This window comes from Musca domestica, unplaced genomic scaffold (assembly GCF_030504385.1).
Source record: "Musca domestica strain aabys unplaced genomic scaffold, Musca_domestica.polishedcontigs.V.1.1 177, whole genome shotgun sequence".
Lineage (NCBI taxonomy): Eukaryota > Metazoa > Arthropoda > Insecta > Diptera > Muscidae > Musca > Musca domestica.
Window position 1 is genome coordinate 12169 of NW_026712235.1, and position 144179 is coordinate 156347.

At 34.9% G+C, this 144179-nt stretch overlaps 1 protein-coding gene across 1 annotated transcript; it reads right to left on the reverse strand.

Annotated features, from left to right (window-relative positions):
* Window positions 1-6351: 6351 nt before the first annotated feature.
* On the reverse strand, window positions 6352-102911 carry LOC101897366 (lipase 3). Its single transcript, XM_059120776.1, has 6 exons — window positions 101821-102911; window positions 17667-17844; window positions 17392-17603; window positions 17176-17325; window positions 16863-17021; window positions 6352-7744 (listed from the first exon to the last, which is right to left on the reverse strand). The coding sequence occupies exons 1-6, from the start codon at window positions 102193-102195 to the stop codon at window positions 7025-7027; spliced, it is 1794 nt and encodes a 597-aa protein (XP_058976759.1). The 5' UTR covers window positions 102196-102911; the 3' UTR covers window positions 6352-7024.
* Between the last annotated feature and the right edge of the window lie 41268 nt (window positions 102912-144179).

The following is a 144179-nucleotide window of genomic DNA, read 5'->3' on the forward strand; positions in this document are numbered from 1 at the left end:
AACTTTCTTCAGACGCATTCTCGGTGCACACTTTACTGCCATTGTGGTGCAAGCTGTATGTTGTCCACTTCTCCTCGTTTTGTGTCAAATACCCCACAATACCTTATTTTACTTGTGGTTGTGTATTTTCATGTATGTGCTTGTGTTAGCACGTCATGTGTTCTCTCTCTCCATCTCTCTCTCTCTCTTTGAACATGTTTATGTTTTCAGTTTAGTTAAGTTTTACACTTGAAATAAATTAATTAACGTAATTACTTACCTCATGGTTGTTTGTTGTGCGAGTTCATTGTGTTTATTTTTGACGTTTTTCCAAAAAACGCTTAAATGGCATTTCATTTGGTATTGAAGTTTAATTTGGAGTCAGACAAATTTAAAGCATACTTTTAGGCACCTTATTCAACTATTTGCCTAACTTGACAGAAAATTAGTATATTTTGAGAAAAGTAGATTCTAAGAACGCATACGAGAGTAAATTGGGTAAGGAGAGGACAAAAGTCGGGCCATGACGATACCCTACACTCTAAAGTATATGAATTCTACTTCAAAACAGTGATCTACATTGAAATATTCTTCGAAGAAGAGCTCTACGCACTTCAAAGCTAGTTAAAGCCACATCGATTTAAGAACTTAAAACTCCAAAAGATGCCGAATTAAAATGGATAATTGAAAAAAAATCGTATCAGTTTACCCATATATATTTGCCTGCATCAAATAAGTGCCGAAATGATTATTTTTTTTAACCAACGATTCTCAAAGTAATCCAAAGCTTTCTATAGAATTTCAAAGCTTCATATTAAATGTTGCGAAAAATAGCTCATAATATATCTATATATCTATCCATAGACAAAATTTGATCTCAGATATCAAAACCTTTTTTGGGGCTATATCTGTATACCATATATTACATACACTAAATTGTCTATTGAACATGTTAAAAAGTATCAGTCGGTTTTGCCGACAGATGTATACCCCCAGCCTTGACTTATGATTATTAAAAATATTGCCCTTTATGGGGAGGAGCAAGTTGTTACAGATATAAATATTGGAAATTGTGACCCTTTGGAGGTTAGGTACCAGAAGGGGTTGGCAGATATATATCATCTGCACAACAGATCTTGCGTTGGCAAAAATATTTGGATGTGCGACGTTTGAAGAGAGTTGGAAGCTTATATGGCGGCTTATAAGCGTTTTATTTTAAAAAATTTTGACTCTTTGTGGGGGAGGGACCAGAAAGAATGTTCCGATCTCTCCATGTTTAGGACAGATATTGTGTTAATGGAGATGTGCCAAGTTTGAATGGGATCGAATGTTAATTTCGCTTATTCATGGTTACTCAAAGTCTTGATCCTTGTGGGGGAGATACCAGAAGGAGTGGTCCGATATATTCCATCTTCACAGCAGATCTTGTTAGTAAAATTTTTAAAAATGTTGACTCTTTGTGGGGAGTACCAGATAGGATGGTTCGATCTACCATGGAAATATTTGGAAATATTGAGATGTGCCAAATCTCAATGGAATCGCGAGTTAATTTTGAGTTTTGAGATTCATGAATATTCAAAAGTTTGATCCTTTGTGTGGGAGGTACCAGAGGGAGTGGACCGATGAATCTCACCAGTCTTGAGTTAACAAATATTGTTATGTGTGTAATTTGAAGACAATCGGGCACAAATTATGTTCATTAAATTATATTCATGGTTATTCAAATGTCGACTCTTTGTGTGGAAGGTACCAGAAAGAGAGGACCGATATTGTCCATCCGCACCTGACCTAGCAATGAAAATATTAGGATTTGCAAAGTTGAAGCAATATCGGATCACCCCTCTTTTTGCCCGTAGGTACCAGAAGGAATGATCCGCTATACTCCATCTTTACACCAGATTTTATAATGGTAAAAATATTGTATATGTGAAATTTTAAGAGAATCTGATGCATTCTTCGCATTTTAGATATTCCAAGTTTGGACCCTTTGTGTGGGAGGTACTAGAAGGAGTAGTCCGATCTTTTTCATTATCGCACCCGATCTTGCGGTTATGCAAATATCACGATTTGCAAAGTTTGAAGGAAAATACGATTATCCACTCTTTTCCTATGCCTTAAATTATTTTCTATGAAAATGTTGACTTTTTGTGGGGAAGGTACCAGAAGGAGAGGACCGAACTCAATCTAAGTTTGACAATAATATTACGATGTACCAAGTTTGGAAAAATCGGATAGTCCCTTCGAGAGTTATCGTACCCACCAGCCAGACAGACAGACGGACGGACGGACATCGCTATATTGACTCACAATGTCCTGATACAGATTTGGTATATGATATATACTCTCTCCAGCCATATGTCTCATGGTATAATAGTTTACTGCATAGGAAGAAAAATAATAATCCGATTTTGCTCCAACATTGCGAATCCTAATATTTGCATTAGTTCTACGTTAGTTACTAAAATTGACAATATCGGTCTATTCCATCAAGGACCTAGGAATTATAACTCTTATAAAATATGAATTAAGAGGCCGATTGTTTTTAAATTACACACATCGTGATATATTTATTAACCTGAAGATGGAATATTTCAGTCCACTCCTTCTGGTACCACCTCCACAAATGGTCAACATGTTGAGTAACCATGAAGCTCTTAAAACGCGAAATTTACATCAGATTCCATTCAGACTTGGCACATCTCAATATTTTCCTCAACACAGATCTGTTATAAAGATGGTGGAAATCGGACCATTCTTTCTGGTACCTCCCCCACAAATGGTCGAACTTTTGAATGACCAACACGATCACAAAATTAGAAATAAGCATCTGGTTCTCTATTTCTTACTAACCCAAGGTCTGGTGTGAAGATGGAATATTTCGGTCTAGTCCTTCTGGTACACCCCCACAAAGGGTCATCATTTTAAGTAAACACGAAGCTCTTAAAACGCATTAACACAAGATCTGTTATAAAGATGATAGAAATCGGACCATTTCTTGTGGTACCTCCCACCCTTTGGGTTCAAGATTGTGAAAAACAAAATGCGAAATAAGCATCCAAAGAAAGCGAAATAAGCATCCAAATTCTCTTCAAATTTCACACATCCAAATATATTTTTAATGCAAGATCTGTTATGAAGATACATATCAACATATATTAAAACATATTTAATACTTATTTCTGGGCTGAATTCCGTCGAAAGTGCCAAAATTCAGTCCATTTGGGCTGATATTACACATTTTGGTGCACAATAAACCTGAAATCGGATAAAGATGTATCTGGGAGCTATATCCAAATCTAAACCGATTTTGACGATGTAATTGCTTCTAGACTGAATTCGGCCGGGTGTTCCAAATTAAGGTAATTTGAACTGATATTGGCCATTTGGTCACAAGTAACCCGAAGTCGGTCGATTCTCACCAATTTCAATATTGTTCGTCCTCGGGCCAAACAAATATTGTTTGGAAAATTTAATCTTGTAGATTTATGAATTGTCTGAAAATCCAAACAAGAAGTTATTTCTGAGTACTTTACCCTTTTTCTCGTATAGCCCCCATACAACGGTGCCCCCAATATTCGGTATTTTGATGATTTTAGTCACACTTTTCAATGAAATTTTCTGATAATTAACACAAGAACTTCCTTTTAAGTGATTTATACTCTGGAAAAGAATTGTCTATATAAATTTAAGATATCGTATAGCCCCCTTAAAATGGTACCCCCAGATATTCAATATTTTGATGAATGTAGCCAAACTTTTCAATAAAACTGTCTGAAAATCCACAAAAGGATTTCCTTCTGAGAACTTCATCCCCTTCTATATAGGTCCAGGATATCTTATATCCCCAATATAACGGTACCTCCCTATATTCCGTATTTTGATGATTTAAGCAACATTTTTCAATGGAATGGTCTAAAAATCCACACTATAAGTTCTTTTCAAGCACTTTACTCCTAGGAATAGAAATATCTAGATATGTCCAAGATATCGTATAGCCCACATACAACGGTATTCGGTATTTTGATGACTTTAGTTACATTATTCGCCAATTTTTTTCGCTTTTCGTATTTAAATATTGTAATGACTTATGACAAAGGTTGCCTATGCAGGTCCACGTCTTCGCATAGACCCTAATATAATGGCTATATTCGGTATTTTTATACCCTCCACCTTGGAAAGGAGGGTATATTAACTTTGTCATACCGTTTGTTACATCCCTAAATATTCGTCGTAGACCCCATAAAGTATATATATTCATAATCAGCATAAAATTCTAAGACGATTTAACTATGTCCGTCTGTCTGTCTGCCCGTCTGTCTGTTGAAATCACGATACAGCCCACATTATTTGAAGTAGAGCGTCAAAATTTAGCAGAATAATTTGTATTATGTCTTGGATGGTTGGTATAGAAAATGAGATATATCGGTCCACGTTTTGGTATAGTCCCCATATACCGGTATCTCCCGATATTCGGTATTTTCATTATTTTTGCCATATTTGTTTTATACCATACACCACAAGGTGGTCAGGGTTTTATGTCTTTGTGCATTTGTTCGTAACAGGCAAAAGGAAACGAGATAGACCCATAGTTCCTTTTGATGATCTGCATAGAATCACATTTATGCATGTCCGTCCGTCCGTCTGTCCATGTATTTTTGTAAACAAAGTACAGTTCACATTTATTGCCCTATCCAGATGAAACTTTGCACAAATCATTTGTTTGACCCAAGGACGAACTCTATCGAAATTGGAGATAATCGGTCGAAATTTAGATATAGCTCCCATATATATCTTCGTCCGATTTGCCTTTTATTGTGCACCAAACGTGTAATATCAGTTAGAATTGTATGAAATTTTGCACGTACGATCACATTGAAAATAAAATAAGTATGCCAAAGTTGACCGAAATCGGTTCAAATATAGCTATAGCTCCCATATATATTGTTCATCCGATTTGTTATTTTTGTCCTCCGTAGCCATAATATGTGCTCTGTAACAACAATATTTGGGGAAATATATCAAATATAGCTCAGAAATACATTTTCTAAATTTTATCGAGATTTGGATATAGCTCCCATATATAACATCGTCCGATTTACCTTTGATTGTGCACCAAACGTCTAATATTTGCCCAAATGGGATGATATTTGGCACTTACGACCGTATTGAGTCTAGAAGCTAGTATGTCAAATTTGGTGAAGGTCGGTTCTGATATAGCTATAGCTCCCATATATATTGTTCATCCGATTTGTTACATTTGTTACCCACAGCCGTAATATGCACTCCGTAACAACGATATTCAGGGAAATATACGAAATACAGCTCAGAAATATCTTTGCCAAATTTTATCGAGATCGGTTCCGATTTGGTTATAGCTCCCATATATATTTTTATCCGATTTCAAATAAATTGTGCACCAAATGGCCAATACAAGTCCGAATTTAAAAGATACAAATGCTTCGGCATATTTAGTCTTCTGACTTCGGCATAGCGTGTATGATTGGATTCTCCCATAAAAACTTTTAATTGTTATGCGCAGCTCTACTAAATTAGCAAAATGGTGTAGGGTATCATAAAGTCGGCCCCACCCGACTTTAATGCTTTCTTTATTGGATTTTACATGGATTTGTCTATAAATTGGTATATGTAGGTCATAATGGGTTCTAGCTCCGGTGGCGAAACTTTGCATGTATTTTGAGGATTTTACCACATTTTTTCACGGATTTGTCTGAAAATTAGCATTTGTAGGTCATAATGGGCCCTAGTTCATGCGCCGAAACACTGTATGTATAGGTCCACGCTTTGGTATAGCCTCCATATAAGGGTATCTTCCGATATTCGATATTTTGATGGTTTTTGTCACATTTTATCACGGATTTGTCTAAAAAATGGAATTTGTTGGTCATAATGAGTTCTAGCTCCGTTGGCGAAATATGGTATGTATAGGTCCACATTTTTGTATAGACCTATATAGCGGTACCTTCCGATATTCGGTATTTTGCTGATATTCGGATTTGATGATTTTCCCACGAATATGTCTAAAAGTTGGTATTTGTGGGTCATAATTGGTTCTAGTGTTTCCTAAGGTGGGGGGTATTAAAAATTCCGCCCGGCCGAACTTAATGTTTTTTACTTGTTAAGATTGTAACAGAATTTTTAGCGAAATTTTTTTTTTTTTTTGAAAATTTCCAAATTCATTCCAAATGTAGGAGGGTATTCAAAGTTCGGCCCGGCTGAACTTTCTGCTTTTTTACTTGTTTTTAATAAAAAGTTCGATCTGAACAATTTTGTCTAAATCGAATACGTGGTGATGAGGGGCTTCTTTTGCCTTAAGACCAAGAGCTCCGATTAAAAGATAGACACTTCTTTGCTCATTTTTTTATTGAATAAAAATATTCTACACATATTAACAAAAATACATTAAATTGTGTTTTCTGTCCTCTAAAACTAAAATTACAAACTAAGACAAAGCTTTGTTGGTTCTGTCGAATAAACAAAACCTTCTTAACAAACTAACGCTACAAATACATACACAACTTAAACAAATAGTTTCTTTTGTACATTAAACTACGACATACATTTACATATATAAATAAAGGACAATATAAAAAAAGGAAAAAGAAAGAAAAACAAGGACAAGTACAAAAACAAAGAATATAAATATATCAGAAATAGAAATATTGCAGAATCAGAACAGCATCCACAATAGCTCAGCATCCACATCATCACTGCAGAAGCGATGAAAATCAAAATCGAAAGAGACAAAGAGGCGAAAATAGACAGCAGCATCATAGATCATAGAAGTTGGTCATCACAGTCAATACGGTTTCGGTTTTTTTCATATAAAACACACAAAAAAAAAACAACAATAAATCAAAATCCCAAAAAACAAAAACAATGTCTGCGCCAAAAAATATTGCGGGCAATATTTTTCTTCCCGAGTCATCGGCAAAAAAAACGTTTTCAATTTGGTTTTACGGGTTTTTTTTGTTTTTTTTTTTTGTTTCTTCTTCTTTTCTTCCTCTTAACTTCCTTATCCGGCATTTCACACATTGCTCTGGACAGTTGGCGATGTCACGGCAGCTGCTGCCGCTGCTGGTAAATTATTTACACCTTGGTGGTGAAATGTCGTCGCCGCTTCAGTTGGCGGTACATGCATGATGGGTGGCCGGGTGACACCAACACCAACACCCAAACCTCCATTGCCATTACCATTCCCATTGAGTACCACTGCCGCAACATTACCACCACTACCAGGCAATGGCAACGGCAACGGCAACGGCATTGTATGCTGATTGTGGGCCAACTCTTGTCGCTGCTGCTGCTGTTGTTGCAATTGTTGCAACTGAATATTGACCAAATTTTGGGCATGTTTCAATTTGTAATTCTCAACACGTCTCAGGTTCCTCACCAGCCGATTGTAGACCAGCGTCTTGACATCGATGGCCCACAGGAAATCCAAATGATTGAATTTTTCCATTGGCACCAAATATTTGTCAATAACATGCGGCAGCTCACGTGCCAAACGATCCACACCCGTCGTCGACACCAACATATCGTTCATCGAATAGTAGAGGGCCACTGGCACTTTGACCTTGGACAAATCATAATCGGGTGGTGTCATTCGATTGTATTCCAGCTGATTACGCAAATAGCCACGATCGAATTTACTAAAGTGACCCGATTTCATTAGTTGACCGAAATGTTCCAACTGTTTTATCGATGCACCCGATGGTGTGTGACTCAACATAACGGGCAGCATGGTCTGAAATGGGGGAAGAAAAAAAGAAAAATTAAATAAATTTGTGACATAATTAGTGAGGGAGGTAATTTATGGAAAATACAGGGAATAAAACATTTAAATAAATATAAAATAAACAATGATGTGCGAATAAAATATAAATATATCGGTCTAAGGAATTTGAGGTCCAAGTACAAAACTGCAGAACTTTAATTTTTTACAGCCTTAGTCATATGGCTGATATATACCCTCTATATCATTTAATACGGCCATCGATTCGGCCATTATCATCGAAATAACGGTCTTAGACTCTAGTTCCATTTGAACCAAATCCGTTTCAGAACATTTGAGGTCGATCTTGGGGTGTCCGTCTGTCGGTCTGTCTGTCTGGCTGGATGGTGGGCACGATAACTCTCAAAGAGAGTATCCGATTTGGTCCAAACGTGGTACATCATCATATTTTTGTCCAACTTAGATCGAGTTCGAAGATGGGAACCATCGGTCTACTCCTTTTGGTACCTCCCCCACAAAAGTTCGAAATTTTCAAAGAAAATAATTTACCTCACAGAAAAAGAAAGGAAAATTCGAGTTTGTGCAAACTTTGCAAATCTCAATATTTTAATTCGTTCTAGATTGGGTACAAAAATGGACAATATCGGTACACTCCATCAAGTGCATCTCCCGCAAAGGGTCAACATTTTGAATATTTATAACTATTATAAAATGTAAAATAAAATTCCGATTGTCCTCAAATTTAACTCATTCTAATATTTTTTATTAACACAAGGTCTGGTGTGAAGGTAGAATATATCGGTCCACTCCTTCTGGTACCTCTTTCACAACGGGTCAACATTTTGAATCTCTTACAAAATGCACATATCCAAAAAACCAGATGCGAGGATGGAATATGTCAGAACACTACTTCTGGTATTTCCCCCACAACGGGTCAAAATTTTGAATAATGAAAAGTATTACAACATTCCATTTGTGTATCTCAGTATTTCTATCAATCAAAGATACAATTTAAATATGGGATATGTCGGTTTACTCTTTCTGGTACCTCCCCACACAATTTCAAAATTATTCACTATTCACTGTTAGTAACAACTCTGGAACCTGCGTACGTTCGTTGCTCTCACCGATTTTGCTATATGTTACACGATTTTTCCGATCTTATTTAAATTCATAATGGATTCCAAGCCAGATTCGAGCATATTTGAAAACACTTTCAAATTAAGAATGCATTTTAAATCGATTTGATCGAACTTTAGGTACCAGAAGTGACCTTTATGAAAAATTTCAGCTCTTTAATTTCCCCCATTACAAAATGTAATACCATTTACTACAATCATAGTACACATTCCCAAATCCACCTCATTCTCTCCCAACTATGCACCAACAGTGGGCTTCATATTAAATTTAAAAATTCCAGTTCTATCCTAACCGCCAATCCCAAATTGTTTGATATAATTTTCTTACACTCTCTACCCGAGACACTTGATACCATATTTCAGAATTCCAAATCTATCCCGATTTTGCATATTTCTCAACTACAGACAACAACAGTAATATCCATATATAATATCAGTATCTCAGCTCAATCTCTTCAGCCAATATCCAATTTAGTACCACGTAGCTAATACCCAATTTAGTACCACATTTCGAACAATTATAGTACAAATTTTCAAAACCATCTCCGTATCTCAATTCAAGATACCAACAGAGACCTCAAAATTTAGTACCATTTAGTACAATTATAGTACCCATATCAGAAATCACCTACATATCTTAAACACAGACACCAGTAATGACATGTATGTCAAATTTCGGGGTTTCAGATCTAATCCTTCACCCAATACCAAATTTAGTACAAATTAGAATTATTCGTACAATCATTGTACACATTTCCACCACATCTCAATTCCAGATACCTACAGAGGCTTCAAAATCAAATTTGAGAATTCCAGCCCTATCCTACCTACCCAATGACAAATTCAAAACCACCTAGTACTTTTCGAACAATAATAGTACATATCTCCGAAATCACCTCCATATCTTAATCACAATCACCAACAGTGGCATCTATATAAAATTCAGCTCTATCCTTTCACGTAAAAACAAGTTTAGTACTATTTAGTACTTTTCGTACAATTATAGTACATATTTTCATTACCACCTTCATAACTCAATTCCAGATACCAACAGAGACCACAATATCAAATTTGAGGATTCCAGCCCTATCCTTTTACCCAATATCATATTTAGTACCATGTAGTACTTTTCGAATAAATATAGGACACATTTCCTGAGCCATCAACTTTTCTCAACTACAGATACGAACAGTAATATCCATGTTAAATTTTAGGATTTCACCTCTATCCCTTTACCAAGTAAAAAAATTATTGGAATTTAAAATTTTCAATAAAATCTCCACTTCTTAGCCGCAGATACCAACCGTGATCTTAAAATCAAATTTCAGGATTTCAGCTCTGTAATTTCCCCCATTACCAACTTTAGTACCAAATTTAGTACTATTCGTTTATTTATAGTACATATTTTCTTCATACTTCAATTCCAAATACCAACAGAGACCTCAATACCAATTTTCAGGATTCCAGCCATAACCTTATCCCTTCACCCAATACCAAATTCAGTACCATTTAGTACTTTTCTTACAAATATAGAACGCATTTCCTAAACCACCTCCATATCTCAATTCGAGATACCAACAGAGACCTCAATATCAAATTTGACGATTTCAGCCCTATACCAGATATTGTACCATTCAGGACTTTTCATACCATTATAGTATAAATTTCCGAAACCACCCCCATATGTCTAGGCTACACATGAACAGCGACCCTAACACCAAATTTCAGATTTCAAGTACTATCTGACCCAAAATTAAAAAAAATTGCCTTCATCCATTCACCCCAAAATAACCTGTTCGGAATTTAGTACCATTTAGTACAGTTCGCACACTTAGTACACATTTCTAAACCATCACCTTCTACATAAATCTTTCTTCCTAGTCTTGATTTTCATACCAAATTTCATACTATGGAGGGTATATAAACTTTGTCATTCCGTTTGTAACTCCTCGAAATACTCATGTCAGACCCAACAAAGTGTATATATTCTTGATCAGCGTAAAATTCTTAGTCGATTTTCGACGATGTCCGTCTGTCTGTCTGTTGTAATCACGCTATCTTTCGAACGAATTGAGATAGAAGGCTAACATTTTGCACACATGTTTATTTTTCCAGTAGGCAGGTTAAGTTCGTAAATGAGCCATGTACGTCCAGGTCTTCGTATAGCGCCCATATAACGGCACCTCGCGATATTCGGTATTTTGATGATTTTAGCGACATTATTCACCGGAATTATTTCAAATTTGGTATCTGAAGTTTGAAATAGATACTACAGCCTAACACAGAAAATTGTCTGTGTAAGCCCACGTCTTCGTATAGCCCCCATACAACGGTACCTTCCAATATTCGGTATTTTGATGATTTTAGAGACGTTAATAACCGGAAATGTTTCAAATTTGATATTTGAAGTTCGTACTGGATACTACAGCCTGTGACAGAAAACTGTCTATGCTGGTCCAGGTCTTTGCACAGCTCCGATATAACGGTACCTCCGATACTTTGATGATTTTAGTTACATTATTTACCGTTTGTTTCAAGTTTCGAATTAACTTTAACTCTATCCGTGGTTTTTAGAACTTTACGTAACGGTAAGGTTTGAATTTCCAAAAGTACGAATTTCCTTTCCTGCACTCCATCAGTGACTCCCATTGCAAATTTCCGAATTCTAGCTCATTCCATTCATCCGATACAAAGTATTAAATTTCTAGTGCATTTTAGTAGTTTGCGTATCCTTTAAGTATGAACATCCAGAAAACCAGCCTTATCACACGCCTACGCACTAAAACTGGCCCTCGTGCAAAACTTCAAAATTATAATTCAGCCGTTTCATCTGAACATTGATTCTAGATCAGTCAGTCAGTTATTTCGCAACTCTTTTATATATATGGATTGGTCTGTCCTTGGAGAATAATTTTTGAAAATCAAAAACTGATATTCTTTCAAAAAATACTTCAAAAAATACTTCAAAAAAAAAAATGTTCCTCTAAGAACCTAAAACAAAGATGCATAAAAATATCCATTAGCAGCCCTATGGACGCTGTAAAAATAATCTTTGAAAATCCTCTACCTTTAATTTTTTAATATATTTTTAAGGATCAAATAACCAATTAATGCAGATAAAATATTGCATATTTTTTCCAAGGTTCAATATTAGTCTAGTTTATTGATCCATGGAAAAAATTAAAACCGGATATGTATATAAACCCGGTTTTTGACCAAAAATGTATTAAATGTATTGAAAAAATGTATTAAAAAATTAGAGATTTTTTTTTGGAAATATTTGAAATATTTTTTTTTGATATTTTAATATCCACTGAAAATTTTCAAAATTTCTGAGAGGATAGATTCTTCCACATCCCCTTAGAAAAAATAACCTTTAGTTAATTTCCTCACCATTTTAATGATTTATTTTTCGCTTTCTTTTATATATTGTTTTACAAATTTGAAAACAGCTCATTATTTAAAAACATAAATGTTGACCGAATTCGAGCAAACTGATAGCCACCACCACCCTGCCTTCTTTTGTAAATATTATGTTTATCCAGAAAGAAAAAGAGAAAAAAAACACCCATTAAGAATTATTAATGGGTTAACATTAGTCCAGCCAATGCCACAGGCTGTCGGTGATATATTAAAGGTCACCGGAGATGGTAATGACACTATCAGTTATGCGACGACACTTTGTGTGGTTTCCATAAGTCATTCGTCTCGTTTTGAAACTAAATCTGGGTCTAACAACGATCCGGTGGCAAATTTGGCAACAGCGGAAGGGTCGGAAAATATTTTGTCAGTAAACACTGTAAGGGGTCATGTTATGGTGACAATGTTGCGTAAACACACGTACTCTCGCACACACACACACACACTTGTCCAACAAAAACAACAACAGTTGAGTGTTTCTGTGACAAATATTTTCGCAAAGCGAGGAGGAGTGGTACAGCGGGATAAGGGCAAACACTTTATATGTATATGGATGTATGAACACATACCATTAGTTTATTCCCATCCACACACGCAAAAGCGGAAATTTCTGCTGACATTTAGTGGACAACAGCTCTTCCTTTTCGGGAACTTAATTTGTGTTGTGGTGGCTTTCGTAGTTGTGTCGATGTCTGTACAAGGACAACAGCGACTTGTAGGCAGTTAATTATTTGCCAACAAACAAAGGACAACAATCACTTCACTACACTCCCGCCATTGGCATTTCAGTGATAGAATTGCTTCAATTTGCCTAAATTGTGCGGTCCGCTGGGAATTTTTCATTACAGATTTTTGGGGATACAAGTTGGAAGAGTGGCAGTGGTAGAGAGATGGTGGGGTGGGGATGATCATCATACACATGTCTCAATTTTCAATTAGGAAATTGTGACATGAGAGTCAACATTGTCGTCGACACATGAAGAGGAAGTCGTGTCATGGATGGTCAAATGACACTTGGAAGTTTGAAAAGAAGACAAATTTAATTGAAGTAACTTTGGGGAGAAGAAAAGGGTAAGGGGAATCATAATTTTCCCAAACATCCAAATCGGTGACATGTAGTAAAATATTGATGGTCCTTTAAAAAACCTTGTTTTTCGTGTATATTTCGAAATGTTCCTAAAGAAAATTCTTAAAAAATCCCAAATTTATTGTTGAGATGGTTCTGAAAAAATATTCTTTAAAAAAATCCACGTTTATTGGCCGTATGGTCCTTGAAATATATTCTTTAAAAAAATCCACGTTTATTGGCCGTATGGTTCTTGAAATATATTCTTTAAAAAAGCCACGTTTATTAGCCGGATGGTCCTTGAAAAATATTCTTTAAAAAATCGACGTTTATTGGCCGGATGGTCCTTGAAAAATATTCTTTAAAAAATCGACGTTTATTGGTATTTTGATCCTTGAAAAATATTCTTTAAAAAATCCACGTTTATTGGTCTGAAGGTCCTTGAAAAATATTCTTTAAAAAATCCACGTTTATTGGTCTGAAGGTCCTTGAAAAATATTTTTTAAAAAATCCTCGTTTATTGGTCTAAAGGTCCTTGAAAAATATTCTTTAAAAAATCCACGTTTATTGGTCTGAAGGTCCTTGAAAATATTCTTTAAAAAATCCACGTTTATTGGTCGAATGGTCCTTGAAAAATATTCTTTAAAAATCCACGTCTATTGGCCTAAAGGTCCTTGAAAAATATTCCTTAAAAAATCCACGTTTATTGGTCTGAAGGTCCTTGAAAAATATTTTTTTAAAAAAATCCACGTTTAATGGTCCTTGAAAAAATATTTTTTTTAAAAAATCCACGTTTAATGGTCCTTGAAAAATATTTTTTTAAAAATCCACGTTTAATGGCCCTTAAATATTTTTTTAAAATCCACGTTTAATGGCACTTAAAAATATTTTTTTAAAAAATCCAAGTTTAAAGGTCCTTGAAAAAATATATTTTTTTAAAATCCACGTTTAATGGTCCTTGAAAAAATATTTTTTTAAAAACTCCACCTTTAATGTCCATTGAAAAAATATATTATTTTAAAAAAAGTCCACGTTTAATGGCACTTGAAAAAATATTTTTTTTTAAAGTCCACGTTTAATGGTCCTTGAAAAAAAATATATTTTTTTTAAAATCCGCGTTTAATGGTTCTTGAAAAAATATTTTTTTAAAAAACCGCGTTTAATGGTCTTTGAAAAAATATATTTTTTTTAAAAATGCACGTTTAATGGTCTTTGAAAAAATATTTTTTTTAAAAAATGCACGTTTAATGGTCTTTGAAAAAATATTTTTTTTAAAAAATGCACGTTTAATGGTCTTTGAAAAAATATTTTTTTAAAAATCCGCGTTTAATTGTCTTTGAAAAAATATTTTTTTTAAAAAATGCACGTTTAATGGTCTTTGAAAAAATATTTTTTTAAAAATCCGCGTTTAATTGTCTTTGAAAAAATATTTTTTTTAAAAAATGCACGTTTAATGGTCTTTGAAAAAATATTTTTTTTTAAAAATCCACGTTTAAAAAAAATCCACGGGAAAAAATATTTTTTTTTAAATGCACGTTTAATGGTCCTTGACAAAATATTTTTTTTTAAATGCACGTTTAATGGTCCTTGACAAAATATTTTTTAAAAAATCCACGTTTAATGTTCCTTGACAAAATATTTTTTTAAATCCACGTTTAATGGTTCCTGAAAAAATATTCTTTAAAAATCCACGTTTAATGGTCCTTGAAAAAATATTTTTTTAAAAAATCCACGTTTAATGGTCCTCGAAAAAATATTTTTTTTAAAAAATCCACGTTTAATGGTCCTTGAAAAAATATTTTTTTAAAAAAAGTCCACGTTTAATGCCCCTTGAAAAAATAGTCCACGTTTAATGGTCCTCGAAAAAATATATATTTTTTTAAATCCACCTTTAATGGTCCTTGAAAAATATTCTTTAAAAATCCACGTTTAATGGTCCTTAAAAAAATATTTTTGTAAAAAATCCACCTTTAATGGTCCTTGAAAAATATTCTTTAAAAATCCACGTTTAATGGTCCTTGAAAAAATATTTTTGTAAAAAATCCACCTTTAATGGTCCTTGAAAAATATTCTTTAAAAATCCACGTTTAATGGTCCTTGAAAAAATATTTTTGTAAAAAATCCACCTTTAATGGTCCTTGAAAAATATTCTTTAAAAATCCACGTTTAATGGTCCTTGAAAAAATATTTTTGTAAAAAATCCACCTTTAATGGTCCTTGAAAAATATTCTTTAAAAATCCACGTTTAATGGTCCTTGAAAAAATATTTTTGTAAAAAATCCACCTTTAATGGTCCTTGAAAAATATTCTTTAAAAATCCACGTTTAATGGTCCTTGAAAAAATATTTTTTTAAAATATTTACGTTTAATGGTCCTTGAAAAATATTCTTTAAAAATCCACGTTTAATGGTCCTTGAAAAATATTCTTTAAAAATCCACGTTTAATGGTCCTTGAAAAAATATATTTTTTTTAAATCCATGTTAAATGGTCCTTGACAAAATATTTTTCAAAAAATCCACGTTTAATGGTCCTTGACAAAATATTTTTTTTTAAAAAAAAATCCACGTTTAATGGTCCTGGAAAAATATTTTTTTAAAAAATCCACGTTTAATGGTCCTTGAAAAAATATTTTTTTAAAAAATCCACGTTTAATGGTCCTTGAAAAAATATTTTTTTTTTAAAAATCCACGTTTAATGGTCCTTGAAAAAATATTTTTTTTAAAAAATCCACGTTTAATGGTCCTTAAAAAAATATTTTTTTAAAAAATCCACGTTTAATGGTCCTTGACAAAATATTTTTTTTTAATAAACGTTTAAAAACGTTTGAAAAAATATTTTTTTAAAAAATCCACGTTTAATTGTCCTTGAAAAAATATTTTTTTAAAAAATCCACGTTTAATGGTCCTTGAAAAAATATTTTTTTAAAAAATCCACGTTTAATGGTCCTTGACAAAATATTTTTTTTTAATAAACGTTTAATGGTCCTTGAAAAAATATTTTTTTAAAAAATCCACGTTTAATGGTCCTTGAAAAAATATTTTTTTAAAAAATCCACGTTTAATGGTCCTTGACAAAATATTTTTTTTTTAATAAACGTTTAAAAACGTTTGAAATTTTTTTTTTTTTAAAAAATCCACGTTTAATTGTCCTTGAAAAAATATTTTTTTATAATCCACGTTTAATGGTCCTTGAAAAAATATTTTTTTAAAAAATCCACGTTTAAAGGTCCTTGAAAAAAATATGTTTTTTTTAAATCCACGTTTAATGGTCCTTGAAAAAATATTCTTAAAAAAATCCACGTTTATTGGTCATTGAAAAAATATTCTTTAAACAGTCCACGTTTATTGGTCTAATGGTCTTTGAGAAAATGTTCTTCAATAAAATCAATTTGGTCCCACAAAAATATTCCTAAAAATTCCAATTTTATTCGTTCTTGAAAACATTTTTTCCCGTAGTCCCTAAAAATATCCTTAATGGTATAATTATTACACATTTTCTTCTTACCTTATTAAGCTGTTCCGAATTGTAACCAGCAACCAGGAACAAAATATTGGAGCAGACATCCTGTGTCATGGCATTGTCATGACAAACCACCTGTGTTTGTTCGACAAGGAATTTGGTATTTGGCATAAATTCGGTGATGCGTAACATGCGTGTGGCAGCCTAATTTCGTAATTAAAACAAAAAAGAAAACAACGTTACTACATTCATATGTCACATATGAAAATACAGTGGAACATGGTTATAGCATATTAATTTTTTGAAAAACATATATATTCGCCATAACCATATCCACCTTTTGACCAACCATCCTTACCGTCAAAAAGTCCAAAAACAGTACCAAAGTGCGGAATAGGGGACTCTTCATATCGGCAATATAGGCAATGGGAGCCAAGGCATGCATTGATAAGATTTTCTGGGCATACTGTGGCTGTTCGGAACACAACACCCAAAAGACAGCCGTTCCCTACAAAACCAAAAAAGGTATCCAAATAAAACAAGGAATTCAAATAAATATTATTTTTGTAATCACCTGAGAATGTCCAATATAATGCAGTTGATCATAACCCGTCTTCGTCAGAATATAATCAATCGAAGCTGGCAGATCATATTTTCCCATTTCGTGGAAAGTAAAATCCCAAAATTCCATATAATCACTATTAAGGCTGGTGTGATTTTTCGAATACCGGTTACCACGAGCATTACCCATCCACACGTCATAGCCCAAATCGGATAGCATGTAACCTAAAAATTTAATTGAAAGGTGTATATAAAAGTTATTGTCGCCATGTGTTGCATGCCACTTACCTAACCCCGATTTGGGACCCATTAGCACCCATGTGGCCGATGTATCCAATATGCCATGCATTAACAGCACCGGTTGGGCTCCCTTTTTCGGTATCCGATGCATTTCCAGTATGTAACCATCTTTTGTTACTACGGTATGCGTTTCCGAGGGATATCCATATTTCCGTATTAATTTGGGCTAAAGAGAGAAAAAAAAACGAAAAGAAATGAGTATTTGAGAGGGGAAAAAGTTTTTTACCTACAACTACGTGAGAATTTTTAAATTTATGGCGATTATGTGAATAAAAGTTTTCTGGGTGGGTCCTTAAATACTTTGGCATTGCCCAGTCAAATTATTGGCATTGGTTTTCTGATAATGATAGAGGCTTTTGCCATGAAACAATTAGTGTTTGAATATTATCAGCTATTGGTGTAAACAATGTTCAATGATGATTTGTAATGTAAAAATAATTATAATTTTTTAATGACACAAAGTCATGATTTGGTAATTAATAGTCTGCCATGATAAAACTGCAACTGATTACATGTCAAATTAAGTTTTCTAACAAAATGTATGTAATGAGTTTTGTTCGTCAGTGGCTTTGTAGGATTAAGAAGAAGGGTTAATTAATTTTCAGTAGTCCTTGTTATACCCTCAGTCATATGACTACAGAGGGTTATAGAATTTGATACAACCAAAACGTGTCTCATCGATATTATGGTTTTAGACCCTAGAAATCCATATCCATATCCACTTTAGTATTTTTTGTTGGAGTCAGGTGCGCATTATAACTCTGGAGGGGAGTATCCGATTTAGACCAAACTCGGTATATCGTAATATTATTATTTTCACATTTAGATCGAGTTCGGAGATGCGGGGAGGTCTCGGCAATAAAGGTCGATATTTCACAGAAATTTATTTACTCATAGAATAGAAAGGATTTTCTAGGTCAGGGGCGAAAATCGACAATATCTGCCCACCCCATCAAGTACCTCCCCCACAAAGGGTCTTACAAAATGTGAAATAATAGTCCCATTCTCTTCCAATTTCGCTCACCTCAATATTTTTCTGAGTGTGAAAATGGCATTTACCGGTCCACTATTTCTGATACCTTTCCCACAAAGGGTCAACAAAATTTGAATAATAGTAACGCTTACAAAGTCTGAAAGAAGAGGACGATTGTTTTAGATTTCGCATATCCCAATGTTCGTAACATAAAGTAGCATAAAGTTGAAATATATCGGACGACTCCTTTTGGTACCTCCTCCACGTGTGGTAAAAATTACGAATAATACCAACGCTTATAAAATTTTGCAAGAATAGTCCGATTATTTTTAAACTTCGCATACCCCCACTCGTCCGACAGCTGTTAAAATTATTCCAGCGACAGCTCGTTATATTGTTTACAAGCGTACAAAAGCATTTTGGTGAGAATTTTCCATAAAAAAAGATGGAATTCTCAGCGTAATAGTGTGATTTCTTTATACAGGGTTGCCCATATTCGACGGACCCATCTGCCAACGCCATAACTTTTGACAGAGATGTCACATCGCTTAATGACATACCGCATTTGAAGCGTCAGTCCAAACAGATTTTTACCATGAACCAATACACGCCACGCGAGCGCTCTGAAATTTACATTCAACAGAAGAAGTCAATTGTGAAAACTCAACGTGCTTTTAAAACATTAAAAAATGTGAGAAGTGCGCCTTCTAAGAACACCATTAAGCGTTTATACGAAAAATTTTCGACTGGTAAGGCTCCTTCTAATCCGAAGAGGCCATATAAAAGTCGACCAAGGCGATCGGCCGAGAATATCGCTGCCGTACGAGCCAAATTCCAAAAAGTACAAGAACTTACACCGCAACAGAAAGACAATAGACTGAAAAGAGCTAAAGAGTTGCTTCGCTTGGCCGATAGTGGTGAACTGCCGAATTTCGTTTTCTCCGATGTGAAAACATTCGTTGTACAGCAGTTTGTAAACAAACAAAATGATCGCGTTTACTTGCTAAAGAGGTCAGTTGAAAATGTGCACCTTCGGTTGGCCACCAGAACTCAAGCGCAGGCCATGGTGATGGTGTGGGCCAAAGTGTCGATCACCTCAAGCAAGCGCTTCGCCAAGAATGGTCCAAAATACCGCAGAGCAATATTCGGACACCGAGTGACTGTTTCATTGGCCGTTTGAATGCCAAAATTCATGCCAAAGGTGACCAATTCGAAGAAATCTAAACTTATTCTAAAATTTGATGCTGTTTCCGACATTTTTTGCTTTCATTCAATACAATAAAAAAAATGTAAAAATTATGGCCTTTGACTTTGTTTCAGTTTTTTCATCTCACCCTGTATATCTTCCATAACCCTTAATATGAACGTTTTGTTAAAGTTTTTTGTAGGATGTTCTTTCCAGATCGGTTCAGATTTAGATAAAGCTCACATCTATAAGATCAGATTTCATGTACATTGTGCAATATCAGCAAATTGGGATAAATTTTGACACATTCAATTATTTATTTAGCCCTAAAAAAATATATCAAATCTGATGAATATCTGTTCAAATAAAGCCATAGCTCCGCATATATAACCAAAAATTTAACTCTCAATTTGACAAAATTTGAAGAATATGTACGATGATTTTACTCATAGGTTGTGGGTAATATGTCTATCTTATTCTAAAGAAACAATATTTTGGAATAGTTGCTACTTCAATTTTATTTCCAATGGCTGTTGAACCACGAAAAAAAAGGTGAAAATAGAACTGGAAAATTAAGGAATAAAAAATATATATTAATTTGCCGAGCCGGAGTATACCTTTTTTCCGAATCCAACTCCGACGCCATCAGAATTGTTCGGTTCCGTGGCTGGAGCCCACATATCTGTACGCTCTTAATTCTGGTATTTTTGAATGTTTCATTCCCAACAACAAATCAATGAAAATGCAGATGCTTCGAAAATGAAGATGTTACTCCTTTCAATCAACAATTATTGAGCAATCAGTCAATCGCATATATTTTTCACCATTCCTCAGATCATCTGCGGGTCTCTGGAAATTCTTCGCTGGGTTACATGGCTAGAATCTTCCATTACCTTCCGTTTTCAAATGCATTTATTATTGACTTACGTTTTTATTTAATTCGTTTAACTCTATTTTTTGCATTTCTTTTCTATTCTCTTGCCGCTCACTTTCTATTTGACTTTCATTTACTCTGATTACTTTGCTTTAATTAGAATTGCATTTGAAGTTAGTGCGCGTGTTAAGTCGTTCTTTTTCTTTTTTTCGTTCTTTTGGTGGCCTGAATTGCACGATTTATTATTGTTAGATATTCTTCAGTTGTAGTTTTTTTATTTAACCCTTTAAAAGACAAGATGGATATTTTTACACTAACAATTATGTAATGGGGAAAATTCGGTAATGTGCAACGAACATTAGGCCCAAAAATTAATTTTGGCAGACTTGAAATGGACAGACAATGGCAAATCTTTACGCTCCTAGAAAAAATTTCCTTTAAAATTCACACCACATTTATTTTCTAACCCCAAACAAATCCACGTTTATGGTTTTAATAATACCCAAAAAATGACAAATATAAATAATAAATAATAGCAATAAATAATAGTTATAAAAAAGCGATTATGGCCTGTAATGGTCTTGGAAAAAAAAATCTTTAAAAATTCCACGCCTATGGCCTGTAATGGTCTTGGAAAACAAATCTTTAAAAATTTCACGCCTATGGCCTGTAATGGTCTTGGAAAAAAATCTTTAAAAAATCCACGCCTATGGCTTTAATGGTCTTGGAAAAAAATCTTTAAAAAATCGACGCCTATGGCTCTAATGGTCTTGGAAAAAATTTTTTTGAAAAATCCACGCCTAGGGCTCTAATGGTCTCGAAAAAAAATTCTTTAAAAAATCCAATCCTATGGCTCTAATGGTCTTGGAAAAAAATTCTTTAAAAAATCCACGCATATGGCTCTAATGGTCTTGGAAAAAAGTTCTTTAAAAAAATCCATGCCTATGGCTCTAATGGTCTTGGAAAAAATTCTTCAAAAAATCCACACCTAAATCCAAGGCCTATGGCCCAAATGGTATTGGAAAAAAAATCTTTAAAAATTTCACGCCTATGGCCTGTAATGGTCTTGGAAAACAATCTTTAAAAAATCCACGCCTATGGCTCTAATGGCCTTGGAAAAAAATCTTTAAAAAACCCACGCCTATGGGTCTAATGGTCTTGGAAAAAAAATTCTATAAAAAATCCACGCCTATGGCTCTAATGGTCTTGGAAAAAAATTTTTCAAAAAACCCACGCCTATGGCTCTAATGGTCTTGGAAAAAAAATTCTATAAAAAATCCACGCCAATTTCTCTAATGGTCTTGGAAAAAAAAAATCTATAAAAAATCCACGCCTATGGCTCTAATGGTCTTGGAAAAAAATCTTTAAAAATTCCACGCCAATGGCTCTAATGGTCTTGGAAAAAAATCTTTAAAAATTCCACGCCAATGGCTCTAATGGTCTTGGAAAAAAAATTCTATAAAAAATCCACGCCTATGGCTCTAATGGTCTTGGAAAAAAATCTTTCAAAAAACCCACGCCTATGGCTCTAATGGTCTTGGAAAAAAATTCTATAAAAAATCCACGCCAATTTCTCTAATGGTCTTGGAAAAAAAAATCTATAAAAAATCCACGCCTATGGCTCTAATGGTCTTGGAAAAAAATCTTTAAAAATTCCACGCCAATGGCTCTAATAGTTCTAGAAAAAAATCTTTAGAAATCCACGCTAATGGCTCTAATAGTCCTAGGAAAAGATTTTTAAAAAATCCACGCTTATGGCTCTAATAGTCCTAGAAAAAAAAATCTTTAACAAATTCTTTAAAAATCCACGCTTATGCCTCTAATAGTCCTAGAAAAAAATCTTTAAAAAATCTACGCTTATGGCTCTAATAGTTGTAGAAAAAAATCTTTAAAAAATCCACGTCTATGGCTCTAATGGTCCTAGGAAAAATCTTTAAAAAATCCAAGCCTATGACTCTAATAGTCCTAGAAATCTTTTAAAAAAATCCACGCCTATGGCTCTAATGGTCTTGGAAAAAATCTCTAAAAAAATTCTTTAAAAAATCCACGCTTATGGCTCTAAGTGTCCTCAAAAATATTTTGTTTGAAAATCCACGCTTAAGGCTCTAATAGTCCTCGAAAAAAATTCTTTAAAAAATCACCCTAAAAATCAGACTTCTTATTCCAAGTCTCTCTAGAAGTAGGGACCTCATGCCAAGCGTTTTGACTTTCCTCCTCTCATTTTGAGTTGTTTAAGGGTTAAGCTTCTATGTAATTTACATTTCCTTCTTGTTAGAAATTTCTAATTGTTGGCTGTTGCCCTAAAGAATCTAAACGAATCGGTTTTTACTTCGTTAAATGAACTTCAGGCAAACATACAACCAATGAATAACAAAAAATCGTTCGGCGTGGATAACGTGTCAAATTACATCATCAAAAAATTTCCGACGAAGGCCTTGGAGTATATGACAATATTATTTAATAACTGTATAAACAACGGTTATTTTCCAAGAGCTTGGAAGATAGCAAAACTTGTTCCTATAAGAAAAAAAACTGGAGACAGTGATATTAATAACTTAAGACCGATTTCACTTCTTTCAAATCTTGGAAAATTGTTCGAAAAAATTATTAAGGAAAAAATGGATGCTGAGTTGAGTGGTCCTTATATTTCTCAATATCAATTTGGTTTTAAGAAGGGAAATTCAACAGTTCATGCTCTTCTGAAATTCCACAAAAACGATGCACTGTGGTGGTGTCACTTGACGTCGAAAAAGCCTTTGACAAAGTCTATCACAATGGTATTTTATTCAAAATGATTGAGATTGGTTTTCAACCAACAACAGTGAAGCTTTTTAAAAGCTTTTTCGACGAAAGAAAATTCTATGCTCAAATTGATAACGTCCTGTCATCCTTTTGTGATGTAACCTGCGGCGTGCCGCAAGGATCCATATTAGCACCTCATTTATATAATATATCCATATACGACTTTCCCCATGTATTTGATGGATCCAAGGGTTTACTTTATGCCGATGACTCTCTTCTCTACGCTCACGATGAGTCCCCGTCAGTTGCTCTTCAACATGTCTCGTCGCATCTTAACCGAGTGAAATTTTTTTATTCGCAATGGGGCATTAAAATTAATGCCACAAAGAGTAAAGCAATTTGCATTAGAAATGCTTCCGGAAAATGCAAATATACTGTAGTGCCGGAAAGTAAACAGTTAGAGCTGCATTTGGATGGTGATGAAATTGAGTTCACTGATAACCTTAAATACTTAGGAGTTAATTTCAACCACCTTCTAAAATTCAACAGACATGCTGATTATAATTTAGAAAGAGCGAATCGCATTAAAGGTGCATTTTCAAATTTATTTAACAACAAATTTTTATCAGTTAGAACTAAATTATTCCTCTACAAAGTTAGCATACGTCCTGTCCTTCTGTATGCCTTTACTATTTGGTTCAACATTTCTCCAACCACGATGAAAAAATTAGAAGTTTTTGAGCGGAACATTATTCGGAAATGCTTAGGTCGAAATTTTCAGTCACTTACTAAGCGATATTCAAATGAATTCATTTATTATGAGAGCAAAATTACACGACTTTCAACATATGCACTTGATTTGATGAAGCGATTAGTAGAAAGACTTGTCGATTTCAATGGGTCTATTTTTCAGGAAATTTTAAACAGCGAACGTGAATTTAATTGGACGAATACGAATTATCTTTCCGCCTTAGGAATAATTCAAGGAGGGTCAAATTCATCTGGCCAAAACTTTTATTCTTACTCTACACCTGGAACACATAGGGGGTAGTTTTTTTTATATAGTTTAAGTATTCATAATTTTAGTTTAATTGCTTTGTTTTGGTTTTTTTTTTTTCTGTAGTTGTAAGTCCTAGTTATAAGTACACATCAAAATATAGATAAAACTCTATTCGCTACAGCAAGTGTCGGGAGCAAACACTATTTATCTTATTTATTGATTATTTGTTAAATACAATTGCATATCTAAAGAATGTTTAAGCATGTAGCATACCCATTTTATATAGTGATATTAGAATAATACATGATAGTTTTAAGTGTCCCTGATATTTATTGTTAATTATTGTTAATACCTTGTCTTTAATGAAATGAATGAAGTCTCAATAAATAAATAATAATAATTGTTGGCTGTTGGTTTTAACCCTCCAGTGAACACCCTTTACCTTTATTTCCCAAAGTAATTTGAAATTGTAATAGTTTAACTTTTTTCCGTAGCTGCTGATATTGTAATCATGCAAATTTTGGGATATGGCTTACCGCCCAAATTCTGCATTCTAAATGGGGTAGAACTGACTTAATTGCAAAGAAGGGAAATTATGAACCAACTTATTTTTAAATTTCTCACAAATGTGTATGTATGTCGCCGATTTTCGCTTATCATTAAGGCCCAAAGATATTTGTCACGTTTTGAGTTGTTGCAAAAAAAAAATGTACTGTCAAAGAGTCATAACAATATCCCGCATATGATTGACGATAATTATTTCGATACAAAACATGCCCCGGGCATTGTCATGGAGAAAACAATAAATTTTAATTGAACAGGTTGCCGCAGCGGGTGGAGAAGTTCAATGAAAGCTCCATGAGAAAATATGCCATGTGCCGCGACAATGATTTATAATTTTAATGCAAATAATCGATTTACGTAAAAATGTCTTTAATTTCCCAACGGATGGCGGAGATTGTGTAATACAATAGGGTGGGGGCTCACAGATTTTACACGAAGTGTAGGGAACCGATTTTTCAACAAGACCATTGGAGCCATTGGCTTGGATTTTTTTAAGAATATTTATCCAAGACCATTAGAGCCATAGGCTTGGATTTTTTTAAGAATATTTATCCAAGACCATTAGAGCCATAGGCGTGGATTTTTTAAAGATTTTTTTCCAAGACCATTAGAGCCATAAGCGTGGATTTTTTAAAGATTTTTTTCCAAGACCATTAGAGCCATAAGCGTGGATTTTTTAAAGATTTTTTTCCAAGACCATTAGAGCCATAGGCGTGGATTTTTTAAAGATTTTTTTCCAAGACCATTAGAGCCATAAGCGTGGATTTTTTAAAGATTTTTTTCCAAGACCATTAGAGCCATAGGCGTGGATTTTTTAAAGATTTTTTTCCAAGACCATTAGAGCCATAGGCGTGGATTTTTTAAAGAATTTTTTTAGAGATTTTTTCCAAGACCATTAGAGCCATAAGCGTGGATTTTAAAAGATTTTTTTCCAAAACCATTAGAGCCATAAGCGTGGATTTTAAAAGATTTTTTTCTAGGACTATTAGATCCATAGGCGTGGATTTTTTAAACAATTTTTTTCCAAAACCATTAGAGGCATAGGCGTGGATTTTTTAAACAATTTTTTTCCAAAACCATTAGAGGCATAGGCCTGGATTTTTTAAACAAATTTTTTCCAAGACCAGTAGAGCCATAGGCGTGTATTTTTTAAAGAATTTTTTTCCAAGACCAGTAAAGCCATAGGCTTGGATTTTTTAAAGAATTTTTTTCCAAGACCAGTAGAGCCATAGGCGTGGATTTTTTAAAGAATTTTTTTCCAAGACCATTAGAGCCATAGGCGTGGATTTTTTAAAGAATTTTTTTAGAGATTTTTTCCAAGACCATTAGAGCCATAAGCGTGGATTTTAAAAGATTTTTTTCCAAAACCATTAGAGCCATAAGCGTGGATTTTAAAAGATTTTTTTCTAGGACTATTAGATCCATAGGCGTGGATTTTTTAAACAATTTTTTTCCAAAACCATTAGAGGCATAGGCCTGGATTTTTTAAAGAAATTTTTTCCAAGACCAGTAAAGCCATAGGCTTGGATTTTTTAAAGAATTTTTTTCCAAGACCAGTAGAGCCATAGGCGTGGATTTGTTTAAGATTCCTTTTTCCAAGACCATTAGAGCCGTAAGCGTGGATTTGAAATAATTTTTTTCTAGAGCCATAGACGTGGATTTTTTAAAGATTTTTTTCCAAGACCATTACAGCCATAGACGTGGATTTTTTAAAGATTTTTTTCCAAGACCATTTTAGCCATAGACGTGGATTGTTTAAAGAATTTTTCCAAGCCCATTAGAGCCATAGGCGTTGATTTTTTAAAGGTTTTTTTTGTCCAAGACCATTAGAGCCATAGGCCTGGATTTTTTAAATAATTTTTTTCCGAGACCATTAGAGGCATAGGCGTGGATTTTTTAAAGATTTTTTTTCCAAGACCAATAGAGCCATAGGCGTGGATTTTTTAAAGAATTTTTTTTTCCAAGACCATTAGAGCCATAGCCGTGGATTTTTAAAGAATTTTTCAACAAGACCATTAGAGCCATAGACATGGATTTTTTAAAGAATTTTTTTCCAAGACCATTAGAGCCATAGCCGTGGATTTTTAAAGAATTTTTCAACAAGACCATTAGAGCCATAGACATGGATTTTTTAAAGAATTTTTTTCCAAGACCATTTGAGCCATGGGCGTAGATTTTTTTAATAATTTTTTTCTAGGACCATTAGAGCCATAGGCGTGGATTTTTTAAAGAATTTTTTTTTCTAAGACCATTAGAGCCATAGGCGTGGATTTTTAAAGATTTTTTTTCTAAGACCATTAGAGCCATAAGCGTGGATTTTTAAAGATTTTTTTCCAAGACCATTAGAGCCATGGGCGTGGATTTTTTAAAAGTTTTTTTTTTTCAAGACCGTTAGAGCCATAAGCATGGATTTTTTAAAGAATTTTTTCCAAGACCATTAGAGCCATAAGCATGGATTTTTTAAAGAATTTTTTCCAAGACCATTAGAGCCATAGGCCTGGAGTTTTTAAAGATTTTTTTTTTCAAGACCATTAAACCCATAGGCGTTGATTTTTTTAAGAATTTTTATCCAAGACCATTAGAGCCATAGGCCTGGATTTTTTAAAGAATTTTTCAACAAGACCATTAAAGACTTTGGAGCCATAGGCGTGGATTTTTTAAAGAGTTTTTTTTTCAAGACCTTTGGAGCCATAGGCGTGGATTTTTTAAAGAGTTTTTTTTCAAGACCTTTGGAGCCATAGGCGTGAATTTTTTAAAGAGTTTTTTTTCAAGACCTTTGGAGCCATAGGCGTGGATTTTTTAAAGAGTTTTTTTTCAAGACCTTTGGAGCCATAGGCGTGGATTTTTTAAAGAGTTTTTTTTCAAGACCTTTGGAGCCATAGGCGTGGATTTTTTAAAGAGTTTTTTTTCAAGACCTTTGGAGCCATAGGCGTGGATTTTTTAAAGACTTTTTTCCAAGACCATTTGAGATTATTAATTAATTATTAATTTTTTAATTATTATTATTATTGTTTTTTTTTACAGATTTTGGATAATGTCTCTTATATTAGGTGAGTATTGTAAAATTTTATAGCAGAATTTTTTAGAGTAATTACTACATTAATCAGAATTTTTATATTTTTTTACAAGCTTTAAAAAATTAGAAAACTGGTTTTCAATTATTTCACCATTTTTATTTGATGCTATACAATTTGTATGACACCTCCAGACAAACATCTGTAGTATTGTCATTCTGGCTATAAAAATAATTTTATTTTATTGTTGGCGAGTCGTTTTATTGTCGACTTGGTGTCGAATAATCAATTTAGTTGAAAGTCATTAAAAAGTGTTTAGAGGTGTTAATGATGTGACACCTCTCTGTTTATAGACTTTACTATTTTTTATGGAAAATGAAAAGTAAAAATCGAAATTAAATAGTTTTTATTTTACATTTTTTGAACTCAAAATGACAAAAAAGCTCGCCAGAAGACGTCTCATATCTATGCAGAACTTCCACCGGTTTTATGTCTACAGGAGGCTTATTAGTGATGTTCGGCTATATGCATCTACCTATTTCAGCAAATCTCACAAAAAAGCCCTACCTTAGTAGAATACTTTTCGTGGTCTACCGTCTATAACTTTATAGTTTTCTACTTTCTATTTCATATCTCTTATCGCTATTATATCTGATAAAGACCCACCAAAGTCATCAGAGGTCTTCTTTTCATAGAGGAGCTATCCTATCTTTTACTCTTTGTCTAGATCTATATAAGGATTGTCAGAAGTCTCCTCTATGTGTGAAACAAGCAAGCGCCTCCTACTTCGTCAACGAAAAATGCAGCCTCAAATTTTAGATTTTTTTCAAAATTTTCGTTTGGGCTAAAATGCACAGTTTTTTAGTTTTATAACATTTTTTAATAAATTCAGACGCCGTACTAAAGTTTCAGACCTTCCAGGATTCCAGGAATAGGAAAATGTTAAACTTTTAAAGTCGTCGAAATCGTTCATTTTGAAGTATACCGAGTAGGATATTAGTTATGGTTTTACCATCCAATTCTAATTTTTCTGTTCAAAACTATTTCAACGTCTCCATATGTAAACCCGAGAAACTTACTTCAGTATCAAATTTTAGAATTTCAGCTCTATTGCTTTACCCGATATAAAATTTAGTAACATTTAGTACGCATATCCAAAACAATCTACATCTCTTTATCCTAAACTCCAAGAGTTAACCTTAATAAGTACCATTTTGTAATTTCGTACAATTATAGTACGTAGTTGAAAAATCACCACCAGATACCATCAGAGACCTCAATATCAAATTTCGGGATATCAGCTCTATATTTTCACCCAATATCAAATTTAGTAACAATTAATACGTTTCAAACAATTACGGTGCACTTTTCCAGACCACCTCCATATCTTAACCATAGACACCCACAGTGACTTCTGCATCAATTTTCAGGATTTCAGTTCTATTCCTTCATCCAGTACCAAATTTAGTACTATTTATTACTTTTCGTACAATTATTATGCACATTTCCAAACCCACCTTCATATCTAAATTCCAAACACCAACAGAGACCTCAATATTAAAATTTGGGGATTCCAGCTCTATCCCTTCACCCAATACTAAATTTGATACCACTTAGTACGTTTCGAACAAATATAGTACACATTTTCATAACCACAGTAATAACTCAATTCCAGATACCAACAGAGAACTCAAAATCAAATTTCGGGATTTTAGCTGAATTACTTCGCCCAAACATATTACCACTGATCATATTTCGTACAATTACATGTATTACAAATTTCCGGAACCACCTCTATATATTATTTTTCTAGCACTATCTGTGCACCACCAGATCTCAACACCAGATACCAAAAGGGAACTCAATATCAAATTTGAGTATTCCAGCCCTATCCCTTCACACAATACCATACTTAGTACCATTTTCTACTTTTCGTACAAATATAAGACATATTTCCAAATGATAGCCATATCTCAATCTCAGACATCAACAGATATCTCAATACCAAATTTCAGGATTTCAGCTCAATTCCTTCTCCCAATACCAAATATAGTACATTTCAGTACTTTCGTACCATTTTAGTGCACATTTCCGAAAACACCCCCACATATCCAGGCTATCCATGAACAGAGATCCTAATACCAAATTTCCGATTATATGCCAAATTGCACCAAATAAAGTACTATTTAGTACCAGTATAAAGAACCTCTTTATCACAAACCTACAACCAACAGAGACCTGAATACGAAATTTCAAAGTTTTATTCCTTTTCCCCAAAACCAAACTGTTTAAAATTTAGTACCACTTGGTACAGTTCACACACTTAGTACACATATCCTAAACGACCTTAATATATCTAACTTACTTTCCAACTTTGATTCTCATACCAAATTCCAAGTTTTTAGCTCGATCCGTTCACAGAATACCAAATGGTACAATTTTAGAAGTTTAGTACAATTTCCAAATACCCTTAGGTATATCTATCCTGCACTCCATCGGTGATTCTTTTTCCATATTTAGGAACTTTTAGTACTTGTCGTACCCTTTTAGTACGAGTTTCCAGAAACCCAGTCTAATTACATTCCAACACACCGAGACGAGGCCCAAAATTTCCAGCTTATGCCGGTTTGTCTAGGCGTTGATTTTCGGCCATTCAGTGAGTTATTTCACTCCTCTCTTATAAATAAATAGATGACCTCTCAAAGTCTTTCATCCAAAGTAGATCGGCAAAAATATTCTCGATATTAGAAAGCCCAAACAGACCCTTCTATCGTTCAAATTTCATCTAAAGAAGGCCTCTGAAAAGTATTGTATCTATAGAAGAACTCCAAACAATCTCTCAGAGAATCTTCCTCTATAAGCTATCCCCTATATTCTTCTATCTACAGGGTGAGATGAAAAACTGCAAACAACTTCAGACTGCTCTCATTTCTAAGCCACTCGTCCCACACCTGTTAAAATTATTCCAGTGACAGCTCATTACATTGTTTACAAGCGTACAAAAACATTTTGGTGAGAATTTTCCAGAAAAAAAGTTATTCGTGATGGAGTTCAAGCATGATAGTGTGATTTCTTTATATTTGTCTAGAAAACCAAAAGTGGCTATCGTTAGAGTACTCCAGCATTTAAATGTGAATAAATCTTTTGTGGCTCGTACCATCGCTCGTTACCGTGATACTGGTAGCGTAGTTATTTGGCCATTTGAAGGCCATAATTCGTGCCAAAGGTGACCAATTCGAAAAAATCTAAACATATTCTAAAATTTGCTGCTATTTCCGACCGTTGTTTGTTTTCATTCAATAAAATTAAAAAAAAGTGTAAAAATTATGGCGTTTGGCTTTGTTGCAGTTTTTTTATATCACCCTGTTCAGAAGATCTGTCAAGGGTATTTTTGCTATATAGGACCTTTCTAATGGCTTCTCAATGGTTTCACTTTCGTAGAAGGAAGGACTTACCTATATAATCTATAAATATATTTCCACATATACATATGTAATAAAAATAAATAAAAAACTATTCAATTCCAGTCTGCAGTAACCCAGTACATTTTTATACCCTCAGCCATATGGCTAAAGAGGGTATATATCATTTGATACGGCCAAAACGTGCCAAGTCGAAATAACGGTTTTAGACCCTAGGTCTCTTTGGACCAAATCCGTTTCAGAACATTTGGAGTCGATCTAGCGATGTCCGTCCGTCCGTCCGTCCGTCTGTCTGTCTGTCTGGCTGGTGCGCACGATAACTCTCGAAGGGAGTATCCAATTTGGTCCAAACTTGGTACATCGTAACATTTTTGTCAAACTTAGATCGAGTTCGGAGATGGGCAATATCGGTCCACTCCTTCTGGTACCTCCCCCACAAAAGTTCAAAATTTTCAAAAAATTTAATTTTTGCACAGAAAGAGAAATTATAGTCCGATTTTGCTCCAACTTTGCAAATCTTAATATTTGCGTCAGTGTGAGGTCGGGTGTGAAAATGGAAAATATTGGCCCACTCCATCAAGTACCTCCCCCACAAATGGTAAAAATTTTGAATAATTACAACTCTCATAAAATGTGATGTAAGTGTCCGATTGTCTTAAAATTTTACACATCCCAATATTTATATTAACCCAAGATCTGATGTTAAGATAGAATATATCGGTCCACTCCTTCTGGTACCTCCCCCACAAAAGGTCGAAATTTGCAAAAAATATATTTTTTGCACAAAAAGAGAAAGGATAATCCGATTTTGCTCTCACTTTGCAAATCCTAATCTTTGCATCAGTTCTACGTTAGGTGTAAAAATGGACAATATCGGTTAACTCCTTCAAGTACCTCCCCCACAAATGGTCAAAATTTTGAATAATTACAAATCTCATAAAATGTGATGTATGAGTCCGATTGTCTTCGAATGGCGCACATCCCAATATTTATATTAACCCAAGCTCTGGTGTTAGGATGAAGTATATCGGTCCACATCTTATGGTACCTCCCCCACAAATGGTCGAAAATTTGAGATATATATTTTCTGCACAGAAAGGAAGCAATAATCTAATTTTGAAAAACATAACGCTCAAAGAAAGCGAAATAAGGATTCACACATACAAATTATTTTTGCTAACACCAGATCTGTTTTGAAGATGATCCTATATATCTGCGAACACCTTCTGGTACCTCACCCACAAAGAGACACATTTTTCAATATTTTTATCTGTCATAAATTGCGAAACAACTCAGTGATTCTTTACAATTGCTATATCCATCTGCTATTATAATATTTATATCATATTTATGTAGGTCCGATACGAAATTGACAATATTGACCCATTCTTTAAAAACCCACTCCATAGAGGGTGAAGAGGACTGAGGGTATACATCTGTCGGCAAAGCCGACCGATACTTTTTTACTTGTTTTCTCAGTAAAATGTGCAATCAAATTGAAAAAAAAAACATATCATTACAACAACAAAAAACCTCGCAAACCGCACTAGACACAACCAACAACTGTGACTGGATATCAATGACACCTCTTAGTAGGTAGTTTGCATTTAGTGGTCTATACATGGCTGCCAAATGCCGCACTAAGCTTCATAATTTTGCATCAGTAGTCACTCTCTCTCCCTCTCTCCCACTCTCTGTGTCTACTCCACCTATTGCAAATTCTATCAATTAAATTAAAAACTCAAATAAATAATGTGTGTCTGTTTGTGTCTATTTTTTTTGTCTGATGTTGCACATAGCTCCAGATGTGTGACCGTGTGGGCTCGAACAAATTATGCACAAACATGTTCATTTGGGACATACTTTATAAAGTGCTGCTTTTCGTTACATTCTTGACAACATTAATAGATTGTGTTTTTTCTATTTTTGTTAGTAATAGTTGTGAAAAAGTCTGAATTATTTTTTTCATTCTGCTGTGAAAGAGATTGGTTTATTAATTGAAGGCATTCACTATTACGACACATTTGTATACATATGGGCTACATGATTGTAAATATGTTTGAAAAATTAGGCCGACTACAAATCGTGGAATTGCTGCTAGTCGAGTCGAGGAAGCTTTTTGTTACACTGTGCGACAGCAAAAATACACATTTGCTCTAATGTTCCAATTCTGGTTTGTGGGAGCCCACAGATGACGGATATGCATTTGGTTTTTCATGTTAATTTGTAATCCCTCTACAGGTCACAACTATGGCCCGATCCTCACGAAATTAATCATAAAGGTGGGGCTAGGGTCAGAATAGAAGGCTATTATTCTTGGAGATGATCGGATAATAATCAGGGGTTGAAATTGACCAAAACAGAAAAAATCCCAGATTTTGCTGTTGTTATATAGGTGACAAATGTAGATACGGTTAGACTTTGGGCCTACCATTTTGTTTGATCATCGGAAAATATTTAGCGGACCATAATTTTTATGTAAAAAATACAAAAAATTTCGACTAAAACGCGAATATTTTTAATCCTGGCGAAATCACAAATGCACGAAAATCTTACTTCTGACCATTACATCGATGTCCATATCCACATTTTGCCCGCAGACCTTGGACAGGTCAGCACCATCGCACCCAGCACGCGCCACCCAAGAATGGTTACAAAATGAGGTTCCTCCACTTCCTTCATTTCCAGCGCACAATTGCCACCAACATCTCCGGATACCAATCCGTTGGACTATTGTGTCTGGAGGATTTTGTAAAACAAGGTTGGCACTAAAAAATACCAAAGTGTCGATCACCTCAAGCAAACGCTTCGCCGGGAATGGACCAAAATACCGCAGTGCAACATTCAGACAGCGTGTGATGGTTTCATTGGCGGTTTGAAGGCCATAATTCGTGCCAAAGGTGACCAATTCGAACAAACCTAAACATATCCTAACATTTGAAGCTATTTCCGACACTTGGGTTGAAAGTCCTTGAAAATATATTCTTGAAAAAATACAGGTTTGTTGTGCTGTACGTCCTTAAAAATACTCCCTAAAAAATCCACACTTATTTGACTGTGGGCCCTTGAAATAATATTTTTTTAAAAAAAGTCTTTGAGAAATATTCTTTAAAAATTTCTCATTTGTTGTGCTGAAGGTCTTTGAAAAATATTCTTAAAAAAATCCAAGTTTATTGTCCCGTTAGTCCTTAAAATATATTCTTCAAAAAATACCAGGTTTATTGGTCCAATAAAAATCCACGTTTGCTGTGTTGAAAGTCATTGAAAATGTTTTCTTTAAATTCTGCACGCTTGTTGGTCTGGGGAGCCTTGAAAAAATATTCTTTAAAACCCACGTTTGCTTGGTTGAAGGGCCTTCAAAAATATACTTTAAAAACTACACGTTTGCTAGATTGAAGGTCCTCGAAAAAACTATTCTTTAAAAACTACACGTTTTTTGGTCTGAAGGTCTTTCAAAAAATATTCTTTAAAATATGCACGTTTAATGGACTGAAGGTCCTTAAAAACATTTTTTAAAAAAATCATATTTGTTGGGCTGAAGGTCCTTAAGAATATTCTTTAAAAAATCCACGTTTGCTGGGCTAAAGGTTCTTTGAAAAATATTATTTAAAACAGACACGTTTATTGGGATAGATTTCCTTGACCAAATATCCTTAAAAAAAACAGGTTTGTTGGCCTGCAAGTCCCTTACAAATCCACGTTTGTTGGGTTGAAGATCCTTTAAAAAAAAATATTCTTTAAAAAATCCTGCAAGTCCTTTAAAAAAATATTTATAAAGTCCTGGTTTGTTTGTATGTAAGTCCTTTAAAAAAATCCACGTTTGTTAGAAAATATATTTTTTTAAAAAATCCAGGTTTGTTGGCCTGCAAGTCCTTTAAAACATACGAGTTCTGTGTGTTGAAGTTCTTTTAAAAAAATTCCTTAAAAAGTCCACGTTTGTTGGATTGAAGGTTTTTAAAAATATTTAAAAAACCCATGTTTATTGGGCTGAAGGGCCTTACAAAAAATTCTTTGAGTAATCCATATTTGTTGTGCTGCAGGTCCTTGAAAAAATATTCTTTAAAAATCCACGAGTGCTGTCCTGAAGGTCATTGAACAAATTTTCCATGTTTATTGGTCTAAAGGTCCTTGAAAAGATATTTTTTGAAAACTAAACATTTGTTGGGCTGAAGGTTCTTATTTTTTTTTTAAACTCCACGTTTGTTCGTCTTAAAGTCTTTGAAAAATAATTTAAAAAACTCACGTTTGTTGTGCTAAAGTTCTTCAAAAAATCCACGTTTATTGGTCTCAAGGTCCACGAAAAAAAATCTTCAAAAAATCCACGTTTATTGGTCTGAAGGTCCATGAAAAAAAAAATTCTCAAAAAAACCAAGTTTATTGGTCTCAAGTTCCATGAAAAAAAATTCTTTAAAAAATCCACGTTTATTGGTCTGAAGGTCCATGAAAAAAATTCTTTAAAAAATCCACGTTTATTGGTCTGAAGGTCCATGAAAAAAATTCTTTAAAAAATCCACGTTTATTGGCCTTAATGTCCATGCAAAAATATTCTTCAAAAAATCCACGTTTATTGGTCTGAAGGTCCATGAAAAAAATTCTTTAAAAAATCCACGTTTATTGGCCTTAATGTCCATGCAAAAATATTCTTCAAAAAATCCACGTTTATTGGTCTGAAGGTCCATGAAAAAAATTCTTTAAAAAATCCACGTTTATTGGCCTTAATGTCCATGCAAAAATATTCTTCAAAAAATCCACGTTTATTGGCCTTAATGTCCATGTCTTTAAAAAATCGACGTTTATTGGTCTTTTGGTTCTTGGAAAAAATATTCTTTAAAAAATCCACGTTTATTGGCCTTTTGGTCCTTGAAAAAATATTCTTTAAGAATCCGCGTTTATTGGCCTTTTGGTCCTTGAAAAAATATTTTGTAAAAAAAACACGTTTATTGGGCTTTTGGTCCTTGAAAAAATATTCTTTAAAAATTCCCGTTTATTGGTCTTTTTGTGCTTGAAAAAATATTCTTTAAAAAATCAACTTTTATTGTTGAAAAGGTCTTTGAAAAACATATTCTTTAAAAAATCAACTTTTATTGTTGAGATGGTCCTTGAAGAAATATTCTTTAAAAAATCCACGTTTATTGTTGAGATGGTCCTTGAAGAAATATTCTTTAAAAAATCCACGTTTATTGTTGAGATGGTCCTTGAAGAAATATTCTTTAAAAAATCCACGTTTATTGTTGGTCCTTGAAAAAATATTCTTTAAAAAATCCACGTTTATTGTTGGTCCTTGAAAAAATATTCTTTAAAAAATCCACGTTTATTGTTGGTCCTTGAAAAAATATTCTTTAAAAAATCCACGTTTATTGTTGGTCCTTGAAAAAATATTCTTTAAAAAATCCACGTTTATTGTTGGTCCTTGAAAAAATATTCTTTAAAAAATCCACGTTTATTGTTGAGATGGTCCTTGAAAAAATATTCTTTAAAAAATCCACGTTTATTGTTGGTCCTTGAAAAAATATTCTTTAAAAAATCCACGTTTATTGTTGGTCCTTGAAAAAATATTCTTTAAAAAATCCACGTTTATTGTTGGTCCTTGAAAAAATATTCTTTAAAAAATCCACGTTTATTGTTGAGATGGTCCTTGAAAAAATATTCTTTAAAAAATCCACGTTTATTGTTGAGATGGTCCTTGAAAAAATATTCTTTAAAAAATCCACGTTTATTGTTGAGATGGTCCTTGAAAAAATATTCTTTGAAAAATCCACGTTTATTGTTGAGATGGTCCTTGAAAAAATATTCTTTAAAAAATCCACGTTTATTGTTGAGATGGTCCTTGAAAAAATATTCTTTGAAAAATCCACGTTTAATGTTGAGATGGTCCTTGAAAAAATATTCTTTAAAAAATCCAAGTTTATTGGTTTTTTGCTCCTTGAAAAAATATTCTTTAAAAATCCACGTTTATTGGTCTTTTGGTCCTTGGAAAAAATTTTCTTTACAAATTCATGTTTATTGGTCTAAAGGTCCTTGAAAAAATATACTTTAAAAATCCACGTTTGTTGTGTGGAAGGTCCTTTGGAAAATTATTCTTAATAAATCCAAGTTTGTTGGGCTAAACGTTCTTTGAAAAAATATTCTTTAAAAATCGTCGTTGTTTTGCTGATGGTGCTTGAAAATATTTTTTAAATAATCCACATTTGTTGTAATAAAGGTCCTTGAAAAAATATTATTTGAAATTCCACATCTGTTGGGCTGATGGTGCTTTGAGAAAGTATTATTTAAAAAAATGCTATTTGTTGGGTGAAAGGTCCTTTAATAATTTCTTGAAAATCCCCGTTTTTTGGTCTGTTATTCATTGAGAAAATATTTTCCATGACTTACTGCACCACCCCTCGTTTAAAGAATGCAAAAACACAAACACTTCAAAGTAGCAAAAAATGTGCACATTCATTCTGAAATGCCACCATCATCATTGCAGACAGACTGACAGACTAACATACAAATAACATTAATTGTTGTTTTTTACCATGATGCCGCCACACATATTTTTTCTTCTTTTTTTTTTTGTTGTTTTTTTTTTTTTGCAAAATACTATTGTTGCGGCGGATATAGACACTGACATTGCCACCATTCCAGTGCCGACCAACTGCCGGTTACCGGCTGTCGACCACAACTATTGGTGGTTGACTGCTGGCTGGTCGGGCGGTCGGCCGACTGCTAGCCTTGTGTTTGTTGCAATTTTCGAGTCCATTAAAAAAAAAAAAAAAACAATAATAGACAAAGTAGGAAAACCACAAGATGGCAACACACAGAAATATTATGGATTAAAACATATTTTCCGATAACCTTGACAACGAAACAAAAACGTTTGGAACACTGCTGTTGCCGAATGTGAAAAACTTCGATCGGATACCAACAAACACACACCAAAGCGTATAAAACGACGACTTACTACCGCATAAAACATTATTAAATTGGCGCCAATAGCTTAGAGTTTGCTTTGCTGATTTTTTTTTTGTGTTTTCTTGGTCATCGTTTAGTCATTTTCATAGGTTTTTTGTTTTCTTCTTTTATTGACTAACTATTGGTTGTTTGAGGTTTGAGGCCTGCTTTGGCTGTTAAATAAGGAAGTTACCGACTTTAATGCATCAGTTGTGGGCTGGTTTTGTGGCAAAAAGGTTTATTACTTCTTGTAATTGTAGTATCAGTTTTTTTTTTCACGGTGGAGTTTCCTCTTCGATAAATTTAACTGGGGAAGTAGTCGCCGATAAGCATAGGAAGTAAGAGGAGATAATTGGGTTGGTCTTTTGTTTTATTTTAAAGCGGTCTATTGACTTATATTTTATTAAAGTATGCACATAAATAGTATTGGTATGCAAATATAAACAAATAAATAATTTGGGACCCATGTCGTGGAGTTGCCATATTTTTGGGTTTCTTTAAGAGAAACTTAGAGTACGTCATTAAAAATTACTATTTTCATAAATAATCAAACAACTTCTCCGAAAGATAAAGAAGGCTCCTTTCAAAAACGTTTTTAAGGGGGTTACGATGAATGGGGAAAGGTAGTTATTGATGAAATACTTAATATTTTTTGCAATAAAAACCCAGTAAAGAAACTCTTAAAGTCGGGCGGGGCCGACTTTATGGTATACTACAACACTTTGCTAATTTAGTAGAGCTCCTCACAAGAATTACAAGTTTTTATGGGAGAATTCAATCATACACGCTATGTTTAAGTTATAATTTAAAGTTCAAAGGACTAAATATGCCGAAGCATTTCTATCTTTTAAATTCGGACTTGTATTGTCATTTTTTTGCACAATTAATTTGAAATCGGAAATTTGAATCGATCTCAATAAAAATAGGCAAAGATATTTCTGTGCTGTATTTGATATATTTCCCTGAATATCGTTGTTACGGAGTGCATATTACGGATGTGGGTAACAAATATAACAAATCGGATGAACAATATATATGGGAGCTATAGCTATATCTGAACCGATCTTCACCAAATTTGGCATACTAGCTTTTGGACTCAATTCGGTCGCTTGTGCCAAATTCCATCCCATTTGGACAAATATTAAATATTATATATAATCTGAACCGATCGCGATAATATTTAGCAAAGGTATTTCTAAGCTGCATTTGATATATTTCCCCAAATACTGTTGTTACAGAGTGCATATTACGCCTGCGGAGAACAAAAATAACAAGTCGGATGAACAATATATATGGGAGCTATAGCTATATCTGAACCGATTTCGATCAAGTTTGGCATACTTATTTGCAGGCCTAATTTGGTTGTATGTGCAAAATTCCATACTATTCGGGCTGATATTACACGTTTGGTGCACAATAAAAGGCAAATCGGACGACGATATATGTGGGAGCTATATCTAAATTTTTACCGATTATCTCCAATTTCAATAGGGTTCGTCCTTGGGCCAAACAAATGATTTGTGCAAAATTTCATCTGGATGGGGCAATAAATGCGAACTGTACTTTGTTTAAAAAAATACATGGACAGACAGACAGACGGACGGACATGCATAAATCGACTCTGAATGTGATTCTATGCAGTTCATCAAAAGGAACGATTGGTCTATCTCGTTTCCTTTTGCCTGTTACAAACAAATGCACGAAGACATAATACCCTGACCACCTTGTGGTGTTGGGTATAATTAAACAGAGGTTATCTTTTGAAAACATCTCGTTTGACCATTCTTTGCATACTACTTTTAGCAATTCTTGTATAAAAGAAGTAAAAAAGCTGTAAATTCTTTGAATTTACAACCACCATTTGAACAAATTTTGTAATTTTCAAAAAAATAAAATCTGTTGAAAATTCTGTTAAAATCTTAAAAATACTGAATATAGCTGTATATTAGGGCCTATACGAGGACGTGGATTTGCATGGGCAACTTTTGTCATAACCTATTACAATATTCAAATGTGACACATGAAAAAAATTATGTTTATAATGTAGCTGAAATCATAAAAATACCGAATATAGGGAGGTTCCACGGGAGTTATAAAACGCGAACCTGCACATACAATTTTCTGTCATAGGCTGTAGTATCCATTACGAACTTTGAATACCAAATTTGAAACAATTCCGGTAAATAATGTCGCTAAAATCATCAAAATACCGAATGGGGGGGGGTATAAGGAATTCCACGGAGTTGGAAGACATTACCATTCGTGCACCTGACCTAATTCGGAAAATATATAGAGATTGTCGACGTGTCAACCACAAAGGATCAACATTTTGAATAACCATGAAGCTCATAAAACGTGAAATTTGCATCCGATTCTATTCAACCTGGCACATCTCAGTGTTTCTGTCAACACACGATTTGTTGTAAAGATAATAAAGATCGGCCCATTCTTTCTGCCACCTCCCCACAAAGGGTCAAAGTTTGGAATATCCATAAAGCTCATACAACTCAAAATTAACATCCGGTTCTCTTCAAATTTCACACATCTTAATATTTCTACTAACACTAGAACTGCGGTTAGGATGGGATATATCGGTCCATTCCATCTGATACCTACCCCAAAAAGGGTCAACATTTTGAATAACAATGAAGCTCATAAAACACCTTTCGAATTTAAAATTCATGATTTCGCGATATTTTTATCTGTATTAGATAAAGTGTGAAAATGGAAGACTTCGTCCCGCAATATCTGGCACCGCACGCCCATTTCAACATTTCCTAAAAACTATAACAGATCCCATTAGAACAAAACAGATGTAAATAATACCAACAGCAGACTTCTTAAGCCTAACCAGTTATTATTCCACCCATGTTTATACCCTCCACTATGGCATAGGGTATATTAAGTTCGTCATTCCATTTGTAACTCATCGAAATAATATTTTTAGACATAACAAAGTATATATATTCCTGACCAGTGTAAAATTTTAAGACGATTTAGCCCCGTCCATCGAAGATGGGATATATCGATCCAACATATCGTGTAGCCCCATATAATGGTACCCCCCGATATTCGGTATTTTGATGATTGTACCCAAACTTTTCAATGAAATTGTCTGAAAATCCACAAAAGAAGTTCCTTCTGATCACTTTACTCTCTTGAAGAGTATTGTCTGTATAGATCTACGATATCGTAAATCCCCCATACAACGGTACCTCCCTATATTCGGTATTTCGATGATTTTAGCTACATTTTTCAATGCAATTGTCTAAAAATTCATAGTAGAAGTTCTTTTTTAGCACTTTACCCCCCTGGAAGAGAAATGTCTACACAGGTCCACGATATCGTATAGTCCTTATAAAACGATGTCCCCGATATTCGATATTTTTAAGATTTTAGAGACATGATTCACCGGAGTTGTTTCAAATTTCGTATTTAGAGTTCGTAATGGGGACTACAGTCTATGCTGGTCCAGGTCTTCGTATAGGCAACATATATCTCTGCCTCTCTATATTCGCCATTTTGTCAATTTCAGGTATAATATTCACCGAAATTTTTTGCAATTTCGTATTTAAAGTTCCTAATAGGTACTACAGCCTGTGACGGAAAATTGTCTATGCAGGTCCAGGTCTTCATATAGCTTCGATATAACGATACCTCTCTATATTCGGCATTTTGATGATTTTAGCTACATTTTTCATCGGATTCAAGTTTCGTATTTGAATATTCTAAAGGCTCATGACAAAAGTTGCATATGCAGGTCTTTTCCTTTTCGGTATTTTTAAGATTAAAATTCACTTCATATAGTGAAGAGTATGCAACGTCGGCCCGGCCGCACCTATTCCTTTTTTACTTGTTTTTACTCAATTTCTGATGCTTGCTCAATTTCAACACCTTGTTGTTTATTTCATTCACCATTCCAGATTTACTAGATAACTATTATTTAAACACCTTATTAAGAAACACCGCACACATTGCCGTTAGGCTTACTCTCGTAACTAAAACTCTTTGCACTTTTCTAGAAAACTTTTCAGCGTTGCACAAACTTGCCACAGCAGCTCCAGCGTTATTTTCTTGTAACATGGCAGCAAATATTGCAAGACAATACGTGAGTTTTTCATTTAACAAAGATTACAACCTAACAAATATCCATACAAGCATGCTCATGCAATATGTTTACTTTTTCCAGAAGATTCAAAGCGTTTACTTAAGTTAATCGGCGTAGAAAATAAACGCAAAAATTGTGTTTAGATTTCATCTTTGTCTTTGTTTGACACGGTTTCTTGTTATTTTAGCGATGTATTAACGATTTTTTTTCTCTCTTTGTTTAATTTTGACATCATTCACTCAGCGGTCGAATCGTATTTTCAAATTTTTTGAAAACTTAAATTTTCCATGGTTTTATGAAGATATTTTGTTCCGAATGACCATCAGCATGCTTCATTCATTTCATCGATTCTAATACATTATTTATCACTGCAATACCAATTTTTGTTGTAATTGTTGTTGTTGTTTGGTTTTACAACAATGTAAGCATATGATTCCGAAACAAAAACCAATGACCAACTGCTGCTGCTGTTCGGCCAAGATTATTGGTGATGTGTATGTGTTCTGCAGTGGATGCACAAGTAATCTCCCCAAATAAACTTGACCACAATGTTTATATTGCAATTTTACAATTATTCGTATTTTCCAACACCAACAACATATTGTCCGCCCTGCTGATGTTGCAGTTGTTTTGGGTAATTACGGTCTTTGTTGGTGTGGTTGTTGTTAGTATTATTATTAATGCGAATGTTGTGTTGCTGCCGCTTTGCCGCTGCTGTTGTTGGTATTATTGTTAGTTGCGGTTTCATGGTTTTGTGGTAGAAATATTTTTCATAACTATGCCCTTTATGTTGCCGTATATGTGTGTGTCTGTCTGCCATTCTATATATTTTTGAACATATTTTTGAAGGCATTATAGTAATAATTTTTTTTTTTTATTTTTTTAATACAATTCTCCGTTAATTTGAAACTCAGAGAATACGGAATAAAATGCGGTAAAACATGGCAATAAGAGGTGGTATGTTTTAATAACTTTTTTAAAAGGTCTTCTTTTTTTTAGCAATTTAACCTAAAAATGTTTGATTTGAAAACTCAAAATATCTCTTAATCAAATAAAGATATTTTAAATTAAATTGTGGCCCCAGTAGCTACTTACCGCATTCTAACCCCCTTATTTTAATACGAACATGCCATAAAGTGTAAGTACTTGTCAAAGTGCTACCAAGAGAAACAAGTCAAAAAGCAGGAAGTTCGACCGGGCCGAACTTTGAATACCCTCCACCATTTGGAACGAATTTGGAAATAAAATCCTGAAAAAACTTTGGTAAAATTTTAAAAATACCGAATATTGACGTGGACCCACACAGGCATTATTTGTCATAAGTCATTACCAAATTCAAATTCAGAACTTGAAATAAACGGTGAATAATGTAGCTAAAATCATCAAAATATAAAATATAAGGAGGTACCGTTATATCGGAGCAGTGCGAAGTCCTGAACCTGCGTAGACAATTTTTTGTCATATTCTGTAGCATCCATTACGAACTTCAAATACGACATTTCAAACAATTTCGGTGAATATTGTACCTAAACTCGTCAAAATACCGAATATAGGAAGGTACCGTTATATGGGGGCTATACGAAGATCTGGACCTGCATTGACAATTTTCTGTCACAGACTGGAAACTCTAAATGCGTAATTTGAAAAAGAATTTGGTGAATAAAGACGCTAAAATCACCAAAATACCGAATATAGGGAGGTACCGTTATATGGGGCTATACGAAGACGTGGACCAGCACAGACAATTTTCTGTCTTATGTGTAGTATCCATTTTCGAACTTCAAATACTAAATTTGAAATCATTCCGGTGAATAATGTCGCTAAAATCATCAATATACCGAATATCGGGAGGTACCGTTATATGGGGGCTATACGAAGACGTAGAGCTACATGGCCCATTTACGAACTTAACCTGCCTACTGTAAAAATAAACACGTGTGCAAAATTTTAGCCTTGTATCTCAATTCGAAAGATAGCGTGATTACAACAGACGGACAGACAGACAGACGGAGATCGCTAAATCGACTTAGAATTTTACGCTGATTAAGAATATATTTACTTTGTTGGGTGAGACATGAGTATTTCGAGGAGTTACAAACGGAATGACAAATTTAATATACCCTCCATAGTATGGTGGAGGGTATAAAAATAAGTGCAAAAACAGTCGTTTTTATACCCTACAACACTATGTGTTCGGGGGTATTATAAGTTTGATTTGCCCAAAAATTATGTAACACATCGAAATATTGGTTTCCCATACATGAAAATATATATGGATCTCCCTATCTCGCCAAGCTAAGTCGATCTAGCTATGTATGTCCGTCTGTCCATCTGCTCATGTTAATTTGTAATCACTCTACATGTCGCAATTATGGTCCGATCTTCACGACATTTAGAATGTAGGTGGGGCTAGAGCCAGACTAGAAACCTATTGCTTTTGGAGATGATCGAATAATATTTAGGGTTTGAAATGGACCAAAAACTGAAAAATTTCCTGATTTTGCAATTGCTCTACAGGTCGCTATTATATACCAATCATCGGCTAATATTTAGTGGTGAAATAGACCATAATATTTGTGTTAAATAAAAGTCAAATTTTCCATTAAACCGCAAATATTTGTAACCTCGGCGAAATCACAAATAGGCGAACAGGTCAATTCAGGCTGTTACGAAGATGCCGATAGTAAACACATCGGATATATATAGCGAAATATATACGATGTGTATATACAAAGGAAGGGGATGTTAGCTAGAATGCTTATATCTCAAGAATGGCTGGACCGATTTTGACAAATTTTGTCAATTCAGAATGCGATCTTGGCATAAAAGTATAAAATCGCATACAAATATGCTCCTAATGATGTTAATATAGATTTTGTAGTATTTTGTGACACTTTTTATTTTTTTCATATTTTTTATCGCATGCGATTTTTTCAGAATTTGTTCCAATTTAACTTATAATAATGAAGTGTATATTTTGTAATATTTTTTCACCTTACAACACAGGTTGGGGTTATTATATACAGATTGCAATTATCGTCCGATTCTTGCGAAATTTTTCACAAGGCTAGGGTTAGGCTCAAAAGGGCTAGGCATATTGTTTTCAAGCATGTCCGCAATATATTTAGGTGTTGAAACGGACCAACAACTAAAAGTGTTCCTGATTTTGCAGCCGTTTGAAGGTCACAAATAGAAACCCATGGACACGAAATCTCGCATGAAGTTAGAGTTTATGACAGGGGTAGAATGGACCTCTACTTTTGTGTGAAGAAAATACCCACATTACCTAAAGGCGATATCCGAAATACACAAAAGGCGAAATGTTGGCTTTTATATGCTATGATTTCGTTGACGAATAAAGCTAAATATCGCAGACAAGAAAATCATATAGATGAGTCTAAATTTAGAGATACAGAGGGGCCTCTTGCTTCTGGAGATGATCGCAAAATATTTAGCGGTTCAAATTAACTAAAATCAGAAAAAAATTCCTCATCACACAATCGAAGCCAATCGACACGCCTGAGAAGAGAGTTAAGGACAGCGAAGTAGTCTAGCATTTTGGGTGACCATTGTATTATATTTAGCTGTAAAATGGAACACACAACAAAAAGCACGACGGAGTGCCTAAATATTGGTCAAATGTCCCTGGTGACATAATTTCAAAAGCGAAATCTTCCAAAATGGATTTGGACATAAGGGGCTTCTTAAATATTGTAGTGTTGTAGGGTATCACATGGTCGGCCCCTGACGACTATAGCCTTTGCTTACTTGTTATAATATAAGCGGCATTATTCACTGGAATTCAGTTTCAAATTTCGTACTTGAAGAATGGGTTTCTAACAGAAAATTACATAGACAGGTATTCGTGTAGCGCCCATATAATGGTTTTTACTTAAGCGGTTTTTTTCTTTTGGAATATTTTGAAATTTTCAAATTCCTTCAAAAAATTCGGCCCGGCCAAATTTAGCTTCATTTTTACTTGTTTGTTTTGCTTTTTTACTGGGCAGCTGGTGGTGAGTTGACCGGGCGATCTTCTCAATATATACTATAATATAATATATACCACTTCTATTTTATAGAAGTTTCGACCATTCATCCAATATTTCAACCATTTATCCATCTTCATACCAGATATTGGGTTAGTAAAAATATTTATACCTGCGGAATTTGAAGACAATCGAAGCCTTATGTCACATTTTATTAGAGTTATAATTATTTTGACCCTTTGTGATGGAGTGGACCGATATTATCCATTGTCGCACTTAATCTTGAACTGACAAAAGTATAAGGATTTTCAAAGTTGCAGAAAAGTCGGATGATCTTTTCTCATTCTGTGGAATCTAGTATTTTCTTTGAAAATTTTGTGGGCGAGGTACCAGAAGGAGTGGACCGATATTGGCCGTCTCTGAACTCGATCTAAGTTTGATAATAATGTTACGATGTACCTAGTTTGGACCAAATCGAATATTCTCTTTGGAAGTTAGACAGCCAGACAGACAGACGGACACCCCAAGATTTGGTCTAAAGAGAAAAAATGTGGGTGAAATTATCAAAATACCGGATATAGTGAGGCCCCGATATGCGGACTCTATGGGAAAACGTGCCATGTTCTGCCCTTGGAGCCAGAACCCATTATGAACTACAAATACCAAACTTTGGACAAATTTGTTAGGAAATGTGGCTTACATCATCGAAATACCGAATTTCGGGAAGTGCTGTTATAGCCCCACATAATGAACGCCTGTTTTCAGAAGACCTTTATGATCTTTTTTCGGTCATAATCCCCATAATAAAGTGGGGAATATAACTGTGGGGACTACTTGCAAAAATTAATGAATTTGTAAACTTGGGTTCGCGTTTGCCGGTACCGGACATACCCAGAGGAGAACGTCTTAGAACATACCCATTATAATGAGGGTTATGTCTGCTACTTTCTGGGGTTTATGGCCGTTTGTTTTATTTTTCTTGGACATAATCCCCATTTCATTATGGAGGTGCGGTCAAATTCGCCAGAAATTTTCGGACATCAACCCTACAGACATTTCATAATTTTCGCAAGTAGCCGGTGCTTAAGATTTTCTCCTTTAAGTACGTCCCGCATCGGCTAGCGCAAATCAAAGATTTCTAAAATTAATTATTTTTGTAAATAGTCCACACAGAAAACGGACATACTCCCCATGGGTATTTTGTCCGAACATAGTCCCCATAATTGCAATGGGGATTACGTCCGGGCACCGACACGGCACCTCATTTTGAACTTAAATAATCAGGGTAGCATTTGCTTGTCTGCCTTAAACGAAAGTCCTGTGAATAGGGTATAAATCGAATTTTATGCTGATAATGAATATATACGACGAACCGAAATGTAAAATTAATATACCCTCTTTCCATGGCGGAGGGTATAAAAATTAATTAATTTAAAAGAGTTATACAGAATTATCTCCTTTCAAAACGGTTTTCGGAATATGTTTTTTTTTTTTTTTTAATTTAGGACAGGCATGTCAACATTATGAGCCCTTACATTGTCCCTCATTATGTTGTTGAACAAATTAATCTTAAGTCCATTAATATGCCTAACCTTCAGCCTCTCAATTTACATTACAATTCCGCAAGGGCCATAACACCATGAATTAATTTAAATTAGCAAAATATCAAAATATTAAAAAAACTAAAAATTATCAAATCAACATACGAGGACTGTTATACGACCCGCTACATTTATATTAGAAAATTTGCATAAAAATCGCAGTCTTAATTGGCTATATTGCCTGAGGTCATGATGCATGTTTTTGATGTGATGAGTTGATTCAATTTATCTTCATTGTAACGAAGCATGTCGTCATTTTATTTCCAAAAAACTTGGCCAATCCATATCCCTAAGGGTGATGAACAAGGTCATTGTCACTTTTTTACACCGGCTTTGTGGCATTAATTTCAAGCAGCTGATTAATGTGACATTTGTGATAAGAGGTAAAGTTTGTTTTCTGCAGAATAACTGCACTTTTATGTATCTCTTCATTGCTGGCATTTTCGTCGTTTGTGCGACAGAAGAACAATAAAAATAAATTTTCGTCCACAACAACAAACAGAAAAAGATGAAAAATGACTTCAAAAGTTTCATTGCCACTTTTTTCTCCGAGTCTTGTGTTTTACACCCAAAACAAAGTAGGTCAAGAGTAAATGAAGATATGGTAAAGAGGAAAAAATCACTTAAAGTTAATGATAATCATCGGGTCTTATCGTCGAACACTTTAGCAATAATGGTGGGGAATAAATGTGTCACCTTTAGTTAATGAAGTTATCTCCAAGAAATGTAAATACGAGGGGGTTTTCAACGGGGGCAATGTAAATGACCTGAATCATGGGCTAAAGATACATTGCGAGGTATAGACGTATTTTGGTGTCTTATAATTGAGGTCAAAGAAACAAGAGTTGGTCTTAGTTTTTTCAATTTTGAATTATGAGAGGGAAGAATTTTAAAGAAATTCTTAAAATAACGACTTTATGTTACCAGATGGTTAGGAAAGCTAAAATCGACCTACCCTAAAAAATACAGTTCGGTTTTTTACTTTCCTAAAAATTATTAGAAAAAGTATAAATTAACTGAAAACAAATACATTTCTTTAAATAGTCAAGCCTTGTGAAGACAACAAACTTCAAGTGAAAATATACAACATTAAAACTGTTGAGGTAGGTCATGGAATCTGATCATCATTGTTTTCGCCCGAATGACTGACTGGCTAAGTAACTCGCTTACCACATTAAACGGGCGAGTACGTGCATGACCGATTTAATGTTTTTTTTTTTTTTTTTTTTTTTTTTTGTTATGTTGTTTTATTTTTCTTCGCTGGGTTTTGCATTTGAGTTTTTAATAAAAAGAGTTTCTTAGGGTTTTGTTTGAAACTAAATTTGGTTTATAAAGATAGTTTTGGAAATGTGTACTAAGTGTACGAACTCTACTAAATGGTACTAAATTTGGAATAGTTTAGCCTAGGATGAACTGATTAAGCTAGAATTCTGAAATTTTGTTTTGGAGCCCCTATTTGTTAGTTTGTGATAAATAGGTGGTTTTGGAAATGTATACTACAAGTGTACGAAAATTACTAAAGAGTACTATATTTAGTACAATTTGGTATTAGGGTCGTTGTTTATGTGTAGCCTGAATATATGGAGGTAGCTTCGGAAATGTGTTCCGTAATTGTACGAAAAGTACAAAAGGTCCGAAATTTGGTATTGGGTGAAGGGATAAAGATACAATTCTGAAATTTGATATTTAGATAACTGATAATATCCGTAACATTGGTTTCGGAAAATCGTCCTATATTTGTACGAAAAGTACTAAATTGGAACTAAATTCGGTATTGTGAAAAGAAATAGAGCTAAAATCCTATAATTTGATATAAATGTCACTTTTGTGTACTAGAATTGTTCGAAAAGAACTAAGTGATTCTATGTTGGGCATTGAAAGAAGGAATAGAGCTGGAATACCGAAATTTGGTATTAAGGTATCTGTTATTACCTGGTGGTGGTTTTGCAAATACGTACTATAAGTGTTCGAAAATTATTAATTGGTACTAAATTTGGATCATTGTTGGTGTCTAGGATGAAGAGATGTAGATTGTTTTGGAGATACGTACTAAATGTTACTAAATTTGGTATTCGGTGAAGGGATAAAGACAAAATTCGAAAATTTGATTTCTAGGGTTTATGCATATATATGGAGGTTTAGATCCATTGTGTAATGGGCTTACTAATATCCTCTTCGGAAAACTTCAAGATAAAGAGATTTTAGAGTCTTTTTGGTAAAAATGCTCGTATTTTTTTGAAGCATCTTGAAAAAAAATTAAAAAAAAATCCGTCGAAAAATACCACTTGAATGAAAATCGTTCTGTGGGGGCTATACGAAGACGGGGAGCTGCATATGTAATAGCACTGTCATAGGCTGTAGCACTGATTTCGAACTTCAAATACGAAGTTTGAAACAATTCCATTGAATTATGTCCCTAATATAATCAAACTTGTGATGATTCCGGTGAATAATGTTGCTAATATCATTTAAATACCGAATAAAGCGAGGTACCGTTATATATGGGTTATACGAAGACGTAGATCTGCATAGACAATTTTCTGTCATAGGATTACAAGCTTCAAACTTTACTTACGAAATTTGACAATAATTCCGGTCCAAAATGTCGCTAAAGTTATCAAAATACCGTATATCGGGGGCTAACAGTACCTTATATGGGGGCTATATGATATCGTGGACCTATATGGGCTATTCTGTTCCAGGAGGTAAAGTACTCAGAAGGTATTCCTGGTGTGCATTTTGAGACAATTTCATTGAAAAATGTGGCTAAAATGTTCAAAATACCGAATATCGGGAGATATCGTTATATAGGAAATTCTCTTCCAGAGAGTAAAGTACCACAAATAATTCCTTGTGTGAATTTCAGACATTTTCTTTGAAAAACTTGACTAAATTCATCCAAATACCGAATATCGGGGGGTACTGTTATATGGGGGCTAAACGATATCACAGACCGACATAGCCCATCTTCGAACTTAAACTGCCTACAGACAAAAGACTGATCTGTGCAAAATTTTGTCTTCCTATCTTAATTTGTTTTGACTTTAGCGTGATTAAAAAAGACGGACAGACGAACGGACAAATAGGGCTAATTCGTCTTAGAAATTTATGCTCATCAAGAATATATATACTATTATAGGTCTAAAATTATTATTTCGATTAGTTAAAAACGGAATGACTAACTTAATGTACGCTATGGTGGACATTTCGCTGACGAAATCAATCATTGACCTATGAATTTAATTACCTTGTGGCCAGATATGACACCAATTATGTCACCCAAATACTAAATTAAAAGAATATAAAGTAGTTTATAAGCCTAGATTCCCACAAAATGCCATTAATCTTCATTTAGTCGTAACACCAACAAATTCTGTCAATTTTTTTTTAAATTTCAAACCAAAAGTAAAATTAATTAAATCAATCAAGTTTTCATCATATATATTCTTCTCTATTATCACGATCTTAAACGGTCAAGTTCAGCAGCAAAAAAGCCGGCGGCAGGTCGTTAAGTTGCGGTGATTCCTGAGCAGCTACACATCTGTCATTCCGTTGCATGGCAAGCGGCGTAAAACTGCCATAACCAGTTTTTTATTTGATTTGCGCTAACTTTAATCTTGGTAGTCTCTCTCTGACAAGAGTGCTCACAAACACCGAAAGGTAGACCCTGTTACGGATAGCAGCAGCAGCTCAAATATTAAAGCTGTAACTGACCATGATATTGACATTGTAACCCAAATTATGTGATCACTGCCGTTTTGTTTCGTTTCGTTTTATTTTTTCGAAGATTTATTGAATGCTGATCAAATTCCGTTTGTCAGTCTTTTTCGGTTTTTAATTTATTGTTTGTTGACTTTAGTTCAAAGAGAAGTCATTGTCTGATCGGGCGAATGCAATAAAAACGGCAAGGTAATAATAATCAATAATTGGTATATTGTTGGTTGGCTGCTTCGTCGGTGGAGTTTATTAGCAGTGCCATTTTAATGGAACATCAACATACTTTTGATTGTCATTTAAATTTTATAAAATTAATAAAGTTATTCCGTTTTGTTTAGATGGAAAAAATTTATAATTTTTTTTTTTTTTTTTTGGTAATCAATTTCATTCGTCTGAGATAAAAATTTGGATATTGATGACACAGTTTGTCAGTGATTTTTTGAGGGCATTGAACATTTTAGCACAAACTTCTATTAAAACTACTGTTAGGAATGCATATTAGGCTCCGAAACACCAAGATTTAGCAATCAATTCTTCAATATATAGAATACTTTGAACATTTCTTAGACTACTGTTAACAGAAGATACCTAAAAAATCCTCCTTTGCAAAAGAGGCCCCTTGAAAAAATCTTTTTTAGAGTAAAGACCGGCTGAGAGCTTTCTTTTAGTAAAAACCCAAATATGGGTCTCTGATTAGTGGAAGACCTTCCAAAGATCTTCTCTAGATTGAAAACCCTTCATAGGGTAGAAACCCTAATGACCACTGTTAACAGAAGATACTCAAAAACTCCTCCATTGCAAAAGAGCACCCTTGAAAAAATCGTTTTTAGAGTAAAGACCTGCTGAGAGCTTTCTCAAAAAGCTCAAATATGGGTCTCTGATTAGTAGAAGTGCTTCCAAAGATCATCTCTAGATTGAAACCCCTTCGTGAGGGTTTTCTATAGATAGAAACCCTAATGAATGTCTTCTAGACATTCAAAGATAGAAACCCTAAATAATGTCCTCCTAAGGATCCCGACCAGAGAAACCCTTAAAAACCCCTCTATAGGCAGAAGACATCCCATAGCACTCCTATAGATAGAAAACTTGTTTAAAGTCTTCTATAGATCGAATGCCTTAGAAAAGATTTACTGTACAGTGAACCTTCCAGAGGTCTTAAATAGACAGATGACCTCCTAAAAGCTTTTTATAGATAGGAACAATACTAACGATCTTCTACAGAAAAATTACCTTCCAAGGCAACTTTTTGAAGGTCTTCTATGGACAAGAGAAATTCTGAAGGTCTCCCATGCATAGGAGACTTTCAAAAGTTCTAATATTGACGGAAATCCTACAAATCGTATTCTGTGGACAGAAAGCCATTAAAATGTGTTCTATATCCCGAAGATGATTTAAATGTGGGTTCTATATCGAGAAGATCGTTTAAATGTATCCGATAGACAGAAGACTTCTCAAATAATATATATTAAAGGTACTCTATCTAGTACCATTTAGTACTTATCGAACAACTATAATAGGCATGTGCAAAACCATCTCTAAATCTCAACCTATATAAAATTTCAAGATTTCGGATCTAGTCTTTCACTCAATACTAAGTTTAGTTCACATTTCCAAAACCACCTCCATACCTCAATATATAATACCAACAGAGACCTCAATATCAAAATTGAGGATTCAAGCCATATCCCTTTGCCCAATACCAAATTTAATACCATTCAGTACTTTTCGTACAAATTATGTACACATTTCCAAAACCACCTCCTAAACCACCGACACCAAGAGGACTTCTGAATCAAATTTTTGGATTTCATTTCTATTCCTTTACCCAGTACCAAATTTTATATCATTTAGTACTTTTCGTTCAAATTTAGTACATATTTCTAATACCACCACCATATCTTAACTACACACACACCAAAAGTGACTCTGTATCACATTTCAGGATTTCAGCCTTGTAATTTTCCCCATTTCCAAACTTAGTACAATTATCCATATCCTGACAACAGACACGAATTGTGACCTTTATATCAAATTTCAGGATCTTAGCTCTATTCTTTCACTCAATACCAAATTTAGTACTATTTGGTACTTTTCGTACAATTAGAGTACACATTTTCAAAACCACCTCCATACCTCAATTTCAGATATCAACAGAGGCCTCATTATCAAAAATGAGGATTCCAGCCCTGTCCCTGACCAAATTTAGTACTTGTCGTACAAATATGGGACGCATTTTCAAATCACTGCCAAATCTCAATTTCAGATACCAACAGTAATCTAAATATCAATTTGCAGAATTATATCTCTATCCCTTCACTCAATGCAAAATATAGTACTTTTCGTACAATTATAGTACTCATTTCCAAAACCGCCTCCATGCCTCTATTTCAGATACCAAAAATTATTATTTCAACCCTTTTCCTTTGTCCAATACCAAATCTAGTACTATTTAGTACTTTTCGTAAAAATGTTCCTGATACTTTTCGTAAATTACTGTACACAATTTTCTGAAATCACCTCCATATGTCCCGGCTACACATGAATAGCGGCTCTAGTAGCAAATTTCATATTTCAAGCACTATCTGTTCACCCAATACCAAATTGTACCAAATATAGTACTATTTAGTACTTTTCGTGCACTTGTACACATTTTCAAAGCCACCTCTCTATCATAAACCTACCAGCAAAAGGAAGCCAAATACGAAATTTCAAAACTCCAGCTTCATATATATTTACATATACTAGTTACATATTTAATACAATTTAGTACGGTGTGCATAATTTGTACACATTTTCAAAACCACCTTCATATATAAAACTTACTTTCCAACCTGATGGTTCTCATAACAAATCTCAAGTTTTAAGCTCTATCCGTTCACATACTACCAATTGGTACCATTTTTTTGAAGTTTGTTACTACTTAAAGCTTTTCGTATCCTTAAAGTTCGAGTTTCCGAAAATCCCTTTGGTACATCTATCCTGCACTCCATCAGTGATTCTTATTCCTAATTTCAGAATTCTAACTCATTTCGTTCGACAAATACAAAGTATTCAAGTATGGGTACATTTAAGTATTTTTCGTACCCTTGTAGTAGTTTTATAGTTTTCGAGATATGGTTATTGCTTTCTCCATATTTTTTCTAAAATCCTAATTAATACCTCTGCCATATTGCTAGAGAAGGTATATATCATTTGATACCGCCAAAACGTGCCGCATCGAAATAAGGGTTTTAGACCACAGGTCTCCTTGGATCAAATCCTTTTCAGAACAGTTGGAATCGATCTAGCGATGTCCGTCCGTCTGTCTGGCTGGTGCGTACGATAACTCTCGAAGGGAGTATTCGATTTGGTCCAAACTTGGTACATCGTAATATTATTATCAAACTTAGATCGGTCCGATCCTTCTGGTACTTCCCGCACAAAATGTCAATATTTTCAAAGAAAATTTACTGCACACAAAGAGAAAGGATAATACAATTTTGGTCCAAATTTGCAAATCCTACTATTTGAATCAGTGCTAGATCAGGTGCGAATATCGGTCCACTCTATCAAGCATCTCCCCCACAAAGGGTCAAAATATTTAATAAATATAACTCTTATAAAATGTGAAGCAAAAGCCAGATTGTCTTCAAATTAAAAAAAAAAAATCACAATATTTTAATCACTCCAGGAATATATCAGTCCACTCCAAAAGGGGGTCTAAATTTTAAATATCCATGAAGCCCATAAAACGCGAAATTAACTTCCAATTCCATCCCGACAAGCCACATCTCAATATTTCTATCAATACAAGATCTGTTCTAGTACCTCCCCCATAAAGGGTTATAATTTTGAATAACAAAAACGATCATAAAATCCGAAATATGCATCCGCCTTTTTTCCAATTACACACATCAAATTATTTTTATTAACCCAAGGGATGGTGTGAAGATGGAATATATCGGTCTACAACTTCTGGCACCTCCCCCAAAAAGAATCTAAATTCATGAAGCTCATAAAACACAGAATTAACATCCGATTCCATTCAGTGTTGGAACATTTTAATATTTTCATCAACACAATCTTCTTCTTCTTCTATATCTATAAAAGAGGAAAATGTTTGTATGTTTGTTTGTTTGTTTGTTTGTTTGTAATTTATGGACTCGAAAACCGCTGAATAGATTTTCCTGAAAATTTCCATGTATACTGCAACATCGCCTGAAAGTAACATAGGCTATATACATTTTTGAATTTCCACTTGGAACTGGAGATATAGCATCAGAATCGGAGGTACCTCCCAAAAATTTAGATTTTATATGCACATATCTACTGATTTGTTCAAGATACAGTCTCCAAATTTGGAATACGTAACGGAATTTGGAACAAAAATAAGTTTGCCAAATTATATTGTAATCGGTTCAGATTTGGATATAGCTCCCATATATATTTTCGACCGATTTTTTTCATTTGATGCCTCAAACACAATATGAATGTTCGATTCCAATGAAATTTGGAATGTGTGACGGGATTTAATCCGAAAATAAATTTGTCAAATTATATTGAAATCGGTTCAGATTTGGATATAGCTCCCAGATATATTTTCGGCCGATTTCAAGCATTTGATGCACCAAACACGCTATGTATCCCCAATTTCAATGAAATTTGAAACGTGTGATAGATTTTATCTAAAAAATTGATTTCCCAAATTATATTGAAATCGGTTCAGATTTGGATATAGCTCCCATATACATTTTCGGCCGATTTCATGTATTTGGTGGACCAAACACGATATGTATTTCCAATTGTAATGAAATTTAAAATAAGTAACGGAATTGGGAGCCAAAATTAATTTGTCAAATTAAATTGAAATCGGTTCAGATTTGGATATAGCTCTCATATATATTTTCGGCCGATTTCATGTATTCTATGCACCATACACGATATGTATGTTCGATTCCAAAGAAATTTGGAATATGTAACGGGATTTTGATTAGAAAATACATTAGTCAAATTATATTAAAATCGGTTCAGATTTGGATATAGTTCCCATATATATTTTCCGCCGATTTCACATATTTGATGCACAAAACACGATACGTATTTCCGATTCCAATGAAATTCGGCACGAGTGGCTAAATTTGGTACAAAAATAAATTTGACAAATTATATTCAAATACGCTCAGATTTGATTATAGCTCCCATATATATATACTCAGCCGATTTCACATATTTGTTGCACCCAAAGCGAGAGAGACAAAATTTGGCACCAGAAAAATTGCCAAATTATATTGATCAGTTGAGGTTTGAATATAGTTAGCATATATATTTCGGCCGATTTCATACATGTTATGCACCAAACATGATATATATGACCGATACCAATGAAATTCAGAATGTGTGGCGGAATTTGGTTACAATAATAAATGTGACAAATTAATTGGAAATTAGTTATGATTTCACATATTGGACGCACCAATTTCAATGAAATATATATTATATTTAAATCGGATCAGATTGGGACATGATTTTTATAAGAACCATTGACCCACAACGCCTTAGGCTAACACAAAAAACCAACACAAAAATTGATTTGAAATACTCTTATTACGGCGAAGTATGTTGCTATCTCGAATTCACTAATTGAAATGATAGAAATGACACTCAAATTCAAAAGATTGCAGTTTACTGCACGCTTGGTATTTGCTATGAAATAAATAAATCCGAAAGACAAACCCTTCGTGTATGTATGTCATGTTACTGCTTTTCTAATGGTTTTGGTTATTTACGCATTAAAATGGTGCAATATTTTTTTTTTTAATTTTTAATTTGTTTTTTTTTTTTTAACCAACATATATTCGTAAATAAAATTTTGAATGCATATAAAATCAAAAGGGGTAGCGAAGCGCACCGGGTTCAGCTAGTATCTGTATAAAGATGGTAGAGATCGCACCATTTCTTTAAGGTACCTCCCCCACATGTGGTTCAAGATTTTGAAAAACAAAGCGCTCAAAGAATGCGAAATAAGCATCCAAATTCATCCATCCATCTCCTCCAATTTCCCACATAAAACATTTTTGCTAACACAAGATCTCTTGTGAAGATGATATGCATTTGCCAACCTCTTTAGGTACCTCATCCACTAATGGTCACAATTTCCTATACTTATATCTGTCATAACTTGCGAAACAAGTCGGCGATTTTTTACAGCTTGCTAGTCTAAATATTTATCTTAATCAGAAATCTGATATGAATAGTTGATTTATCGGAATCTACGATTTCGCATAAAATTGGATATAAGTGTTCGATTTCCTTCAGTGTTGCACATACCAATATTTTTATCTGTATTAGATGATGTATGAAAATGAAATATTTCGGTCCGCTTTATCTGGCACCTCACTCATATTTCCAAATTTCCGAAATTTGCACATATCTCATATAAATTATAGGAAGTAGTCGATGTGGTCCAAATCTGGCACGTTGTAATATTTTTATCAGTCTTAGGACAGATACGAATTGGCCAATATTGTCCAATTACTTCGGAACCTCCCCGATGAAGGGTCAGCAATTTGAATAATCCTAATTCAAGGCTGGGTGTATACATCTGTCGGCAAAACTGACTGATACTATTTTATTTATTTTTCTAATACTTTGAAGTAGTTTTTGGGCTTTGAATTCGGTGACGACAAAAACTAGGATTTTGGCCAGAAATATAAAATTCTAAACCAATTTATATCTGTAGTGGATTGTATATCACTTTCGATTTCGGTGTACATCAATATATTAACTTCAATTTTCTTTCACAAGTTCCTCATCTTCTTGATGATATGCGGAATAAATATCGTCAAAGTTATTCTTATGGTTAATCACTTAACTCTCAAATCTTTATTTGTTACATTGTACATGAAAACAATAAACAAAGTGTTTTCCCCATTTTCAATTAATTCATTGCCGTTTAAAGTTCATATATCAATTTTATAATTTCAAATAGCATGTACTTTGCCTTTAGACATAAATGTTTATCACTCAATTCATAGTACAATCACCAATATTAAATAAATTTCTTAGATTCTGGGAATTTCAGCTACATAAAGTTACTAATTACTTTCAAGTTCATCACCAACTAAATTTACTAACTTTGTTTTACAGCTATAGACTTTCAAAGTTAAATATCAAAACCTTGAGTTTATCACACACAGAAGTGGCCACAAAACGGTAGCCATTGCCCTTCAATAAAGTTAATGGTTGTGTGAGAATCTGGTAGGAATATACTAAAGTTTTTTATTTATTTATTTCTAGCTTGGTTTATGCAAAAGATAAACAAAACAACATTAGTTCATATTGTAGTTGTTGTAAGTCGTTGAATAAAAAAACCACACCTTAATTATTAACTTTAATTGTTTAATTTAATATGACAAAAATAAATAAAACTTTGGGAACGGAGGGCAAACAAACTTCACGTGTTTATATTGTTTAGTGATTAGAAAAAAAACGAGTTATTGCAGCGGAATCGGAGTTGAGGTCAGAGTCCGTATTTATGCTAGAATTTGGTATTGTCTTAAATTCCTAAATTAAAAAGAAAAATATTAAATTATTATCAACTATTTAGGTGTATCTGGGATATGTATTCATGTCAATAAATCTGTTTTCTGGCATTTATTAAATCTGTAGAAAAAATAAAAGAGTTTTTCCATACTCGCTTATGGATTTTAACACATAACATCTCCCAAAGGTGTAAGACCCCAATATTTGGAGATTTATTTCTCAATCAAACCCAAAGGGACTATCTTTCGAATTACAAACGTAGGGCTCCATATATGGCTTTAATCAATTTTAAATGTCCTTTAGTTTTAAGCTCCAATATCGGTTTTTGCTACTGATGTATACCGTCAGCCAATATCCGTTTATTATCATTCAAGCTGTTGATCCCTTATGGGGAAACGGAGGAGGGAAATATTGTTAGTATAAATATTGGAATGCACGAAGTTTAGAAGAAAACTGATTCTTATTTCGCAATAATTATTTATTATTCTTTTGGCCAAATCATTTTCGGGAAATTTAGAGTCGATCTAGCGATATCCGTCCGTCTGTCTGTCTGGCTGGTGCGCACGATAACTCTCGAAGGGAGTATGCGATTTGATCCAAACATGGTACATCGTAATATTATTATCAAACATATATTGAGATGGGAAATATCGGTCCACTACTTCTGATACCTCACCGACAAAATGTCAACATTTCCAAAAAAAAAAAAAATAAATAAATAAATACGGCACAGAGAGAGAAAGGATAATCCGATTTTGCTCCAACTTTGCAAATCCAAATATTTTCGTCAGTGCTAGGTCAGTTGCGAAAATGGACAATATCGGTCCACTCTATCAAGTACCTCCCCCACAAAGGTTTAAAATTTTGAATAATTACAACTTTATAACATGTTATGTAAGAGGCCGATTGTCTTGAAATTTCACACATTCAAGGTCATCTACAAGGCCTTCTAGGTTTAGAAAGATATTATATGTTTAGAAGACTTCTTGAAGGCATCTAGTCAAATAAAATTTCCAGGTAGTTTCTTTAGCATGGAAGACCTCTGGAGGGTTTTCCGGATATAGGATACCACTATAAGAAATCCTAGGCATAGAAGAAGCATATAAAATCTTTAATGTGTAGAATATCTGTAAAGGTTCGTCGACGTTCCGATCTTTAAACGTGTTCTTTGGTATAGAAATCCCTAGAAAGTTTTCCAAAAAATTAAAACTTCTGAAAATATTTAAAAATAATACTACTTCCAGGCACAAAAGACTCCTAACAAGTTTTCTAATCATAGAAAAAAAGTTTACAAGGACCACCCGAACCTTAAACGTGGATTTTTTGAATTAATTTTTCTAAGGACCTTTGAAGCCTGTAGCGAGGGTTTTTTAAATACATTTTTCCAAGGAGCTCCCAAGCTTTAAAAGTGGATTTTTCAAAAAATAATCCCGAGGACCTTAAACCTGGATTTTCAAATAAATTTTTTCAAGGACCTTCCAAGCCTTAAACGTGGGTTTGTTTCAATAAATATTTAAATATTTTTTTCAAGGACCTTTCAAACCTATACCCTTATGTTGTCCGCCAACTTGGGCTGAGATATTACAATATTTAAGAAATTTGTGACTATTTATTATTTTCCCCCGTTTTATACATATACATATATCACGTTTTTGACATATAGAACTTTTCGACAGTCCAACACCTGACAAACTGTCAAATGGACCATCCCTGATCGTAGTGTTATTATCAAACTTACGTCTAGTTCGGAAATGGGCCATATCAGTCCACTTTCTTCATCCCCCTGTTTAAATCATACGATCCGCAATATTTCTTTCAACACGAAAGGGTTCAAAATTATGAATAATTATAACCATTATAAAATCAACGACTTTCTTCAAACTTCATGTATGCTTATATTTTGCCAACATAGGTATAATTAGAGTACGGGCCTTCTAATACCTTCCTCACAATTGTTCAATATGTTGATTAATTGTTACTCACATAAAGAGGAAAAGTTCGTACATTGCAATATTTTGTAGAACAATTGGGGTTTTTAGATCTAGTCTTAGTGGTACGTCCCAAAAAAGGTATACATAAATTAATGGTCATATGCTTCCGGTATGTATCAGTCGGCAAACCAACTAATAATTTTTAACGTGTTTTACCAATATTCAGTCTCGCATGATGATGTGATATTTCGGTACACCCCTTTCATTTTTCTCGGTCAAAAAGTAATATATTTTAAGTTAAGAATATGCCTACAGATATCAGTACTAAATGTTTGTGCAAGATCATTAAATTTTGGAAGTATTGAAGTTCTTCAAAAGCTCAATACACTAATTTGATAATTAATGTAATAAAGCTGTAACTCCTTAGCCCTTATAAATATAAAAGTGAAAAGTCGACAGAAAGATTTGTAAGAAATAGAAATTGATAAAATATTTATGCGAACTGTTGCTAATATTTTTTCCAAAGTGTGAGAAATTCGATTGTCTTACCCTTAGTTGAATTTTATACCCAAGAACTTGGTGATGCTTACCTGTAAATAAAAAATATTGAATTAATATAACGAAACTCATATTAAAAATCTCAAAATCTAATTTATATAATCATTTTTATACCCTCCACCATTCTATGGAGGGTATATTAGCTTTGTCATTCCGTTTGTAACTCCTCGAAATATTCATAATAGACCCCACAAAGTATATATATTCTTGATCAGCAAAAAATTCTATGTCGATTTAGCAATGTCCGTCCGTCTGTCCGTCTGTGGAAATCACTGTAGCTTCCGAACGAAATGATGTAGGTTGCTAAAATTTTACTCAAATGTGTACTATGTCTGCATGACTTTTGGTATTGAAAATGGGCCATGAAGGTCCACGCCTTGGTATAGCCCCCATATAACGGTACCTGCCGATATGCGGTATTTTGATGATTTTAGCGACATTATTTATCGGAATTGTTTAAAAAATTGGTACTTGAAGTTCGTAATAAATACTGCAGCCTATGACAGAAAATTGTCTGTGCAGGTCCACGTCTTGGTATAGCCCCCATATAACGGTACCTATTCAGTATTTTGATGATTAATTTATCAACATTATTCACCCGAATTGTTTCAAATTTCGCATTTGAAGTTCGTAATGGATACTACAGCCTATGACAGAAAATTGTCTGTGCAGGCCCACGTCTTCGTATAGCCCCCATATAACGGTACCCCCGATATTCGGTATTTTGATGATTTTAACGACTTTATTCACCCGAATTGTTTCAAATTTCGTTTTCGAAGTTTATAACAGGTACTACAGTCTTTACCTTAAAATTTCGTTTGGAGGTCCACGTCTTCGTATAGCCCCCACATAACGGTACCACCCGATATTCGGTATTTGGATGATTTTAGCGACATTATCCATCCGAATCGTTGCATATTTTGTATTCGAAGTTTGTAATGGGTACTACAGCCTTTAATTTTCCTTTGCAGGTCCACGTCTTCGTATAGCCCACATATAACGGCACCACCCGCTATTCGGTATTTGTATGATTTTAGCGACATTATCCATCCGAATCGTTTCAAATTTCGTATTCGAAGTTTTTAATGGTACTACAGCCAATGCCTACAAATTTCGTATGCAGGTCCACGTTTTCGTATAGCCTCCGAATAAAGTTATAGGGTATTTTTCGTAATTTTTTAAAATTTTTCAAGTACCTTCCAAATTGTTGAGGGTATTAAAAGCTCGACCCGGCCGAACTTAGCTGTTTTGTTTCTTGTTGTCTTAACAACTCCTAAAGAAGTCAGTTTATATAAAATATACCTTATTACACATATTATATAAGTGAACTATTTCGTTTGACAAACACAGGTGCGAGGAATCAGAATAGTAAGGCATTCGGTAGATTCACACCACTTACCCTTACACTCGAAGTTATACACACACACACATGCAAATAAAAATATCCCATGTCCATAACTTTGTCCACCATAAAATTCCAAGAATTTTTATGCATTGCATGTTCGCCCCCTGCCTCTTTTCTCGGGATTTAATTCCTCATTACGCGGAATTTTTATTCTAATTGTCAGTGAATTCCTTTGAAAACAATTCCAGCAATTATTTGTTGTCACACACGCACACCCTTTCGACCATACATTTTTGCCCCAAAAGGAAATGATTGCTATTTAAAATAAAACCTCCCACGTGCTGCTTTTAACTGATGTGAGTAGGTGTTGTTAATGCAAACAATTACTACGGCCGCTAGCATGCAGCAATAAGGAACTGCGAACAGCGATCAAAATTGAATAATACATTAATGGCTCAATTCGCACCCAAATCAAATACGGCGGAATGTGCGTTTTTGGCATAAAACCCACTGACCAACTTTTTCAAGCCACAAACACTAGCTTCGGGTTATTTCTCTTGATATTTACCTAAACACTTACAGACAAACACACTCTCGTGTTTGGTGGGATTGTTTCAAGGGGCGGGCACATATATGTTCGTCATTTATTATAGCTCATAAATCACATTGATGGTGGTTACACTTCTACAATTCGTACAATGAATTGTTAAATAAATACAAAAAAAAACCAAACATATAAATATTCATATATTTCCGTGAAATTATGTAATTTAACAAATCGAAATAAAGAAACAAATAAAACAACAACTGAATGAGAAAGAAATAAAAAGTGCGAGTACACTGCCTACAAAGTAACACCATTGTTTAAACAAAAAAAAAAAAAAAAAACGCAAAACTGAAAATATATTACATTAACCTCAAACGAAATTTCGAGTATATCGCTCAACTAAGCCTCCTAATCGGGTATGCATGCCAACTGGGATGTGGGTGCCCACATACAAAGACGGTGATTTCCAGCCATAGCATTGCGAGTGCAAACACCTCACACAACAATTGGGCCAAAAATGTTATAGCCATAATCATCACCAAACCAAAACACGCAAACGCCATTACTATAAAACCTCGAAAACACGCACTCACGCGTCTGCTAACCGAAGTTAACAATTAAAATAATTGATTGCCAAAAATAGTCTGTCTTTGGAAGTGATGAAAATGTCAAGTGGTTTCTTTTGGGGTGAAGTGGACGAAGTGGCGATGAAAAAATTAACTCCATTAATCTCTCAGTAGAAGAATTTGAAAAGACATTTAAACAAGTAAAAAAGTATCGGTCGGTACTTGATGGAGTGGACCGATATTGTCCATTTTCTCACCTGACCTAGCACTGATGCAAATATTAGGATTTGCAAAATTTGGAGCAAAATCGGATTTTTCCTTCACTTTCTGTGCAAAGAATACATTTTTTGCAAATTTCAACCTTTTGTGGGGGAGGTACCAGAAGGAGTTTACCGATATTGCCCATCTTCGAACTCGATCTAAGTTTGACAAAAATATTACGATGTACCAAGTTTGGACCAAATCTGATACTCCCTTCGAGAGTTATCGTGCGCACCAGCCAGACAGACAGACTGACGGACGGACATCGCTAGATCGACTCCAAATGTTCTGAAACGGATTTGGTCCAAAGAGACCTAGGGTCTAAAACCGTTATTTCGACTAGGCACGTTTTGACCGTATCAAATGATATATACCCTCTGTAGCCATATTGCTGAGGGTATAAAGAAGACCCTTAAAAGTAGTTCTCTTCATAAAATATGACTTACAGCCTCTCTCTCTTATTAGCTTAAACAAGTAACAAAGCTGTAAATTCGGCCGGGCCGAACATTGAATACCCTCCACCATTTGGAACGAATTTGGCAATTCTCAAAAACAACAAAAACTCGTTAAAAATTTTATTAAAATCTTAAAAATACCAAATGTAGCTATTATATAGAGTCTATTCGGCGACGTGGATCTGCATAGGTAAGCCGTAAGTCATTACAATATTCTAATGAGAAAATTGAAAAAAAAATCGGTGAATAATGTAGCTAAAATCATCAAAATACCGAATATCGGGAGGTACCGTTATATGGGGGCTATACGAAGACGTGGACCTGCACAGACAATCTCCTGCCGTAGGCTGTAGAATACATTTCCAACCTCAAATACCACATTTGAAACAATTCCCGTAAATAATATCGCTAAAATTATTAAAATACCGAATATCAAGAGGTACCGTTATATGGGGGCTATACCAAAACGAGGACCTACATGACCCATTTTCAATACCAAAAGTCCTCCAGACATAACATACATTTGAGTAAAATTTTATCAATCTACTTCAATTCGTTCGGAAGCCAGAGTAATTTCCACAGACGGACGGACATACTTTGTGGGGTCTAAAATCTATTTTTCGAGATGTTACAAACAACAGATCTGACTACAAAACCTCATGTCATTGGTTCGTATCTCCGCAGCATCAGAAAAAATAATAATTTAAGTCGTTGAAGAATGATCGGAAGATCACTTTAAATTCATCTCCTGGTGTCCCACAAAAATAACGCCAGCTCTTCGATTTATGATCGACCTGTGAAAGATTTTCCACCTATAGACAAAATATGAGAAATCTTTTGATTTTAGAAGAGTTGTAGAAGTTCTTTTGGGTGCAGAAATGTCTGTATATAGAATACCATTAGAAGGTCTTCTGTCTATAGAAAATTTTTTAGGAAAAAGTTTATCTGGCTTGAAGGGCTCAAAAAGTTTGTCGGACTGAAGAGGACCTGTAAAATGCCTTATTTCTTTAGAAGTTTGCAAAAGGTCTCTCAGTAATAAAAAAAAACCCTCAGGGTCTTCTGTCGAAAGAATACCTATATAAAGCTTTCAAAGAGTCATCTGGCTATACAAGCCTTTCGGGAGGTGTTTTCGATACATAAGACATTAAAATATCTCCTGGTTATAGAAGTAATGCTTAAGGTCTCCTAGAAGTAATGTTTGAGGTCTCTGGAAGACCTGTGAATGATCTTCCGGCTTTATACAACCGGTAAAACAGTTTATTTTCTTCTTCCTTCGAATGTGGAAGATATTTTAAAGGTCTTCTGATTTTAGAAAGAATTCAGAAGTTTATCGGGCTCTATAAGACCTGCGAAATGGCTGTGGCTATAGAAGCTCTTCAACAAAAATCATTTAGATATAGAAGGCCTGCGAAAGGTGTACTGGCCAAAGAAGTCCACCAATGGTATTTTGGCTATCATAGACTTTCTGACTATTGACGACTTAATAGATTTTCTATTAATGGGAGACCTCAAATGATCTTCTGGCTATGGAAGAACTGAAGTGAGTATTGTTGTTGTAGAATGTCTTCTGGCGATGAAATCCCTGAAACAGATCTCTAAAGTTCCTTCTGGCTCTGGAAGACCATCAAAGAAGGTTCCTTAAAATTCCTTCAGCTATAGAAGACTTAGAAAGAGTCTTTTAGTCGTAGAAGACGTGTAAATAGTCTCCTTGCCATTGACTTCTTTTTTACAAAAAAATAAGAAAAAACCTCAAACTATCTCCTTTCAATGTCAGGACCTTTTATCTATAGAAATCGTTGTAGGGCCTTATACTTTTAAAAGGGGTTTTTCCATTCTCTAAAATAACTTCAGTTATTTTTATAGAAGAATTTAGTTGATCTTAAAAAAAAAATCACTAAAGGCTTTTCTTTAGAAAAACTGCAGAATATTTTTAAAGGTTGTTTTCTTCCTTTAGAAGACCTTTTAATGATCTTCCCTATATATAAACGATTAAAACGCCCTTCTCTCTCTCTCTCTCTCTATTGAAAACCTTACAGAGTTCTCTCTATAACTGATCTTTTTTTGTATACTAGACCTTTCAATGATATTTTCTCTATAGGAGACCTTCAAACGCACTTATACCTATATAAGAGATTTGAAGGCATATTTCTCTTCAGAAGACCTTACTCTTTTAAGGCCAATTTCTCTAGAACCGTTTTAAGCGTTCCTACTTCTTCAGATGACCCTAAAAGGCTTTTCTTTTTATAAAAGTCGTTTAAAGGCTTACCTTATTAGAGAATATCTTTAAATGTTCTTCTTTCACTAAAATGAAAGATCTTTCAAGGCAATTATTTCAATAGCAAGCCTTAAGAAATCTCATTTTCATAGAAGACCTTCATGGTTCTTCTTGCCACAAAAGGAATCTTCTTTTCGTAGGCAATCTTAAGTGGTTATTCTTTACTAGATTTTTTTTAATCCTTTTCTCTCTCCTTAATATTGAAGATTTTGAAATGGTCTGCTCTCTATCGAAGAGCCATGAAGGCTTTTCTCTCTATAGAAGACATTTAAAAGCTCTTCTTAACAGAAAATACCAGTAAAGGAGCCTCTTGCTATATAAGAACGTCACAAGCTCTTCCGTTAATGAAAGTCTCTTTGTCTTTTTATAGAAGACATTTGATGGTTCTTCTTTCAAAAGAAGATCTTCTTTCAATCGAATGCAACAAAATAAATTGTAAAAAATATGAGGAGATATTTTCATAGAAAATTTTAGAAGACGTTTAGCCTCTCCCCTTTAGTTTGAAGGAATTGAAGACCTTTAAAGGATATTTTTGAATATACGGTGACCTTTAAAAATTCTTCCACCAATCTACGACCTTCTAAGGGATCCTTAGACGTCTTTTATCTATATATTTGAATCCTAGGACTGTCTGAAGAAGGTCTTGGGATAGTCTTCTGTCTATAAAATATTTTAAAGGCCTTCGGTTTCTTGCAATTTTTTATATATTTTACTTAAAACGGCTCATAACTTACTTCACTTTAGATTACCTTACAAATCATTCGTTCTGGGTGTAACCCATTCCCATAATGTTTGGAGTAAATAAATGTTTTGTAAACTTGGCTAATAGATTTGTGATGAAACCAATAAGCACTGCAATAATGTTTGGCTTATCAACTCCCAAAGATTTAAGACATGACAGGTGAATAAGCTCTGCAGACGTTGTTCATGTCTTTCCTGTAGACAATGTAAACAACGACAACAGCAACAACTGAAAACAATTAATAAACATGTAAAGCATGTTAATTTATTTCTTAATTTATTGTTGCCTATTGTTGTTGTTGCTCGTGTTGTTGTTGTCACATTTCATAACACAATTACCAAAAAATGCACGATGGTTGATACCAAAGATATAAATTGTATGAAATATTGTAACAATATTGTGATGTTGGGTTTGGGGTTGTTGATGTTGTTTTTGTATTTCTTGAAGTACTTGAATTGTTTGATGCCGGTAGCATAGAGCGGTCATAGCTTTGAAATCAATTGGCGGTCATTGTAATATAAGAAGTGGATTTTAAATTATTTCGATTTGGATTTTATTAAAAATAAAAATAAAATAAAAATGCAAAACTTCAGCCTTAAATATCAAATTAAAAATGGAAGTAGGACCGTTTTTAAGAACAAACCTCGATTTTTAGAGATACTCAATAGCTTTCTGAGCGGGCAAATCGTTATACCTATAGAAGTCAAAGTGATTTGTTCAAAAAATTTTTAAAAATATATTTCTATGGAGAGCAAAGGCATGTGGTTGCATGAGATTTGCTTTTTTTAGAAGAAACACTTAAATATAAATTTTTAAAAATTAATTTGTAGGCAATCCATGGAACCTTTTGCAGATTTTTTTATTTATTTTTTATTTTGAGATGACCTAGAAAGTTTCACACTCGGGCGTCCAGGTGTTCCTTAAGAATTAATAATTTTTATAAAGGGCTTGAGTTCATATTTAAAGACCTACAGAGCATGAGGATTTTCAAAGTTTTCGACAAAGTCCTCTTTCTAAAAGCCTCTACATATATTAAAAAATCCTCGAAATTTCACCTTAAAAGCTTCTTAGAATTCCAAACAGACCACTTATTTTCTTCACCTCAACAAAGTTCTTATAAAAGGACCTCAATGATCCAAGGACCTCTTAAAACCTCTCTTTCTTTTAAGAAACCAACTAAATCTTACCATAGACCTTCCCGTAAGACAAATTTTATATACCCTCAGTCATATGGATAGTTATACCCTCAGCCATATAGCTAGAGTGGTTTGATACGGTCAAGACGTACCTCATCGAAATAACGGTATTAGACCCTGGGTCTCTTTGGACCAAATCCGTTTCAAGACATTTGGAGTCGATCTAGCGACGTCCGCCCGTCCGGTTGTCTATCTGTGTGGCTGGATGGTGAACGATAACTCTCGAAGGGAACATCGGATTTGGTCTTGACTTGGTACATCGCAATATTATTATTGATAGAGTGTGGAGATGGGTAATATCGGTCCACTCCTTCTTGTACCTTCCACCCAAAAGGTCGAAATTTTCAACAAAAAAAAATCTGCGCAGAGAGGGAAAGGATAATCCGCTCCATCAAGTACCTCCCCTTCAAAGGCTTATAATTTTGAACAATCATACTTTATAAAATCAAAAATAAGCATCTGTTTATTTTTTATATTTATCACACTCCAGTTGGAATATATCGATCAACTCCTTTTGGTACCTCCTCCATGAGGGATCAAAATATTAAATATCTATGAAGCTCATAAAACACGAAATTAACATACGATTCCATTTAGACTTGGCACTTTTCAATATTTCTATTAACACAAGATCTATTATAAATATGGTAGAGATTGGACCATCTCTCCTGGTACCTTCCCCACAAAGGGTCAAGGTTTTGAATAACCAAAACGATTATAAAATCCGAAATAAATCTCCGGTTCTTTTCATTCTTCAAACATCCCATTATTTCTACATCCACACATCCCATTATTCATACATCCGTCTACTTCTCTTTAATACCTCCCCCACAACGAGTCAGAATTTTGAATATCCATGAAGCTCATAAAACACGATATTAACATCCGATTTCAATTTTTCGAATTGGACCCCATCCTTCTGATACCTCTCCCACAAAGGGTCAAAGTTTTGAATAACCAAGACGATTATAAAATCCGAAATAATCAACCGATTCTTTTCATATTTCACACATCTCATTATTTCTACTCACACCAGATCTGCTGTGACATATCGGACCATTTCTTCTTGTACCTCCCCCACAAAGGATCCAAAATTTTAAATACCCATGAAGCCTATAAAACTCGAGATTGTAATCCTTTTCAATTCAGACTTGGTGCATCTCAATATTTCCACCAATACAATATCTGTTAGAAAGATGGTATAGATCGGACCATTTCTTCTGGTACCTTCCCACATAGGGTTCAAGATTTTGAAAAACAAAACGCTCAAAGAAAGCGAGAGAGACATCCAACTCTCTTCAAATTTCACATACATCTGTTGTGAAACAACATATTATCTGTTGTGAAGATGATATATATCTGTGAACCCCTTCTGGTATCTCACCCACAAAGGGTCACTTGAAACCTGAGATAAATATGGAATCTTTGATTTCGCATAAAACTGGACATAAATGATCGATTTTCTTGTAATATTGCCCATACCAATATTTTTTTTCTGTATTAGATGAAGGATGGAAATGGAAGACTTCGGTCGACTATATCTAGTACCTCACGCGCATTTTAACATTTTCTAAAAATTATTACATATTTCATATAAAGTGAAGGAAAAAACCTATATAGTTCAACTCTGGCACGTCGCAATATTTATTTCATATTTTTTTTAGTTTTCATACGAAATGGAAAATATTGGGCCATTCCTCCGGATCCCACTCCATAGAGGTTTAACAATTTTAAATTAAATTTTAAATCATAACAGAAATCAAAATATATTTAAATAATCAAACATTGGCTGAGGGTAAATATAAATCTGTCGGCAAAACCGACTGATACCTTTTTAACTTGTCCAATTGTTATCTCACCTATTATACAAATCGTCGAGCACCTATTCCATACAATACCGAACAAAAATTTACATAACCCCAATTAAATGAAACTGACATAACGACGGCAAGTGGCCAAAAAGGTGCCATATCCAAGTTTTTGTTTTTATTAAATCACACTTAAAGAGTTGGACTTATATGCCGCTACCGCTGCTGACACTAACAACTTTCTTTTACATCTTTTTTTTTTGCGGCTCATCAAAACGCCAGACAAGTACTTGACGGCTCGGTAAAGGTGGCCAATTCACAATGAGCACACACACACATAACTAGTGTCAGACGTGACACTTTTTGTACCCATCTGTAAGTGGTGCACTTTTTTTGTCTTTGAATAATCATCGCAGACCCTAAATAAACAACCCTCTTGAGATGAGCTGAGGTTGTGTGTGATTATGAAGTTTTGAATAACAAAAGTTTATTATTTAAATGAATGACCATAATTTACATTATGAATTGATTAGGTACTGTCTCGAGGAACTAAACTTCATAAATCTCTTTCCCGAACAGCAGAATGTTTAGAGGATGGCTACATTAAATTTCAATGACATTTTGGGCGAGGGGTGTTAGAGTAAATTCTCTTATTTTTAGTAATTAATTTAATTACTCATCCATGCAAACAAAGTAACATTGTAATCTGACCCAGCGAACATTTTTAATGACTTCTAAGGATAAAGGAGACTTTGCAGTTCTTTTGGGAATAGAAGGCCTTTTTTCGGTGTCATATGAATTAAGTACCCTTTAAATGTCTTCTAAATGCTTAATATCTCTCACAGATCTTTAAGGCTTACAAGAATTATCATTACCTTATAAAGCCATATGACCCATTAAAGGTATTCTATAAATATAATGTTCTTTCAAAATTTCATTGAAACCTTACTCTGCGAACATATTTCGGACTTACTTGGGATGAAGGTCTCTTATGGATAGAAGATCTTTCATCGGATTTATGTAGAATAGTACGCCTACGATTGGTCTTCTTTATGTGGAAGAACTTTTATGGGCATTTAAAATGCCGAAGAGCCAGAAAACCCATTGTAGGCCTTCAATAGACATAGGTAATTTAACTACCCAATTCATGCAAACAATTCCCTCTACCCAGCGAACATATTGGAGGTGTTTTGTGGGATATAACAAAAATGTACATTAACCATAAAAAAAAAAATCGGGAAATGAAAAATTTAGTTAAGATGGAAAAATTAGCTCGAACTTTTAAGACCTTCACCTTCCCAAAACGCTAAAATTATTAAAAATGTGAAATATCGGGTTATACAGTTTTAAGAGAACCATATGAAAACGTGGGCCTTTATAGTCAATTATCTGCCAGAGAATGCGGTGAATGTTATGAACTCCAAATACCAACTATCCCTAATCCCTTCAAAATGTGGATACAATCGCCAAAATACCGAATATCGGAATGTAACATAACCCCCATATGATGGTACCTTCCCATATTTGGTCTGGTAAAGGAATTTTCCTTCAGTTTAAGGTCATTTCCTTTATTTTATGGATATATACGTCTTTGTAGTTCTTCTGTAGATAGAAGACCGTTTAGAGGCCTTCAGCAAACAGATATATTTAGAGATTTTCTATAAAAATTAGGAGATATGAATTTCATAAAAAGACTTCTTACATCTCTTGCTAACTCTATAAATGTTTCTTAAAATAAAAGGCTATTTATTGGGTTTGAGGGTATTTTTCATCCCGATTTTTTACGAGAGGTAATATACCCCTTCCAGACCTTCTTGGGATATAAGACCCATGACAAGCCTTCTTTAGATATAAGTCCCACTACAAGCCTACTATGGATAGACGACCAAATACAAACTTTCTATCCCACGGCGGCCGGTTCTATGTACCGAATTGACTTGGAGGCATATTTCTCCGACCAGGGGCCGCCAACCCAGCAAATACATGTTCGTGTTCGTCCATTTTTCTGATGTGGGAGCAACATTACCCGGAATGTTTGCTCCGTATTCTCTTGGTCCGAGCCGGGATCGAGACCAACCCCAGAACAAGGTCCTGCTCCGTTTGTCGTAATCGCATCCACCACAGATCGGTTTCGGTGATATGCAACGGATGCATGGAGTGGGTGCATTTTCGGAATTGTTCCGGCCTAAACCGGATACAGGATTATAGCGATAGGGACTACATTGCTTCCTGCTGCGTCAATGTAGACCCCAGTGAGTCTTCATCTTCGGCGTCCTCATCGTCGTCGCAATATGATACTCCCCCGCAATCTCCTCAACAGCAATCTACGCAGCAGTTGACGGCACACATTGCTGTTCAGGTTCCGGATAATGCATCATTACTAACTCAGAGGTAAGATCAACGAAATTGTAAGCTTTATGAAACTTTCTTTAGACTGAAGACGATCGACCCTTTAAAGCAGAGGATATTCTGAAAACTTTTTTAAGAGCAGAAATACTTTCCACAGACCTTCTACCGATAAATGCTACCCTTATGGCCTTTTATATATGGAAGACCTTCTGAGTGCCTTCTACAGATAGAATGACTCCTGAAATCCTCTTGCCCGGAAGAACTCTTTAAAAACCCCTAAAACAGACAATATTCTGAAGACTTTTTAAGCGTAGAAATACCATTTGAAGACCTTCTACCGGTGAATGTCCTCTTAATGACCTTTTATTGATAAAATAAATTCTAATCGAAAAGTCTTATATAGAAAAAAAACCTACTGATCCTGGATCCCAGCTGAAACAATTCTACGGGCCGTCAGCCTTCTGAAGACCACTTATGAACAGAAGTCCTCTTGGAGGCTCTTTATGGTGGGAGGCCTTCTAAATACCTACCCTTAATAGATGGATTCCTGAAAAGCTTTTCTGGATACTAGCTAAGGGTCCTATAGGCACAAGATCTTCCAAGTCCCTCCTGAGATTTTAAGATCTCTCGTAGGTATTTTGTTGTTAAAATATCTACTAGAAACTGTCCTGATGGTTTCCTATAAATAGAAGACGTTTAATATGCATTTTTTAACAGAAAGCATTTTATGGATGGAGGGCCACCGCACCTTAATCTTCTGAAGGTATCTAAGAGTAGATGGCCTTTTGATGGTCTTCTATAAAAACATGAATTCTTGGAGGCTTTCGATAATTAAACCACTTCTAATTGTCCTAAAATTTGAAAATCATCTGAAAATCTCCTTCGGATAGAAGACCTACTGTAACTAATCAAGATACTCACGATATGCCCCACAAAGTATATATGTATATTTTGAGTCGGCACAAAATGCTAAACCTATGTGTGTCTACTGTAATCACATTATCTTTGGAGCTAATTTAAAATATAAGGCTAAAATTTTGCTCACATGTGTATTTTGCCAGTAGGCAGGTTAAGTTCGTAAATAGGCCATTTCGTTTCCCGTTTTCGTTAAACCTCCATATAAAGGTACCTCCCAATATCCAGTATTTTTATGATTTTTGAGGCATTATAGACCGGACTTGTTTCGAATTTCATATTTTAAGTTCGTAGAGGGTACCACCACCTGCAACAAAAAAATTGTGTCGGCAAAACCACGTCTCCATTTAAGCGACATTTTTCGGCGGTTTTTTTTTAAAGTCCCACCCGGCCGTACTTAGCTGCTTCTATACTTCTTAATTTTTGTTCCCTATGTGGGGTTGATTTTGCGATATTTTGATTGGTAGTGCGGCTGTCACCCACTGTTACGAACATTCGTTGTTGTTTAGCGGCTACTATGTGATTCGGTAATTTCTTCGTATTTTCTGTTTTGGCAAATTAATTAAAACCAAAGACCTTAGGTTATGTAGCCAGACATCCTTACTTTGTGGTGTCGTTCCACATTACATGGAAAGGTAAAAGTAAGTTATTATTGTGTGTTCCTATATTTTTACGAAAAATTCATTATTCATTACTGGTATGTAGATGTCATTATGTTTTGACCTACTGGTAATGTTAAGGGTCTGTTGTTGCAATTACCAGAACTTAACAAAAAATCTCATCGGGTTACCAACCCATTCTTTTAAAAACGGCATATCACACGAAGTAGTTAGTTATTTTTGGCGCCTTTAAGGTCGATAAAGAAGCCTTACATAACGAAATTCGGTAAATACTATTTTTTTGCTTGGATATGATAGGATCTGAAGCCCACTTTTACTACGAAGGTCTTCTGGCCTATGTATTGAAAACCTGCCACAGTTCTCCTCCCATAGTTAGAAAATCTTTTACAGATTTTTACGTTTCTCATCAAAAATTGTTCACTGGGTTATTTCGACATTTATTAATTGCCATAGTCACTCGGTTTAAGTGTAATCTAAACATTTATTTGTAAATTTTTGGCAATCATCAAATTTGACATTCATTGGTCGAACAAAGGCTGTTTACTGAGCAGAAGCATCAAATGAATAGAAGACGAAACAGCGGAGGGGTTTAAACGCTTTCTGGGTTTTCTGTTCAGTCATTTTTTGTTTCTGATGGCGTTGGCGATGATGATGGTAATTTTTTTTTTTTGGCGTTTGTCTATGTCTTCTTTTTCCACTTGTCAATTAATCAAAACATTAACAAGCGTACACATGCACACACACGCGCGCGAAATACTGCTTAGTAATACAACAGCGATGACATTAACAGCAGCAGCGAACGACAGCAGTAGCTGCAGAGGTGGTTTTGGTTGTTGATATCACAACAGCATAGAAATAATAACAACAATGACATTTACAAAATAAGAAAAATAAACAATATGAACAAATAAATAAATAAATCTGTTGCTATTGTTTACCGAGAAAAACATAGACGTAAAAGACAAGCGAGCAGCCAACCAGTCTGTCAGTCAAGCGGGACAGCCACACACACAAAAATTTTTATTTATTAAAAGCAAATGACTTGGGGGGCAAAATTGCCAATAAATATTACAGATGAAGCTCGAATAAAGTGCAAGTAAAAAAGTATCGGTCGATTTTGCCGACAGATGTATACCCTCAGCGAATGTTCGATTTTTAAAAAATATTTTGACTTCTTTTATGATTATTCAAATGTTTAACCCCTTATGTAGTTGGTTCCGAAGGAATTTGCCAATATTGGTCATTTCGTATCGAACCTAAATAAATATGATATAAATATTGCGACGTACTAGGTTTGGACTGTGTTGTGTTAATGGAAATTTTGGGATGTGCCAAGTCTTGAATGGAATCGGATGTCAATTTCACTTTTTATAAGCTTCATGGATATTCAAAATTTTGAGCCTTTGTGGGGGAGGTACCAGAAGGAGTGGACCGATATATCCCATCTTCACAACGGATCTTTTGTTAGTGAAAATAATGGGATGTGTGAAATATAAAGAGAACGTGATGTTTATTTCGGATTTTATATACGTTTTGGTTATTTAAAACTTTGACCCTTCGTTGGGGGAGGTAGCAGGAGGAATGATCCGATCTCTACATTTTTTTAACAGATCCTGTGTTGATAGAAATATTCAGATGTGCCAAGTCTAAATGGAATCCGATGTTAATTTCGCGTTTTATGAGCATAATGGATATTCAAAATTTCGACCTTTTGTGGGGGAGGTACCAGAAGGAGTGGACCATTATATTCCATCATAACACCAGATCTTGGGCTTATGAAAATATTGGGATGTGTGAAATTTTAAGACAATCGGATTCTTACATCACATTTTATGAGAGTTGTAATTATTCAAAATTTTTACCCTTTGTGGGGGAGGTGCTTGATGGAGTGGACCGATATTATCCATTTTTGCACCTGACCTAGAACTGACGCAAATATTAGGTTTTGCAAAGTTGGAGCAAACCCGGATTATCGTTTCTCTTTCTGTACAGAAAAAAAATATTTTTTTTTTGAAAATTTCGACGATTTGTGGGGGAGGTACCAGAAGGAGTGGACCAATGTATTCCATCTTAGCACCAGACCTTGGGTTAATATAAATATTGGGATGTGTGAAATTTCACAACAATCGGACTCTTGCATCACATTTTATGAGAGTTGTAATTATTCAAAGTTTTGACCCTTTGTGGGGGAGGTACCAGAAGGAGTGGACCAATATATTCCATCTTAACGCCAGACCTTGCGTTAATATAAATATTGAGATGTGTTAAATTTAAAGACTATCGAACTCTTATATCACATTTTTTGAGAGTTGTAATTATTCAAAATTTTAACCATTTGTGGGGAAGGTACTCGATGCAGTGGACCGATATTGTCCATTTTCACACCTAACCTAGCACTGACGTAAATTTTAGAATTTGCAAAGTTGGGACAAAATCGGATTATCCTTTCTCTTTCTGTGCAAAAAAATTATTTTTTGAAAATTTCGACCTTTTGTGAAGGAGGTACCAGAAGGAGTGGACCGATATTGCCCATCTCCGAATTCGATCTAAATTTGACAAAAATATTACGATGTTCTAAGTTTGGACCAAATCGGATACTCCCTTCGAGAGTTATTGTGCGCACCAGCCAGACAGACAGACTGACGGACGGTTATCGCTAGATCGACTCAAAATGTTCTGAAACGGATTTGGTCCAAAGAGACCTAGGGTCTAAAACCGTAACTTTTACTAGGCACGTTGTGACCATATCAAATGATATACAGGGTTGCCCATATTCGACGGACCCATCTGGCAACGCCATAACTTTTGACAGAGATGTCACATCGCTTAATGACATACCGCGTTTGAAGCGTCAGTCCAGGCAAATTTTTACTATTTACCATGAACCAGCCACGCGAGCGCTCTGAAATAGTTGAAATTTACATTCAACAGAAGAAGTAAATTGTGAAAAAAGGGAGATGTGCACCTTCTAAGAACACCATTAAGCGTTTATACGAAAAATTTTCTACTGGTAAAGCTCTTTCTAATCCGAAGAGGCCATATAAAAGTCGACCAAGGCGATCGGCCGAGAATATCGCTGCCGTACGAGCCAGTGTTGAGAGGTCCCCAAGAACATCCCAAAAACGCCGTTCTCAGCAGTTGGGCATGGCTCGGTCCACTTTACAACGGATTATTCGCATTGATTTACATTTCTTCCCGTACAAAATTCAATTGAATCAAAGAATGTTGCCTGCGGACAAGCCTCGTCGATTGGAATGGGCCCAAAGGTCCGTCGAATATGGGCAACCCTGTATACCCTCTGTAGCCCTATGGCTGAGGGATATAATTAGGCGATTTGACAACATTTTGGGTAAAATGGAGAGAAATATGTCACTGATGAGAAAAATTCTTAAAATTGCATATACTCTCAAAAACACAAAAAAAAAAATTAACTTATTTTGCTCATAGCTTGGAACCTCTAAATATACCCTTCCAGCACATTTCCATTCTTCGAGTGTTATCTGTACTCGGTGATTACTTTATATAAGTCCCAACAACATGTAAATATTTGCAATACTGTCATCAAGTTTAATATCAACTAAATCCAATCTCTGTACCTACCCCTACCGTAACCTTCCTTGGCATTAGCCAAAGAAAGACAACACAAGCCAAGAGGAAAACAAAACGCAAACGAAGAAGAAAATAATCAAACTTAATTTTTGGCAAATTCACAATTACCAGAAATCCAAGCAATTGGCCAGCCATATGTCATTTGGTGGTCTGTACTAACCCCCTCCCTCTGGGTATCTGATATTAGTCTTGCTCCAATGACATAAATGACTTTGAAATATAGGTTACCATACCATGTGCATAAGTAAATAATGGCCATGGGGGGAGCCTAGATAGATGCAGTGGTGCAGGCAGTCATGCAGTCAGTCGATTTAAAAACATTTTGTGTTGCCAACTTTTTGCCTTCAAGGAAGTGAACTTTGGGCAGAGCAGATGGGGGGTTTTTTCTTTTGTTTAGGGCAACAAATGTAAATGCTCTATGCTGGGTGAAATTTAAATGTTTTTTTGGTGATAATATTATTATGAAGAAGCAATGAATCAGTAGCCTCGGAGATAAACTGTTTCTAATTTTACATTAGAGACTTATTTTTTACAAGCCAGAATTTGGATCTAATAGATGGTATTTGCAAAATTTTGTCCAAAATCATGAGCAATGAAGGGTGAAAGCTTATACCAAATCGATTAATATGCATTGGGATATGTTGTTTAGTATCTGCAAAGACAAGCAGGAAAACTTTTTTTATACCCTCAACCATATAGCTAGGTAGGATATATATCATTTGATACGGCCAAGACGTGCCTTATCCAAATAACGTTTCTAGACCCTAGGTCTCTTTAGACCAAATCCGTTTCAGGACATTTAGAGTCGATCTAGCTACTTCCGTATGTCTGTCTGGCTGCTTGGTGCACACGATAACTTTCGAAGGGAGTATCCGATCTGGTCCAAACTTCGCACATCAAAATATTATTATCCAACTTCGATCGAGGTTGGAGATAGGTAATATCGGCCCAATCCTTCTAGTAGCTCAAACAAATTTTAAAAAAAATATATTTTGCTGCACTGAAAGAGAAATGATAATTCGATTTTTCTGGAACTTTGCAAATCGTAATATTTATATCAGTGCTAGGTCAGGTGCGATAATGGAAAATATCTATCCACTCCATCAAGTAGGGGTAGCCCTTATCCCTACCTCTTATACCTTTTTTGATCTCAAACTCTTTTGAAAATTCGATCTTTAAGGATACGAAAAGTTCTAAAATGGTACTAAAATTTTAAAATGGTACCATTTGGTATTTGTGCGAACTGTTCTAAATTATACTAAATTTGGAATAGTTTTAGTTTTGAACAGATGAAGCTGAATTTTTGAAATATTATATTGGGCTTGCTTTTTGTAATTTGTGATAGAGAGGTGTTTGTGAGAAAAATTAATGTCGCTGTTGGTATCTGGCATTATAATACGGTGGTTGTGAAAATGTGTACTACATCTTTTATTTAGTGGAAAACTTGGACTGCAACAAAAAATTTTCCTGATTATGCAGTTCCTATACCGGTTGACTGACATTTGAATAATAAAAATATTCTAAAATGTTCGAAAAAAAACACAATTTTTGTCCGGGAACATAATAACAAAATATTTTCGGCAAATTTATGATTTTTGTCCAGAAATCCGTTGAAAAACATTTGTAAATTTTTGCCTAGGGTAAATTTTTACATGTTGGGTCTGATACGAGACCATGCTCAGTGCTAACCTAAGTTTGATATAATTATAACAAACGGAACACGTATGAACTATGTCGGTTACTCCACTCGGTTAATGTTTAATACATAAGGGGTGAGATGAAAAAAATGCAACCAACTTCAGACTGCTGTCATTTCTAAGCCACTCGTCCGAAAATTAATTCCAGTGACAGCTCATTATATTGTCTACAAGCGTACAAAAGCATTTTGGTGTTAATTTTCCAGAAAAAAAGCTAATCGTGATGGAATTCAAGCGGGATGGTGTGATTTCTTTATGTTTGGCTGGAAAACCACAAGTGGCTATCGTTAGAGCACTCCAGCATTTAAATGTGAATGTTACTGGTAGCGTCAAGGAAGTGGACGGAAGAAAACAGCAACATCGGCAGAAATGGTTCGAAAAGTATAGAAGCGACTTGACACGACAAGAAAAATGGCACGTTAGCTGAACATATCGCAATATTCCATTACGCAAATATTGAAAAATTAGCTCGGCATAAAGCCATTTAAATTCCAAAAAGTGCAAATACTTACACCTCAAGAGGAAGAAAATACACTAAAAAGAGCTAAAGAGTTGATTCGCTTGGCCGAAAGTGTTGAACTGCCGAATTTGGTTTTCTCCGATGAGAAAATATTCGTTGTCCGGCAGTTTGTAAACAAACAAAATGAGGTCAGCTTAAAATGTGCACCTTCGGTTGGCCACCAGAACTCAAGCGTCGGCTATGGTGATGGTGTGGGCCACCATAACAGCCGATGGTCGATCTCTGCTCGTATTAATCGACCGTGGCATCAAAATAAATGCCGAATATTATCGCGAAAATATTCTGGAGGGTGTATTAAAGCCCTGGGCAAGCAAGCATTTTGGCCGCAGAACTTGGACATTCCAACAGGACTCAGCACTATCGCACTCAGCACATGCCACCCAAGAATAGTTACAAAAATTAGGTTCCTCGCTTCATTTCCAACGCACAATGGCCACCAAAATCTCCGGATACCAATCCGTTGGGCTATTGTGTCTGGAGTATTTTTGAAAGCAAGGTTGGTACTAAAAAATATCAAAGTGTCGATCACCTCAAGCAAGCGGTTCGCCGGGAATGGGCCAAAACACCGCAGAGCCACATTCAGGCAGCGTGTGACGTTTTCATTGGCCGCTTGAAGGCCATAATTCGTACCAAAGGTGACCGATTCGAACAAATCTAAAATTATTCTAAAATTTGATGTCATTTCCGACATTTTTTGCTTTCATTCAATAAAATATAAAAAAATGTAAAAATTATGGCGTTTGACTTCGGCATCTCACCCTGTATTTGAAGTTCGTAATGGGTACTACAGCCTATGACGAAAAATTCGTAAGCAGGACCACGTCTTCCAAATGTTGGAGGGTAATAAAAGTTCGGGCCGGCCGAACTTAGCTGCTTGTTTACTTTTTTTTGGGAAATTTTTGAACTGCTTTGGGGCAGTGCAAGAAGGAGGCTGACAGAAAATATTGAGTTATACAGTGTTGGAGGAATTTCAGTAAACATTTTATAAGAGTTGTGGAAGAGGTAACCGAAGAAGCATACTTAAGCCCGGTGCGAATGTTGTGAAGTGCGAGGTTTCAATGACTTCTACGAATCCCTTCGGTTTCTATGAGAGGGACAATTTTTTATTTAAAATTTTACATTTTTAGGAGAGGTATCATAGGCAAAAACCTGCATTATCTAATTTTGAACTCGATATATATTTCATCCTTTTCCTGAACACTTTTTTAAGGCAAATTTTAAAGTTTTTATGCAATACTACATCTTCATTCATTACATCTTCATTTCAACAATCAGATGGAAGGGCAAACGATACACTTCTCCACCAACCCATCCATCTGTTTTATGGTGATCAGGAATTATAGTCTCCATAATGGAGTCTCAGACGAATATTTCTAGGTTTTGCAAATGGAATGACAAATTTAATATGTCTTACAATTCTAGATACGATTTTCAATCTCAAATTTAAAGAAATCATCCAATTATACGATTCTTCACCAACTTAAGAAGTTTGAATTTATAAGTATCATAAGTACTGGATATTTTTTTTTGCGTGGGATAATATAGTCAGTTTCTTGTAATAATCTGTTATCACTACATCTATCATAACGTTTTTATACCCTACACCAGGTGTTCAGGGTATTAAGTCTTTGTGCATTTGTTTGTAACAGGCAAAAGGAAACGAGATATTTTATTCATGTATTTTTGTAAAAAAAGTATAGTTCGCATTTATTGCCCGATCCAGATGAAATTTTGTACAAATCATTTGTTTGGCCCAAGGACGAAACCTATTGAGATTGGAGATAATCGGTTAAAATTTAGATATAGCTCCCATATATATCTTCGTCCGATTTGCTTTTTATTGTGCATCAAACGTGTAATATCAGCCCGAATAGTATGGAATGTTGCACATACAACCAAATTAGGCCTGAAAATAAGTATGCCAAATTTGATCGAAATCGGTTCGGATATAGCTATAGCTCCCATATATATTGTTCGTCCGATTTGTTATCTTCGTCCTCCGCAGCCGTAATATGCACTCTGTAACAACAATATTTGGGGAAATATATCAAATACAACTCAGAAATACCTTTGCTAAATTTTATCGAGATCGGTTCAGATTTGGATATAGCTCCCACATATAACTTCGTCGGATTTACTTTCTATTGTGCACCAAACGTCTAATATTTATTCAAATGGGATGAAATTTGGCACTTATGACCAAATTGAGTCTAGAAGCTAGTATGTCAAAATTGATGAAGATCGGTTCAGATATAGCTAAAGCTCCCATATATATTGTTCATCCGATTTGTGGTATTTGTTACCCACAGCCGTAATATGCACTCCGTAACAACGTTATTCAGGGAAATATATCAAATGCAGCTCAGAAACATCTTTGCCAAATTTTATATAGATCGGTTCAGATTTGGATATAGCTCCCATATATATCTTTATCCGATTCCAAATTAATTTTGCACCAGGTGGAAAATACAAGTCCGAATTTAAAATTTTAAATTCAGTCCTTTGAACTTTAAATTACAATTATAATCATAGCGTGTATGGTTGAATTCTCCCATAAAATCTGTTAATTTTTATGTGGAGCTCTACTAAATCAGCAAAGTGGTGTAGGGTATCATAAAGTCGGCCCCGAACGACTTTAAGACTTTCTTTACTTGTTTTTTTTTAAGGAATCGTTTGAATCACCCCAAAGTTATGAATTTCCCCTAAACTTATTATTTTGGACCAGCAAATTTAAGATGCTCATCAAATGTTGCTCATTTTGTGATGATGATGGTGACGACCCTTTCAGATACCTCCAGGCGAAAGGGGCCTAACTTGTAAATTAAGGAAACTGTTTTGATTTCAGTTTTCTTTGGCCTCAACTTTGAGATGTTTTGTGTTTTTCTTTCTTATTTCATGTCTTTCTACTTAACACATTTTCTTTAGCTGCGGATTTTTTGGAAAACCTCTCCAGAAAGAAAAATTGTTTTGAAGCCAAAAGAAATAAAAAAAAAAACAGAAAAACAGAAAAATAACAAACATAGCACATGCACACACACACACACCAACACCTGTTTCAGTTTCAGTGGGCCACGAAATGAAATGCACATGAAATAAAGACGGCAAAAACGAAATAGAAAAACTTAAAAAGCAACGAAAATCAAGCAACAAACAAACATACGCTGCAAATACATAGATTTGGATTTGGCGCTAGTTTTTCATGAGTTTTATTTTTTATTTCGGTTTTTGTTTTGTTTTTTGGTGTTTTCTTTCGAATTTTGAATGCAAATATTATGAAATCAATTCCGCATTTCTGCATTGTGACTGCTGTCTTAGTTTTACTTGTGCAGTTTTGCTGCTGCTGCTGTTGTTATTTTGCATGGGATTTTCTTTTTGCAAATCGTTTTTATTGTGGGTTACATTAGTAACCCAATGACAATTAAAGTTAATTTTCCACAATTAGTAGTGGCATGGCTTTAGGAGATTTTCTTCTGTTTTCTTTTTTTGGGGGGAAATTATGTTGCAATTATCAAAACAGCTGGATGATGTGGGAAATTATCCAGCATTATTATGCATGCATAAAATGTAGGAAATATTATGCCCGACATGCTACAGGGAACTTATTTGTCACACTTATCCACTTCGGATAATTACTTTGTGTAAGATAATAAGGCCATGAGTTGGAAAAAAATCAACACAGGGGAAACATAAATTTCACGAGCTTTGATTAAAAAAAAAAAAATTGCTTCATTACTTTTGTTTTTCATTTTGAAGAAAAACTTTGCAATTTCTGTATCCTGATCCGTTATTATTCAAAAACAAGTTAAAACAAGTAAGCAAAGGCTACAGTCGAGCGGGGCCGACCGTTAAATACCCTACAACACTATAATAAACCATACAGTTTATATAGGCGAAATACTCGACAGAATTCCACAAGATATTGTGACAAATAATAAAAGAAAACCATCAGGTTTCGTTCTCTAATTTTCGAATAATAGCAACTTAAACTAATTTGCTCATTTCCAATTTATTGGTAGATGTTGCACGTAAATGGTCTTCCTAGATCTGGAACCAATATTTCCCAATGACCTATAATCTCTCAGAAGTGGCAAAAGATTAAACTTTTTTTATTGGTTTTTGACTGAAACGCATCTGTATGAGATACAGACATTTGACTATATTCTTCAACGAAATCAGCGTTAATGAAATAGTCAGAAGTGTGTCTTTCCTGTATTTGTGAATTCTCCAAAAAGTCACTGGAATGGACATTTTAGTATTTTGTCTACAAAAGTTGGCAAACTATTTCACACATTGAATATTTTTGGATGGCCATCCAAAACTGCTTGGCTTTTGCAATGTCCGGTAACCCCCATTCAAATGTGCGTGAGGATCGGGCGATAATTACGACCTGATGACAATTTTGCAGTTTTTGGTCCATTTCAACCCCTAAATATATGGCGATCATCTCCAAAAAGAGTAGGCTTCTATTCTGATCCTCATCTTATCCCCATGCAAAATTTCGTAAGGATCGGGCCATAAATGCGATCTGTATATGATATCCTGATATCCTAACCACTTAGTTTTGTTAGCTGTAGAAATATTACCAAATGTTTAATTCAAAACGAAAATATGCCAAAAATATGACAAAATTGAAAAAATATGAGAAAATATTACAAAATCAATATTTTCATCTTTAGAGAGATATTTTTATGCGATTTTTTTAGACGTTTTTTCTTTCCTGCCAAGAGGCCATTCTGAATTAATGAGAACTGTCGAAATCAGTTCAGCCGTTCTCGACATATAAGAGATCTTTCAAGCATATCTTCGTTAATAGACATATATATCACACATATTTTGCCATATATCCGATTTTTTGGATAATAACAACAATGTAAAGGTCAGAAGTAACCTTGTGATGGCTTTGTGATTTCGCCGGAATTTAAAATATTCACGGTTTAATGAATAATTTTGATTTTTTTCAACACAAAAGATATGGTATATTTTACCCGCTAAATATTATCCGATGACCACCCAAATTAGTAGGCTTCTTCCCCGCCCTAAACTCTATCTACATGCGAAATTTCGCGTCGATTGGTCTATAATTGCGACCTGTATAGCTACTGCAAAATCCGACATTTTTTCAGTATTTGGTCCATTTCAACCCCTAAACATTTGGCGATCATCTCCAAAAGCAATAGGGTTCTATTCTGGTCCAAGCCCCACCTATATTCTAAATTTCGTGAAGATCGGGCCATAATTGCGACCTGTAGAGTGATTACAAATTAACATGGACAGACGGACAGACGGACAGACGGACGGACGGACATACATAGCTAGATCGACTCAGCTCGGCGAGCTAGGAAGATCCATATATACTTTCCTATGTGGGAAACCAATATTTCGAGGTGTTACATAATTTTTGGCCCAATCAAACTTATAATACCCCCAACACATAGTGTTGTAGGGTATAAATCAAACTTATAATACCCCCAACACATAGTGTTGTAGGGTATAAAAAGTATCAATCGGTTTTGCTGACAGATGCATACCCTCAGCTAATGGTCTATTATTTGAGTATAATTTGACTTCAGCTATGATTATTCAAATAGTTGCCCTTTATGTTGTAGGTTCCGACGGAATGAGCCAGGATTGTCAAATAGATATGATATAAATAATGTGAAGTGCCAAGTTTGGACTATATAGACAACTTCATCTCAGGTTTCTGGTTTAAAGAAATATTAAGATATAAAAAATTTTAAAGAACCGGTGAATTGTTTTTCAAGTAATGACAGATAAAAGTATTAAATATTGTGACCCTTTGTAGGGTCACAAGAGGTTGGCAGAGTTGAATGATTATTTCGCTTTCTTTTAGCTTTTTGCTTTTTAAAATCTTGAACCCTATGCGGGGAGGTACCAGAAGAAATGGTCCGGTCTCATCCATCTTTATAAGAGATCTTGTGTTGATAGAAATATTGAGATGTCCAAGTTTGAATGGAATCGAGTGCCCTTTTGTGGGGGAGATACCAGAAGGAGTGGATCAATATATTCCATCTTCACACCAGTCCAGGGGTTAATACAAATATTGCGATGTGTGTAATTTGAAGACAATCGGATTCAAACAACATATTTTATATGATCAACATTTTGACCCTTTGTGGGGGAGGTACTTGAAGGAGTTTACCGATATTGTCAATTTTCGCACCTAATCTAGCACTGATACAAGTATTAGGATTCGCAAAGTTAGAGCAAAATCGGATTATCCTTTCTATTTCTGTACAGTAATTTTTTTTCTTGTGAGGGGAGGTACCTGAAGAAGTGGACCGATATTGACATGATCGACTCCAAATGTCCTGAAACGGATTTGGTCCAATGAGACCTAGAGTCAAAAACCGGTATCTCGATAAAGCCCGTTTTGACCGCATCAAATTATGTACAACCTCTCTATCCATGTGGCTAGTGGTATAAAAAACATTCGGTTAAAAAAACTGCTAAAAGCAAAAAAATACCGAATATGAGGAGTTACCGTTATATTGGAGCCTATACAAAGAAGTGGACCTGAACGTGCGATTTTTATACCCTCCACCATACTATGGAGGGTATATTCATTTTGTCATTCCCTTTGTAACTCATCGAAATAATAATCCCTATATTCGGTATTTTGATGATTTAAGCGACATTATTCACCGGAATTGTTTCAAATTTGGTGTTTGAAGTTCGAAATGGATACTACAGCCTAAGGCAGAAAATTGTCTATGCAGGTCCACGTTTTCGTATAGCCCCTATATAACGGTATCTCCCAATATTCGGTATTTTGATGATTTTAGCATCATTATTCACCGTAGTAGTTTCAAATTACGTAGTTAGAGTTCGTAATGGGAACTACAGTCTGTGACAGAAAATTGTCTATGCTGGTCCAGGTCTTCGTATACCTCCTATATAACGGTATTTTAATAATTTTGGCTACATTATTCACCGTTTATTTCAAGTTTCGAATTTGAATATGGTAATGACTTGTGATAAACAATGCTTATGCAGGTGCACGTCGTACATCTATATTCGGTATTTTTAAAATATTAACAGAATTTTTGGCGAATGTTATCTTTTTCGTAAAATGTTCAAAGTGCCTTTTTACTTGTAAATATTGGCCATTACGACATTCAAAAAAAAATTATAATTTTTTTTTATAATTTCGGTGCATAATGTCGCTGAAATCGTCATAATGCCGAATACAGGGATTTACCGTTATATGGGCTCTATACGATGACCTGGACCTGCATATGTTATTTTCTGTCATAGGCTGTAATACCTGTTAGAAATTTAAAATATGAAATTGGGTACAATTCCGGTGAATAATGTCCCAAAAATCATAGAAATGCCGAATATATGGAAGTATCGATATGTGGAACTATACGAAAACGTAGGCTGTAGCACCCATTACGAACTTACAATACGAAATTTAAAACAATTCCTAAAAAATCATCAAAATATCGAACAAAGGGATGTAACATTATATGGGTTGCTATACGAAGACGTGGGCCAGTATGACCAATATTCAGTCAGAGTATGTGGTACCCAGTTGAAGCTTCAAATTCCAAATTTGAAAAATTTCCGGTGAAAATGTGATAAAAATATCTGAAGGTACAAGGTTATATTGGGACTATAGCAAAACTTAGACATATATAAAGAGTTCTATGCAATGACGTTTCTTATATAATGGGAACTCATATTGCGAATTTATAGCAAATTCGGTTTAGAATTGTAACTGAAACACCCAAAAAACCTTAAATCTGTCGGTACAGTCAAATTTTAATTAAATTTTATCAACTTACTTCATTTCGTTCAGAAGCTATAGTGATTTCCACTGATGGACAGACAGATATACGAGTATGGACGGAGATCACTAAACACTCGACATAGAATTTTATGCTGATCAAGAATATTGTGGGCAATAAAATGTATATTTCGAGGTGTTACCAACGAAATGACAAACTTAATATTCCCGTTCACACTATGGAGGTTATATCGGTATAAAAGCATTGCTCATTCATCAAAAACTTTACAATAGTTTTTTGCTCTTAATTTCTTGATTTAATAATTTCTAACTCATATTAGAATTTTTGCCAGATACCCTATTCGTGTTAATTTATTTCACACATATCTCTGCTGTTTCAAAATTTATTATAACCTATTTCTTTTCAACAATTTTGTTTCATGTCTTTTGCAGCTCTCTGGTGTATAACACATATATTCCGCTGGCCCACAAACACCATTGGCTGGTTATGGCCAAAACGCAATATTCGATGAGTTAATGAATCGCCAGCGATTGCTACAGATGTGGTCTTTTCTCTATTTTCTGTAAAGTTCATTGACCATTTTATTATAGAGAGAAGAAGAAGAAAAAAAAACAAACGAAACTTCAATGAAATAAATGAGTTTATGGCTTTGTAATGCAGCAGCAGCAACACCAAAAAAGAAAACAAACAGACCGCCGCATTCATTGAAGTTTGATGGCAAAAAAAGGTAGAATTTCTATTGGGAAGCACAACAGCAGTGAGAGGCTGTCCCGCTGTCCGATGAGTGGTGAGGAGGGCTAAGTTGAACTTAACACGCGATTTCGTTCTCTTACAGGTAAGTCAATGAACATAAATAGATATGTTGTTTTTATACCCTCCACCATAGTATGGAGGGTATATTAAGTTTGTCGTTCCGTTTGTAATACCTCGAAATATAAATTTTGGAACCCGCAAGGTATATGTATTCTTGATCGGCGTAAAATTCTAAGACGATTTAGCCCTGTCCGTCCGTCTGTCCGTCTGTGGAAATCACTCTAGCTTCCGAAAGAATTGAAGTAGATTGATAAATTTTTACTCAAATGTATGTCATGTCTGCAGGTATTGGAAATGGGCCATGTAGGTCCACGTCTTCGTATAGCCCCCATATAACGATACCTCCCGATATTCGGTATTTTGATGATTATAGGACATTATTCACAGGAATTTTTTCAAATTTGGTATTTGAAGTTCGTAATGGATACTACAGCCTAAGACAGAAAATTGTCTGTGCAGGTCCACGACTTCGTATAGCCCCCATATAACGGTACCTCCCGATATTCGGTATTTTGAAGGTTTTTGGCGACATTATTCACCGGAATTGTTTCAAATTTGGTATTTGAAGTTCGTAATGAATACTAAAGCCCAAGACAGAAAATTGTCTGTGCAGGTCCACGTCTTCGTATAGCCCCCATATAACGATACTTCCCTATATTCGGTATTTTGATGATTATAGGACATTATTCACAGGAATTTTTTCAAATTTGGTATTTGAAGTTCGTAATGGATACTACAGCCTAAGACAGAAAATTGTCTGTGTAGGTCCACGTCTTCGTACAGCCCCACGTCTTCGGTAGTTCCCGATATTCGGTATTTTGATGATTTTAGCGACATTATTCCCCGGATTTGTTTCAAATTTGGTAATTGAAGTTTGTAATGGATACTACAGCCCAAGCCGGAAAATTGTATGTGCAGGTCCACGTCTTCGTATAGCCCTCATATAACGATACCTTCCGATATTCGGCTTTTTGATGATTATAGCGACATTATTCACAGGATTTTTTTCAAATTTGGTATCTGAAGTTCGTAATGGATACTAAAGCCCAAGACAGAAAATTGTCTGTAAATTGTCTTTGTCAGCTCCATATAACGGTACCTCCCTATATTCGGCATTTTGATGATTTTAGCTACATTATTCACGTTTTTTATACCCTACACCACAAGGTGGTCAGGGTATGACGTCTTTGTGCATTTGTTTGTAACAGGCAAAAGGAAACGAAATAGACCCATAGTTCCTTTTGATGATCTGCATAGAATCACATTCTGAGTCCATTTATACATGTCCGTCCGTCCGTCTGTCCATGTATTTTTGTAAACAAAGTACAGCTCGCATTTATTGTCCTATCCAGATGAAATTTTGCACAAATCATTTGTTTGGCCCAAGGACGAACCCTATTGAAATTGGAGATAATTGGTCAAAATTTAGATATAGCTCCCATATATATCTTCTTCCGAATTGCCTTTTATTGTGCACCAAACGTGTAATATCAGGCCGAATGTATTGGAATTTTGCACATACAACCAGATTAGGCCTGAAAATAAGCATGCCAAATTTTATCGAAATCGGTTCAGATGTAGCTATAGCTCCCATATATATTGTTCATTCGATTTGTTATTTTTGTCCTCCGCAGCCGTAATATGCACTCTGTAACAACAATATTCTGGGAAATATATGAAATACAACTCAGAAATACATTTGCTAAATTTTATCGAGATCGGTTCGGATTTGGATATAGCTCTCATATATAACTTCGTCCGATTTACCTTTTATTGGGCACCAAACGTCTAACATTTGTCCAAATGAGATGGAATTTGGCACTTACGACCGAATTGAGTCTAGAAGCTAGTATGTCAAATTTGTTGAAGATCGGTTCCGATTTGGATATAGCTCCCATATATACTCTTCATCCGATTTGTTATATTTGTTATCCACAGCTGTAATATGAACTCCGTAACGACGATTTTCAGGGAAATATATCAAAGCTCAGAAATATCTTTGCCAAATTTTATCGAGATCGGTTCCGATTTGGATATAGCTCCCATATATATCTTTATCCAATTGTATTACCAAATGGGTAATACAAGTCCGAATTTAAAAGATACAATTATAATCATAGCGTGTATGAACTTTTAATTGTTATGCGGAGCTCTACTAAATTAGCAAGGTGGTGTAGGGTATCATAAAGTCAGCCCCGTCCGACTTTAAGACTTTCTTTACTGGTTTAGTTTCGCATTTGAATATTATAATGGCTTATGAAAAAATGTACCTAAGCAGGTCCATGTCGTCGTACAGACCCTAATATAACAGTTACATTTGGTATTTCTAAGATTTTGGCAGAAAGTTTTAAGGGTTTTAATGTTTTTGAGAATTGCCAAATTCGTTCCAAATGGTGGAGAGTATTCAAAGTTCGGCCCGGCCGAACTTACAGCTTTTTTACTTGTTTCTGTTTGTTGTTGTACCAATATAACTGTTGATTTGTTATTGTTGGGTTTGTAGTTTTTCCTATAACATAAACATTTTCATTATTTTTCATGAAAAATAAGAGACAAAAAAATAAAACCAACAACAGCAGCAGTCATGAAATAAACTTTTATAAAAGCAATAACTTATGCTTGGGTGCCACCAACACCACCACCGACATTCTCCATGGAAGACACGTTTATAACATAATTTTTACAGTTTTATATAGGGGGATCTTGTCCTCATAAGAATTACCTTTAATTGAAAAAAAAAATGTTATTGTTGTGAAAAAGTTCAACTCCGAAATTCATGGGGGGTTCACTAGACTAGAAACATTTTTACAACCGACACCCCAATCATAAAAATATGACAATCTTACAGCTCTTCTTTCTAAGTTTTTTTTTTTTTTTTAATAATGCCACCACAAAACTGATCGCTATCTTTTGAAATGATGTTTTTGCCGCTGCTGCTTGCAAGACATTGTACTAATTTTTATTGTCACAAATTTGTTACGTTCCAATTATCTTGTGTTGTTGTTGTTCATTTTTTATCATACCCCAACCTCGAGTCTTCTGAGTCTTCACAATTATGATTTTCTTTTCAATTCTTTTCAATGGCAATAAATCCAGACAACGAGAACTAAACCATAAGTCACGAATCATAATAAAACTCTCACTTGAATGGTAAAAACGTTTTCTATTTCATAGAAAAAATGATCACTGAAAACCACAACCACCCAACCAGTCGACAGAACAGACAATCGTAATTTTTCTTTCAATGAGGAAAAAAAAAAGAAAATTGAAATTAAATTTCTAATTGGATAGATAATTGCGTTTTCCATTCTTATTGGATTGGATTGGATTTTCTACAAAAATGCGTATGAGGGGAGAAAAAGTTCATTAATTTTTCAAAAGTAATTTTATTCGGCTGTGGGACCGAACTTCAAATATGAAATTTGAAACATTTCCGGTGAGTTATGCCGCCAAAAATTATCAATTATCGGTAGGTATCGTTATATGGGGGCAATACGAAGAAGGGGACCTGCATGGGCAATTTTCTGTCAAAGGCTGTAGTACCTATTACGAACTTGAACTACGAATTTTTCAAAAACAATTCCGGTTAAAAATTTCGTTAAAATAATCCAAATACCGAATATCGGGAGGTATTTGGAGGCAAATACGAAATTTGAAACGATTTCGGTTGAAAATTTCGCTAAAATCATCAAAATACCGAATATCAGGAGGTACCGTTATATGGGGCAATACGAAGTAGAGGACCTGCATGGACAATTTTCTGTCATAGGCTTTAGTATCCATTACGAACTTCAAATACCAAATTTGACACAATTCCGTTGAGAAATGCCTCTAAAATCTTCAAAATAACGAATATCAGGAGGTACTGTTTTATGGGGGCCATACGAAGACGTAGACCTGCATAAGTATTTTTTTTTTTTTTTTTCATAAGCTGTAGTATCAATTCTGAACCTCAAATACGAAATTTGAAACAATTCCGGTTAGTAATGCCGCTTAAATCATCAAAATACCGAATATCGGGAGGTACAGTTATATGGGGGCTATACGAAGACGTGGACCTTCACATTCAATTTTTTGTCATAGGGTGTAGTACCCACTACGAACTCAAAAGTACCAAATTTGAAACAATTTCGGTGAACAAAGTCGTTAAAGTCATCAAAATACCGAATATTGTGAGGTACCGTTATATGGGGGCTATACGAGAACATGGACCGCATTGGACCTGTTTACAAACTTAACCTGCAAAATGTTAGCCTTCTAACGTAATTCGTTCGAAAGATAGCGTGATTACAACAGACCGACACACAGGCGCTAAATCATGTAATAATTTTTACGCTGATTCAGAATATATAAACTTTGTAGGGTCTATCATGAATATTTCGAGGAGTTATAAACGGAATAATAAAGCTAATATACCTTCCATAGAATGATGGAACAGGTACAGGTCTTCTTGAGAGAACTTATACAGTTCCTCTATAGATGGGCACCCTTCAAAAAGGGTTCAGTGTACATAATAATAATAATATATAAGACGTACAAATCCTCATTTGTTCATAGAAATCTTTCAAAGTGTAGATTGAAGAAGCAACAAGTCCTCTTTTTACTGGACCAAATATTTTCCATTATCGCTCATGACCTAAGTTGGGTACAAATGTTACCACGGATCAAGTTTGGACTATATCGGGTAGTCAATTCGTTTTATATGAAAGACATAAATGATTTTTTTTTTAATTGTTGAATTTTTGTGGGACTAGAAGAGTTAACCAATATTCTCCATTTTCACGCTAGGTCTAATATAGGAAAAAATATTGGGACGCGGAAAATTTAAAGAAAACCTAACACAGATGTCCAATCTTTTGTGGTGGAGATACCGGAGTGTGTGGGTCAACATTGTCCATATTGGTCCTTACCTATATGTTATGCCAAACATGAACTAATCGTGTTCTCTATTCACACAATATTAGGTTTTGATTTCTTTATTAAAAATGTTTGATATTTGTGAGGGAAATATTGGACTTATATACTCGACAATTTGCTCTAGAAAGTCAAAATATTAGAAAATATTAAAAGGTACAAAACTCGTACATGTAGAAAAGGTACAAGAAGGACTTGATCAATATCGTCTATTTTGAGACCTGACTTAAGTATTATCTAAATATTTTGATGTGCCATGTTTGAATTGTATCGTATGCTCTCATCGCTCAATATGATATGAGTATTTTTATACCCTCAGCAACATAGCAAGGGAGTATCTGATTTGGTCCAAACTTAATACATCGTAATATTATTTTCAAACTTAGATTGAGTTCGGATATGGGCAATATCTGTTCAGTCCTTCTGGTACCTCCCCCACAAAAGGTCGAAATTTTAAAAAGTTTTTACTGCACAGAAGGAGAACGGATAATCCGATTTACTAGGCCAGGTGCGAAAATTGGCAATATCGATCCACTCCATCAAGTACCTCCCCCACAAAGGATTAAAATTTTGAATAATTATAACTCTTATAAAATGTGATATCCACAATACAACAATATTTTTATTAACCCAAGGTCTGGTGTGACGATGGAATTTATCGGCCCAAAAAGGTACAAAATTTTTATTTGATTTTTAAAAAAAAAGGGAAATTAGCATTCGATTCGAAGAAAGCGAAATAAGCATCAAACTCTCTTCAAATTTCACACATACAAACATTTTTGCTAACAAAAGATCTGTTGCAAAGACGGTATATATCTGCGAACACCTTCTGATACCCACTAGTATCTTGAACCTCACCTATAAAGGGTCACAATTTTCTATACTTTTATCTGTCACAACTTGTAAAACAAATCAGCGATTCTTTACAACTTGATTTCGCATAAAATTGGATATAAATGTTCGATTTTCTTGTAATTTTGTCCATACTTATATTTTTATGATACGAAATGGGCAATATTGGCCTATTCCTTCGGAACCAATGCCATAGAGGCCAACAATTGGAATATTTATAACAGAAGTCAAACATATTTAATTTATCGAATATTAGCATATTTTTTAAATTGTTTGTTTTTTTAATACTTTTTGTGTTGCAGGTATATGAAGGACCGAATCGATATTGTCTATAGCCGATCTTGATATAAATTGGTTAAAAAAGACAAGTAAAATACATTAATTTCGGTCGGGCCGAACTTTCGGGCAAAGGAAACATTTTTATATTAAAGTTTTTTATATAAAAGTTATAGGAGCGTTTGCATAATGCAGGTAAATTTAACAAAAAAACCATAAAGTGAGTGAGGCCGTTATATAGGACCATACCAGAACTGCAACGTCTATAAGCAATTTTATACTTCAAGGATTGTCATCTATCAAATCTTCTAAAATACCAAATTTGAAAAAAATTATGTTGGTAAATGTGAATAGGATTATAAAAATACCAAATATCGGCGGGTGTAGTTATATGTGCGCTTTAGGAAAACGTGGAAATAAATATTCAATGTTCTGCCACCGGGCTAGATCCCATTATGAACTGCAAATACCAATTTCTATCAAAATGAAGAATTTCGGGAGGTACCGTTATATGGGGGCTGTACCAAAACGTGGACCTATGCATACACATCCGTGGCGAAAATCATCAAAATGCTGAAACTGGACCGATATATCTCATTTTCAATACCAACCATCCTAGACACAATACATATTTATCTGGTCTAAGTCAAATAATGTGGGCTATGAATATATATACTTTAAGGGGTCTACGATTAATGTTTAGGGATGTTACAAACGGAATGTCAAAGTTAGGTATAATAATGTGAGGGTATAATAATTATGTACCAAGTTGTGGCAACTCGGATACACTCTTTAGTCGCGAGGCTGATGATATACAAATTGACCTTAAATGGGAATACCGTTACGCTTTTCATTTTGCCAATAGGAATATTATAATGCACATAGTTTGGATCAACATGGAAATTAGACTTTTTAAAATGTTGGAATTCCTTGCCTCAGTAGATCTTACATCGCAAAGTAACCGTAATTGTGGGACAATTTCTCACTCTTTTAGATGTGCTATCATTTTTGGATAAATATTCCTTGAAACCTTGTATTTAAGGAATATAGAGTCTTCAGCAATATTACAGAGGGTCTTCAGTAATATAACCCTCAATTGAGTCCCAAAGGGGTCTTTTTGCTTCCTTGTTCGAATAATTCCTTTAAAAGAAGTCTAAGCTAGTTAAAATATTCTGTAAAATAATTTGTGGGGTACACCAAAGGGAATAAACCTATCCCATTTATTCTATCTAATTTCATAAAAAAAAACGAGCAATGTGTGTGGGTGACAAATATTTAGTTTTATGAGAATTATTATTGTAAATATGGAGGCTTTGTGGGGGAAAGGAATGTCCCTATTTAGTCCATATTCACAGCTGATCTTAATGTAAATCATATATCTGGATATCGTGGTCCTCGTCCCGTTTAAATTCTATTTATGATTCATAAAACCAAAATTAGCAGTTTTTTGAGAATTATTATTATTTAAAAGATTTTTTAAAAATTGAAAGCGCTGTCAGATTTTATGGCATAAAAAATGTTGTACCTGAACATGTTGATTGTATGTTCATTCCTTCTCTTCGTCTAATACATTCCTTCAAGTACAAGTATTCCTACTTCATTTGTTCATTGAAATTGTAGTTTTGAGCTAAAACTTTTCATAACACAAATAATTTATTTAATAGAAAATAAAATAAAAACTCCCAGTACAAAGGGTTAAAAAAAGTAAAAGACAAATACATATATGTACATACATATCTATGCTTGTATTCAACTACATGTTTATGCATCTAATTAACAACTTTTACGGCATTTTCTGTTATATTCAAACACTCCACAGACTGTTTACCTAAAAACCCAAATGCAGTCATTATGATATAATGGGAGATTGTCTATTACCCAAAAGAAAAAAAAAAAAAAACAACAACAAAACTTAGTCTCTCAACATATATATGAACATATGTAGGTATGTAAAGTATTGACGAAAAAAAATAAACCAACATAATTTTATTTATTTACTTTAACAATCACTTTCAAATTAGTAAATAAAAAACTGATAACGGCAGAGTGTTAAATAATTTCAAATAACCATAACCAGAGGAAATAACTTCATTGCCATTAGAAAATTCTGGGATCAATTTAAACCTTGGGGGTTTCCAGACAACAATTCGTGCGATTAGTCCTTGAATGCTTCTAAGGTCAAATTAGGAAAAATAATAATAATATTTTATATAAATAATTGGATTTAATAAAATAGTCGCATTAATGTCATATTAAATAGGTGTTTATATTTCATAGAATTCTTTTTGAAGACCTCCAATCTCCCTCATTGGGTTCATAAAAATTCAGTTGTTAATCGAAAGTCAATGCACTTCAGACCAAGTGCAGCGAGTAATTTTTTGAATTGCCTAGCCCATTAAAATCCCTTATTATTCATGACTTTTATTGTTGTGCCTATTTAAATCCATTAAAATTTAAATATTTTTTTTTTATTTGTAAAATATATTGGGCATGAATAATTAACGTTAAAAAGATAATTATTTTTGCATTCCATTCTGCATAAAATGTTGTATTTAACCGGGTAACCCCATTGAAATTCCACAAAGCTAGCTAATTACCAGAAAAAATTGCTGAAAATTTTTTGAAAAAGTTTAAAAATACTACTTAAATTTTGAATTTTTCTGATCGAAAATTGACTAGCAATTGTAGTCACAACAAGTTAAAAAGTATGGATCAGTTTTTCCTACAGATGTATACCCTCTGCCAATGTTCGATTATTTAAATATATTTTGACTTCTGTTATGATTATTCAAATTGTTGACCCTCTATGGAGTGGGTTCCAAAAAAATGGGCCAATATTGTACATTTCGTATCGAATCTATTCAAATATCATATAAATATTGCGACGTACAAGGTTAGGCCAAATTGGGCCAAAGGCCAAAGTATTCCATTTTTATACCTTATCTAATACAGATAAAAATATTGGTATGGGAAAAATTATAAGAAAGCCGAACACTTATCTTCAATTTTATTCGAAATCATAAATTCCATATTCATCTCGGGTTTCTGGTTGAGAAAAATATTTAATTGTAAAGAATAGCTAACTTGTTTCGCATGTTATGACAGATATTGAAAATGATGACCTTTTTTGGGTGAGGTACAGGAAGGGGTTCGCAGATATATATCATCTTCACTACAGATGTTGTGTTAGCGAAAATGCTTGTAAATGTGAAATTTGCAGAGGGGTGGATGCTTTTCCGCTTTCTTTGAGCGTTTTGTTTTTCAATATTTTGAGCACTTTTTGGGGGGGATGTATAGAAGGAATGATCCGACGATATCCACCATCTTTGTAAGAGATCTTATTTTGATAGAAATGTTGAAATGTGCCAAGTTTGAATGGAATCGCATGTTAATTTCGCGATTTATGAGCTTCATGGATATTTTCTCAAATGTTGACCCTTTGTGGGAAAGGTACTAGAACAAATTGACCCATGTATGCCATCTTCACAACAGATCTTGTGTTAGTAGAAATAAAGAAATGTATGAAATACAGGGTGAGATGAAAAACTGCAACCAAATTCAGACTTGTGTCATTTCTAAGCCACTCGTCCGACAGCTGTTAAAATTATTCCAGTGACAGCTCACATTGTTTACAAGCATACAAAAGCATTTTGGTGAGAATTTTCCAGAAAAAAAGTTGTTCGTCATGTAATTCAAGCGTGATAGTGTGATTACTTTATATTTGGCTGGAAGACCACAAGTAACGTTTGACTTTGTTGCAGTTTTTTTATCTCACCCTGAATATCCTGATATTTATTTCGAATTGTATAAACGTCTTGGTTATTTAAAACTTTGATCCTTTGTGGGGGAGGTACCAAAGGGAATGGTCGGATCTCTACCGCCTTTATAACAGATACAGTATTGATAGAAATATTCAGATGTGCAAAATCTAAATGGAATCGGATGTTTATTTCGCGTTTTTTGAGCTTCACTGATATTCAAAATTTCGATATTTTGTGGGGGGAGGTACCAGAAGAAGTGGGACAATATATTTCATCTTAACACCAGGCCTTGGGTTAATAAAATTATTGGGATGGGTGAAATTTGAAGATAATCGGACTCGAACATTACATTTTATAAGAGATGTAATTATTCAAAATGTTGACCCTTTGTGGGGGAGGTACTTGATAGATTAGATCGATATTGTTTATTTTCGCACTTGACCTAGCACAGACGCAAATATTCGGATTTGCAAAGTTGGAGCAAAATCGGATGATCCATTTTCTTTCCGTGCTGTAAATTATTATGTTTTTTTTTTAATTTCCAAAGAGACATAGGGTCTAAAACCGTTATTTCGATGAGGCACGTTATTAAAAGATATACACCCTCTATGGCCATACGGCTGAGAGTATAATAACTTAAAAGGGGTTCTGAAAATAAATAGCTTTTATTAAAAATAGATGGAAAATGCTGGGTAGAAAATCTACATCCCTGCACAGTTTTCAGACGAATTTGTGGAATAAAATTTCAAAAATGAAATAAGGGTATTCCTCTGGTAATGGCCTCCTAGCGATAGCCAAAAATTTTTATCTTTTGACCATAAAATATCTTTTATTTTTTTTTTCTCAAAAAAAACTATATAAAAGGCACCTTCTACACAGAAATTTTAATATATTATATTTTTTCTTTAAGACGGATTTTCTAAAGAGTTTCTCCGCAGAAATGCCGAACTACATTTTAAGGTTTTTTTCCCCTCAGAATACCTTTTTAATGTCTGTCTCTGATAAAAGTCTTTTAAAAATATTTCCCCTAGAAAACCCTTTCTATATATTTTCTTTATAGAATGCATTTCAAAGAATTTTCTTTTAATTTAGGTATTTTTTCTATCAAATACTCTCTAATGGTGTTTCTCTATAGTAGGGTTTTATCGAAGGGAATGGTGAAGGGTTGCCTTTATAAAGTATCTTTTAAGAAATATTTTCTCAAAAATTTGCCTTGTGACTGCTTCCTATACCAGCTTAAAGCGTTCGTTTTAACAATAGGAGGCTTGGGTAAAATTAAAAAAGTCTTTCAATAAAAATTGACTGCCTCTCTTCAGTGGATTTCTTAAAATTCGAGATTCTTTATTCGAGATTCCTATTCTTTATTTTGTTGGTAGAAGACTTTTCAGGGTTTTTGGTTCTCAGCGCAACTTTTATTAGTTTGGATTACGTGTAGAATAATAAGTGCGAAGATGGGCAATATTGGAGTACACATTTAGATCCTCCCCTAAAATAAATAACAATTATAACTCGATTAAGGTGAGGTATCAATGACCGATTTTCACATTTCCTCTTCCTATATATCAGCCCACCTTTCTGGTTCAAATGTTCTAAATTCTAACAAATGATACATATATCCCAAATATACACCGCTTGGGAGGCGGTAATATCTTTGTCAGACATAGATAATGTGCGAACATGGAAAAATTTCTCCGCTTCTTATCCCCAAAAAAGGCCTTCGTTTTTGCAAGAAGGTGTTATATATTTACCCCACCTACAAAGGGTAATCGTTTTTAGCATCTTTAAACCGAAATGGTTGCATTTTGTATTTTCGTCAAATGAAAATTCGCTGTATGAAAATTTTACAAAATCAATCCACGTTTCGACCGGTCGGACCATAAAGTAGGCCGGATCAATTTTAGACAATATTTTAAAATTTTAATATATATTGAACCAATTTTGGAATGCCCTCGATGTACGCCTAGCAACCATGTATTGATGTTTTAAAGGCCTAGACCATAATTTTTGAGCTATAGTTGCTGCAGTTTGGTATTTTCAGGCAAATTCAGTATTTTGATATAACTTCATAAGACGTTAGCACCTAGTTCGAGATATGTTGAGGACACAAATTTGAACGTTATGAGAAGAATAATTTATTATAAAATCTCAGAAAACAAAAAATACTAATACGAGAACCCTTTTAATATTGTAAACAATATAGCCCGATTTTACATATTTTGAACCAAATGAATTGAATATTTTTTCCCACAATTATCTAATACACGCGTAGGTAGTACAACTTGCTTTTAGATTTTTTGATCTCTAACAAATTATATTGTTTCACATGATGACAATTTTTTACAGGACAATTTAAAACTTTCTTGACAAATTATGGAATGTTTTTGTGGCGCGTGTTTACAATTATTAATAGTTTAATTATTTTATTTTTTCACAATTATTTTCTTTTTTTTAATTTGCCAGAAATAATTTACGTTCACACACCATGTCACACAAAAAAATGTTTGTTTATAATTTTGTCACACAAAAAATGCGCTTTATAATTTTGTTGGGATTTAATAAGGCTTATTATATCTAACTTTTGCTGGATTTAAATTTTCTTCGTTTTTTTTTGTTCTTTAAATTTTCTTCGTTTTTTTGGTTCTTTAAAACCGTTACTTTTTTAAATTTCCAATTTTATTTTATTTGTTTCTCTGTTTTTTTCCTTTGAACCACCTCTTCTTACCGTTATCAATGATGCATCTTCCAGTACATCCGATTTGAGGTTACGGCCGCCACCGGCCAGATTGCCATTGCTCGACAGTAGGACACTGTTCAAAAGATTCTTGAAACTCAGCGATGTATAGCTGAAGGGCGAAAGTATGGTAAAAGCCATTGAACTTCCGAATAGCTGCAGCACAAGTAACGCATACAAGATAATGACAATTGGCCAGAGGCCGCCACTGCCACCACCACGACCACCACAGCCAAATAGCCGATATATAATTTCACTTTTTTTCAATGATTTTCCAGAGCAGCGATGTTGGCGAGCATTGAGGTTTGTTGTCGGTGCTGTTGTGGTAGTAGTTGGGGTTTTGTTGAGATTTTTCATCATCATCATCTTTATTGTTGTTGTTTTTCCGTTTATTTTTCTTATTACTTGTTTTCCACCTCTTTCTTTGTTTGTGGTGTGCACTCTTCTTTTTTTATTTTTCTTTAAAAAACTTTTCTTTTAACGGCTACGAAAAAAAAACTTTGAAGTTGATATCCGACAACAATCTTGTAAACTTAAAACACGTTACAATATCTACGTCACTGGATCAGATATCAGCCATCCATCCCCCGGGGGCAATATGGGAAAATTAAAACAAGATTTTTTTCTTTTTCAGAAATTCACTTTTAAATATCTTTGATGTATAAAATTTGTAATTTTAATTTTTCTTGTTTTGTTTTTAAATTCAAAATTTAGTAACGGTCTGCGAGATATTTCTCTCTTGTGCTGTTACGAACCGATGTTGTTATTGCTTTTCTATTTTGTTTTCATCTGATTTTTCGTTAAATTTCCAATTTTCTTTTATACGTTTCTGTTTTGCTCTTCGAAATCTTCCACAACGCTGCAAAACGTTTGTTTCAGACACTTGTAACCGTTTCGGAATTGAAAATCCACCGCTTTTCTCTAATTGCGACTGCTCTTCTGGAGCTCTCAGCGTTGACTGCGGTTTGTTGTCGATCGTGTTTAAGCCAAGCTTTGGTTTTATTTACACCTGTTTTTTTTTCTTTTGGAGTTTGTGGTTTGTCGAACTAACCGCAAAGCTATGATGGCCAGTTGAATGCGAATGCTCAGTGTGCCAAAAATCTATCAAACATGTTGTAAGGTTCGCTGCAATAAATCATACAGTATGAAATGGCAGGGTTTGATGTACAACATGAATGATGTTGCATTACCGGCTGTTTGAGCATTCTTATGATCGATCAGCTGCTATTGAATGCATTAACTTGTTGTGTTGGGGAGTGTTGTATTGTTTTGTCTGATTTCCGGTTTTTTGGAACTTCTTAATATGGAGTAACATTGTTTGGCATGAATGCGGGCAGTGACATTGACCTCATTTTTTAATACAATACACATACAAATAAATACGCTAATGGAATATTTCGAATGATTTTTAAGAAGTTTATGAATTATGGAAGGATATTTTAGGTTTGATATATAAAGTCGAAGTAGACATGCCGTTTTTCATAACCTCCTACATTATATGGATAGTATATTAAGTTTGTCATTCCGTTTGAGACCGATTGAAACAAAGTACTTATATTCTTGATTTGCGTAAAAATCCAAGTTGATTTAGCCTTCACGCTTTAGCCTTCACGCTAGAGTCCGAACAATTTTCCATAGGAAGCTTTTTATACCCTCCACCATACTATGGAGGGTCAATTCGTTTGTAACTCATCGAAATACTCATATCAGACCCAACAAAGTATATATATATTCTTGATCAGCGTAAAATTCTAAGTGTCATATCGGTCCACGTTTTTATATAGCCCCCATATAACGGTACCCCCAATATACGCTATTTTGAGGATTTTAGTGACATTTATTTACCAGAATTGTTTCAAATTTCGTACTTGAAGTTCGCAATGGGTACTACAGCCTATGACAGAAAAGTGCCTATGCAGGTTCACGTCTTCGAATTGCCTCCATATAACGATATCTCCCAATGTTCGGAATTTTGAGTATTTTAACAACATTATTCACCGGAATTGTTTGAAATTTCGTGTTTGAAGTTCCTAGTAGGTACAACAGCCTGTGACAGAAAATTGTCTATGCAGACCCAGGTCTTCGTATAGCCCCCATATGACGGTACCTCCCAATATTCGGCATTTTGATTATTTTAGCGATATTTTTTACCAGAATTGTTTAAAATTTCGTACTTGAAGTTCGCAATGGGTACTACAGCCTATGACTGAAAATTGCCTATGCAGGTTCACGTCGTCGTATAGCCTTCATGTAACGATACCTCCCGATGTTCGGTATTCCGATTATTTTAACGACATTATTAATCGGAATTTCATATTAGAAGTTCGGAATCGGTACTATTAACAAAAAATTATTTATGAAGGACCACGATTTCCTATAGCCCCCATATAGGTTAATTTGGGAGGTATTTTTGAATGGGATTTTTTTTTTTTAATTTTCAAGTTCCTTGAAAATGGTCGAAGGTATAAAAAAGTTCGGCACGGCCGAATTTAGCTTGTAATGTAATGTAATTGTAATTGTAATGTCATACTAGGGTCCAGTGGTTCCGTAACTCTCAAAATTAGTACCCTGCGAAATTCGGTAAATTAAGGATTATTTTTAAATTGCCTGGATCTTGACATTTGAAGTTCGTAATAGATATTTATCGCACTGACAGAAAAATGTTCAAAATGGTTGTCCGTTTTCGTATATCTCGCCTTAAACGGTACCTTCCGATAATAGGTATCGGTAATGGAATTTTGTTGGCATTCGATATATGAAGCTCTTAACAGGGTCTGTCTTTATGGGTACTCATTTGTGTATAACTCGAAAAAAAAGTTTTTAACTATTATCGCATTTTAAGGGAGCTATGTTTATTCTAAATCGATGTGCCGATTTTCACACCGGTCCTAGGATCGATATTAATATTGCGAATCGCTACGTTTCAACCAAATCATTTATTTTATTCTATTTATATACGTAGGGTATATATCATTCGATGCGGCCAGAACGTGTCTCATCGGAATTAGGTTTTTAGATGCTAGGTCTCTTTCGAGTCGATTAACCGGTGTGCAACCATCCGTCTGGCTGGTGTGTAAGATACCTTCGAATACTTCCGATTTTGCCTTAACTTGTTATTTCGTCATCTTTTTTTTTTTGTCAAACTTTGACCCAGTTTGGTAATGGGCAATATCGGTTTACTCCTTCAGGTACCTCCCCAGGAAAAGGTCGAAGAACATGAGCTATATCAGCCAGAGAGGACTTATATCAGCTTGTTTTTTAAACAGTAAAAACCTACAAAATCCGCCCACTACTTTAGTAACTCACCCACAAAGAGTTGTGGAAGGAATTTTATCCACGGAAGACCCGCAGAAGTTATTTTAACTATAGAAGGCCTGTATAAGGTCTTCCAACGATAGAAGACCTGTGGAAGGGATTCTAACAATAGAAGATCTAAGGAATGTCTTGTAACTGCAGAAGACCTGTGGAAGGTGTTTTATATATAGAAGATATTTGGAAGGGCTTCTAAGTATAGAACGACTGTGGAAGGTCTCCTAACCATAGAGGACCTGCGAAGCGTCTTTTTTTCTATAATAGACCTGTGGAAGGTCTTCTTACTATAGAAGACCTGCGAAGGATCTTCTAACTACAAAAGGCCTGTGGAAGCTCTTGTGAAAGGTATTTACTTACTGAAGACCTGTGGAAGGTCTTCTAACCATAGAAGGCCTGTGTACGGAGTTTCAACTACATATAGAAGGCCTGTGGTGAAGACCTATCTACGGAAGACCTACAAAAGTTCTTTTAACTTAGAGGGCCTGTTGAAGGGATTGTAACGAGAGAAGACCTGAGGAATGTCTTCTAAGTACAGAAGACCTGTGGAAGGTATTTTATCTACAGAAGATCTGCGGAAGGGCTTCTAAGTGTAGAAGACCTGTGGAATGCTTTCTAAGTATAGAAGACCTGTGGAAAGCCTTCTAACCATAGAAGACCTTCGGAGGGTCTTTTTACTATAAAAGACCTGTGGAAGGTCTTCTTACTATAGAAGACCTGTGGAAGCTTTTGTGGAAGATATTTATCTTTGGAAGACCTGTGAAAGGTCTTCTAACCTGTGTATGGTCGTTCAACTAAATATAGAAGGCCTGCGGAGAAGAGAAAACCTGAAGAATGTCTTCTAAGTACAGAAGACCTGTGGAAGGTATTTTATATACAGAAAATCTGTGGAAAGGCTTCTAAGTATAGAAGACCTGTGGAAGGCTTTCTAAGTATAGAAGACCTGTGGAAGGCCTTCTAATCATAGAACACCTTCGAAGGGTCTTTTTACTATAAAAGATCTGTGGAAGCTTTTGTGGAAGATATTTATCTTTGGAAGACCTGTGGAAGGTCTTCTAACCATAGGAGACCTGTGTATGGTCTTTAAGCGAATTACAGATCGCATTCATTATCTCTGCTTGGTACTGGGTTCAGATTAGAATATGCTACCATATACATATATATGTTCGACCGATTTAACATTAATTCTACACCAAATGCCTTAAGCTTGTCATCCAGAGAAAGAATTGAATTATTTAGTTCATGTATTATGGCAGAAGCAAAATTCAGTAATGAAAACATGATTGAAGATAATTCCGGGCATAGTCATTTTAACTGATCAGAATGCGGTATTGCCTGTGGTCTTGGCGGTCAATATGGAAAATTAATTATTTCAATAAGTTTTCTTTAATCAAATTGCCCTATGTAGTTGTATGCTTTTGATTCTTACATTCCTTCATCAGGACTGTAAATAGGAAATCCATACTTTACACTACATTTTTTATACCCTACAAAAGTGTATGAAATATGCCACAACATTTGTGTTAAATAAAAGTCAAATTTTCCATTAAACCGTGAATATATTTCATCCTGGCGAAATCACAAATAGACGAACAGGTCAATTCTGACGGTTACGTAGATGCCAATAGTAAATATATCGGATATATATAGCGAAATATATACAATGTATATATACAAAGAAAGGGGATGTAAGCTAGAATGCTTATATCTCAAGAATGGCTGGACCGATTTTGACAGAAAAAGTTGCCAATAATGATGTTAATATAGATTTTGTAGTATTTTGTGACATTTTTTTTTTATTTTTTCATATTTTTTGTCGCATGCGATTTTTTCAATTTGACTTAAAAATATATATTTTGTATATTTTGTAATATTTTTTCACTTTACAACACAGGTTGGGGTTATTATATAAGGATTTCAAATATCGTTTGATCATTACGGAAATTTTCAAAAGGATATGGTTGGGCTAAGAAGGACTAGGTCTATTGTTTTCCAAGATGCCCGCAATGTGTTAGGGGTTGAAATGAACCAACAACTATAAATGTTCCGGATTTTGCAGCCGTTATAAAGGTCACAAATATAAACCAAAGGACACGAAATCTCGCATAAAGTTAGAGTTTTGGACAGCGGGTACAATGGACCACTAATTTTGTGGGAAAAATACCAGCATTACAGGCGATATCCGAAATACACCAAAGCCGAACTTCTGGCTTTTTTATGCTAATTGATATTAATTTAATAATAATAATATTAATTTAATTTATGCTAATTTTTATAATATAGCCAAATATCTAAAATTTAAAAGATGCAGAGGGGCCTCTTGCTTTTAGAGATGATCGCAAAATATTTAGGGGTTCAAATGAACCAAAAACAGAAACAATTTCCTGATCACACAATTGAAGCCAATCGACACGCCTGAGGAAAGAGTTAAGGACAGGGAAAAATTCTAACAGTTTGGATGACCATTTAACTGTAAAATCGACTACAACAACTAACAGCACGACGGAGTACATAAATATTGGGCAAATGACTAGGGACATTCGAAATCCAAATTTCCAAAGGATCCTAATTTCAAAAACGAAATCTTCCAAAATGGATTTGGACATAAGGGGACTTCGAACATATTGTAATGTAGTAGGGTATCACATGGTCGGGCCCGCACGACTATAGCCTTTGCTTACTTGTTAAATTTTGATTTTTGTGGAGAACTACAATTTATTAATAACTTCTAATTATTTTTTCAGAACTAAATACTGTTCAAATCTCTGAAAATACATCTATGCAATATACACATATATATTGCGGGCTACAGGTCTTTTTCTGCATTATCCAGGTGCCTTCTATATATACCCACTAATGACTAAATCATTCTCTCTTTTTAAAACTGCATACAAACTTAAATTTCCACAATTTTTCCAACTGCAACTAAATCATAATTATATACTGCTCCATGAGCTACCAGCAAACAGTTAAACACCGATCATTATCCATATGGAAATTGTCACTTTTAACAACAACAGCAGCAGCAGCAACAACAACAACTAAATACCCATTTACACTAACATAATTGCGTTCGTTGTATGTCCGTTTGTCTGTCTGTGTGGCTCTGTGTGACTCTCGGTGTATTATTGCCTTACATTGTGCATTGCGAACGGTGTGGCTTTGTGCGGTTCAACATTGGCATTACCATAAATTAAACAATTCTCCAAACGTTATCCGTCGCCCAACGATTTATGAATATGCAAATCGGCCAAATCGTTTATTATTATAAAATATTATAAATGCCGGAATTATTATTGTGCAAATTAACACTAAAAACACCAATAACCAGACGTAGCCCCACCGCTCGACACAACATAGCCATCAGACAGACAACCAACCAAACAAACAAACAGCATGACAATAGTTGTAAAATGTAGCCAAATTATATGGTGCATACCCTTGGTAATAGCGAGATCGGTTGGTGGCAGGGGTGGGGTGTTCGCGCACATTTGCTGTTGTTTGTGGGGAAGTGACAAATGCACCCGAATAAAGAAACAAAATCGAAAACACACAATCGAAAAAAAATCCAAACAATAACAAAAACTTGTTTGACCCATTGGCTTGAATATTTCACGAGGACGTCAAGACATCAGACCGACGAAGCTCAAGAGAGCGGGAGATAAACAATAATGAATGAACGACAATGACAACACGACTAACCGAAATGATAGAATCTAAATGTAGAGCTATCCAAAGTCGAAATGATTCAACCAGCGGGGCTGGCCAGCTAGCTAGACTGGTCAACATGATGATAAACGTAGATATGTTAGCCAGTGGTGCAACAGGTTCGTGGGCATGGGTTGGATTGCATTTTAAATCAGCTGCTCAGTTGTGAACATTTACAGTCTGATTATCTCCAGTATAGGAATATATATATATATATATATATATATATATATATATATATATATATATATATATATATATATATATATATATATATATATATATATATATATATATATATATATATATATATATATATATATATATATATATATATATATATATATATATATATATATATATATTGTATAGGAGGTCCAAGACAATCGAGGGCGTATGGAGATACTGAAACCCAAAGGTACTTTGTAAAGACCTGCAAGCTTTTACAAGAAGAACCCCAGGAAAGTGTTCTGACTATAGTAGACATGTGTCTTCTGAATTTAGGTGGAAGTTCTTTCAATTTAGAAGGCCTGTGGTGGGTCTTCTACCTATAGCAGGCCTATGCAGGATCTTCTATCTATAGAAGACCTGCGGAAGGTCTTTTAGCTATAGAACACCTGTGGAAGGCCTTCTGGCTATAGAAGTCCTGCGGAAGGACTTTTACCTGCGGAAGGTCTTCTAGCTATTGAAGACCTGTTTAAGGTCTTCCATGTACAAAAGACCTGCGGAAGGTCTTCTATAGAACACCTATATAAGGCCTTCCAGCTGTAGAAAACCTGTATAAGGTCTTCTATGTATAGAAGACCTGCGGAGGTTCTTCTCTCCACAGAAGTCCTGCGGAAGCTCTTAAATGTATAAAAGACCTGCGGAAGGACTTCTATCTATAAAAGACTTGCGGAAGGTCTTCTATCGATAGAAGTCCTGCGGAGGGTCTTAAATCTATAGAAGACCTGCGGAAGGTCTTCTATCTATAGAAGACCTGCGGAGGTTCTTCTCACCATAGAAGTCCTGCGGAAGCTCTTAAATCTATAAAAGACCTGCGGAAGGACTTCTATCTATAGAAGACCTGCGGAAGGTCTTCTATCTATAGAAGACCTGCAGAAGGTCTTCTATCTATAGAAGACCTGCGGAAGGTCTTTTATAGATTTAGGAGCTTCCGCAGGACTTCTATGGTGAGAAGAACCTCCGCAGGTCTTCTATATCTATAGAAGACCTGCGGAAGGTCTTCTATCTATAGAAGACCTGCGGAAGGTCTTCTATATATAGAAGACCTGCGGAAGGTCTTCTATCTATAGAAAGCCTGTGGAAGGTCTGCCGACTAAAGAAGACCTACGGAAGGTAGTGTGGAAGGTACTTTATCTAAGGAAGACCTGTGGAAGGTCTCCTAACTATATAGGACCTGTGGGAGGTCTTCTGACCATAGAAGACCAATGAAAGGTCTTCTAATTGTAGAAGACCCGTGGAAGGTCTACTGATCACAGAAGAACTGTGAGAGGTCTTCTATATATAGAAGACCTGTGGAAGGTCTTCCAACCATGGACGACCTGTAGGAACTCTTCTGACCATAGAAGACCTGCGGAAGGCCTTGTGGAAGGTATCTTGTATTTGTAGAAGACCTGCGGAAGAATTATATATAGAAGACCTGCGGAAGGAAGTGTGGAAGGTACTTTATCTAAGGAAGCCCTGTGGAAGGTCTTCTAACTATATAGGACCTGTGGGAGGTCTCCTGACCATGGAAGACCAGTGAAGGGTCTTCTAATTATAGAAGACCTGTGGAAGGTCTTCTAACTACAGAAGGTGTTAGGTCTTCAACTATAGAAGACCAGTGGTAGGTATTCTAGCTATAGAGGACTCTGAAAGGTTTTTTGTGCAAGGTCTTCTAAACATAGAAGGCCTGTGGAATGTGTTCTGGCTATAGAAGACCTGTGAAGGGTATTGTAACTTTAGAAGACCTGTGGGAGGTCTTCTAACAATGGAAGACCTGTGGAAGGTCTTCTAACCATGGAGGACCTGTAGGAACTCTTCTGACTACAGAACACCTGTGGAAGGTCTTCTGACCATAGAAAACCTGTGGAAAGTCTTCTTATTATAAAAGGCCTGTGGAAAGTGTTTCCTTTACGAAAGGCCTGTGGAAGCTCTTCTAACTATAGCAGACCAGTGGAGGGTCTTTTAATTATATAAGACCTTTGGAAGGTCTTCTAACTTTAGAAGGTTTGTGGAAGGTCCTTTAACTATAGAAGACCTGTGGAAGGTCTTCTAAACTTCCAGTGGAAGATACTCTAACTGTAGAAAACCTGTGGAAGGTATTCTAACTATAGATGACTTGTAAGAGGTCTTCTACCCATGGATGACCTGCGGAAGGTTCTCTAACTAGAGAAGACCTGTGGGAAATTTTCTGACTACATAAGAACTGCAGAAGGATTTGTAGAAGGCATTTTTTGACGGAAGACCTGTGGAAGGCCTTTAAAGGGTCTCTTAACTATAGAAGACATGTGGGAACTCTACTGACTATAAAAAACCTGCCGAAGATCTTTTGGAATGAGTTTTGTTTCCAAAAGACCTGTGGAAGATCTTCTAACCATAGAAGGCCTGGCGAGGGTCATTTAACTGGAATGTCTTTTAACTATGGAAGGCATTTTTCTTGACGTCCTATAAACGATTATTGTGCCTATTGCGACTGTTCCCATCATTATCATACCTTCCTCTTAAATAGGCATCTTTTGGGCGCGTGCTGAATGCTTGGCCATTTAAATTTTGAGTAGTATTTCAAGAGAGCAATTTTTATGTCTCGCCTTTCTTCTTTGTTTGAATTTCGTTCAAATGAAAATTTAAAATTTATGTTTGTGTAATTGTTGGCTACCAGTGTTAACATTTTTTTCGCTATTTGGCGGGGCTAATACCACATTTCGGTGTTTGTTTTTGTTTTCCGTTTTTTTTTTTATTTTTGAGCGTTTGCTGTTTCTTGGTTTTATTTACGATTATTACGCCTTTCTTTACATTCATTACTTTTTGGCCTTTTCTACTTTAATTTGTTGTTTATTTTCTTTTTTATTATTTTTATTATTTTTTCGTACGTCCGAGCATTGTGGCTTTATACCGCTCAAGTATTTGCAAACGCTAGAGCGATTGCGTTATTAAGCCGAACCGACAACAACCACATCATTGTTGTTATTGTCTCTGATGTTTGAATGTCTCTTTTTATTATGGCCAACATCGTCGTCATCGCTGTTGTTGTTGTTGTTATAAGAAAAATATGCGGTAATACCTGCACTCTGCCAACAACATTTGCCAGCAAACGTCACAGTCGTTGCCATCAACAGACATCCATCTATTTGTACACAGCGACAAACATACTTAGACACAGATCACAGCAGCAAACCGTTTAAACGTCAACTGCAACCGGTATTACGACGTCCACAAAACGTTTGTGTCCATTTCACATCAGAAATTATGATTATGGTATCAGTAATGTTTGAGGTCTCTTTTGGGTTTTGTTGTTGTTTCTTTTTTACCTTTTGCCGTGTTGTTGTGTGTAAGCTGTGGAATAATTTTTGTTGTTAAATTGTGGTCCACAATATTTCTTCGGCGGTACCTTATTAAAGTGCCGATTAAGATCTATGACAAATCTATTACCAAATATTGAAATATTTGAAGGGATTAACTGTATTACGGTGGAATTTGTGTTAATTAGATCGACTTCGGTGTATAGGAGGTCATTAGGAAAGCTTTCATATACAAAATACCTATAAAGGAGATTTAGTATTGAGATTTAATTTAATTGATTGATTTAAGGTGTATTCTAAACAAGAACCGCTGTAGAGGATTTATTTAACTTTTTACAACAGAAAATTGTTTGAGGTCCTTTGAAGCATTCTTTGTAGGGAAGGCTTATGAGGGTTTCCTCAGGAGAGGAATTTTTAAAAACCTTACTCCGACCGGGCCTTACTTATACCGGGCTGTATACATTTTTTAACTTATATGGGACAGAGAATTTTTTTACGAATTTTTGAAAATTTTCTAAAAAAATATTTTTTATTTACTGGAATTTATATTTTTTCTGCTTTGAGGTATACATAAGGTATACAAACTGTAATAAAGTCAAACGCCATAATTTTTGCTTTTTTTTTAATTTTATTGAATGAAAGCAAAAATGTCGGAAATTGCATCAAATTTTAGAATTAGTTTAGATTTGTTCGAATTGGTCATCTTTGGCACGAATTATGGCCTTCAAACGGCCAATGAAACCGTCACAAGCTGCCCGAATGTTGCTCTGCAGTATTTGGCCCATTCCCGGCGATGCACTTGCTTGAGGTGATCGACACTTTTGTATTTTTTGGTGCCAACCTTGCTTTCCAAAATATTCCCACAATAGTCCAATGGATTGGTATCCGGAGATTTTGGTGGTCATTGTGCGCTGGAAATGAAGCGAGGAAAATCGTTTTGTATCATTCTTGGGTAGCGCGTGCTGAGTGCGATGGTGCTTAGGCCTGTTGAAATGTCCAAGGTCTGCGGCCAAAATGTTTGCATGCCAAAAGCTTTAATAAACCCTCTAGAATGTTTTCGCTATGATATTCGGCATTGTTTCTGATACCACGGTCGATAATTACGAACGGAGAGCGATTATCGGCTGCTATGGCGGCCCACACCATCACCATGGCCGGCGCTTGAGTTCTGGTGGCCAACCGAAGGTGCACATTTTCAGCTGACTTTGGCAAGGAAACACGATAATTTAGTTTGTTTACAAACTGCTGGACAACGAATGTTTTCTCATCGGAGAAAACCAAATTCTGCAGATATGGAGGTGGTTTTAAAATTGTACTAAATTTAGTCTTGTCTAAAGGGATGAAGATAAAATCCTGAAATTTGATATTTAGATTACTCTTGGTATCTGAGGTTGAAAAGTACTAAAATAAATCCTGAAATTTGATATTGAAGTCTCGGTTGGTATCTAGAATTGAGAAAAATAGGTTGTTTTGGAAATGTGTACTATAATTGTTGGAATTGGAAAAATATTAAATAGTACTAAATGTTGGTTTGGGTGAAGGAGTAGAGCTGAAATCCAGAAATTTAATGTGGATGTTCCTGTTAGTGTCTGTGGTTAAGAGTATGTACTGGTTTTGGATACGCAAACTCTAATTGTACGAAATTTGATGATGGGGGAAATTATATATATTACATGTTGGTATCTGGTGCTGGTTTTGCAAATGCGTACTATAATTGTTCGAAAATTATTTAATGGTATCAAATGTTACTAAATATGAATGAAGGGATAGAATTGAAATTTTGATATTTAGATAGTAGTTGGTTTGAAGGTGGGTTTGGAAATTAGTACCATAGTTGTCTGAAAATTAACTTAAAAAGTATCAGTCGGTTTCGGTGACAGGTATACACCATCAGTCCATTTCGATTATTTAAATATATTTTGACTTCTGTTATGACAATTAAAATGTTTGACCCTCTTTGGAGTAGGTTTCGAAGGAATGGGTCAATATTTTCCATTGGTCCAATATTGTCGAACCTACATAAATATGATATAAATATTACGAAGTGCAAGGTTTGAACTATATTGGTTACTTCCTTGAGAGATATGTGATAATCTTTAGAAAATGTTAAAATGTGTATGACGTACCAGCTATAGTCCCCCGAATTATTCAATTTTCATATTTCATCTAATACAGATAAAAATATTGGTATGGGCAAACTTACAAGAAAATCGAACATTTATATCCAATTTTATGCGAAATCATAAATTCCAATAAACTAACTTGTTTCGTAAGTTATGACAGATAAAAGTATAGAAAATTGTGATTCTTCGTGGGTCAGGTACCAGAAGGGGTTATATATCATCTTCACAACAGATATTGCGTTAGCAAAAATGTCTAGATGTGTGAAAGTTTAAGAGAGTTGGATACTTATTTCGCTTTCTTTGGGCGTTTTGTTTTACAAAATTAACTCTATATGGGGGGAGGTGCCAGAAGAAATGGTCCGATCTCTGTCATCTTTATAACAGGTCTTGTGTTAATAGAAATTTTGAGATGTATCAAGTCTGAATGGAATCGAATGTTAATTTCGCGTTTGATGAGATTCATGGATACTTAAAATTTTGAACCTTTTTGGAGAGGTACCAGTAGGAGGGAGGAAGGTAAATTTGTGGCGGAGGTACTTGATGGAGTGGATCGATATTGTCCCTTTTTGCACCTGTCCTAGCGCTGTTGCAAATATTAGTATGTGCAATGTTGGAGCAAAATCATATTATCCTTTCTCTTTCTTTGGTGAAAGGTCGTTTTTTTTTTTAATTTCGACCTATTGTGGGTGAGGTACCAGAATAAGTGGACCGATATTGCCCATCTTCGAATTCGTCTAAGTTTTACTACATTACTACGATGTAACAAGTTTGGACAAAACTAATACTCCCTTCGAGAGTTATTGTGCGCAACAGCCAGCCAGACAGACAGGGGGCTTAACATGATTATCGCCTTAAAGGCTTCAACCATGATGCACCATTGCACCGGCGTCGCGTTGCACCCAAAACAGGGCCCTCTCCATAGTCAGGCTAGATTAACAGATGGTCTCCGGGTCGAAACTACTACCAGTTTTTGTTTCATTTAATTTGAAAGTGCCCCCGACAAAGATCACAAGGATCTGCGATGATGCGGCAGGGAGTTGAGATTCCCTGTGATTCCCCATCACCTGCGGTACCAGAAAAAACCTTTAGTCATATCTCGTAACCGAGTTACTCCCAGTTTTGGTCCCATGCGACGAGGGGACTGGTAAACACCCACCGTTGCTAATATACGCGCCTAAGCCTGTACAGCCCCAAAAAACAACATAAACACAGAACAGCGTACAGTACGCGTACGCTCGGAGTCAGACGGACATCCCAAGATCGACTTCAAATATGTAACGGATTTGGTCCAAAGAGACCTAGGGTCTTAAATCGTTATTTCTCTATCCATATAGCTGAGGGTATAAAAATCAGATTGAATGATGCATGTATGCCCAGCGAAAATATTTAATGCAAATATGGTTACTAAGCCATTAATGGTTTGATAACCAGCTTTGGTTTTTTGTCGACCACTAAAAATAAGCACTTATTTAAAAACTTTGAGTACAATAAAATAACAATCCGTTTTGGGCTTCATGCCCTTTGTTAAATTAATGGGTTGGCTTTATATTGAGAATTTTTGCTGGGTACGTCATCTTCCACTTTTACAAATATGCATACAACAAGTAAAAAAGCTATAAGTTCGGCTGGGCCGAACTTTGAATACCCTCCACCATTGGGGACGAATTTGACAATTCTCAAAAACAATAAAATCCGTTAAAACTTCTGTTAAAATCTTAAAAATACCGAATGTAGCTAATATATTGGGGTCTGTACAACGACATGAACCTGCATAGTAGGTAACTTTTGTTATAAGCCATTACAATATTCAAATGTGAAACTTAGAAAAAAACGGTGAATAATGTAGCTAAAGTCATTAAAATAACGAATGTAATGAGGTACCGTTATATGGGGGCTATACGAAGAAGTGGACCTGCACAGACAATTTTCTGTCGTAGGCTATGGTATCCATTGAACTTCAAATAACAATTCTGGTGAAAATGTCCCTAAAATCATCAAAATACCGAATATAGGGAGGTACAGTTATATGGAGGCTATACGAAGAAGTGGACCTGCACAGACAATTTTCTGTCTTAGGCTGTAGTATCCATTACGAACTTTAAATACAAAATTTGAAACAATTCCGGTGAATAAATTCGCTAAAATCATCAAAACACCGAAAATCAGGGGCTCTACGAAGACGTGGACCTGCACAGGCAATTTTCTGTCGTAGGCTGTAGTATCCATTACGAACTTCAAATATCAAATTTGAAACAATTCTGGTGAAAAATGTCCCTAAAATCATTAAAATACCGAATATCGGAAGGTACCGTTATATGGGGGCTTTACGAAGAGTTGGATCTGCACAAACAATTTTCTCTCGTAGGCTGTAGTATCCATTACGAACTTCAAGTATCAGATTTGAAACAATTCCGGTGAATAAATTCGCTAAAATCATCAAAATACCGAATATCGGGAGGTACCGTTATATGGGGGCTCTACGAAGACGTGGACCTACACAGACAATTTTCTTTCTTAGGCTGTAGTATCCATTACGAACTTTAAATACCAAATATGAAACAATTCCGATGAATAAATTCGCTAAAATCATCAAAATACCGAATATCGGGAGGTACAGTTATATGGGGGCTATACCAAAACTTGGACCTACATGGCCCATTTTCAATACCAAAAGTCCTGCAGACATAACATACATTTGAGCAAAATTTTATCAATCTACTTCAATTCTTTCGGAAGCTAGAGTGATTTCCACAGACGGATGGACATCGCTAAATCGGCATAGATTTTTATGCTGATCAGAAATATATACATACTTTGCAGGGTCTAAAATGTGTATTTCGAGGTGTTACAAACGGAATGACAAACTTAATATACCCTCCATACTATGTATGGTGGAGGGTATAAAAATAGTTTAAGATTTTGCAGTGTCTATGCCTACACTCTCGACAGCTTCCTTGAAAAAAATCTAAAAATTGGGGGACTAAAGAATTCCCTGAAAATTGGGTATTTCCCGATGTGAATCTCCATTAGTTACAAACTGTTTAGCATTCGAATTAAAACCTGCTCCTCCTCAATGAAAAGCCTGCAAATTGTTTGCCATAGATTGCTTGGATTTTTTCTCACAGCTGCGGCCACTTGAAACAATAAACAATTCTAGCCGGTATTACATGGAAATTAACTTTCATACATAACACTTAGCCGTTACTGTTATACAACTTAATATGTGTGTCATCAACATTTATTTGTTACTTTTTTTTTGCCAAAAAAAGTAAAAATGTTATTTTTTGCAAAAAACTTGTGCTGTAATTACATTAAGTTTATATGAACATTAAAAATTTACGATCATGTTTTGTGAATGCACATACACATATATATTTATATATACCCACCACATAACCTAGTCTATATACTTAACAACATGTATGTGAACACAAGTCTATACAAATAGTTACACATTTCTTTGGCATTACTTGGCCTGATGGCCAGGCAAAATTTAAAGAAATTACAACGAAAACGCAACCAAAACCTGTCTTTCTATTCGCAAAACATTCCAATCCAGTGGCGATCCATGTTTTGGCATTTCACTACTGCTGCTGCAAAAAAAAAAACCATTGAAAATGAAAACAAAACACAAAAAACAGGAACAATTTTCATTTTCTATTTTTTTTTCGTTTTCATTTTGTTTCGCTGCGTATAGGAATGAATACATACCTACAAGTGTTTGTGTGTTTGTATGCGGCTAATGTTCGCCATCATGACACATTTACCAACTTATGCCAAATTTGGTGAAAAAAGAAACCCATTTTTTCTTCTTCTTCTTCTGTGTGTGGAGCGGGGGTTTCCTTTTTCCCGTATCGGTTGTATATATGAGGCGATTGGTCGGTCAGTGGTAATTCAACGTTGGGAAATGCAGCTGATGCCCGTTGTCTAGTCGAAAAGTCACTACTATTGCTCTTCGTTGCTATTCAATGAGTTGTACACACGCACATACATACGGACGTTGTCTACTAACCTATCTGTATCTTCTGTGGGCCTTAAAAGAGCCTACATTAAATGGAACAAGGAAAAAAGGGTAACGTATATTTGGAGTGAAAAGAAATTTAATGGAGAAAAAGTAAACAAGTAAAATTAGTAAGTTCGGCCGATCCGAACTTTGAATACCCTCTACCATTTAGAACGAATTTGAAAATTTTCGGAAAAGATAACATTCGCCCAAAAATTCTGAACGTTTTAAAAATACCAAATATAGCTGTTATATTAGGGCCTGTACGACGTGCACCTACATATGCATTGTTTGTCACAAGCCATAACATATTCAAATTCGAAACTTGAAATAAACGGTGAACAATGTAGCCAAAATCATCAAAATACCATACATAGGGAGGTACCGTTATATAGAAGCTATACGAAAACCTGGACCTGCATTGACAATTTTCTGTCTTAGGCTGTAGTATCCATTTCGAACTTCAAACACCAAATTTGAAACAATTCCGGTGAATAATGTCGCAAAAATCATCAAAATACCGAATATAGAGAGGTACCGTTATATGGGGGCTATACGAAGACGTGGACTTGCACAGACAATTTTCTGTCTCAGGCTGTAGTATCTATTACGAAAGTCAACTAACAAATTTGAAACAATTCCGGCGAATAATGTCGCTAAAATCATCAAAATACCGATTATAGGGAGGTACTGTTATATAGGGGCTATACGAAGGCGTGGACCTGCACAGAAAATTTTCTGTCTTAGGCTGTAGTATCCATTACGAACTTAATGTAGTAAATTTGAAACAATTCCGGTGAATAATGTCGTTAAAATCATCAAAATACCGAATATCGGGAGGTAATTTTACGCTGATCAAGAATTACGTACTTTGTTGGGTCTAAGATCAATATTTCGATGAGTTACAAACGGAATGGCAAAATGAATATACCCTCCATCGTATGGTGGAGGGTATAAAAAACTTTAAATTCGTCCGAGCCGAACTTTTTTACCATACCATCCAGCAAGTTAAAGTTCGGCTTAGCGTCGAAAGTTCCGTTGAAATCCCTCAAATTCAGAGGTGACATTTAAGTCGCCTAACAAAATATTTCCTAGTTATACCACCATCATACAATCGAGAATATATTAAATGCGGTATTCCGTTTGCAACACCTCGAAATATTCATCGGAGATCTCCAAAAAGTATATATTCCAGATCAGAATAAATTTATACGACGATTTTGCGATGTCCGCCTGTCTTCCCTTCCATCCATCTATCTGTTTGTCTCTCTGTTTAAACCACGATATAGTCCACATTGTTATACCCTACATCACATAGGGTATTATGCCTTTGTGCATGTATATGTAACATGGAGAAAGAAGCGCGATTGGCCCATATTTACTTTTCAGGATCTTCATAGAATCACTTTCTGAGTCGATGTATGCATGTCAGTCCGTCAGTCTGTCCGTTTATGTATTTTTGGGAACAAAGTGCAGATCGCATTTACTATACGATTGAGATGAAATTTTCCGAACAATATTTGTTCGGCCCAAGGACGAACCCTATTGAAATTGGTGAGAATCGGTTTAAATTTAGATATAGCTCCCATATATATTTTTATCCGATATCGGGTTAATTGTGCACTAAATGGTCAATAGCAGTCCAAATGAAATTTGGCAAATACAATCGAATTCTGTCTAGAAGCGAGTACATAAAATTTGGAGAAAATCGGGTAAGATATAGCTATAGCTCCCATATATATGTTTCATTCGATTTGATGTTAAAGTCCCTCACATTCGTAATATGCATTCCACAAGACTAATATTTGGTACCAGATATTAGATACAGTCCATAAATACCATTATCAAATTTTTTCGAGATCCGATCAAATTTGGATACCTATACCATATATATCTTTATCCGATATCATATTCATGGCTAATAAAAGCCCAAATGGACTGAATTTTGCCACTTCCGATAGAATTCATCCCAAAAGCAAGCAAATATTGTTATAGCTCCCATATATGTTCCCTGCGATTTGATGTTAAAGTTCCTAACACGACTAATATGCACTCCACAACAATGATAATTGATACCGGACAATAGATACAGCACGAAAATACCTCTACAAAATGTTTTCCAGATCGGTTTAGATTTTTATGTTCCTTCGTCCGATTTTACGGTTTTTGCGACCATATTACAGCCCAATTGGATAGATTTTTTCATATTCAATCAAATTTTTCTATTTGGTGAAACTCGGTCCGGCATACCTATTGCTCCAATAAATATTTTTTAATATAATTCCTGTTGAAGTCATATCATGCGCAATGCTATTTGTTACTAGAGGTACAAAAGCCTCAGTCAAATTTGTTGAAAATCGATTCAGAGTTACATATAGTTTCCGAATTGTGATACGCATTCAAATAAGGTTCGTAGATGGTATGATCTACTTCACATAAATGCCTAATATAAACTTTTTTTGTTACTGGAGCTCTACTAAATAGGCATAGTGGCGTAGGGTATCATATAGTCGGCTCCGCCCAACTTTTGGCTTTCCTTACTGGTTTAATCTAGAGCTTGGAAATTTGGCACAAAAGTTTGTATTATATGTAGGCTGTTTAGTATTGGTCCACGTTTAGTTATAGCCCCCATAAAACAGTACCTCCATATTTTCGTTATTTTGAAGGTTTCTGACACCATTTCCAATCAAATAAGATGAATCTAGACAATTCGGAGAGTCTGTTCTCTCCTTGCAAAAAAAATCAATTCAGGTCCTGGTAATTGGTGGTCCGGTCCTCTTGACATAAAATTGAATATAAATGTTCTGTTTTCTTGTAATTTTGCCCATACCAATATTTATACCCTACAACACTATGTGTTGGGGGTATTATAAGTTTGATTGGGCCAAAAATTATGTAACACCACGAAATATTGGTTTCTCGCATAGGAAAGTATATATGGATCTTCCTATCTCGCCGAGCTGAGTCGATCTAGATATGTATGTCCGTCCGTCCGTCTGTCCGTCTGTCCATGTTAATATGTAATCACTCTACAGGTCGCAATTATGGTCCGATCTTCACGAAATTTAGAATGGCGGTGGGGCCAGAATAGAACCCTATTTCTTTTGGAGATGATCACATAATATTTAGGTTGAAATGGACAAAAACTGAAAAAATTCCTGATTTTGCAGTTGCTCTACAGGTCGCAATTATAGACCAGTCAAAGCGGAAGTTAGCATGGGGCTAGAGCTTAGGGCTGGGCAGAAGCCTTCCAATTTTAATGGTCATCGGGTAATATTTAGTGGGTGAAATAGGCCACAACATTTGTGTTAAATAAAAGTAAAATTTTCCATTAAACCGCGAATATTTTTTATCCCGCCGAAATCACAAATAGACGAATTGGTCAATTCTGACCGTTACGTAGATGCCTAGAGTAAATATATCGGTTATATATAGCGAAATATATACAATGTGTATTTACAAAGGAAGGGGATGTTAGCTAGAATGCATATATCTCAAGAATGGCTGGACCGATTTTGACAAATTTAGTCAATTCAGAATGCCCTCCTGTCATAAAAGTATAAAATCTAAAAAAATCGCAGAAAATATGGCAATAATGATGGTAATTTAAACTTTGTAGTATTTTTCTTTATTATTTTCATATTTTTTATCGCATGCGATTTTTTCAATTTGACTTATAATATTGAAGTGTATATTTTGTAATATTTTTTCACCTTACAACACAGGTTGGGGATATTATATAAGTATTGCAAATATCGTCCGGCCCTCACGAAAATTTTCACAAGGTAGGGTTGGGCTCAGAAGGACTAGGCATATTGTTTTCAAAGATGTCCGCAATATATTAGGGGTTGAAATGGACCAACAACTAAAAATTTTCCTGATTTTGCAGTCGTTATAAAGGTCACAAATAGAAACCAAAGGACACGAAATCTCGCAGCGGGTACAATGGACAACTAATTTTGTGTGAAAAAATACCAGCATTATTTACAGGCGATATCCGAAATACACAAAAGCCGAACTTCTGGCTTTTTTATGCTGATTTCGTTGACGAATTTAGCCAAATATCGTAGACAACCAAATCATATAGATGAGTCTAAATTTGGAGATACGGAGGGGTTTCTTGCTTTTGGAGATGATTGCAAAATATTTAGGGGTTCAAATTAACCAAAAACAGAAATGTTTTCCGATCACAAAGCCAATCGACACGCCTGTGAAGAGAGTTAGGGACAGGGAAGAATTCTAGCATTTTGGATGACCATTGGATTATATTTAGCTGTAAAATGGACTACAACAACTAACAGCCCGACGGAGTGCAGCAATATTGGGCAAATGTCCCTAGTTCAAAATCCTAATTTCAAAAGCGAAATCTTCCAATATGGATTTGGACATAAGCCCCTTTATGACATATTGTTGTGTTGTAGGGTATAACATAGTCGGCCCGGCACGACTATAGCCTTTGCTTACTTGTTTTATTTGTATTAGTGGAGTATAAAAATGGAATACTTCGGTCGACTATATCCGGTCGAAATGGACAATATTGGTCTACTGCTTCGGAACATCCCCTATAAAGTTTTAAAAGTTTGAATAATCATCTCTCAAGGTTAAAATATATGTAAATAAAAAAATTTGAATTGCATTTTGGGTTTTCAGTACTGAAAACATTTTCAGTACCGATGACGTTTTTATCCGAGTCCATATAATGGTGGACTCTCGATAATTTTAGGTTCACCTTAATTTGTTATAATTTCGTTGGTTTCAGAGTAGAATTATAACCTATAAGGGATGCTATATGAAAAAAATAGATCAAATTTAAAGCACTGACGACTTTGAGTCTTGGCCGCCTAATAAACCTGTCTGCTTTTTAGGAAGTCGACGATGTTTAAAATACCGTCACCGAGATACTTTGAATACAATACTTGCTTGTCCATGCATCCAGACATTTTGTCAAACTTTTTGTTTTTTCTTTCGGTTACATCTATGCTGAAACCCATGCAAAATGTCCTGTGACAAATAACTTCCGAGTTCTCTGTAAGGCATATTTATGTCTAGAGATTTTCATAATTTCTCAATGGAAACAAAACATAAGTCCCAGAATCACCTGGCAACCCTCTCTCCAACTATCTCCTTATTAATTTTCACAGCCAATCGAAGCAGTTGCCAATGCTGAATTTTTATGATTCGCAAACACATTGAGAAATAGTTGTTGATTTGCGCTGCACCGCTGCTGCTGCTGGCATTTGAGACGATAGGCAGCAGCAGCTGTTATTTGCTACAGCACAATTTGCTGCTGTTGTTGTTGCTGTTAAAGCTAATGCAGATACCAAAAACGATGCATTTGACTATGGCGGCAAAAGGAATTTTGCATTAGACCGCAGCGCACAACGCGATAGCAGCTAGCTACCAAGCAAAGGAAAAAAATTGGAATCACGAAAAAAGTGTTTGCAACAGCACGCGAACTGGAAAAGTGTGTAAAATTTTTCATTGAAGTGAATTTTTGCACCGCTGGTTATGGGAGAACGGAGAGGTAGTGGAGGTGTTATTGCAGCCGACGTCGAAAACGACAACGAAGATTGCATAATTTTGTATTTTCATCATTTGTGCCAACCGCCATTCATTAGACCCCTCTCCCCCACCTACCCCAAACCATTTTGCAATGAAATTGTCGCCAAGCTATTTAGTCCGTTTGCGTTGGTGATGTGTCTAACACGATGTTGTTGCTGCTGTTTATTCGCTCCCAATGTTGTTGTTTTTATTGGCTTGCTGGCTGTGGAATGTGCACCACATGGAAGCAAGAAATGGCGTGTGGTAATCAGAAGAGCAGAGGAGTGGAATGCTGGATACTACTGGGTATTTGCTGAATATTTATTGCAATACCTTCGAATAATGGCGATATTTGAAAACGCACTTTACTGCCAGCCTGACCAAAGGTAACAACAACAATGGCCACGACGACGACAATAGTAAATAATCTCAATGGAATGCAGTTTATTTCCATAGATGGAGTTATTGTTGATCGGTGAAATTAAATTGATCCAGATTTTAGGTTTTTGGTTTTTTTGGGAAAATAAATCAATGGAATTTTGAAATTTGTATGGGAAAGTAGTGGGTTGTTAGGGGATTTTTTGGAAAATTTTTGCAATATAAAGAAGACCTCCTCTCTTCTCGTCATAGTAGTTTTTATTAAAGAAAACAGTCATAGAGTTTTTTTTGTGGAAGATCATCTAAATTTGTTGAAGAAATTAAAGATTCTTTCGAACTTTCCTCCTTCTTCACAAGAAACCCTCAGAGCATCTATATTGAGAAAATCCTCCACGGTAGGAGATCTTTTTCAAGTCTTCAATAGATTGAAGACCTTTCTAAGATCCTCTAGAGAAATAGAAGACCTACAAGAGGTATTCAGTAAAGAGAATGACATCTACGGGGCAAGTTTCCCTTAGGAATTGTTGAGACTGTAAAACGTTCTCGAGATTTTCTAATACCAGAAAAACAGGATCATGTACAGTTCAAGGACCATATCAAAGCCTTTATAAATGAAACACCTTGCAGAGCTTTACTATAAATGAAAGCTTTCTAAGAATCTTTTACCAAGGAATGATATTCTTGAGGTTGTCTATACAATAAAGAGACTTTTTTAGGTTTTTAACAAACTGGAGACCCTATCAAGGTTTCCCGTAAAAACTATATCTATCAGATGTCCCTTATGCAATGAAAACACTTCAGGGTCTACTAGAACACCTTTCGAAGTTTTATGTACATATAAAACCTATGTGAGGTCTTCTATAGTTGGCAGTCTTCTTCGAGATCTCCTATACGCAGAAGAGCTTCGCGAGCTCATCCAAATGGAATGGACCTTTGTCATGTATTTTATACAAAGGATTCCTTTGTGGAGTCTTCTGTACTAAAAAGACCTTCGCAAGGTTTTTTATGTGTGGAAAACCATTCTACAAGAAACCCTTCTTTAGACTTTCTAAACATAAGACCAGCAGTGACATCCATATCAAATTTCAGGATTTCAGTTCTATACCTTCACCCAATACCACATTTAGTACTATTTTCCTACAATTATGGTACATATTTCCAAAACAACCTCCATATCCCAATTCCAGATACTAACAAAGGGCTCAATATACAATTTCAGGATTTCCGTTTTATTCCTACACCAAGTTACCGTTTAATTTAGTAATTTTCGTACAAATATTGAACGCATTTCCAAAACCACGTCGACAGACACCAGCCGTGATACCCATATCAATTTTCAGCATTCCAGCTCGATTTCTTCACCCATTACCCAATTTAGTACCATTCAGTAATTTTCGTACAAGTATAGGACGCATTTACAAACCATCGCCAACTCTCAAGCACAGATACCATTAGTAATCTAAATATCAAATTTCAGGATTTACCCAATACCAAATTTAGTACTATTTAGCACTTTTCGTACAGTTATGGTACATATTTTAAAAACCACCTACATATACCAAAGCCGACCTCAAAATCGTATTTCAGCATTCCAACTCTATCTTCGGCCAATACCAAATTTGGTACCATTTAGTACTTTTTGTACATATATGGCGAAGCATTTCCAAACCACCGCACAAACCACACAGATACCATCAGTAATTTAAATTTGAAATTTCAGCATTCTATCTCTATCCTTTCATCGCTATCCCTTCACCCAATAGCTAATAGAGTACCAATCAGTACTTTTCGTACAATTATAGTTTAAATTTCCGAAACCACATCCATATATTCAGGCTACACATGAACAGCGACCCCAATACTAAATTTCCCAAAATTTACTCAACACAAAATTGTACGTAATATAGTACTATTTAGTACTTTTATTGCACTTGTAGTACACATTTCCAAAACCACCTACTTATCAAACCAACCCACCACCAACAGGGATCTCAATACAAAATTTAAAAATTTCAGCTTCATCCGTTCACTCTAAACCAAACTATTACAAATTTAGTAACATTTAGTACAGTTCGCACACTTAGTATAGATTTCCAGAACCACCTTCATATATCAAACTTACTTTTCTAACTTTACTATTATACCAAATTTCAAGTTTTTACCTCCATCGCTTCACATATTACCAAATAGTTCCATTTTAGGGGTTAAGTACCATTTTAGAACTTTCCGTATCCTTTAAGCTCGAATTTCCAAAAACCCTTTCGTACATCTATCCTGCACACCATCAGTGACTATCATTTCAAATTTCAAAATTCCTGCTGCATCGGCATAGTATGTATAAGACAAAATTTCCAAAACTACCTACATTTCCCAATTTCCAATTTTCTCCAAATTGTACCAAATTTAGTACCATTAGTATACATTTTCATAACTAGCCACATGATACAGTTTAATAGAAATCTTATTTCCAAATTTCAGGATTCCAACCCTACCGGTTCACCAATAATTTAAATTGTACCAAATTTAGTACCATTTAGTATACATAAGAAATAATTTCCAAAACCACCTACATTCCTCAGTCCTACAATATTTCGAAATTTCCGAATTCCAGCTCCACCGGCCCACCCAAATCAAAATTAGTTCCATTTAGTACTTTTCGTGCACATAAGTACTGATTTAGAAAACGTCCTCCATATCCCAATCCTACTCTCCACAAATAATGTTAGTTTCAAAATTCAGTATTCCAGCTCCACACTTTCCTCCAAATTCAAATTGTACTAAATTTAGTACTTTTCGTATACATGAGTACACAAACTACCTCCTTACATCGATTAAACTCCTCAAACTTGATTTCTATTTCAAATTTCAAGTTTTACCCCTAACCGTCACCATGATACGAAATGGTACATTTTAGTAATTTTCGTACACTACCTCAGCGACCCTCATTCCAAATTTAATACTTCTAGCCCTACTACTTCCTTAGAAACAAAAGTTGCCATATTTAGTACCTTTTAATATTTTTTCGTACCGTTCTAGAACGAATTCCCAAAAACCCATCCTTACCTGACCTGATTCCGACACAAGATTCGAGCTTTCCATGCGAATTCTAAAAAAGGATACTCTAAGTGATCCTTTCAAATTCGCCTCGTATTCAAGGAGCAACTCAACACCAATTTTTTTTAAATTTTTTATACCCTCAGCCATATGGCTACGTAGGGTATATATCGTTTGATACGACCAAAACGAGCCTCATTGAAATAATGGTTTTAGACCCTAGGTCTCTTTAGACCAAATCCCTTTCAAGACATTTGGGGTCGATATAGCGATGTCCGTCCGTCCGTTCGTTTATCTGTTTGATTGGTGCACACAATAACTCTCGAAGGGAGTGTCCGATTTGACATTGTAATACTATTGTCAAACTTAGTACATTGTAATACTATTGTCAAACTTATATCGAGTTCGGCGATGGGCAATATCGCCCCACTCCTTCTAGTACCTCCCCCACAAAAGGTCGAAATGTTCAAAGAAAATATTTTACTGCACAGAGAGTGAAAGGATAATCCGATTTTTCTCCAACTTTTCAAATTCTAATATTTCCATGAGTGCAAGCTCAGGTGCGAAAATGGACAATATCGGTCCACTCCATCAAGTACCTCCCTCACAAAGTGTCAAAATTTGGAATAATTATAACTGTTATAAAATGTGATGTATGAGTCCGATTGTCTTCAAATTTCACACATCCCAATATTTTTAATAACCTAAGGTCTGGTGTTAAAATGGAATATATCGGCCCACCACTCCCCAAAGAGGGTCAACATTTTGAATATTCATGAACCTGATAAAACGCGAAAGTAACGTCCGATTACAATCTCAAACTCGGCACATCGAAATATTTCTATCAATACAGGATCTGATATAAAGATGGTAGAGATCGGCCCATTCCTTCTGGTACCTCCCCCACAAAGGGTAAAAATTTTGAATATCATAAAACACAAAATTAACATCTGACTTCATTCAGACTTGACACATCTCAATATTTCCATGAACACAAGGTCTGTTATAAAGATGGTAGAGATCGGACCATTCCTTCAGGTACCTCACCACAAGGGGTCAGAATTTTAATAAATAATTTTGAATATTCATGAAGCTGATAAAACGCGAAACTAACGTCTCAATCCAATCTCAGACTTGGCACATCGAAATATTTCTATCAATACAGGATCTGATATAAAGATGGTAGAGATCGGCCCATTCCTTCTGGTACCTCCCCAACAAAGGGTCAAAATTTTGAATAACCACGAAGATCATAAAACACGAAATTAACACCTGATTCCATTCAGACTTGGCACATCTTAATATTTCCATGAACACAAGATCTGTTGTAATGATGGTAGAGATCGGACCATTCCTTCAGGTACCTCCCCACAAGGGGTCAGAATTTTAAATAATTATAACTCTTATAAAATGAGATGTAAGAGTCCAATTGTCTTCAAATTACATACATTCACATTCCCATACATCCCATTATGTCTACTAACACAAGATCTGTTGTGAATATGGGATATATCGTGGCACTCCTTCTGGTACCTCCCCTGCATAGGGTTCAAAAGCTAAATGAGCATCTAACTCTCTTCACACACACAAACATTTTTTTTAATGACTTGCTGCCTATTTTACATATCTTCGAATAACTTGTTTATGTAGATTATGAACCCTCCCATGTTTGATAGGCGCTATTTCTCATTCTCCCAATAAAGTTGATAAATTGCGCCTTAATTATAAATAATGATATTTTTTATCCTTCCTTCGAATATTTTTCGTATTTCTTCTTACCAAGAACCTTGGCATCAAGGTGATTGTCAAAAAAAAAAAAAAACAACCATGGAAACCGAAAATGCTGTAATTCCTGTTCTACTTGAGTGCCTTGACTGACTGACTGCAGTGCAACTGATATCGCATTACTTCAGAAATGGCCAAAAACAAAATTCATTTTCATCCAAATATGACAACTCATGGCAACTTAAGCTGTCAGAATGTCATGGCAACTCAAATGCACGCACACTGACACACACACATACACATCCAAACGGACGACACTTGAAATAGTTAATTCGTTCGTTCGTTGTGCAGTTGTACTGACACTCTCTGAGAATAAATTACAAGCAAACACTTAAACCGATGATTAATGCCAACTTTTAAATGTTCCACAACTTTGGCAAGCTGCATGCAACTTCTACAAAGCTGTGCAAAGGCTACCAGCAGCAGCAACAACAACAATGCCCTGGCACATTGTTGCATTGCCTGTCAGAGCATGAAGTTGCCAAAAACCATAAACAACCAGAAGTATTTCTTACCGGCACAACCCCGTGCACGGGCATCTTGAATGAGAGGCATGGTGCAGCAAGGTTGAAAGGCAGTTGGGGAAGCAGCTGGAAATTTTAAGAAGTTCCTGCGTGTTTGTGTGTGTTTGGCGTGAACGAACGTTATGGTTGGTCAGGTCGGTCACGATCAATTCTGCACATGATAAATTAAATTCAGTTAATTATGAACCGGGGAGAGCAAGCACTTTTGCTTCAGCCACTTCTTAACAGCGGCGGCTTCCTGCTACTGCCATCTGCCATGGTGCCATTTTCGGTGTGTGTGTGTGTGTGCATGTGTTTGCTCGTTCTTTTGAGCGTAGCGTGAATAAAATCACAACCTTGTAATAAAGTGCTCTGTCATTGATTATATCGGATGCATGCAATTTTTGGCAATGCCTGTTACACAAGTCTACAAGGAATTGAAAGACTAGTTTGGAATATAATTTCAAGGACCAACAAATAAACGTGGATTTTTTAAAGAATATTTGTCAAGGACCTTTAGACCAATAAACGTGGATTTTTTTAAGAAATTTTTTTTTCGAGGACCATTTGACCAATAAACGGGATTTTTTAAAGAATATGTTTTAAAGAACCAATAAACTTGGATTTTTTAAAGAATAATTTTTTTAAAGAACAAATAACCGTGGATTTTTTAAAGAATATTTTTTTAAAGAACCAATAACCGTAGATTTTTTAAAGAATATTTTTTCAATGACCAATAAACGTGGATTTTTTAAAGAATATTTTTTTAAGGACCAATAAACGTGGATATTTTAAAGAATATTTTTTTCAAGGACCGATAAACGTGGATTTCTTAAGGAATATTTTTTCAAGGATCAATAAACGTGGATTTCTTAAAGAATATTTTTTCAAGGATCAATAAACGTGGATTTTTTAAAGAATATTTTTTCAAGGATCAATAAACGTGGAATTCTTAAAGAATATTTTTTTTTCAAGGACCGATAAACGTGGATTTTTTAAAGAATATTTTTTCAAGGATCAATAAACGTGGATTTTTTAAAGAATATTTTTTTCAAGCACCGATAAACGTGGATTTTTTAAAGAATATTTTTTTCAAGCACCGATAAACGTGGATTTTTTAAAGAATATTTTTTTCAAGCACCGATAAACGTGGATTTTTTAAAGAATATTTTTTTTCAAGCACCGATAAACGTGGATTTTTTAAAGAATATTTTTTTCAAGCACCGATAAACGTGGATTTTTTAAAGAATATTTTTTTCAAGCACCGATAAACGTGGATTTTTTAAAGAATATTTTTTTCAAGCACCGATAAACGTGGATTTTTAAAGAATATTTTTTTCAAGCACCGATAAACGTGGATTTTTTAAAGAATATTTTTTTCAAGCACCGATAAACGTGGATTTTTTAAAGAATATTTTTTTCAAGCACCGATAAACGTGGATTTTTTAAAGAATATTTTTTTCAAGCACCGATAAACGTGGATTTTTTAAAGAATATTTTTTTCAAGCACCGATAAACGTGGATTTTTTAAAGAATATTTTTTTCAAACACCGATAAACGTGGATTTTTTAAAGAATATTTTTTTCAAGCACCGATAAACGTGGATTTTTTAAAGAATATTTTTTTCAAGCACCGATAAACGTGGATTTTTTAAAGAATATTTTTTCAAGCACCGGTAAACGTGGATTTTTTAAAGAATATTTTTTCCAAGCACCGATAAACGTGGATTTTTTAAAGAATATTTTTTCAAGGGTCATCCGGCCAATAACCGTGGATTTTTTAAAGAATATTCTTCAAGGACCTTTACACCAATAAACGTGGATTTTTTAAAGAATATTTTTCAAGGACCTTTAGACCAATAAACATGGATTTTTAAAGAATATTTTTCAAGGACCTTTAGACCAAAAAACGTGGATTTCTTAAAGAATATTTTTTAAGGACCTTTAGACCAAAAAACGTGCAATTCTTAAAGAATATTTTTCAAGGACCTTTAGACCAAAAAACGTGGATTTCTTAAACAATATTTTTCAAGGACCTTTACACCAAAAAACGTGGATTTCTTAAAGAATATTTTTCAAGGACCTTTAGACCAATAAGCGTGGATCTCTTAAAGAATATTTTTCAAGGACCTTTAGACCAATAAACGTGGATCTCTTAAAGAATATTTTTCAAGGACCTTTAGACCAATAAACGTGGATTTTTTAAAGAATATTTTTCAAGGACCTTTAGACCAATAAACGTGGATTTTTTAAAGAATATTTTTCAAGGACCTTTAGTCCAATAAACGTGGATTTTTTAAAGAATATTTTTCAAGGATTTTTAGACCAATAAACGTGGATTTTTTAAAGAATATTTTTCAAGGACCTTTAGACCAATAAACGTGGATTTTTTAAAGAATATTTTTCAAGGACCATCCGGCCAATAAACGTGGATTTTTTAAAGAATATTTTTCAAGGACCATCCGGCCAATAAACGTGGATTTTTTAAAGAATATTTTTCTAGGACCATCCGGTCAATAAACGTGGATTTTATAAAGAATATTTTTCAAGGACCATCCGGCCAATAAACGTGGATTTTTTAAAGAATATTTTTCAAGGACCATCCGGCCAATAAACGTGGATTTTTTAAAGAATTTTTTTCAAGTACCATCCGGCCAATAAACGTGGATTTTTTAAAGAATTTTTTTTCAAGTACCATCCGGCTAATAAACGTGGATTTTTTAAAGAATATTTTTCAAGGACCATCCGGCCAATAAACGTGGATTTTTTAAAGAATATTTTTCAAGGACCATCCGGCCAATAAACGTGGATTTTTTAAAGAATTTTTTTCAAGTACCATCCGGCCAATAAACGTGGATTTTTTAAAGAATTTTTTTTCAAGTACCATCCGGCTAATAAACGTGGATTTTTTAAAGAATATTTTTCAAGGACCATCCGGCCAATAAACGTGGATTTTTTAAAGAATATTTTTCAAGGACCATCCGGCCAATAAACGTGGATTTTTTAAAGAATATTTTTCAAGGACCATCCGGCCAATAAACGTGGATTTTTTAGAGAATATTTTTCAAGGACCATCCGGCCAATAAACGTGGATTTTTTAAAGAATATTTTTCAAGGACCATCCGGCCAATAAACGTGGATTTTTTAAAGAATATTTTTCAAGGACCATCCGGCCAATAAACGTGGATTTTTTAAAGAATATTTTTCAAGGACCATCCGGCCAATAAACGTGGATTTTTTAAAGAATATTTTTCAAGGACCATCCGGCCAATAAACGTGGATTTTTTAAAGAATATTTTTCAAGGACCATCCGGCCAATAAACGTGGATTTTTTAAAGAATATTTTTCAAGGACCATCCGGCCAATAAACGTGGATTTTTTAAAGAATATTTTTCAAGGACCATCCGGCCAATAAACGTGGATTTTTTAAAGAATATTTTTCAAGGACCATCCGGCCAATAAACGTGGATTTTTTAAAGAATATTTTTCAAGGACCATCCGGCCAATAAACGTGGAGTTTTTAAAGAATATTTTTCAAGATCCGAACATGTTTTTTAGGAAAAAACATCCAAAAATTTATCAACGGTCATGGTGGAATTACTTTTAGTCACATACGAAAATGCCGCAAACATTTTGTAAACTTGTGTAATCATACCAACCAACCTACCTCAATTTTACACAATGCTGGCTTCTTTTGTGCCACCAAAAGAATTTCATTAAATTTCATAGTAAATGCCTTTAGTAGATGAGCTTATTATGTGGCTTTTTGGTGGTGATGGTGGTGGGGAGCAGGAATTTTTTGCATTAACCTTGCAACTTAATTTATAAACTTATTTTCGGGTGTCTTTTCTGTGAACTTTATCGGTTGGCTTCGGTTAAGTTTAGTTCATATATTTTAGGAGTGGGTCTTACACTTACAAGTGGCATGATAGCTGTGATCATGACATATTTTACCCTAATGTCTACAAAAGCAACAACAACGAAAAAACTCATTCACATGGAGTGAAGCGTAAATTTGTGTCTAGGACAGATGCTCGAACGTTCGAATGAAGTTCCACCAAAGAAGAAACCCCAAAAAATAGGTGACTTCATGTTGGCGCAACACTGTTGTAATGTCAGCCAGCCAACCAGCCACACAAGGTCAGGCCAGATGCAACATTGTTTGTTTGTTGGTTGCTTGAACTTTTAAGATTTCTTGGGCGTGTTGCTGTTGTTGCTGCCGCTTGACATTATTTCTGTTGTTTGTGTGATTTATTTGTAATCTTGGAATATTGTCATATAACTTGTTATATGTTATCGCTAGGTATTTTAAATAGAGCATGCGACTGAAAAGTTTGGCAAATATTACGAGAGTTTATTTTTTTGGCAACAAATAATGGTTTCAATTGCTGCTCAATTTCCAATGATTTTACGGATGTATATATTTTTCACATATTAAAGCTTTGGAAATGCTTATTGCACAGCAGCGTTGGTTTTGAAGTATTTTTAAATATTCATTTTGTATTTCGGTCTTTGTCTCTAATTTAAAATAAACATATTTTCTTTTCGTCTGAAATCGGATAGATCTCAAGGTTGGGTTATATCGGTTATGATATTGGTCCATATAACTACGGTACATCCTTATTTTAAGTGCATTTTTAACCCTCTTGCAAAAATGGCTGCACCAACGTTTGGGTATAGCCTCCATATAATGGAACCTTCCGAACTTATTTTCCGTAATTGCTATGATTTCGACTAAATCTCAGGATCTTGAATTTACAAATTCTAAATCGGTACAAGTATCCCATATAAATTAATAAATTCTAATTCTAATATATTCTTTGTACTAGCAAGTCCATCTTAAAATTTTAGGTTCGTTCCAAAAGTTCGTCTTAGATCTTTTTCAGTTTGACAAAATTGTTTAATCTTAGCTTCATAAATCGTACTAAATTTTCAGACTTTCAACGTTTTTTTTTTTTTTTTTCTGTACAAAAATATTTTAACATCTACATACGTAATCCGTAGAAACCAACAGTGGTCCCAGTATAAAATTTCAAAATTTCCCTTTACCCAATTTAGTACCACTTAGAACTTTTGGAACAATTATAGGTCACATTTCCAATACCACCTCCTTCATCTTTAGCCTAGACAACAATAGTGACATCCATATCAAATTCCAAGATTTTAGCTTCACCTAGCATTTACCTAAAATCGAACTTAGTAGCGTTTTTTAGTGTTTAAGCACACATTTTCAGAACAATATCCAGATTAAAACACCAGAACCCAACAGAGATATAAGCATCTAATTTGAGGATTCCAGCCCTATTCATTCACTCAACACTAACTTTAGTAACATTTAGTACTTTTCGAATTATTTTAGTACTAATTTAGAAAAATGGTCCATATCTTAATCCTAGACACCATCGGTTTAAGCTCTATTCCTTCACCTAATACCCCGTTTAGTACGGCTTAGAACTTTTCGAACAAATATAGTACAAATGTCCATAACCACCCCTATATCTTAACGACAGACACCAACGGTGACATCTATACCTTTTTTCTAATATTTACCATATTTCGCTCAAGCATAGAACACATTCCAGATACCAACAAAGACCTTGATATAAAATTTCAGAACTATATCTCTCTATCCCTACACCCAATATCAAATATAGTACCATTAAGTACTTTTCGTACAATTATAGTACAAATTTCCAAAACCTCATTTATAGTCCTTGGCTACACATGAAAAACGACCGTAATACCAAATTTCAGATATCAAACATCTATCTGTCCATCCAGTACTAAATTGTACCAAATATACTAGTATTTAGTACATTTTGTGCACTTGTCACAAACCTACCAACAACAGGGACACTAGTACAAAATTTCAAAATTCTAGCTTCATCTATTCATCATAAACCAAATTGTTCCAAGTTTTTTACAATTTAGTACGGTTCCCACACTTAGTACATATTTCCAAAACCACTTCTGTATGTTAAGCATACTTTTCAACCTTGATTATTTTTGTTCTATCCATTCACCATTTTAGAACATTTCGGAATCTTTACGTTGACCTAACACTGATACAAATATTTGGAATCGCAAAGTTTACTTAAAATAGGGCAATCCTCTCTTGTCAGATAGAGTGGGCCCATATTGGCCATCTCCGAATTCGATCTATGTTTGAAAATATTATTACGATGTGCCAAATTTCGACCGAATTGGATACTCCCTTTAAGAATTATCGTCCGCACCAACCAAACAGACGGATAAACACCCTTAGATCGTTTTCAAATGTCCTGAAACGGATTTGGTGCAAATAGAACTAGGGTCTAAAACTGTTATTTCATTGAGGAACTTTTTGGCCGTATCTAATTATACATATTGTCGTTAGCCATATAGCTGAGGGTAGAGCGAGGGCAGATCAACTACCCAGAATAAGATAAGATCAGCATACGACGCAGTATATATTTTCAATTGTCTTACAAACGCACCCAAGACATTCCTGAGAATTTATAGAACCAGTATAATATGTATGAAAATGCGTTGCAATGGTGTCACCGCCTTGTGAATTTTTCCAGAGTTGGTGTTTATGACCTAGTTAAGGTCTTTAGCATATGACGATAAAAAGTAAAGTATTTGTATTTTTACCTGCGCTAAATAAGGTTTAAAAATTACGTTACTCCCGTCGAATACAAAACCACAAGCTCTTGTTGCTGTTAATTTATTTTAACCTTGGCAAGGATTTTATTTTAACTTTATTTATTATTTTTTTGCCGCTGGACATTTTAATCTTGGTTTACATTTCAGTTTCATTGATTCACATTTATTTACATAGTGTGACTTGTTTTTTTGCCACCAAAAACTGTGTGTTTTTGTTGTCTTTGGCTTGTTTTATTTGCGTTTTTTTTTTTTTTTTTGCCCTAAAGTGTCGATGTTGCGGTTGGTGACTGCTGGTGGATTTACATTGATTTTTTTGGCGATTCTGGTCACCTAAAATTGGAGAGCTTTAGAGCCTGTGTAAATGTAATATAGGTAGAGTATGAATGAATTGCGGTGATGCTGGTCAAAATGGATTAATTGAAAACCAAAAACAACGAAAGCTATTTTTTCTCTACGGCAAAATCAGCACAGTGGGAATGTTTTGAGGAGATTTTGAAATTATTTAGGTGAAAACATTTTTATGTGAATTATTTTTTTTATGCTAAAAGGGTCTCATAAAAAAATCAGGGGGGACTCCCATGGACCTCGAAATATTTCCACCTTCAGGTCTTATCAAAAAGACCTGGATATCCTCTTTTCTAAAAGAACTGGTGGTCTCCTCATAGAAGACATGGAGGGCTTCTCATAGAAACCCTGGAGATCCTCTTTTTTAAAAGACCTGGTGGCCTTCTCATAGAAGACCTGGAGGTCTTCTCATAGGACCTGGAGGTCTTCTCATAGTAGACCTGGAGGTCTTCTCATAGTAGACCTGGAGGTCTTCTCATAGTAGACCTGGAGGTCTTCTCATAGAAGACCTGGAGGTCTTCTCTTAGAAGACCTGGAGGTCCTAGAAGACCTGGAGGTCTTCTCCTAGAAGACCTGGAGGTCTTCTTCTAGAAGACCTGGAGGTCTTCTTCTAGAAGACCTGGAGGTCTTCTTCTAGAAGACCTGGAGGTCTTCTAATAGGAGACCTGGAGGTCTTCTAATAGGAGACCTGGAGGTCTTCTAATAGGAGACCTGGAGGTCTTCTCATAGGAGACCTGGAGGCCTTCTCATAGGAGACCTGGAGGTCTTCTCATAGGAGACCTGGAGGTCTTCTCATAGGAGACCTGGAGGTCTTTTCATAGGAGACCTGGAGGTCTTTGCATAGATGACCTGGAGGTTTTCTCTAAGAAGAGCTGAAGGTCTTCTCTAAGAAGAGCTGGAGGAGGTCTTCTTTTAGAAGACTTGGAGGGCCAAGAGGTCTTCTAAGAAATAACTAATGAGTTTTCTTGTAGTTGCCGAGTGGATCTTCACATTTTTCTTCGATTTTCCAGAATCGACCGCTGACTTTTGAAATGCCTGAAATAGCAATATCTATTTTCCTACTTCATAAGAATCCTGGCATATACGTTATTCTGCTTTGGATTTTCCCCGCTGTGGTTTTATTATTATTCACCGCATATCTTCTTGGGTGCGGATGTTTTGTGTCGTTCGTTCCATTTTCTCCTTCTTTTGTTTATGTTCGTCTGCATTGTTCATTTATTTATGCGTTGCATTTCGCACAGAGCCATGCATTAACAACAAAAAATGTTTTCATTCATCAGTCACATTAGTGGCATGCAGCATCATCGCATCCTCTCAACGACTTCATTGCAAACATTGCAATATATATTATGGTGGCAGCAGAGAGACCAGAAGTAGCTGCAGCAGCAGTATCATCACCGAAACGTAATGGGTGACAAATGGAAATTCAGGGCCAAACCTTTTTGCTGCAACAAAAAAAGGAAAAACTATGTATGAAAATACGTATGTATATGTATATGCATGTCTGCAGTTTACATTGCACTTACATGTAAAATCAACAACAACACCAATATGATGCTGCTAATGTATCGCCCCAATTTGGTTTAGTTAATTTTAAAAGGGTTATAAAACTTGAAATATTCACAACATAAAATCTTTAGGAATATTAATGGATATCCATGAAGGTACCAGAAATTAGTTGAGGAGGTCGTATCTTTCCAACAATTCTTTTGTTAATAAAAATATAGGGATCTATGAAGTCTAAAGAAAATCGGATGCTTATTTGTCACGGTCCTCTGACATTTATACTTTTGGTATTAAAAATGAAACATATCGGTCCACGTTTGGTTTCAAATGGCGTTACATTCTGATTTTCGGTATTTTTAATATCCTAAGTAAATATAATCTCTCCTTGCTAAAATTTTGAGATTGCTCTACTATTTGGAATAGGCCTCCATGTTATAAATTTTCGCAATTTTGAGTTTTTTGACATGTTGAGTTTAGAACCGATAAAATCTCTTACTGTTAAAATTTGCGGAAATAGGCCTACAATTATATATGGAGCATACATATATATCAGTTCTTCCTAATTGTAGGTATTTTGAGAGTTTCAGACCGAGATTACTTGGAATTTACATTCACCAATATACAGGGCGAGATTCACCAATATACAGTGACAGCTCATTATATTGTTAACAAGCATAGAAAAGTATTTTGGAGAGAATTTTCCAGAAAATAAGTTATTCGTGATGTAATTCAAGCGTGGTATTGTGATTTCTTTATATTTGGCTGGAAAACCACAAGGGGTTATCGTTAGAGCATTCCAGCATTTAAATGTGAATAAATCTTTTGTGTCTCGTACCATCGCTCGTTATCGTGATGCTGGAAGCGTAGCCCGACGTCAAGGAAGTGGATGGAAGAAAACAGCAACATCAACAGAAATGGTTCGAAAAGTAAGGAAGCGACTTGATCGAAACCCTCGTCTCAGTGGCCGAAAATGGCTCGTGAGCTGAACATATCCAAATATTCCATTCGGCAAATACTAAAAGATGAGCTCGGGGTAAAGAAATTGAAATTCCAAAAGATGAGCTCGGGGTAAAGTCATTGAAATTCCAAAAAGTGTAAGAACTTACACCGCAACAGAAAGAAAATAGACACAAAAGGGCTAAAGAGTTGCATCGCTTGGTCGAAAGTGGTGAACTGCACAATTTGGTTTTCTCCGATGAGAAAACATTCGTAGTCCAGCAGTTTGTAAACAAACAAAATGATCGTGTGATCGGCGCTTGCCAAAGAGGTCAGCTGAAACTGTGCACCTTCGTTTGGCCACCAGAACTGAAGCGCCGGCCATGGTGATGGTGTGGGTCGCCATAAAAGCCGATGGTTGCTGTCAACTCGTATTAATCGACCGCGGCATCAGAATAAATGCCGAATATTATTGCGAAAATATTTTGGATGGTGTACGCAAACATTTTGGCCGCAGACCTCGGTCATTCCAACAGGACTCAGCATCATCGCACTCAGCACACGCCACCCAAGAATGGTTACAAAATGCGATTCCCTGCTTCATTTCTAGCGCACAATGGCCACCAAAATGTTCGGATATCAATCCGTTGGACTATTGTGTCTGGAGAATTTTGGAAAGCAAGGTTGGCACTAAAAAGTACCAAAGTGTCGATCAACTCAAGCAAGCGCTTCGCTGGGAATGGACCCAAAATTCCGCAGAGCAACATTCGGGCAGCGTTTGCCCATTTCATTTGCCGTTTGAAGGCCATAATTCGTGCCAAAGGTGACCAATTCGTACAAATCTTAACATATTCTAAAATTTGATGCTATTTCCGACATTTTTTGCTTTCGTTCAATAAAATTTAAAAAAAAAAATGTAAAAACTATGGCGTTTAACTTTGTTGTTACAAATGGAATGACAAATTTAAAGAAATTTTGAAAAAAAATCTGTGAAAACTTTCAGCTATATCTGTAAGGGGGCTTAGCAATTGGTAAGAGTTTTAAGAGACGATATCGGAAAATTCTTTCTCTTACTTTCTAAAAAAAAAGGGAAAAATTATAGCGGAGGCTGTTTCCACTTTTCCTATTACTTCACCGAGAAATTGGGATACGGAGATCCACTTCTTCTGATACCTTCTAAAAATCATAAATCTTGTAGAATCTAACCGAAGTATATGATTTTATTGAATCTTCATATATCGTAGTATTTTTATCATAAATAGGTCAGATACGAAGATGGACAAAATAGGTTGACTATTTTTTGTACCTCCACCACAAAAAAATCGATCTTTCTCCTACAACTCTGCACATTTCATTTCCACTACCAACCCAACATTTAGTGACAAAGTGGGATATGTAGTCCACTTCTCATTGTACCTCCCATACATTGGACGTGATTTCAAAGAATCTTCAATCTTGTAGAAATGGAAGGGAATATTTGTCAGGTTATACCGTTATATACACAAAACCATTTTACTGTGATGTCTGACCTGTCCTCTTCAAACATCGAACGTCTCAATTTTTTTTATCAATAATAAATTTAACGTGATAATTAAATTTATCTGTCTACTGTCTCTATTACCTCTTCCTCATACCGTCTCTTGTTAACGTTCAACTTTCACACATCATAATATTTGAATCATAACAGGTGAAATTAAATAATTCGGACCTACAGGTTCCAGATTCTTCCCAATAGAGGACCAATTTTTGTGGAAAAAAACATAACTCTGGGATGTTTAATCCCATCCATAAGTTGAGGGTATGTAGCTGCCCTTAAGACCGACTGATAAGTTCTACCGTGTTGCTAAAGATTTGTATAGCCTCCACCATAGTATGGAGGGTATATTACGTTTGTCATTCCATTTGTAACACCTCGAAATACACATATTAGACCCCACAAAGTATATATATTCTTGATCAGCATACAATTCTAAGTCGATTTAGCGATGTCCGACTGTGGAAATAACTCTAGCTTCCGAACGAATTGAAGTAGATTGATAAAATTTTACTCAAATGTATTTTATGTATGCAGGACTTTTGGTATTGAAAATGGGCCATGTAGGTTCACGTTTTGGTATTGCCCCCATATAACGGTACCTCCCGATATTCGGTATTTTAGCGACATTTTTCACCGGAATTGTTTCAAATTTGGTATTTGCAGTTCGTAATGGATACTACAGCCTAAGACAGACAATTGTCTGTGCAGGTCCACGTCTTCCTAGAGCCCAAATTTAACGGTACCTCCCCTTATTCGGTATTTTGATGATTTTAGTGACATTTTTCACCGGAATTGTTTCAAATTTGGTACTTGAAGTTCGTAATGAATACTACAGACTATAACAGAAAATTGTCTGTGCAGGTCGGTATTTTGATGATTTTATCTACATTATTACCGATTTGTTTTAGGTTTCGCATTTGAATATTGTAATGGCTTATGACAAAAATTACCTTTGCAGGTCCATGAGGGTATTCAAAGTTCAACCCGGCCGAACTTACAGCTTTTTTACTTGTTAAGAATTGTTATGCCCCACATTTTATAACCCTTTCTGCTAAATCTGTAGCTGTAAACATTGTCATTTGGAAACAATTCGTAACACATTCCATTTGCCGTATGGCCCTATTCAATGCTTGAATAGTTACGTTGTATATTTGTGCTTCGCACACACACAAACGCACCCACTCTCCTCACCCGTAATCGAGCATTGGACAAAGAATTTGTAAAGCTAATGCATTTCGAAAAATAAACATGCGATGAGGAAGAAGCTTCTTCAACACAACATTTTGTGTTGTAAACATTTTCTTTGCATTTCCAATGCAATTTTCCAAAGAGATGCTCTCCGCAAAAAAAAAACAACGACATTTGTGGCAACAATGGAAACGTTGTTCATTCATTCATTGCTTGTTTTACAGAGATTTTAGAACGAGAGTTGTTTTGTTTCATTGGTTTCGTTTGGAAACAAATGTTTTGCTTTTTTTTAAGGTGGGTGCACATTGCAGAATGAGAGGTAACTAATCGCTTACAGGAATTATCGTCATTGACCTAGTTCTTGGATAACCTCTTGAGACAGCTGCACACACGTACACATGTCCTACTGTGTTTGTAGAGATAATTTATTGTTTAAAATTGAAATCTATGTTGAGTGTGATTCAATTATGTTTAGTCGGATTACCACAAGGAATGAGAGGATAGGATTTTGTTTTAAAAAAATAATTATTGGCAAGATTAACAGAGAACATTTTTCTTTGAAGCGAAAAACTAGTCCACAGGAACCGGACGTATGTTTTTTTTAGAAAACAGTGTTTGGCTTGCTTGTTTGGGATACCATAGTATTTTGTTGTTGCAAAATCGTCAGGCAAAATCCCATTATTGTTGTTTTTATAAAAACAACGTTTGTTTATGAGTGGAGAACGATGGTAATGTTTACCAGGGGGTAAGGCAGGGAATACCTAGGTTTCGAAAAGAGCCACCAATCCTCATCAGTTCCCTTGTTTCTTGTCTGGGATATTCTCCCCAGAAGTTATTTAAAAAAAAATAACTTCTATGACAAAAAACATTTTTACCCAAGTGACGAGATCGTACTGATGAACTGATGAGGATTGCTGGCTCTTTCCGAAACCTGTCCATGTTAATTTGTAATCACTTTGCAGGTTCGCAATTATGACCCGATTTTCACGAAATTTAGAATGGAGGTGGGGCTAGAACCAGAATAGAACCATATTGCTTTTGGAGATGATCGCATTATATTTTTGGGTCGAAATGGACCATAAAACTGAAAAATTTCCTGATTTTGCAGTTGCTCTACAGGTCGCAATTATAGACCAATTGACGCGGAAGTTAGCATGTGGCTAGAGCTTAGGGCTGGGAAGAAGTGTTCTAATGATCATCGGGTAATATTTAGTGGGTGAAATAGACCATAACATTTGTGTTAAATAAAATTCAAAATTTCCATTAAGCCGCGAATATTTTTAATCCCGGCGAAAACACAAATAGACGAACAGGTCAATTCTAAGCGATACTTAGATGTCGCTGGTAAATATATCGGATATATATTGCGAAATATATACGATGTATATATACAAAGGAAGGGGATGTTAGCCAGAATGCTTATATCTCATGAATGGCTGGACCGATTTTGACAAATTTTGTCAATTCAGAATGTCCTCTTGGCATAAAAGAATAAAATCTAAAAAAATCGCATACAACGACGTCAATAATAATGTTAAAATAGATTTTGTAGAATTTTTGATAATTATTTTATTTTTTCATATTTTTTCTCGCATGAGATTTTTTCAATTTGACTTAAAATATTGAAGTGTATATTTTGTAATATTTTTTCACCTTATCGACACGCCTGAGAAGAGAGTTGAGAACTGGGAAGAAGTCTAGCATTTTGGATGACCATGGGTTTATATTTAGCTGTAAAATGGACCACAACAACTAACAGCACGACAGAGTGTGTAAATATTAGGGAAATGTCCCTGGTCAAAATGCTAAGTGCTCCGTGACATAATTTCAAGAGCGAAACCTTTCAAAATGGATTTGGACATAGGGGGGCTTCTAATATATTGTAGTGTTGTAGAGTATCGGCCCCTCACGACTATAGCCCTTGCTTACTTGTTTTGATATTTGAATTGCTTCGAATTTCGTATTGGAAGATCTTAATGTTTATTACAACCTATGACAAAAATGACTCATGATTTATGAAATTATTCACCGGAATTGTTTCAAATTTCGTATTTGAAAGTCGTAATGGATACTACAATCTATGGCGTAAAATTGTCAGGTTCATGACTTCGTATATCCCATATATAATGGGACCTCCCTTAATTCGGTATTTTGATTTTTATTTTTTAGCGACATTGTTCACGGGAATTGTTTCAAATTTCATATTTGAAATTCGGAATCGGTACTACAGCCTGTAACAAAAAATTGCTTATGAAGGAACACGTCTTCGAACAGTCACCTATATCGT

What these genes read in the sequence shown, in the direction of transcription:
- LOC101897366 (XM_059120776.1), bottom strand. Translation starts at nt 102,195, where the DNA reads ATGATGATGATGAAAAATCTCAACAAAACCCCAACTACTACCACAACA. An exon ending in GGGTCCCAAATCGGGGTTAG is followed by an intron (nt 17,604 to 17,666) that starts GTAAGTGGCATG and finishes TTAAATTTTTAG; the next exon opens with GTTACATGCTATCCGATTTG. An exon ending in TGTTTTTGGACTTTTTGACG is followed by an intron (nt 17,022 to 17,175) that starts GTAAGGATGGTT and finishes TTACGAAATTAG; the next exon opens with GCTGCCACACGCATGTTACG.